Genomic DNA, 144,179 nt, shown 5'->3' with positions numbered 1-144,179 from the left:
CCCATGTCCATTTATTGCCAAATTGCCCTCATTCTTTTCCCTATCACAGAATGATGGGCATTTAACCCTGGAACACCATCTAGTCCACTCCTGTCTTTTTGGCAATGGGAAGAGCAAGCTCTGAAAGTTAAGGGCATGTCCAAGGCCAAAGAGGACCATAAGCAGCAGAGTGAGGACCAGAACCCATTCAACTGTTAACAGCCACCATCACTACCACCCCAACTGCCATGGGGAACCCCAGGGTGCCATCTGCACAGTCTCTTACCCTCACAAAAGGTCCCCGATGTCACCTCCACCTTAAGGCCAAAGTAACTACAGGCTCAGTTCACATGATTTTCCAAGGCTAGAAAGAAACAGAATGAGGAGTTGAACCCAGCTCTGTGTGGTTCCCAAATCAGGGCTCTTTCCACCACTTCCGTTGACTCAAGACAGTGTGTGTTTGATCTGTTACAAGTATATCTGCAATTTCTCTATAGGCGTCCCTAGCTATGGAGCCTCAGGAAATCCATTTCAATCCATTTCCCTTCCTGAAAGAGCCTGTTCTCTCAGCAGCTGGTGGTATTTGATTTGATTAACACCCTGGGACCTATCACCAGATGTAAAGATGATGCCTAATTAATTACTTACATTAAAGAGCTGGCACTTTCTGCATTCGGATCACACTTCCAGCCTCAATCATGTTTTCATTTCAGCAATAATATTTACATGATTAGCAAATAGTCAATTCATACTCTGGTGTGGACCTAAGCTGTGTGTGGGACTTCCCAAAGCAGATGTCCTTGACAGGTGTAAAGAAATAGGCTTTTTCTCACAGCCAGAGCCACGAGCAAGATCTTCTGCTTGCTTTTCAATGAAAAATCAGGCTTGGGCCAACAAGTATTCATTGGCCACTCACCTATTCTATGTGTCAGTCATTACATTTCCAAGACCTCACACGGGCTAAAAAGAAGTGCTCTCACTAAGTCACATTAGACTAAACTCTGTTTTCTTTCCTTTCTTTTTTGTTCCACGATCTAGATGAATACATTAGGGAAAGACATTCATCTGAAGTTTCAACAGGCATTTTCTAAAGTCTCCCAAGATATTATTATGTAAGGGGGAGAAATATAGCCTGGATGATACTACAATTAAGTGAGTTTGTAATGTTAAATGACTCCTGGGATGTGAATCAAGATCAACTAAAAAAAGGTAATGTGCCACCAGACTATCCTAAGCAATATTTTTAATCAAGAACTCAGATAACGATACAGAAAAGCAAGATTGTATGTTGTGACAGCAGAAGTTGGAAGGGATAAGGTAGCATTTTGAGCAACAAACTTCTTGACAGACTGAACAATGGGTTGAATTTTATTTAACATCATGAAATTTCATAGGAACAAATGCCATAGAACCACCAGCACCAGTACTACACAGAGAAGACATGGCTTTATGGAAAGCCCAGAGGACTGCCATCAGCCACAAGCCTAACATGAGACAGTGGATGATAAGGCCCCAATCACGAGGCATCTTTTTGACTGCATTTGTAAGGTGTCTAGGCTTAATGGTGAGAGTCTCGTGCTAATTTTTACTAGTCAGATCAGCCTTAGATATTGCATTCAGTTCTGCTGCAAGTAAGTTACCATATATGATATTGTACTAATTGGGACTCTTTTTAGAATGAAAGGGTTTGTAGGTGACACTTAAGTCTGGAAAATAGGCATAAACTAAGACTCCTGGATGAATTGGATTTATGTTACCTAGTCATAAGGGTTATATAGACAAATCGGAGGTATTCAGAGGAGAGATTTGAGGATAGGAAGGCCTCACAAAAATGGATTATGATAAATCTTTGATGAAAGAGATGTTTAGTCTATGAAAGAACAGTGTTAGGTTGATATGAAAGCTATTTCGAAAAATGCAAAGGGTACATGTGAAAAATGGATGGGACTTGCAGATTATGGGTCTTGAGGGATTCTACTATGAGGTGTTCAATGAGAGACTATGATGCTTCTTAGGAACCCCAGTCCATGAGGGCAGGAAGGAACAACTGACCTCCAAATGTGAAAGACTCTGTGAGAGTCCACGTGGGTCCATCTGTCTGTTCCTGTTCACATGCCTACTTGACTCTTCAGAATATTCCAATAAAATAGCAATAACCTCTTCTTAATGAAACACAGGTGCTTTTCTTTAAGAACATTATTACTGTTTAAATACATGGTGGTAATTCTTTTTTCAGAAAGAATGTTCTTTATGGAAGTTAAACACACACAGTCTATGATTCCCTGGGCTCTCTCTTGAGTTTTATATATGCTTCCTCCAGGGGACTGTTTAGAAGAGAATTTTATTCAGTATTCTCCTTTGTAAAGTCTAACACAAATACCGTATTACACTGAATCTAAGATACCATCAGCTGTAAGATGCATCATGATTACCTACCATTAAGAGAAAAAATGCAGCAGTTAAACTATATCCCATACTTCTTCACATTAACTCTCCTGGATTGCTTTTCAACTCTGGATTGGTATGTTCCCACTTTTCACATGGTATCAGCATCTGTGTCATCAAGAGCAAAGCAGGGGCAACATAGTCAATAATGCTGCACTACCTTGCATGGTGATGGATGGTAACTGGACTCATCAGGAGAGTATTTTGTAAATGTATAAAAATGTTAAGTCACCATGATGTACACCTGAAACTAATAGGACATCGTGTGTCAAGTATACTTTAATAAAAAAATTAAAATTTATAATAGCATTGAGAATGCTGTGTATCTTTTAAAAGTATTCCACTACTACCTACAGAATTTTCTGCCAAGCAAGTAATATTTGACCTGAAGGTTTTGATATTGTTACTAAAAAAAAAAACTAACTAGCAAATGACAACAGTAGATTTTCGGACAAGAACCAAGACTTTATTCTTTCTTCAAATAGTCCTAAATTGTTTGCTGACTGAAACTTTGAGGGATCTGTTATGCCACCATGAATTACAGCAAAATTTTTTCTGCACAATGACAAATGGCACCTCAGTGGCACCCAGCCGACAGATGCCTGGGATGAAAATGTGAGCATTGATGTCCCAGGATTGGTAAACTACAGTAACTCAGTCTGCCTGTCTGCCTTCAGTCCTATGTTATATCCTTAACCTGAAAAGCCCCAGCACAGCTTCTCAGCTGGCTGTCATAGCTGGTATTAGCTCTTCTTTACTTAGCCTAGAGTCTTCTCAAGAGCTCCCCTGGGTGGTCCTTATTCCTACCCTATTCCAACCTTCTCTACTTTGGAAGTAGTTCTAATCTTTTCATGTCAGCTAGTTTTCCACTTGATAGCCACCAAGCAAAAATGAAAAGATCAGCCAAGATTTTGCATCTCAAAAGAAGAGATGCTTCATCTCTCATTGTTTTTATTAAGAAGAGCTATGCAGCTTTGAAGCACAGAAGTAGTTCTCAACTCTGGCTGTGAAGTCAAATAATTTGTGGAGATTTTTAAAATGTAGATTCCAGTGGGCTATCCCAAGATTCACTGACTCAGACTCTCAGGATTGGAGATGTAATAGGGGGAAAGCAGGCATATGTATTTTTATAAGATTGACACAGATTAAAGTGATACATCATCCAGGTTGTAAACCATGATGGGAAGAAGGACATTAGGCACTTTCCCGTTCAGGCAGGACAACTCTAGTGGTAAACACTGACACAAATTTGCAATCAAGAGGCCCCAACTCTAAGTGTGCAGCAACAAACCATTCCTAGCAATGGACCACAATTTTATTCATCCAAACCGTAACACTCACTTCATCCAGTACTCAATATGATTAAACTAGGAGTTTGAAGGATATTGTAAAGATCTGACACAGGACGGGCATGGTAGGAAACAGAGGATGAGATTTTCTTTCTCCAACCTGCCAGCAACCCCACATGCTGCCTGGTTTGAGGTCATGGAGAAGGTGATCTTGTCCTCCATTCTCAAGCCACAGCTTTCCAGGCCCATTTCAGGAACAATAAGTTTCTACAGCCTTAGAGTGGAAGGTTGTGCTAATGAGGACCTGCACTCAAATATCATGCAACTCCACACCAAAGGGCTCAGGACGTGGTGTTTATGGCTGCGGGAGGGCCTGCACCTCCTCTCCTAATCACCTCCATTTTTAGCAAAGGTTCTTCTGAATTTTAGATAAGCATTGACATCTCCTATCTTGTCTAGGTGCAAGTAGATAATGGTGATTCTACTGTTAGTTCTATGGCCTTTTAATTGTGCTGGGGAATTTACAATGCAGTTTCCACACTAAAACCTAGATCACCTCTTACTCACCTCTTAGCTCCAGGGACCTCTTGCTCATCACCATGGAAGAGCCTGAGAGTCATTGTGAATTCCTTTAATGCTGGACTTAAAGCAGAGGCTGGAAGCAAGAACACAGGAAGCACAAATCAGTGCTGATGACTAAAATAGTCATGCTGTACTTTTTCTCTTGCTACTATGTACTGAACCCATGCCATGTGCCAGGTCCTTTACCTAAACTACCTTTATAAAAATGTTTTAAATTGAACTGTAGTTGATATACAATATTATATTGGTTTTTGATGTACAATATAATGATCTGACAATTATACACATTACCAAACACTTACCACAGTAAGTGTAGTCACCATCTGTCACCATATAAAGATATGACAGCAAGATTGGCTATATTCCCTAGGCTGTACTATGTTATCTCATTTAATCCTCACCACAACCTATGATGTAGGCTTCACTGTCCATCCCAGTGGCAGAAACACACTCAGGTTAAGCAACATCCAATGTCACATACTAAGTAAGGGCTCAATCGAGGAATTAACTCCAGATCTGATTCCAAAGTTGAAGGTCTCTCAAACATTGGTTGTGTCTGAAAGGCACGCTGTGCTGGGTATGCTCAACTCTCCAAGGCTGGTTCAGACTATCTGTTCCTTAGACAGCCCTCAACTATGTCTGTTCTGGGGTTTTGCTCCTTGAGCTTTACTGCAGAGTGATGGCAACCAAAGCCATCTGGGGCTGATGCACCCGCCCCTTCCCCTCCAGGGAGCAGGGCACGGAGGAGAGAAGGGCCACCGGTTTCTCAGACCTCTCCCTCCTTCCCCTCCCTCTTCCCCTTCCTCCTCCTCAGCTCCCCACTGCACACCTGGAAAATGTCCTGCTCTTCCTGAGGCTAGAAGCCTTCTCCAACTCATAGCTTCCATGCCAAGCACCTTTAGGGTCTTGACTTCTGAAAATCAAAAGCTCTCCCCCCCCACATTCTTTGATAAGACTCCTCTTTCCCCTTATACAATAAGTGATGCCTGAATGGGGCTGGGGGTGGGGGACAGACACAGAGACAAAAGGAGCTGCCAGAGGGGGAAGTCAGTTAATACAGTAAGAACATCATTCTGCCAGTGTTCTTACCACCCCCTTTAAATGTGGTTCATTCGTTGAGCAAAGAGGAAAAGGTTTACTCTGCATCTTCCTTCATAGTAATAAGTCCTTCTGTTCTGTGTCTCAGGTGAATTTCAGTCACAGGTGACTGCTCTGGACTAGAAACTGCATCCTGAGGTCACCCTGATTCCTAAAATGATGGGTCTCACAACTTGAGAGCTGCCTCTGTCTGAGAGTTACTGCTGACTCTCCGGATATTTTCTCAAAAGATGCAGCGGAAAGAAAAACTGCTAATCAGCAAAGCATGCGATTGTTTAGAAATAGAACAATTCTGTGTGGCTGGCATGGCTGCTGCACAGTCCTTGAAACATTCTACCACAAGATCCTTAAGTCGGGGCTATGTATTTCATGAGCCTCATGAGCCAGTAATAACCACAGGGAATTAAATGCTTCCCTTCCTGCTACCTGTCCACACACAGCTTCTCTTTCCCTGTTCGCTGAAACTGCTGCTCCTTCTCGTCCCTTGTGGCGTGCCTGTGGCTAGACACCGGAGCCCTCTCTTTGGCTTCCGTTGCTCTGCCTGGTTCATAGGACAGTCTTCTGCATCACCCTGATGGACTAAAAGAAAAATAACTTGTCAGTTTAAAAAAATATATCAAAGCCAAAACTGTAGAATTTGAGAAAAATAGTAACTTGATTACTGTCCTCACCAACTGACTGCTCCAAATGAGGCCCAAGGGAATTTTATTTCTAAAATGCAACTATTTATTAGGAAGACCCCTTGGTTCAAGTTCATAAATAACCATAGGGCCTACTCCACAATAAACCCATACAGGTAAGGTTTAAAGAGGTCTCTCCCCATTAAGAGGAAAGAAACTCTCCTTGTCACAAACTCATTTCCTCCCCTGCAGCTATGGATTTATCAGCAAACTTGTTCATAACAGTCATCTCATGAATGATGACTGGGAACAAAAAATGTTTCCTGCCACAAAGCCTGCTCAGGTTGGTTCAAAAATGGCAGTCTTCCTGCTAAAATGAAACTTCCCTGGGCCAAAATAATATCTCTAGGGAATAAGTGGAGGGGGAGGGTTTACGGTGGTGCGGGCCCCACATCTCCAGGATCTGAAGGGATGCGCTCAGCAGCATTTGGTTTCACTACCTTATATATATTCAGACAATACGCTGAAGAGATATGGACCACAAATGGGCTGAATTTTTGTTTATTTTCACCCACCCAAAGAGTTGAACATTAAGTATTCAATTGAATTTTTATTATTTGGTGAAAATACAAATGCACAAGGTCATTCAGGGAGTATGTGAGTGCCTGCCTGACACAATACTTTCCATCAGTGACAGTAGCTTCTTTTCATTTCAAGAAAACAAATTTAGGTCCTATGACCAATAAATGCTAATATGTGAATAATGCATTGATTGAACACTGCAATTCTGACAACAGTAAGTCAACAGCAGCTCAAGTAGTGATCATTTTAAATAATATCCAGAAATATATTTAATTTGATGTTGACTGTCACCTCCATTATCTTCTTGGTACCAAGCAAAATATACAGGAAATTTCTCTCCCACATCCTCTCCCAAAATTAAGCACATGGTTCCAAAAAAAACATGCCTCACCTAACCAGACATTTTCTGAGAAGCACATTCAGTATTTTAAACTCAAGGCAACACTGAGAGTCCATTAAACATTTTCAACGCCTCTGAATTCTTCAATAAAGTGAGGAGAATCCATATACCTCACCCAGTCTGCCTAACTTATTAGAGTGTGAGATGAGAATCATCGAAATGCAGAGTTAAACAATGAAATTTTCCAAGTGTATACATGCGGTAAGAATCCATTACCTCTTCTCAAACCAGCAAATTGGTTTCAAGTATTTGGTTCACTGGTTACATCCAACGGCCATGACTAAGAGACCACCTCCTGAGTGAAGGGAATGGGATGGTGAATACAAGAAAACTCTGTTATCAGAATTCCTATGCATCTTACTTCATGGATGGTATTTGCAAAACTCTTGGAAAGAACAGTGGCCATAATTTCCAGCAACCCCCTTTGTTGGAATTTCAACAAAAAAGCTTTTGCAGAGCACTCTGTGCTGTCCCATTTCATTAAAACAACTCACTGCAATGTAATTGTTTATGTAATTTGATTATTTCTTGGATTTTAGATTTTTCTTAACTTTGCAGCCAGATAGTTCTAAAATAAAACTAATATTCTCTAGAAAAGTTTAGCTGAAGTAACTGGCCCTTCTCCTGAGCTATGGGCTCTGGGAATATTTGTCAGAAAATCCAGTCATTGAACTAGCAGGCCTGACCTCACTCTCAGGCAAGTAGCCTGTAGAAGCTCTTTTCTCCTTTGCTGCCTTCTCATTCCCTGAGCGCCATCCATCCTTCTCTCCAGCAACTAAGGCGATCGTCTCCTCCGCACACTGCACTGAGGTCATTCTCCTGCTCTCAGAGGGCTTCTCTACCAATCCTCTACTTCAGAAACTCCCTTCCTTTACTTCTTCTTGGGATGGAATGTTTATGTAGGAATTCTAGCCCAAAGTACAGCTAGCTCTACAGTCTGGATGAAAGGTCTTCCTTCAGCTGGGTAAAATGTGTCTTCTGCTGAAGTGCACACACTTTCAAAAGGGACATGTGCAGAGGGAAAGGAAGAGGGACCTTTCCTAGGCAGCCACATCCACTGGCTCATGAGCAGCTTGTTTTCTCCAGTGGTCCTGAAGCACCTTTCCTTTCCCATCTGCCCAGCCCTGTGCTCTCCACCAGAAGGGCCGACCTCAGAACATGCCTCTCAGAGCATCTTTCCTCTGCTAGAAATCGGAGTCCTCTTTCCCTCCATATGCACCAGGGCTTAGTAGATTTCAGGATGGAATACTACTATTTCAGAGACACTGTGGGTTACCCAGGCCTTTGTGGGCTGGCCAAGAAGCCCTACTAACACTAATTAATGTAATCTACTGATAACCATTTATCCCTACTTGTTAAAGGGATTTTAGCATTATTAATAATATCGTTCATGACTAGCCTAGTATCTAAGAGAAACTGGGAGTTACAAACAACAGGATTATAAACCAATCTTTGGAAAGAGTATCAAAAGCGAGAGGGTGCTTTTTATGGTTTGACTGCTTGCTTCTCATTTTTTACCTTTCCACATATTTATTTATTCAATAAATATTTGATCATTCTGTTGGGGGCTTGGACTAAAACAATAATCTAAAGCAGATGCATTCTTCCGTGGTGGTGTTACAGTCTAGTAGAAGAGACAGACAACCAAATAATGGAAAGAGGAAAACCACCATGGTGAGAAATGGTAGAAAGGAATAGGCGCACAGTACTCCCCTAGGAATCATCAGTCTACTCAGGGAAGCCACGAAGGCTAGTAAGCAGAAAAGAACATTCCAGAAGAAGGAATACTGTGTGCAAAAGTCCCATGGTGCAGGGAGCCAGGCAAGGAACTGAAAGGAAGTGCAGAGCAGGAGCACAGACATGGAGGGGAAAGGGGCTCAGACGAGGCTGGACAGGCGGGCAGCAGCTGTATCTTACAGTGCTTAACAGGGAAGAACAAAAAGAAGGCTGCATGGGTTTCACCGGCAAGGAGTAACAGGATCAAGTGGACATTTTTATAAGACCGCTCTGGCCCCAGTGCGGAGAAACCCTGGGGGCACAGGGGGCCGCCAGAAATCCACTTCCAAAAGGCCACTGCAGGACTCCTCATGAGAAATAATGGCCAGTCATGGACTGAGACAGACTCAGGAGACCATTAGTTGGGAAATAGGATTTAGCAATGAAGTGAATATGAGGGCTGAAGTTCAGGAAGCACGGAGGAATGACTTTCAGGTTTCTTACGTGCCCTAGTTTAATTCTTTGGTCCTTTGCTTTATCATTGACTATTGTCTATGTTTTTTAGGCAATTATTATTTCTGTCTCTGCATGCTCCTACTTCACCTAGAAAGAAAAATTCCCTATTACTTCAAAAAACAATAGATGGAGACCCTCAGCATTATTCCACCAATCCCCTCAAATCTATTTTTAACATGTAAAATACCCAAATTATTTCTCTTCGTAGTTTTTAAACTAAGTTTGGTTTCTCCTGCTTATTATTTTTTTCTGCTTAGTATAATTTCTTTCATTGAAATGAGAAATCTGAAATGTTGATACAGTGGTAGCAGATTTTGTTACAAATAACTGAAACCAACTTGAACCAACTAACACAAAAATGAATTTATTATTAAGAACACGAGGCTGCCTCAAAGAATCAAATGCAGAAATGCAACCAAGACTTAGGAATGAACTGGAATTCCTCAGGGATATCTATCCATATTTTGTCTTCTCTAAATGGTGGCTTCAGCCTTTTACCTTGGAAGTCTATCTTTCTCCAATCTTCAATCCACAAGACAGCTCTGTAACAGCTCCTGAATTATATGCTCTGGGTTTAGCCACACAGAGTGACCCTCTGTCTCTCAGTGTCTCAATCCCAAATCTCAGTGATGGTATTTTAGCCAGTTACAGTCAGGTGTTCGACCCTGGCCAATTAACTGGGGCTGGAGGTGGATGGGGGTGGGAGTTCAAGGAAGAAATAGCTAACGCCAATTCTGAGTTCCTACAGAAGGGAGAATTGTTCTAGACTTGGCAGACACCCCATATGGAAAAGGAGAGAAACAATAGCTTCTTTGCTTCAATAAACACGAGTTAAGTACCAACCAATGTTCCAGGGCCAGGGGAAGCCTGTGGATATACAAACTAAGGGCAGCAAATTCTACCTTCAAGGAGCATGACACCCAGCACTGCCTGTGAATACCTTGGCCCCTCCTTCCATGTGGCCACTTACCTACAGCAGTACCTAAACACTCACGGGGCACGCTACAGAACCAACATATATGATGTTTATATGCTACGGGGTCAACATTCAGCCTTCATCTTGGGCAATAACAAAGCACCTTCAGACAGAAAGGCAAAGATTCAGTCTCCCAGTTGCTGACAGGTGCTAACAAAGGAGCAGGAAATACAGAATTTCTGATGCAGACAACTTAAATGTTCATTGAAGATGCACAACATGCCAGTCAAGTTGCTAGACAGGCCTGCATCATAAGAGTAGGCAGAACATCAGATGTGGAGTCAGAGGACATGCGATCTAATCACACTGTGTGGCCTCACACAGTGTACTGAGATACATGTACGGAGGCTCATACCTGCCTCCCAAGGTTAGAGTGGGAAAGCAGGAATTAAAAGGGCAAGTACAAAAGTATGAAGGGAGAAAGGCAGCCCTGAGAAGGCTGTCCTAACAGAAGGACTGGTGAGAAGCAGAAGTGAGGCTGCGGAACCCACAAGAACTATCAGAAGGTCGGGGGCCAGAGCAGGCATAAGGAGGGGGTCTGCGTACATGTGTGGTAGGAGGTAAGCCTGAAAATTTGGACAAGAGTTTTCTGCTGAGGATTTATAAATGGGAGGCAGGGCAGTGAGGAGCAAAGGGAATAGATGAAAACAGGTCCGAGAGCATGAAGGTTCCACCGGACCTATGGCTTGACTGCAGGGTAGCTAACATAGGCCATCAGTTCCCATTCCCGTACTGTGTGACGTGCCTCTCACTTTGCAGATTTAGTTGTACCTAATCTTTCCTTTTCAAACAAAGTAAAGAAAAGCTACCTAGTTATTGTAGTAACTTCCACCTACAAACAGAAAATATTTTTCAACTTCCTTATCCAGCACAATTTTGCTTCCATCCTATTGCCTTGCAAACCTCTTTTAGATGTCCTTTCCATGATAAGCTTAAATTCAGATGTGCTGCCTCTCTAGGAAGCTCTCATCTCCTCTTCAATTTCTCATATGTTTGTCCTCTATCAGATTTTATTTTTGCATTTTCAGATTCACTAAATCTCTATTTGTGTGTGAGCAGTGCTGTCCACTTAAAATCCTACAGGCACTTCAGCCCAATGTGGGGCCCTAGGCATTTTAAGTCAGTAGCATTACTGTTGAGTTTCTGTTGCTGTCTCTATAGGATCCCAAATGCAGGACAGGAGATACTAAGGTCCTTTTCATTTAAGTCGTCAGAACATCATGAAAATACATAAATAAAACTCACTTTATACTCTCAAAATTCATTCCTCTTTTTTAGAATATGCCTTCTCAACAGTGATATTTTGCCCTAAGGGAGTGAACATTGATTTCTGTGAGGCAAAACATCATCGCTTCGCAGTGGTTTGTGGCCCTCAAAACCTCAACCCTATCCAACTGCCTGGATGTACCGATTACTCGTAGTATTAAAATTTCACCATGGGAGGAAGTAATTAGGAAAAAGATGTCTGAAAAGGAACCTATGTGGGTAAATAAGAAAAATTTTAAGTTGAGGAAAATAATTTAGAACTAACTTATACTTGCATAGTACCTTGGTTTACGAAAGAGTTAAATACAGTCTTTCATTTGATCTCCACAAAAATCAGGTGGATTGGGTAATATTTATTAACCTGTTTTCCAGACTTAATTGATGACCAGGGATTACTTTTTAATTGTGTGACTTTGATAGCAAATTTCCCATCCATCTATGACCACACAGCATATACATTCCGTTAAAGCAGGATTTCTCAACCTCAGGGTTACTGACAGGATCAGTCTTGGCTGGAGGGGAGGGCAGGGGGCGTCCCGGGCCCTGTGGGACACTGAGCAGCATCTCAGGCCTCCACCCAATACACAGTAGCACTCCCTCCACCACCACCTCCACCATTTGGGACAACCAAAAATGTCCCCAGATGTTGTGCAATGTCCCCTGGGGAATAGGGAAGGGGATGTAAGTCTTGACTGGGAATCACTGATTTAAAGCCTACTTATAAAGAGACTATCATCTACTACTTTAAAATGCACATATAGTATCACAACAGCTAACAATCATTGAGCATTTACCATATGCCGAGCACTTTCTATGTATTGACTCATTTAATCATCCAGGGACCCTCTTGAATAGCATCCTGCCATTTGACAAATAAGGAAACCTAGCCAGCAGGATTATAGTTAGTAAACTATAAAGCTAGGGTATATAGATGCTAGTGTCGCATTTGTATCACAAAGGAGTATTTAACTATTGAGTCAAATACAGCTATTTAGTCCATATAAAATAATGTACATCATGATCACTATGCTGGACTCAATTTAAACCCAGGTCTGAGCAGTAACAACCACACATGCTGTCCATTTCAGAACCACCATGCCCTCGGCTATTCCTCTCAATTCTGTATTACCTCTGCTGTTACCCCATTTCACATATGAATGCCAGTTTCTTGTATGTGTTGCTTTTTAATCTATTGATTCACTTACACTTACTGTGCTCAGAATGAAATTCTAGTAAAAAAACTGCCCAATATAAAGATGGATATGTTAACAAATGAATTTTTAAAAGTTATAACTTAGGCTTAGTATGTTCCCATTAGTAAAAGGTTATGTGTACTGTAGGCACACACACACACACACTCAGAAAAAGACTGGAAAGGCACATTCACCTTAACAGGATTTAATTAGGGGAAATAAGATAATGAACATTTCTAATTTTTGTTTTTCTGTGTACCTATATTTTCAACCTTTCCTATGATAAATACATTTAAAAATTACACAAGTAATGATTTTTCTTACGAAGATGATTTCATCGTTAGGTGAATAAAGATAGAACTTAGTGGATAGAAAAGAGTTTCTGTTACAGGAGGTCCCTGAATTCAACTTGCTCACTTACTAACAAAAGAGGAATACCAAGTTCACAGACAACTAGGGACTAGACCAGTGGTTCTCAAAACTCTAGTTCTCTAATAAGACAGGATAATAACCCTTTCTAGATTTTCCAGGCTTATTAAATTTAAAGAGAGTATTTAAAGTTTTTTTGCCTTTACACATTCCTTAAGTCTTGGACATCTGCCTCTTCTTGTTTCCAATAAGACTACAAAAACATAAAACAAGAACAAATGAATGAGCAGGAAATAAATATTTGGGACAAAATTTGGATGCCTGAGTGACATAAAGTACTTAGATATTTTGTGAGATAGGCAGTCAACCATCATATTATTTCATGTTTGGATGAGAGATTTAAATGAGTATTGCATGACTTCCAAATAATTGGACAGCTAAATAAGGGTAAACTAGATTGAATTCCAGGGTGAGCCCTGAACCTGATTTTTCTTTACAACCTTCCATCACCTGGTGTGCTTGCTGTAGGAGCCCATTATGGTATTAATGGGTTTAATAACTGATAAATGAATACAATGAAGAAAGTGTTAAGTAATGGAAACAAATAAGGAAAACAAATGACATGAGAATTTGAAGAAGAGATGCCAGGCTGAGCCAATGAGCCAGACTGACTAGTTGTTCCCCAAACAATTCTCATTTTTAATCCTGGGCACACAAAGTAAGACATTTCCCAGTGTGCCTTGCACTTAGGGGTGGATTTATGATTGATTTCATAATTGGAATGTAGGTAGAAGGTATGAAACCAGTTCTACACCTGGCTCATAAAACCCACCATTTACGGGAGTGGATTCTAAGGACATGGAGCCACCAGATGGAAGAAGACTGAGTCCTTGAAACACTCCCTGAGGGAAACTGCCCAGCCAGGAACACTGCACTGGGTTGTTCATGAGCAAGAAAAAAATGTATTCTGTTAGGCCTCTGGAACTGGGGAGTTGTTTGTTATGTCAGTTAGCTACTCTGACTAATACATTTGGTTTAATGTGAAACCATCCAAGTGCTCAGAACCCACCAGGACACTGGAATTTTTTTCTGATAAGCTGCTTCACAAAATCCCTAATACTTGGCATTAGTCTGTTTTGCCTCTGAGACACACACTATCACCATTATTAGGTTAAAGGTAGATATGTGAATAAAACTCTGCAGGTCACATCTGAACCAGAACATGTGGAATAAGAAAATTCCCTTGAGCCAAATGAGCTTTAAAAGGCATTCATTTCCATGTAACTTGAGATTTTACAAACAAAGAGTATAGTTGTTTTCACCATGAACTGGAGATGAACATTAGCATCCGGAAATATGGCAAGAACAAAAACTCACTTGTGATAAAATAAACTTGTCTGGAAAACAAAACAGAACAAAACAGTGGTTGCCCAGCAGGCATGGGTATTTATCTTGGATCCTACCCTGTCCCACCCCATGCCATCCCATTTCCAATTAATGTTTATTGAGCATCTACTACGTGTGAGTCACTGGAGATACAAAGATGAAGGAGAGAGCCACTGAATGCAGGCACTATCTTGCTCAGGAGACGTATGCATCCACAATCAATTCTAGAGCATGAAGTAGATATTTGTAATCTGTTCAAATAGGGCATAGTGGGAACACTGAAGAGCTAGTACTTACCTCTACCTGAAATGATTTTACACAGTGACCAGTAAGCATCCCAAGTATAACCTCGAAGTGGCAGTTTCTTTGACTTTTCCCAGTTATATATAAATCAGTGGTATAGAGTGAACACTAGCTAATTATCCAGGTATCAAAATACAATAAAAAATTTAGAGACCCCCTTATCATCAAGAATCTGAGTATATACCACCTATTTATATGTATTGGTAGTCAACATCTGCTAATGATACATAAATATTAGAAACATACAGAAATGGTGCAATATTAACTTTAAGTATAAATTTGCTGTATTTCCCCCTGTAGTCAACAAACGTTTTGGAGGAGACACTTCGAGACTATACAATTTCCCTTGTCCCTCAAATCTTTGCCCACTGTTCTAGCATCTACTGGTGGGTCCATCTGTAACAGTGATCACTGGGATGGCTGCCTAGTGGCCATTTTCTACATCCTTCATTCTATTCACGTCTATTAATTAGAATTCTACTGCCAAGAAGAGTTATCAATTCTCCATACACAGCCCATCCTCATCATTCAGAGATTACATATTTGAGGATTTACCTACTTGTTGGAATTTATTTGTAACCTTGGAATTCATACCCATGGTACTTTCTTGGTCATTCATGGACATGTTCAGAGCAATGAAAAATTTGAGTCATGCGAAGTACACATTCCAGCTGAGGTCAAACAAGGTAACACTCTGCCTTCTTATTTTAGCTCTTACATGGTAAACAAGTGACCCATTCTATTTAATGTAAACAAGTGGTCAATCTATTTCATGACATGTTTTTCACATTTTTGTGCATTTTCTTGCTGATCTCGCTGTTTAAATGACCCTCAGCATAGTGTTGCAGGATGTCTAATGGTCCTAAGTGCAAGACGGTTGTGATGCACCTTACATAAGAAATGATTGTTAGATAAGCTTCACTGGGGAGTGAGTGAGCGTGCTGCTGGCTCTGAGTTCAATGTGAATGAATCAAAACTATATCAAATAAGGTGTCTTTAGCAGAAATACAAATAAAACCAGGCTGTGTATTGATCAACTGATGAAAAGGTTTTGACCAGAGGCTTAAGGAAACTAAACCCGTATCTCTCCTAAGAGCAACGGTTCAGTACTAGCTAATGCAGTGCTCACACACAGTGACTTCATAGAGCACCAATACTGTGAACAAGAATCTACTGTTTTACCAACTACTCATTTATGTCATGATAACCCACGGATATTTATATTATTTTATGGATAAAAATTGAATACTATTATACATTTTTTTTCTCAGAGAGTTCTATTTTTGTCCACTGGGATAGTAACTTTATAGTGGAAAAGTCTGGTGCCAGATGTCTTGACCAGATGATCAAGACCAACATCATCAATAACAACACATATTAGCATCATAAATGCCACAATTTAGTGTATGGAGAAGAATAAAGACCCATTTTTGTGGTGCTCTTTGAAGGAGATATGTGACCTCGGTCCAATCATGAGAAGATTCCAGACAGGCCTGAACTGAGTGATGTGCAGCAAAATAACAGATCAATACTCTTTGATGGGCAAAGTCACAAAAGACAATGAACGACTGAGGAACTGTTGCAGATTACAGGAGCCCAGAGAGAAATAACAACTAAATGCAATGTGGAATCCTGAATTGGATCTTGGGAACAACAATAGCAAAGAGACACAAGTTGGACACTTCAAAACACTTCAAAGTAAAGTTGAAATGGAGTCTCTGGCTTACCTTAGTTCATGGTACTTTGCTAATGTTAATTTTCTGTTTTGATAATTATACATGTGTAAGATGTTAACAGTGGGGCATGCTGGGACAGGAACATATAGAAATGCTCTGTATTATTATTGCTTTTTTTCAAGTCTAAAAGTTCTTCAATATTTTGACCACTGGATGGTCTTGCATACTGCTGGTTGCAGAAGTTGTAGGAGAGTAGGGGGCAACTACATTTTCAATACTATGGATATAGGGAAGTGTTCAATTTTCCATGAAGTTTTTCTAAATCTAAAAAGCTTTGGGGAACAGTGAAGTACCCACTCCTATTTTAAGATATTATGGAAGGTTTTCTAGTTCCAGTTGTTGACTCTGGGAAAGCCATAAACTCAGTTTCCTCATCCACAGAAGGAAGGGACTAAAATGAATCATCTTGTATCTCATACCTGTTATGCCATAAAATCTTATTATTCTAAATTAACGTCACTACTCAGTAATTGAAATCAGGTACTGCAAGAATACCTTTTAGGATATTTATCTACTCTGCTCTCTTAGTAATATGAAGCAATGCTGACATTTCACGGGAAATAAATGAAAATAATTCTCAGAAATTCTGCAGCAGTGCTCCCAAAGCTCATGTATAAAAATAGATAAAATTTACATGCTTACAAACTATATATATATATATATATATATATATATATATATATATATATATATATGAAGAACAGAGATTATGCAGCCCTTTAAAATGTCTAAGTCACTAAACCATTTTGTGGAAAAGCAGATTCTAAATGTGCACATGTATAATGATTTCAGATAGTATTTTCCCATACAAATATTTTTAGATGAAGATGAGGCAGAACTTCTAATTATACTCTGTAGAGTATTATTTTAGAAAACATAAATCACTGATATAAGAAAATACATATTATATATTGATAAAATATAACATTCAGAACAAGCAGTAAAATGTTTATATACATTGAACACACACTCTAATATTAGGGACATAATAACTTGTCAGATGTTGCTAACTTGGCTGACAGCTTCAACTTCAGCCCATTTCATGATTAATACCATTGGGGAGATATTAGGAGAATGGATTTAGCATTCATGTAGATCTTAGTATTAGATGGATGTGGATTTAGTACTCATTTTCTTTGGAGTGGATCCAGAGAGCAATTGACCTGGTATTCATCAATACGTAATGGTCTCTCTACTAGGGTGGCAGAACAAGTGGGTATAGAGGGAGAATTCGATGTGAATCTTTTCTGGGTTAATGAGATGGTTTCTCCTCCTCCCTTTCTCACCTGACAAATTCAGCAGTTCATTTAGAACAGTAAAGAAAAAATGAGAAACCAGGATAATGACAAGAATGGAGTTCTGTTTATAGCATTTCACATGGGCAATAATTTCCCACTTCATTTTATGGAAGGCAAAAGTGGCATGCTGTTAAGAAATTGAAGTTTATGTGATTTGAACCACCATTAATACACATTATTTCTTTCTTTTAAAACTCATTAGGTTTTAAAAAAATTAATCTAATCACTAATAAATTTATTTAAATAATGAAATCTGATATTACTGGAGCAAAACGGTGACCAGAATAGCATAGATTTAACACCATGGCTCTTACCTGCTTGAGTTTTCATCCTTACTTACCTCGGTCAGGTAATTTCATTCTTTCCTATCTCCTCATCTTTAAAGTGAGAATAATATGACTCATACTTCATAGGCTTATAATGAAGATTAAATGAAATGCTATAGATAAAATGCTTGGCCTTATATCTAGTACATAGTAAGCACTTGGTACATATGAACTGTTATTATGATGTAAGTTTTCAGTGGATAAATTGTATGCAAGTATATGTGTAATTAATATATGGATAAAGAAGAGAGGAAAGAAAAACAGCAAAATATTAAGAGTGGTTACCCTGCATGGTAGGCTTATGGGTTATGTTTTCTTTATTAGTGTTCTTTATTTTGCCATCCTTCCTACAATGGTCAAGTATTTTCTCTATCATCAGGAAACACACATCATTTTTAAAAACCAAGTAAGGTAAACAAGAACTGTAAATTCACACACACACTCTTTTATGTCCTTCTTTCTTTTCCATAATACATCATCTAGTCATTCCTGACCCAGAAGAAAAGATGTATATGGATGGCTCACTTTCACTTGAAAATGAAGTTTGGCTGCATTTTCAAGGAATCCTCAAGGATTCCTTGAATGAAAAATGATAAAATCAATGGAGGTAGGTGGGGCGCAAAGGAGGGAGACCTCTATGCACTGGCAGAACGTGAAGAAATAAAGAGACAGGAGAAGAAGAGAAGGGACTCTGCCAAAATTCCCACAGACCAGAGATGATGCCAAGCTTCAGAAGAGAGAGAAGACCATTTTGGGGAGCATTTTGGGCAAGAACTACCCACAGAAATTTTTGAAGATCTACTGAATATCTGAAAAATAAGATGAATAATTAGAGTGCTGCTGAGAATGAATTTGCCGTGCCACTGAGTAACCATTCTTGATGGCTCTTTTCCATGATTACAGGTTAATGATTATTTGTACTTCATCTTGAAATTTTGTGAAGAGATTTCTGACAGTGATAAGGACCCAAGCAACCAACAGATTAGACAAGGAACTTTCTGTTCACACTTCCTACTCCTAACTAAACATCCAGTTTATTCTTTATGGCGGCTACTCCACTGTTTCCCATACAACCGTCACACTAACCCCTCGGAGAAAGAACAGCCAGTGACCTCACGTAACCCTCAAGGTAGACAGTGAGGGGTGGGGGGAGCAACTGCCACTGCTCAGCTCTTGGATTATGAACTTCCTTTCACAAAACATGATGCTACTGGCCTACTACTCATCACCAGGATGTATTTTCCAGGGGCACTAAGAGATTTACGTTTACCCAACCACACAGAGTACTACTCAATTCTCCCAGTGGCCAGTTTGTCATGGCTGACCATGGGGAAAGGTACAGCCTGTAGCCATAAGAGAGAATCAGGCTGACAATATAACCAGCCATTGGTTCCATGACTTGATTTCATTCACTCTACGAGCTAGACAGCGGCACATCCATCAGGAAAGGGTTAGGCTGAGACAGCTGCAAAGGACCATCCAGTAGGCTAGGAACAGAAGCAAAAATACAATGTAATTCCACTGACTTCTATTTTTATGAATGGCTAGAGGCTATTTACTGAAAAATTACACAGTGAATTATTAAGGGTTACTAAATGTGCTATTAAACTAAACTTAGTATATTGCCAGAGCACACTAAGGATTTATTCCATATTCCCCTAAGATGGCTTAGTGGCTGGCAACACTTGCCACTGTTCAAAAGTTTCCACTGGTATGTCTCACATAGAAATAGAATTTCTGTAAATTCTTAGAAAAGATATTTACGGAAGAGCCTAACCAATATAGATTTGAGTTGGTCAGATTTTTAACTACTGTTCATCATCTTTTCTAATTATAAATTGCTTTTAGTCTAGCATCTTCATTATGAATTTAGTTTGTTGTGGGTTATTCAGTTAATAACAGCTACTGTTTGAATGTTTACTTTAGTGCAGGACTTGTGCTGAAATCTTTACATGGTCATTTACTGCCCTCAACACTCCTCTGAGTCAGGTAATATTACTGTCCTCATTTTAGACAAAAGGAAACTAAGGCACAGAGAGGCTAGATAATGCACCTGAGATTACACAGATGGAAACTGCAGAGCTAGGATTTGTACTCAAGATCTTTACTCTAGACTGAGGGTTGGCAAGCTCTTTCTGTAAGGGGCCAGATGGCAAATATTTTAGGCTTTCTAGGTCATATGGTATCTACCCAACTGTGCCTGAATGCTACATAAACAAATAGGCATGGCTCCGTTACATAAAACTTTATTTGTAAAAACAAGCAGCACACAGGATTTAGTCTATGGGCCATAGTTTGCTGATCCTTGCTTCAGAGCCCACACTGTTAACCACTATGCTACTAACATTTGCCTACTTAACTTCCAGTGAAGCACATATGCAGATTAGGAAGCTAAAATATTCTAAGGGCTATGCTAAAACACAAAAGTATTCCAATTCAAATATTAATCATCCATACCCTTGTTGATAAAGGAAATGTAAAATATGTTTGTACAGCAGTATATTCATTGAGGATATGAGGAAATTTTACTTGCTTTTTTTAAATTGCAACATAGGATCAAGGTGAGCCTGAAACAATTTCACTATTTGTTTATATTGCAATATTCTAGAATGTAAAATCTATATATGTGTATCATTTGATTTTAAAGCAAGCATGCAATTCCCATATTTTTTGGCCCCATTGCTTTATATAATCTAGCTGTAACACATGCAGTAGGAAGCCAAGGGGTCTTCTGAGCTACCTAGGATGACTACAGCCCAAACATACTTGACAGTGACCACTCTGAAGGATTGAGGGAAGTTTCCAAGGCCCAGTTATATCTGGCAGGTGATCCCAAATGGCAGCAGTAAAGACTGAGGGCATTTTATCATATTCAGCAACAGCCTAACACAGTGGTTCCCATAAAGGCCTGAGTTATGCCCCCTAAAATTCATATATTGAGGCCCAAATCCCCCAGTGTGATTATTTTTGGAAATAGGACTTTAGTGAGGTAAAGTTAAATGAGATCATAATGGTGGTACCCTAGTCTGACAGGCCAGTGTCCTTATAAGTCACCCCCAAGCTCTGTCTCTGCACAAGCGCAGGGGAGAGACAGCGCGTGAGAGCCACGCAAGGACAAGGTGAGGAGGCAGCCCTCTGCGAGCCAGGAAGAGGCCCTCAGCCAGAAACAACCCTGCTGGTACCTGACTGTGGACTTCCGGCCTCCAGAACTGTGAGAAAAGTGTTTACACCAGCCAGTCTGTGGTTCCTTCTTATGGCAGCTCAAGAAGACTAATAGAGTTGCCAACTTTTAACTTTAAAAAGTTACATGAACTTCCACAAGATATTATTTAGTTGTCTATTCCCTGTTGACTGAGATTATATATAAATATATATATATATATATATATACACACACATAGATAACTGGATATGATGACTTCAGTATATTGCCTACCTGTTAACTAATCATTATTGTATGTAAATGACATTGGGGATAAAAAGTTCTATATATATTTGGGAGATACTAGTCTGGATAATGCTGGGCACTAATGTGTTTTCACAGTCAACCCCCTTACAACAGTAACTCCATTGACCCCCAGGCATCCTTAGTGATCAGGGAAGGAATCGCCTGTTCCTAGCCCCTTATAAGTGGGGCTGTTTGTAATACCCTTGGCTCAGGCTCCCTTCCACAGATGCCCCGACTTAGGGCATGGCACACATGGGAAGGAATGTGCCAGAGAGAATTTGAAAAAACAATCTAATTGTAGGCATCCTAAGAGGCAGGACAGACTTCAGGTCAGGGAAGAGTCACAGCAGCCACGGGACTGAAAGCTGATCTGTTTGCTGGGTAACTAATCACACATCAGTCTTACTTGCCCAAGACCAGAAGCTCAATGGGAAGAAGCACCAATATCTTCAACTTAAACCTCTTTTTATATCCCATGCAGCATTTATCACTGTGAGAGCTCACCTGATACTGTTAAACAGAAGAGGGGTCCAGATCAGGAGTTTCCAAACCTACCCCACATCTGTATTATCTGACAAGCTTTTAAAAGTGTGGGTCCCCAGCGCCACCATAAGCATTGCTATGGGGTGGGGATCTGAAGAACTGCTATTGTAACTGTGTTCCCCCCTGGCAATTCTGAGGCAGCTATCCTGGCACCATTTCTCAGATTTGCATTTGGCAGGTGCTTCAGAGGAATATAACCAATGGCCTCAATTATCAATGGTCACCCTATACCCTTGCCCTTTGCCCTGTAACTTTGTAGTATCCCACCACTCTGAGCTCCCCCAGGGACGTGCTTTGGCCAAAAGAGTTTTTTTTTTTAATTTGATGCAAGGAGAGACTTGGAAAAGTGTTTGCTTTGCATGTTTCCATTTCTTCTCTTCAACACCTGTTGCTGCAATGAAAATATCCTAGGCTGGTCTGCTGGAACAATATAAGAGGCAGATGGAATAAAGCAGTCATTCCAGCCAAGGTTAGGCCCGGCCAGCCAGCCACCAGCCCACTTGTCACTGCAGAGGCATAAGAAAACTCAGCTAAGATCAATCTAGAGCAGCCTATTTACTCAATGAACTCTAGGCTTGGATGGAATAATAAATGGCTATCATTTTAAGTCACTAAAGACTGGGATGGTATGTTCTATAACACAAATTGACACAACCACAATGCAGAGCGACCAGGGGGACAGACATCTGAACTAAGAGCTGGCATTGATGGCGTCAGAGAGTCTTGCAGAACTTTCCAACTCACATTCTGTAGGACTGTACTGAAAAGAAAAGGGGATTGTTCCAAGGTCAGATCTCTGGGAAATGCTAAGTTAAAGTTTAGTCCAGCTGGTTTCTTTGTTGTAAAATTTCAAAGCCTTTAATATGAGCCATGATAAATCTTCTGCAGGAAGAACTTACAAGCAATGTTTTCCAAACTTACCTGACCCACAGAATATTCTGTCCCCCACCCCCATGCTGAGCATCTTACAGAAGGAATATCCCTCCTCCTGCTCCAGTGCTGTTCTAGAGAGCAGAACTGCACTTAAGGCATGAAAGTTATAAAAGAGAGAGACAGGGACTAGGTTAAGTCAAGAAAGGACTTGTCAACTATGAGAGTTGTCCAAAGATGGACTTGCCTGCCTTGTGATGCAGTAGTTCATAACCCCACAGCTGAAAGCATTCATAGAGACATAAATACGAGGTTTAGAACATTTTTGTGACTATTAGTTATCTTCATTAAGATTCTTATTCAATAACATGATGAAGAATTCAGAGTAGTTGTTTTAGTTAAAAGTAGTGTAGTGTAATAGTTAGTTTTATGTATCAGCTTGGCTAGGCTATGATGCCCAGCTGTTTGGTCAAACACTAGCCTAAATATTGATGAGAAGATATTTTGTAGCTGTGATTAACATTTACAATCAGATTGTTCTCCACAATGTGGGTGGGTCTTGTCCAAGCAGTTGAAGGCCTTATAAGCAAATAAATCTAAAGTTTCTGGTAGAACAGGAATTCTGCAACATAGAAACCCTGCCTGAGTTTCTAGCCTCCTGGCCTGCCCTGTGGATTTTGGATTTGTCAGCCTCCATAATCACATGAGTCAATTCCTTAAAATAATACTCTCATTCTCTCTCTCTCTCCCCCTCCCTCTGTACATACACACACACACACACACACACACACACACACCTGCATATGTGCTGTTGGTCTTTCTCTTTGGAGAACCACCCTGACTACACACAAGTGGCTATCAAACACCATTTATATTTTATCACAATCCTAGAATAAAAATATTGTCTAGAAGTTCTACTCTGTCTGCTTCCTAATACTTGCCCTGGGCAAGTTAAAGTGTACATTTCCCAGATTTCTTATTTGGTTCTTCTGAGGGCTCTTCTGGACAGTCAGCTAAGAACTGGAGCTCATCATTGCATTATAGTCATAGGCAGGAGGTGACATCTCTAATACCCCCTGTTTAAGACAGGTAGATTTTATGAGTCACCTTGGGTGGCTTAGTGATTTTGTAGCTGTGTAATGTTTGTGAGGAACTGACAGTCCCTTATGAGAACTTGGCAGGGGCCCAACACCTATTTATGGCCTGAAATACAGGGGAAGAGTCACAGGAGGTGGTTCTCTCTTCTGGAATTGAGCCAAATAGATGATAACACTTCAGGTCAGAGTTAACACAAAAGTCGGATTTCTGGCATCCTGTTCTCTGAATAAACTTCCTGGGAGCCTAACTGAACTACTGTGTTGATATCCAATACTCAGTCATTTGGGAAAAAAAGAAAGAAAGAAAAGACCTGGAGGAGGTCAATAAAAAAGAAGCCTTTAAAACAAGAAAAATAAGTAAGAAAAAGACCAAGCATAGTCCATGGCTATGGGAATTCAGAGCTGGAACAACTGTGAGGTGCCCTGTTCATTGTTTGTCATGAGACTTCTCACACCTTGGCAATGGCTGCCCCTAATTAGTTCCCTGAGGACAGATTCTAATCATTCTTGTGTTTTCTGCCTCTAGCTCTTACCAGTTCAATGCCTGGTACATAGTCGGCACTTTAAAGATGTTCACTGAATGCATAAGCTAGTGGAGACCTGAAGCACTTGACATCCACATAGCTGAAGTATCCAGCCAGGATTAGTTCTCAGCCTCCCACTGAGCTTAGCAAACCCAGTACACTCCAGCACCTGAGTACAATTCTTTCTAAACTACCTGATGGACATTGCGCATGCATATGTTGTTTGAGTTCTTAAATTCTTTTGGCCTGAAGTCTTCAAATTTGTGTATGTGTATTTGCATTATTTTGCCAGGGCTGCCCTAGCAAAGCACCATGGACTGGGTGACCTAAGCAATAGAAATGTATTTCTTCCCAGTCCTGGAGGCAATGGAGTCTGAGATCAAGGTGCTGACAGGGTTGATTCCTTCTGAGGCTTCCCTCTGTAGTTTGCAGGCGGATATGTTTTCTTGTGTCTTTCCATGGTTTTCCTCCCGTGCCTGTCTGTGTCCTAATCTCTTCTTGTAAGGACACTAGTCATGTTGGATTAGGTCCCAGTCCAATGACCTCATTTAACTTAATTACCTCTATAAAGGCCCTATCTCCAAATATAGTCATATTCTGAGGTACTGGGAGTTAGGACTTCAACATATGAGTTTGAGGGGGACACAAATATATGTGCACACACATATGCACATATAGGATATATGTAATATATATACAAATATTCCCATGGTTTTAAGGGCAGGAAGGGAAGGCCCTTACATCTGTTCTATTTAATATCTTCTCTCTTGTTGCATAGGCCTTTCATTAAGTGTGAAGGGAGATGTACTATAGGGTAAGCTGTCTGTATCTTTCCTCTAAGTCATACTTAAGTCATCTTTGGATTAATTCATCAATTTCTTTTCCATTTATCTCAAATTTTTATTTCCCCTTTTAGAATTCTTGAAAGCTGAAAGAAATAGGAAAACACAGCAGTCTAGAAGTGGCCCTCAGAGAAGTCACTAGACCCCGAACCTCTGAGAAGTGACTGGATGTTGTATCTATGTGTTGTCAGCGTATAACACATTACCTGGAATATAACAGGTGTTCTAAAAATACATGGTTAAAATGATGTATGCAGGAAGAGAACCTCATGCTTGGTTCCTGTTTTTGAGTTCCAGAATCACATTTGCCCCCTAAGTAATACTTTCATATGCTGGCATTGTACCCTTACTTTAGAAAAAAAACGACATAATTATATATAACCACTTATTTCTTGGAGTTTCAACAGACTTGTGCTTGCAGCTGTCTAGGTTAAAACAGGAGACAGAAGTCATTAGAATTTTATTTACATGTAAATGAAAACCAAATGACACCAACCTGTGAGATAACATTATCCATTCAGAGATGCACCAGCAGCCACTCAGGGAGCAGTCTTGATCCCCATTGCTGAGGGCAGTGTCCATGAGGCACACACCTGTCAGGATCAGCCTGGCTCCTGACCTTGCCTTTGCCCTGGGCTAACAGGCATCATCAAGAGGCAAGTGTGGGCACTCGGTTAATCTCCAGGCCCTCCCTGTCTGACGCCAGGCAGGCATTCCTGAGATGGGCCGGTAATCTATTGTAAAGACCTGTTTAACAGTTCTGTATTTTGGATCTGTAGCTGTTTACTTGACTCTGATCCTTACATGAATGATTCTAATGAGATTAACTTCCTGCCTTCTAGCTCTGGACCCAGACTACATAAACTCTAGTTCCTGTTATGACCTAGCTATCTGAAGGAGGTGTGGAAATTAGTAATAACTATTACAATGCAATGTCTGATCACCAAGTTCACTACCTGTTAATCAGAAACAGAATGTCAAGAAAACAGAAAACTAAATTCCATATCCTCCATACTGAGACTGAAGAGTCTTGACTTAGAGCTATGTGTATGGGCTCTTCTTGTGAGATTTCATCATTAGCTGTAAAAACAGCTACAACCTAAAGATTCTGCCCTGCCACTGAATATCAAAAGCATAGTCCTCAAATGCCACCTCTCAGCACTCACTAACATTGGCATATAGTTCCACATCACTCAGTGGGGTTAAAAATATGTGATAGAGAGTGAACTTGGCATCATAAGGGCCAAAATTAAAAACTCAGCTCCATAGCAACCACATTCTCTAAGCAAAGTATGGAGCCTACATTTCCAGTTTATTTACAAAATCAGAATACCAGCAACTAACATCTAGAAGAAGTGCTGTGAGGATTCAGTAAGATAAGGGAACATTCCGTCAATTAGTCAACAAGCGTTTGTTGAAGGCATACTAGCATACTAGGTTCCAGGCACTGTTTTAGGATCAGGGGATATAGCTATGAACAAGCCCTGATGGGATTCTTTTTGGTTGGGGGAGATGAACAAAATTTAATGAGCAAATAAATGAGCAGGGCAAGCAGAGATGAGTAATACGGTATAAGAGGCCCTTATTTTAGATAGGGTGGTCAAGGAGGGCTTCTAGTGAGAGGACATATGCACAGAGCTCAGGATAAAGTGAGGAACTGAGACATACAGACATTAGAGGGAAAGAACAGCCTAACCCACAGAGGGTAAAAGAAGTGCAGAAGCCCCAAGGTACAAACATGGTTGATGTATTGGAAGAAGCATACGGAGGCCCATGTTGGTGAAGCAGAATGAGCAAGGAGGGAATAGAAGGTGAGGTCAGAGATGTGGCCTTAAACCAGGAAGGGCCTTGTATCCAGTGGAGGGCCATTTGAATTTTCCTGTCTTTTAGGAAGTTGGATGATTTCAGCAGAGAGTGATATGAGTACCTCTGTTCAAAGAGATCACTCTAGTTTCTGTGTTGAAGAAAAAGCCCAGTAGACAAGATGGGAAATAGGGAGACTGATTAGGACACCATGGCAGTGAATGTGTGTAGAGGCCCAGGCTAGAATGATAGCAGTGGAAGTGGGAAGAAGTAAGTAGAATCAGGATATGTTTTTTAGGTAGAGCCACTAGGATTTGCTAATAGATTAGATGTGGATATGAGACAAAGCATGTGGTACATAATATTATTCAGTACATGATGATTTTTGGATACTACAGAGAGGCCTCCTCCTCAAGAACATAGATCCAGGAGTAAGATTACACCCAGGCATAAACTCTAATGCACCAAGGCTTCAACCAAGACCTGCAGGGTCACCTTAACAAGACAGCCCAATACCACTGCCAACAAGATGAGACCAGACCTCAAAGATTTTAATATAGCTAAAGAAAGAGTGTGTCAGCCAAATGGGAGTTTCTTAGACATGAAAATATATATATAAAGAGAATTTTGGAGGCAGTGGCTGACTGTACCTTTCCAGACACTATCCAAAGTGTGCAGAGCCTTTGGCAAGTGATGTCAGTTATTATGGTCCCACTGACAAGGCCACCTCTACTGTAGGGGCTGATACAGGCATTTGTAGCCAACTGACTTGGACTATCCTGACTTTTGGCAAGATACGCCTCACTGTAGAGATGGATACTGACTGCTTGGTAAGTGTGGCAGACAGTGAAAAGGGAAATCTGGCTACTGCAATCAGAAGAATCCAACAAATGGCTATTAACAGGAGAGAAAATTAAGATGAAGAGCAGACAAATCAGGAAATCATTGTTCCTTAGCCTAGGTGAAAGAATTGTGGTCAAACATAAGTCTTCTCTTCTATTGAACCCCCAATCTGTAGTACCACCTTTAGGTAAAAAGACAGTAAGCCTTCTCATGCACAGATATGCTTGGATAAGAAAGCACTATGATAAATTTATTCAATCTGGGTGCTCGGTAGTGAAGAACTTGATGGATTATTTTCAACAACTGAAATATCAACACTAAAATTTTGTTAGCTCATGTATAATTCAATTTAAAAGAGAACTGTTCTTTGAAAATGGTATCCTATTGATTGACCCTAGAAAATGCTTTAGTATCTGTTAACACATGAGATTGTCAGGTTTTGGAAAACAAACTATTCCATCCCTATCAAAATGTCAATGGCATTTTCCACAGAATTAGAATGAATAATTCTAAAATTTGTATGGAACCACAAAAGACCCAGTAGCCAAAACAATCTTAAAGAAGAATAATACAAGGTATCGTGTGCCCAAATTGCAGAATATATGACAAAACTATAGTAATAAAAACAGTATGGTACTTATACAAATATACATAGATCAATGGAACAGAAAAAAGAGACCAGAAATAAACCCATGCTATATGGTAAGACATAAATCTATGAGAAATGTGGCAAGAATATACAATAGGGGAAGATAGTCTTTTCAACAAATAGTGCAGGGAAAATTGAACAGCTGCATGCAAAATAATGAAATTGGACCACTTTCTTAAACTATACACAAAATAAACTCAAAATGGATTAAAGACTAAAATGGAAGACCTGAAACCATAAATTCCTAGAAGAAAATAGGCAGTAAGCTCTTTGACATTGGTGTTAGCAATATCTTTTTAGATTTATCTCCTCAGGTAATGGAAACAAAATCAAAACTAAACAAACAGGACTATATCAAATTAAAAAGCTTTTGTACACTGAAGGAACCATCTGCAAAACAAAAAGGCAACCTAGCAAGTGGGAGAAGATACTTGCAAATGATATATCCGATAAGGGGTTAACATCAAAATACATAAAGAATCATACAATCAATAGCAAAACAACCCAAAAATAAAAATTAAAAAAAAACACCAATCTGATTAAAAAATGAGCAGAAGACCTGAATAGACTTTTTTCAAAGAAGACCTACAGATGGCCAACAGACACATGAAAGATGCTCAACATCACTCATCAGCAGGGAAATACAAATCAAAACCACAATGCGATATAATCTCACACCTGTTAGAATGATTATTATCAAAAAGACAAGAAATAACAAATGTTGGGAAAGGTCAAAAAAAGGGAACCGTTGTATACTATTGGTGGGAACATAAATTGGTGTAACTGCTATGGAAAACAGTATGGAGGTTCCTTAAAAAATTAAAAATAGAATGACCATATGATCCAGCAATCCCACTTTTGGGTGTTCGTCCAAAGAAAATGAAAACACTAATTTGGAAAGACATAGGGACCCCAATGTTCACTGTAGTATTATTTATAATAGCCAAGATATGGAAGTACCCTAAGTGTCCACTGACAGATGAACGGATAAAGAAGATACAGCAAACACACACTGGAGTTAGCAATATTTTTTTAGATTTATCTCCTCAGGTAATGGAAACAAAATCAAAACTAAACAAATAGGACTATATCAAACTTGTACACACAAATGGAGTATTATTCCATTAAAAAAAATCTTGCCATTTGTGAAAACATGGATGGACCTAGAAGGTATTTTGCTAAGTGAAATAAGTCAGACAGATGACCATGTGATTCACTTTTATGTGAAATCTGAAAAACACAACAAATGAACAAATAAACAAAACAGAAACAGACTCATAGACACAAAGAACAAAGTGATGGTTGCCAGAGAGGAGGGCAGTTGGGGCAGGGAGGGGATGAATAAAATAAGTGAGGGGGACTAAGAGGCACAAACTTCCAGTTGTAAAATAAGTAAGACACAGGGAGGTAGTATACAGCATAGAGAATACAGTCAATATTATAAACATTTTGTATGGTGACTAGACTTATCATAGTGATCATTTCATAATGTAAATAAAAATTGAAACACTAAAAATAATAAAATATTGTATGTCAATTATATTTCAACTTAAAAAACCCAATCCACATAAATGGATATTTTCACATGACTGATTGCACCTGCAGACACACCATTTTAAGTACACTGACAAAAAGGATCCTAAAATAGAGCACACCATTCCCTTGTAAACATCATCCTTTTCTTAATGAATGAGACTCAGTACTATGACATTAGTACTCATGATGACCTCAAGAACCACACCTCCACAGAGTGAGATGTCCTTGAACTAAATGATCCTCTTAAAAATAAACTGTTACACGTTTTTCCTTTTTTCCTTCCTATAAAGGGACTACTCTCTCTTTTGGCTGCTGCTGGTGTATCTGACTGTAGCAGGGTACTTTGAACTGAGTTTTGTCCCCCTAAAATTCATATGTTTAAAGCCTAACCCCTGATGTAATGGTGTTTGGAGATGGGGCCTTTGGGAAGTAATTAGGTTTAGATGAGGTCATAAGTGTGGGGCCCTCAAGATGGAATTAGTGCCCTTATGAGCACAGACACTAGGATGCTCACTGATGGACTTGCTTCTGCTTCTTGTACCTCCCTCCGTCCCTCCCTTTCTCGCCTTCTCCTCTCTCCCTCCCTCTCTCCTCATGCAGGAACTGAGGAAAGGCCACATGAGTAGGCAGCAGGCTGCAAGCCAGGAAAAGGGCCTTTCCAGGAACCAAATGGGCAAGCAACTTGATCACTGACCCAGCCTCAGAACTAAGAAATACACATCTGCTGTGTAAGTCGCCCAGTCTACCACTTTCTGTAATGGCAGCCCAAACTGACTACACCACAGGTTTCTGAATTTCTGATTCCATTTCTGATTTACTGCCTCTTATTGCCTGTTAACTGCTTGATCAAATTTTGCTTAAAACAAAAGTTGGAATGTGATCCATGGGTGTTATTTCATTGATTTTGATGGCTTGGTGTCTTCATTATCTACTTTCAAATTTCAAATTAAATTTTGGCATTCAGAAGTTCAGTATTTACATTTGTTTTCTAGGCTGCTAATAGCTGAAAACTGGCTAACAAAATTAAAAATACAGAATATGATTTGTTGCCTTTGTTTTTTAATTTAAAGGAAAGGAGTTAAAGTGTTCAATTGTCCCCTGTGCCAGAGTTAAGACTCTTAAAGCCTTAAATTCAAAGAGACAAGAATTCCTTTTGAGAAATCATGATATTCTTTCTGACTTCTAGCATTTTTGGTGAAAATGGCTGAAATATTTGGCAAGGGTAGAGGTGAGGTGAAAGAATAAACAGAAAATGTGTATGCTTGAATTTATTTTATCTTCAGGGATATAGTTAAGATGGTATTTTCAGATGTTTGGGACTATAAGGGGGCAGGGGAGGACTGTTGCTCATGAAACCTCTGAAATAATAAAAGTAATTAGCAGGCAGTTCATGTCAAACATATTATTACCATGGTTGGGTGACAAGATAAGCATAAACTGCAAAAGACTACTATTTTTGGAGCAAATAATGTGACTTCTGACCAGATTTAGTAATTGTTCTGGGTAGGGGAAGCTAGAAGCTTGTAGGGGGTCCCCTGAGCTGTTTTTTCTGTGATTTTTAGCAGATGGTTTAACAATGATTGGCTAGGATGCTTAACAGAATGGGGGCAAGGGAGTATTTGATGAGGAACCTGCTTAGGAGATGAAATTTTAGGATTATCCATTGCTGATAAGGCCCTGAAGAGGAAAAAAAGAAATGGAATTTGCAAGTAATGACTTGTTATTTCATGCACATTTTATGATATATATATCATAAAATAATATAGATATATATGAGAGCTCCAGGATGTAAGAGAGGAAAGGAAATGGAGCTTAGTTACAAAGCAAATAAACAGACCATTTACTTATTTCAGCTTCTATCTTTGGGGCACACCCAAGTGCATCATGTGGGTAATATGCAAAATGAATACAAATATCCTAAAGGCCAGGCGCCAGAATTTCAGGAGCTGCAAATTAAAAATTCAAAATAAAGCAAGAAAAAATATGATACGATTTTCCCTTGTCTGTGTTATAAGCACAAGGGCCTATACGGAAGTGCCATTAGGCATCTACTATCTCTCCCCACTGCAAATTTAATGACCTAGCCAAGCATCATAGCTTAGACATAGGAGGGCAACTAACAAGTGTTTGTGCAAGAAATAACTACATTTATGAGGCAGTGGACTAAACACTTAGACCTAATTTATTACAACTGCTTAAGAGATGGCGTTATTTTTCCTAATTTATGGATGTGGAAGGCAAAATTCAAGAAATTAATTCATCACAAAAGATCAAACAGCCAAAAAAGATCAAAGAGGGTTCTATAACTCAGAGCTGACTCCAAACTTAATCCTCTTCCCACTGACTCTATGAAAACAATATACACCAAATACAGGCATGTTGAGTCCTCACCAATGGGTTTGCACCTGAACACAAGCACGGTGAAATTTAGCAACAGAGTAACAACCCACATCCAAGTATAGCCTTTGAACAGCACAAGCCTTTGGGACACCTACCTCTGCACAGTCGAAAATCCACATGTAACTTTTACTTCCCTAAAACTTAACTACTAATAGGCTACTGTTGACCAGAAGTTTTACCAATAACATAGATAGTCAATTGACACATATTTTATATGCTATAGATATTATATACTGTATTCTTATAATGAAACTAGAGAAAATAACATCTTTCAAAATGTCACAAAAGTCTCTGAATAATTTTCCAATGCATTTATTGAAAAAGATACACATGTAAGTGGACCCATACAGGTCCAACACATGTTGTTCGAGGGTCAACTATAACTGATTACATACTATACCTACCATTTCCTAACATTTCAGATACTTCAGTCCATCCACAAGTACAGTGACATCCTGGCTTAGAAAGGTATCTCATCATGCACCCGTCATGAACCCTCCTTCTCTGAAAAATAAATATTTGCTCAAGCTTTTTGACTATCAGATACTGCCTGGCTTTCAGTCAATTGTCTGTTGGCAGTATCTGAAATGACAGAGCTAGTTTGCAGTGAATGACAGGGTAATTTTCAGTGAAGCTCAAGTCTATGGCCCAGCAAGACCAAATGTCTAAAGTGAGAACAGAAACACCAACACATCAAATAGTGTTAAAAGTTTTTCAAAGTTCAAAGATTTTTCAAAGCAAGTGCAAGTATCTCTAAGTTACTCATTTATGCTATAAGTCTGAATGGAAAATAATTTAAAAATCTACTTTCACAAAGACTTGGAAGAGGATTTTATTCTCCAGAAATTTCCTATTTCAACTCTTTGATCCTATGTACCACCAGGAGCATATTCTATTCTATTCTACTACACATCCCATAGAACCTAACTTACTTCCACCAAAAATGGTCATGAGTATTCCAAGGGCTTCTCCCTTCCTTGAGTTACACTGACCTTGTCGTGTGACTCGTTAAGGCTGACACAGAACACATGGTCATCTGCCATTTCTTCATATACAGAGGCCTTTTTTCTTTGTCAAGATTATACCTTCTTTGAGGACAGGACTGCCTATTATGCACTTCATACTACAGCACAGAACCCTATAGACCAGTGAAGTAACTACACGAGGTCTTTAAAATAGTGGGAACTATGACACCATGGGAATTCAAAGGGGACCAATCACACAGTAATAAAAGGGTTGAGAAGCCTAATGGCGTAAGGCAACCTACAAGTTAGCAAGGGTACAAGAACCACTCTTGGGGTAGGGGAGACAATGTGAAGACATGTGTTACCACAGCCCAGAGATCAGTGCCTTCTAGTAAGAGCTGGAACTATGCAGGAGACTAACTAGAGCTACTATAGGAGAGACACGAAAAAAAGCAAAAAGTGCAGAAGAATACCCAGACTTCTTCCCGTTCTCGTCCCTCAGTTTTTTACCAGTACCTCTTTTAGGTCACACCCACTTGGAAGCCAAAGAGTGAGGGAGCCTGTATCTGTGATACAAATTGGAGAAGAAAAGGAGCAAAGGGTGGATGTGAAAGTAAACAAGCAGTTTTCAGAAAGAGTGATTAATAAATTCTTACTGGTTGCTACAGAAATAAATTAATCCATGTGAATCATTGTATATTATAATTCAATTTTCCCTTTTAAAATGGCTAGTATAAAAGACTGCAGGGCAAGAGAAGGTTCAAGACTTGTGCAAAATAGGCTTTGCTTCTAGTAATTGCAGACTAAGAGATTTGGGACTATCCTGCTGAGGATCACAAAGGTATACACACACACACACACACACACACTTTCGCTTACACTCACGTGTTATATACATGTGCATATTTACCTTGACAGCACTGGAAAGCTAACAGGATAGTAAAGTATGAGGTTCAGGCTTTTCCTCTGGGGCACTTCCCAGTTCAGGAGGAGGCAGCCAAAGGCTAAGCAGCACTCTCGGCAGCCTCATGAGGATAGTCACAAATGCTGAGTCCTGGACTTGCTAAAGAACCTTGGTAAGAGAACTAGGAGGTTGGCTCTTACAGCAGTTAACTTCAGCTCAGCTTTGAATCATCTTCATCCTAGACTGGATTAAGGTAATTCCAGATGTAGGAGCTTCCAGGCATGGAGTAGAAGAAAAGTAAATCTTGCCTGTAGGAAGAGGTTGCCCTAGATATCAAATTATTTCTACAAATGATTTTTCAGTACAATTTATGTGACACAGTAAAATAAAAGCAAGAAGACAAGAACAAGAGACAGCAGAAACAACAGACAATGGAAACAGACCCACAGTGGACCCAGACACTAGACTTCTCAGGCATGGATTTTAACTCCAGTTGCTAAATGTTGATAAGTGTTGAAACTGGGTGGTAGGTTCTTATGCTATCATATGCTTTCCCTTCTACCTTAGTCTACACTATGAGTTTTTCATAATAAAAAGGAAAAAGTCTATGAACAAATACAAAGAGAATCTTCATTAGCCTGTTCCACACATGGGGAACACACCCTAGGGGAATGTTGCCTTGGGTCCACGAGACCCATCAGAGTTGGTACGCCGTGAAGTGATGGAGCACTGAAAACATAAGAACAAAAAGTATGCTTACTCTTTCAAGAAAATAAAAGATCCGACTGTGATTTTAGCACAGAATAGAAATTACTTTTTAGAGTAATATATCAGATTGAAAAGTAACTAAGTACAAATTCTGAAATCAAAAAATATAATAACCAAAATTAAGACCTCAATGGATCAGAGCAGAACAATTGATACAGAACTGGAGAGTTAATGAATTAGAACTAGTTCACAAGGACAGAAATACTCAGATGGAAGCATAAAAAGACAAAAAGTTGAAAAACATTTTTAACAGAAGGAAAGAGGGTTGAGAAAATAAGCAGCTCTAAAATACTTCTACAGTCCTAGAGAGAAAGGAGAGAAAGAATGAGACCAAAGCAACACTTGAAGAAATACTGGCTGAGAATTTTCCAAAATGATGAAAAATAACAAATTGTGTGTCCAAGAAGTCCTATGAACTCCAAATAAGACAAATAAAGAAATCTTCAAGTAAGCAAATCATAGTAAAACTGCTAAAAACCAAATACAAAGAGAAAAAATTTAAGTGCAGCTAGAGAAAAAAATAATGCTTTCAACGCAGCAGTGAGACCAACAGCCATCTTCTCAAAACCTAAGAATGAGGGCCAAGTGTCTGTGGAATGATCTAGTCAAAGTGGATGCCCTTCCTGGGGTAGGAAGGGAGGGTGGGCAACAGACACGAGGGGGGCTTGGATCTGCTCACATGGGTATTCACTTTGTGAGAAACCATCGAGCTATAGATTCATGTTTTGCGCACTTTCCTGTATGTTTTCTCATAGCCCACAACATGTTTTAGAAGAAGATTGTGATAGAAAGAATTCTATCTAATTATTAACCATACAGTACCCATCATACTGCTGTAGCTCTGTGTGAAACCTAACTGTATTGGACAGTAAATTTTAGGCTACAGAAGAAAAAGGCTGAATACTTGAGGAGAATAAAAGTTTTATGAGTTTCAAGTATGTAACTAAAACTAAAAGTCTACCCTTAGTTCTCACTTGAGGTCCTAAAGAACCCTGACTGGAATGAACAGATAAGTATGCTAATCACAAGTATTCCTATCAGTGATATAAAACATGCTTCTGAGGTGCTTGGTTACAATTGAAAGCCATTTTCCTCTGAGCCCTTAACTATACACTACCCACTGCTCTTTTATTATTCGCCAAATGTTAAAGAACAAATTTAATAAACAAAGGGGAAAGACTAGGCCTTTTAAAATTAACCTGTCATTAATTGTACTATCTTAGATAATTGACGTTTCTCCATATAAAACTTGTATGCTATCAAAATGAGAGGAATGGGAATGGATTGATGCCATTCACTCTAGTGGTGGTAAGGCTGCACCCATGCTTGTCACATGCCCCAGGTTGCCATGAAAACCTGAAAAGAAGATAATGCACATATAAGAGTTTTAATTGATGAGTACCTGCCATGCCAGCAATTTCCACTTCCAGAAGCATCCCAACTGACACTGTTGGAGACTAGCAGACTGAAAAGAGTGGGACTAATTGGAGCAATTAATTAAAAACACACAATTAGCTTCCATGGCAGAGATTTTGAGTTCTTATCCTCATTGCTTGAGGCCTGTGAGGATTTTATTGAGTCTTACCACACTGGGGGTTGTCTGTGCTGATAATGAACAAGGAGAAACTGAGAAAAGAGGGGCAGAGCTCACAGCCCAGGCAGGTGGTGTTTGGCCAGTTTCCTCCATGGCCAGTGAGGAATAGAGCAAAGACCAGGAGCCTGAGTGAGAACAAGGGGTGAGTTCTAAGTGAGAGCCTCCAAGACAGAGAGATTCAGCTCTCTTGCTAATTCTTCTGTCTGTAAGGAGGTTAAGATATCTATCACATGTCTACTCCCTAAGAATATGGAGAAGATGCATTAATGACAATAGTGTTGGCAGGAGGAACACTGCCTTTGCAGTTGGGCATTGCTGCCATCCAGCCAGATGTGGGGGGATTTCAAGGCTTGGCAGCTGATTTCTAAAATGAAATCTGATTTTTGGGTTCCAACTCTGAATGGTAAGGAATCAGAACACCTGTAGAAAGATATGAAGAATAAGAAAGGGACATACTCTTCTCCTCTACCCATACCCTGATCTCACAGAAAACTGAACCAGCTCTCACCTGGAGACAAGCAGAGAACATACTACCAGGAAGCCTGAGATGCAGGGTAGACCATAAAAACCCCTTCAACATATTTAAAATCAAGATGTCTGGCTGAAGCTTGCATGCAATTATATGTCCACAAAGAAAGCTGGGAGTGATAAATGAATGAAAGGAAAGATTTTTATTTGCAAAAGCCTTCTCTGGAAAAAAGATCATGTCCGTGCTCTCGTGTGTCAGTGTGCAAAGAAGTGCCTGGGTTTTCTTCTGCACCCTTTTCTCAGGCACTCTGATAGGAAAGAACATCTACATGGGCTCACTTCTTCCCATGATCAATCTGTTCTGATCAGATGGTGCTAGAATCGTGGTGACAAGGCTATGGAGAGGATGCTCCTGTGAGTAAGTAACATGAGTTGGGCTCCAAAGAAAGCTCTTTTTCATAGTTGCTCTCATTGTCCAGTACACGTTAAGTCTGAAAGAAAAGGTATACTTGATTCTTGGTTACAAATAAACCAGGTCTTTGTTTCAGCATTTTAGATTAAGCCCAGAATTGTAAATACTTAGTGTTTTATTATACTCCCACAGACTAAAGGCAACTTAAATAGAGTGATAAAATACTGACCAGTTCTCTAAATTCCTACACTTTTAGTAGAAACCAATAGTGACCAGTTAGACAATGCAAAAGTCTATCTAAAATTTCTTAGCTAAAATTCTGAAATAGATAAACCTTGAAATGATTATGTAAAGGAAAGAGATTAAATTTACCTTTATTTCTCCACTTGATTCAACGCATAGCTGTTGCAGTGCCTGAATATTTGATATATTTAACCTCAAACATATTTGCATTTTCTCGGCCATCCCTAGTTGAATGCACACAAATCATATCTACTTGTGTTCAGTAAATATGTACATCATATAGCTGATCAAAAATTTATGGTGCTTCTGTGATTAATGCAAAATGCCAAAGAGTTTAATTGCTTTGTATACCCAAAACTTCAAGCTCACACTAATAAAACCAATTAAGGTGCTGCCATAATATTTGGCAGCACAGAATAAGAAGAGGTAACTTCAAATTACATCCACTACCAAAACTGTTTCAACCATTAAGGGTGCAGGAAATTGTATCAATACTGGAGTAGCACTGATGGTATTAGAGCATGCGATACCAATATCCTGCATTAAGTTTCATGCAGATACTTAACAGAACTGTAAAGACAGGAATCCACAAGAAATAATAGCAAATGGGAAATAATGTAACTATCATTATGTGTGCTTGTGGGCCCAAAATCAAATGTAAAAGCTTGAAGAGGTTCAACTTTTTTTAACTCCCCCTTTTTAAATATTTGATTTAGTCTAAATAGCTTTAAACTAAAGTAAGCTGACCTACCAATATACACAGGAACATAATCAGAGACAGACAACAAGAAGCAGTGACTTTTCCCAGTTCTTAGCCCAAGAAATCTGACCATTGCCCAAGGAAGAAAAGAATAAAAGGGAGATAAGAAGATAGTAAGGTCATATCTCACTTAGAAATGGTCTTGGCCTTTGTAATTTAGCTCTTACATGGAAAAAATATAGGAAAAAGTAAGCTACAGTCAATGGCTAAATGTGATATTGATGATTATTTGGATAAGCCAGGAATGCCTTCAGCTGACAGTAATGGAAACCCATCTAACACTGACTCAGCTGAGTATGTTTTCCTCCTAAAAGAAGTCTGGAAGCAGCAATGGTATAAGTTCACCAGCTCAAAACAGCAGAGCCTATGTCTCTGCTCTTCTCTTGGTCTTTCTCTCAGGTCTGCTACCTCATGGTTGCAAGATGGCCAGTAAAATCCAGGCATCACATCAGAATTCAAGGCGAGAAATAAGGGAAAGAGGGTTCCAGTATCACTGTACCTTTATTCAAAAAATGAACATCTTCCCCAAAGCTATCAGCAGAATTTTATTTACACGTAATTGGACAAAACTGTGTCATACAGCCACTCTTGGCTGCAAGAGTACAGGAAAATGAGTATCTGAGATGTGGGAAAGGAAGTTCTTTTTCTTGAGAAAGAGCAAGGAGTGGGGCCATGAACAAAATAGAAATAAGGAAATCAGAGCCTTTAAGGTGATTACATAAATATCTTGCATCAGAGATGTTAGATCATTAGAGGCAAGAAGGAAACATTCCCTTATCTCTTACACACAGGAAAGTATTTCACCAAAGAGCAGAGTATTTCATATCAGCTTACCCTAAATAGGGTGGCCATAAGGGTTTCCCTGGATTAACGCAACAGCAGGCCCCAGAACATGTCCAGAGCCTCGTCAAACCTGATAGGCCAAACTACTCATGGGGCTTCTTCAGTATTTGTATCAGGCTATTTAGAGCCTTCTTTAGTATTTTTGTCTACCAAAAAATAAATAAGATGGGGAAATAATGTTACACTATGATACATTAAAAAAAAACCTTGCATTGACATGCATGACTGGAGTTGAAAATGCTAAAATAAATGAAATATTTGACAAACAGTTGAATAGTGGGAAAAGTAAGATAATTGAAATTCACTCTTTCTAAAAGAAACTCAAAGATACAAAGTTTAGAGATGAAATGGAAAAAGTAAAAAAGGCCCCATAAAACTTTTCTAAAAACTAGTCAGTAAGAAGGTAAGATGGGGGTGAGATGCTATTTTTGGTACAAAAATGGCCATACTGTTTTCCAAGCATATGAAAATCTACTTGGGACAAAATATTTTGCCCAGGCCCATAATTTTACAGCATATGTTTCAAGCTAATGAGACATACTTACTACTACTTAAATTCTAATATGCTTTGATAGCAAAGGGTTTGGAAGTAGAATATTTTTCATTTGCACAGTTAGCAAAGTAGTTCTGAACCTCTTTTATCAACACGACTCATTTGGGAGCTTTGGTCCCCCAACTCCCCAGAAATTGTGACCTAATTGGCTTGGGAGTAGAGCTCAGAATAGCCTTGTTTTGTTTGTTTAAAACCTCTTCATTGATTCCAAAGTGAAGCCAGAGTTGAGAAAAATTGGAAGGAAAAAAAAAAAAAGAACACATGATGGCATTAAAGATATGGTGAAGTCAGAGCTCCCATAAGCACTAGCAAGTAAAAATTTGCATCATCTATCTAAAATGCAATTTGGCACCATGTCAGATGCCAAAACAAATTGGTTCCTTTTCTAATACTATGTCCTAGAGAAACGGGCAGAGCCAAGGGTTAATACACTGAAAAGGTCACTGCAATGTTAGTTATTATTGACAATGTCCAATAATAAGTACAATTAAATAGCCTGACACAGTTATGTTGAAACCTTTTCATTGAAAAACTTCACAAATGAGAAACCACTAATGAGATGTACGTAAAGGTAGGATAAAAGTGTATAGAGTATGATGTGATCGAAATTATGTGGAAAGATACATACAAAAAAAGGGAGAAAGTACATGGAAGTATTAATGGTAAAGTATTAACAACAATCTCATGGTGGGGTTACATTAGCAATATATATATTTTTAATACTCTTCTGTATTTTTTCAAAGAATTCATATACACAGGCTAATTTTATGGTCAGGAAAAAACAAACCTTTTGGAAGCCGTTGGTTGTGGTATTTGTGGGTCTTTCATTTGGTCTGAAGACCCTAGTCTGATTACTGCCATATTCACTCACTAGAGGGGCTTCTAGTTTGAAGAAAAACCTAGGTTTTCAGAATTAACCTATCAAGTCAAGCAAATCAGAGAGGAGTACTCAAGAGACCTTTTAAAAAGGTTTCCATAGCTCCTTTATAAAATTAGCTCTTTCATTTTATAAAAAGTAAAATTTAATCTTCAAAAATATAATTTTAAAAGAATAAAACTAAACACAGTCAGTATGTATAATTAGATTAGCCCAATATTCTATACCACCAAAGATACTAACCTCCTTGGGGCAGGTCCACCAGAACGGTTTCTTAATATGCTAAACATATCAGATAGCCCCTGATACAGGGCAGCTGTGGCTGCTCGTCGATAAAGGCATTCCCCCAGACCTGGTTACATGATCTTTCATCTTTCCTTCTTTTTGTCCCCATGATCCTTTCCACCACGAAAAGAGAGAGGCCATGGCCCATCTAAACTGAAATATGTGTGACATCTACATTTACGATCTTTAGTTTTGTTTCATGGAAGCTCATGAGTGAGACAGGCACACTGCACACTGGTTTCCAATTCTACATTTCCCCAAAGGAGCAGCTGGCTTAATGCCATGCTTATTAAGTTAATCGCTGTTTTGATGACTTGGGGTAATGACTTGTATCACCCCCTAATTTAAACCATTCCAGAACATGTGCACAAGCTCTGCTGGGTATGGACAAGAGTCCAGTCTGAGTCTGTGCTGCAGAGAAGGATGGCCGCTGCCCTGTTGGCTGAGAGGGCAAAGGAGAACCTGGCCGTGCTAGGGGCGCCTCACAGGGAGGGCCCCTTGTTATTTGTTGATGGCGCCAGGGGTAGGGGTAGGGCTCTTTCTCAGTGGTTTGGGAGATCCACACTTGAGCTACTGTTCAAGTCATGAGGCTTGAATATGCTAGAAGGAAGGAGCATATAGTTACCATGGGACACACAAGAATATCACTGTCCATATGGATTAGGTTCAGCCAGACAGTGCATAGAGGAAGGCGATCTCAGAACCGGTGAGTAGGGAGCCTACGCTGCTTAAGGGCAGTGACAGTGGTTATAGATTGTGTCCCAGGCAGGTTCAGCAAAGGAGCTGAGTGTAAATGAGCTCAGTAAAGCCTATAAAACACACAGATGGCCTTTGGGTTCTTCTCATCTGCTCTACACTCTGGCACTGACTGAACCCACCCCATGTCCTCTCTTGGCTTTCAAACAATTGTCAGTTAGTTCCCACTAACTCAACACATCAAAGGTACAGGCTGGTTGGCAACTCCCCAAGTGATGACCCTCCTTGGGTTTATTTACATTTTAGATGGAAAGGACAAAAGATATGGAGACATCAGAAAAAAGACCCCATCTGCTGCCTGCAGGACTAGGGGCTCCCCTCCAACTCTGCAACTGCAGCTTCTGTGGAGGGGGCCTGAGGCAGCTCCATTTCTCTGTCATCATCCTACTGGTTGGGGCTTTGGTGGGCACTATAACAGAACTAAAGGGACCTTAGAAATCACCTGAGACCCACTTCCATTTAACTGAACAAATCAAAACACTATGTCTCCTCTGCAAAGTCACTGATTACTCAATCTAAATTTTATAAACAGTTTATCCCATCTCCATATCAACTCTGCCAGCACCCCAGAAACTCTGCAAGAATCTAAGACTTTGATGGAGAGAGTATTAATGATCATATTATAATAACAAACGATCATTGAACATTTACTTTGCTCCTGGCACTGTGTCAAAACTTGAAATGAATTTGGGTTATAGCATCATCATCATCACCAATTCCCAGATAGAGAAATAGCTTCCGAAATGTAGAAGGTTTTGTAACATAGCAATGGGTGGATCCAAGACCAACCCCAGGTAACTCCATAACAAGCCATATTTTGGCCCAGTCACTATAGAAGGAGGTAGGGTAGAAGGAGAGGAGGCAGAGAAGAACAGTAGTTGTGAGTCAGCCACACCTGAGCGCTGATTCCATAGAACCTCTTTGCTAAGCACCTTGCACACAGTGCCTCTGCTTCTCACACCATCCTAAGAGAGGATTGTTTCATCAACTGCTATATTATACATGAGAAAACTGAGGTTCAGAGGGGTTAGATGATTTGTTCATGGTCCTCAGCGGGTGAAGGCTGGAGCCAACATTAGAATCCACACAGTCACATGCCCTGGTGTCAATGGACCTGATGTTCTTGCTACTATCGGGAAGAGGCTTCCATTGAGAACTCTGGCTGGTCATTTTAATCTTGAGCATATTCTAATTTTGAGGAGGATAAGGAGAGTTTTGTTTTGCTTCATTTGCTATTTTATGTTATTTGGTTTTACTATTTGGTTTGTTTTCCATGACAAAGCAGGGAAAAGGGACAAGTAAAAGGGCCCTCAAACACTATAACTTCACCTTAAATAGAGATAGCACAGAGGAAAAGTGGATCAATTACTCTTCTTCACAGACCACAGGTTTAATTACTGGGGGATTTATAAGACCAAAAATCACTAAGAATGGTATATGTAAAAATAGAGCTGTTCTTTAGTAGTATTATCTTTTTATAGACTCTAAATAGAAAATCTTCTCTGCATAGCAAATACAACCGACAGCCTGAGTCCTGAATCTCAGGTGCCTGTTGGAGTCTATACCCACCACATTATTTCTTTGGTATTTGATGAAAGTGAGAAAGGATGATGAAAATTTTGGCTGGCTTTATACAAGGCTGATCAATATTTTCTATTTTCCCACTTATGTGCCACTACAATTCACCAGCTGAGAAGACAAGTTACCCAGATAGAGCCTGAGAGAGAAAGCCAAATAGACCTATAAGTCAAGGCAAAAGAGAAGGAAAAAATGAATGGGAAAAAGCTGAGAAAGAAGGGTTAGAAGAGGCAAATGCAGCAGCTCATAAAGAGGCTTGTGGATTGATCACACAGCACATGTAATGAAGGCAGTGGAGCGAGGGGGAAGGTACCCTAGGTGCACCCAGCACTAGCCCAGCGTTATTAATCTCGGTCTCCAGGTCACTGCAAACAATTCCTGGAGCCCTGGAAAGCAGAGGCTTTGGGTCTCAGACTCGACACCAAGAGGAGACCTAGAAGAGAACTGTAGAACTACAGGCGGTTACAACCTTCACTCAGGCACTCTGAGACCCGTCGTGGTAGGCTGCAGGCTTTCCATCAGAGCTGGTGCTGACAGCCCAGGCTCCAGGCTCCAGGCTTCCTGACACTGCTCAGTTTGGGTGCCTTGCTTCCTGGGTCCTCACTTACCCCCTACAACTTGAGCTTTGGCAGTAATGGAACAAAACTGTGCAGATCTAGGGGCAAAGTCAAAGCTTAGCTAGGTGAATGAGCAGCCCCTACCTACCTCCTACCGTGCTCTGGTGGGTTAGGATGAGGCAACTCTATCAGAGCCCACTGCTGAGTTTCTTCAAATAAATTAGAGTTTGCCAGGGAATCAGGAAACAGCCATGAGGCCAGGGTTAGAAATGTGGACATTAGAATCCATAAGAGGGCAAGAGAACAATAAAGAATGAGGTCAGGAAGACCCAAGTTAGGTTTTCTGGGAAGGAAAGGAAAATTAGGAGCTTATCCACGTGGGAGACAGAACACCAAGAACAGCTCCTGTGGCTCGAAAGAACTTGGATGCATCTGCTAAAGTCTCCTACCCTTGATCCTTCCTCTTGAGTTTACCCCACAGGCCACTGAATCTACTTGTCTTCCCCTACAGATTGTGTTAGAGGATGTGGATGTTTATTAAATTTGCTTCTGGAAGGCCCGCAGGCCCATCGATGAGTAATAAATTAATGACCTAAAGCAAGAGGGACAACTTTCTATGGGGCTCCAGCTGACACAGCTGTGTAAGAAAGGGCCATCAGATGAGTCTTTGACCTCATGAGACACACACTGGCTAAAGGTTACCTCTTGGAAGGGCAAGGAAGAATATGGGACCAGAGAATGAGAAAGAACTTTAATTTTATTTAGAATTTTTAATTAAAAAAAATAAAATTTGCTGTTTAAAATGTTAATTACTAATTTCTCATAGTGGAAATAAATTGTTGGCTATGTTACACCCAGTGCTTTTCTATATTTTAATAAAAAGAAAAAAATTGATGAAAGGGAGAGAAGGAGGGCAAGGTGGGGAGAAGTGAGGGGTAAGACTAGAGGAGAAGGGAGAAGGGGGAGCTGGATGGGAGACAGAGAGAGAGGGAAGGTGGAAACATACACGGTGAAAGGAGAGAAGAGAATGATAGTCAGCAGGTACATTCCACTGATGTTGCCAGAATTCCAGGGACCTAGTAGCCATCTAACCCTCTGATCAGACATTTCCCCCATCTAATCATTCATATGGTCTAGCATGGCAGTGCTTCTCTGGCTTAAGAATAGAAGCCAATGAGAAAAGAGAATTCACCTTGCAGTTAAATTCTGAATCAATTTGACAGGAAATTGACCTTCTTTATGATGGATTATCTATATTGCATGTATATTTTTTTAAACAGAAGATGGGCAATAAACGTATCACCTCATGATGGACTATTTGTTGTGCCAGAAGCACAAAAATCCATTCCCTTTGGAAATAAGAAAGCTGTGGAGATTTTCCCCTCTTACAAAATTTTAACATCCAGTATAATACTGGCAGCTCATAAAATTTTCAATGTTGGAGGGAAGAAAAACTCCAAAACATGTATTGATTGTTTCCTTTCATTAACTGAATGGTGGTAATAGAGGAAGATTCATAACTGCAGGCAAAATACATCCTCTCATTAATCCAGCTGCTTAATTAAATCAACTGAGAGGTTCTAATTTTATTGTGTCTTTTCAGATACTTATGTTCATTTATTGGGAAAGGAAGGTTTTAGATGGTTAAAGTCACATTTGGTAGCATTTCCTCAGAAGAAAGTCTGTACTACAAAAGGATTGTCTGAGTCAATCTACTGACAGATTCCCTCCCCTTACACCTTTTCAGTCTGTCAGAGAACAAAGCAATCATGAAGAGGGATGAATTTCTATAAGCCACATATGATAAAAAGGAAAAAGGTTAGCTCCTCCACTTGACAGTCATACTTCAGTCCCTGGAGAAGGCAGAATTTTACCACAGCATCTGGCCAGCAGAAACGACTACAATTTAGGAAAATGCATTTAGGTATCCCTTCCTGGAACAGAAGGTAATTCAAAGTAGCAAAGAAAAGTGACGCATTTCAAAGCAATACAACAAGGGGATAAAGAAATCTATACAAGGTCAACAAAGGAATATCAGAACCTAGAGGTCATTCGAGACATGACTTCAGTGAATTTGTGGCTTGTATTTAAGCATCAGAAATGTTTTATCTCTGGAAGGGTGAAACACACAACTGAACAAGGTGAGCAGTAGGTAGATTATTGAGAAGTGTTTGCATATGCGGGCTAGTTTGAATGTAAACACCAGTACCTCTCTCTATAACCAATAGATGATTTTTTGCACCCCCATCCCCACTCCCGGCCCCACAGAAAAAGAAAAATTTTCCACCATGTAAAAAAGAGACTCCTGGAAAAGCTGCTTTAAAAGAAAAAGCTTGCCAAATAGTATCACTATACTAGCACTTTATTTGACCCATCTTATTTTTACCTCTTTTTATGAAGAGCACAGGTTTTCATTTTTAAAAATATAGGAGATGCTCTTGCTCTATCTTGGGATACACATAAAATTGAACCCTGATCTCACACTTAGTGGGGAGCCCCGAGAGGTTATATATCCTGGAAGGGAGAAACACACAATTGAACAAGGTGAGCAGTAGGTAGATTATTGGGAAGTGTTTGCATATGCGGGCTCCTCCCACCCCCACCCACCCATGACTCCTCTGGTCTCTTTACTGATCACGATTTCATGCACAGGGCCTCTTTTTGTAATTGTCCCAAAATGTTGCTGACTCCTGTCATGCAGGTACATAACACACTTTATGGAAGGGCTGAATCCATGGTGGAAATTATATCACAGAACCTCACATACTCCAATAATATAAAATATAATCGCTTATTTTATGTTGCTTAGTTAAATGAAAAACAGAAAATCACAAATTATATGCGAAAATCTGATTTTGTTAACATTACCCATGAAGGAAAAAAAAAAGGAAGGAAACATACAGAGTGTTAATAGCAGTTATCTTAAGGTAATAAAATCATCACTTTTTTTCCCCTCTTCCCCAAAATTTTTTACAACTTCTCTGATGCACTTGCCCCTCTACAAGGATAAGTAGGTGGCCTTTTCCTCCAGGCCCCATACTTGAGTTTCCTTTTTACATTTGTAAAGGAATGTCATCTCTGACCCAGCATATCGAACTCTTTCAAGCCTGTGGCTCTGTGCTTTCCCATCTGCAAGAAAGAACTGCATTCCAGACACTTAGCAGAAATGACCTCTAACTCGTTGCTGCTCAATATTTTGCAGAAGTTCAGTTGAGAATGAATAGTATAAATGGAGAAATGCCTGAAGGCTCTTTCTTTTTCTTCATAGAATCATGCTTTGGCAAAATGCCAACAGTGAGGGTTATTCTATAAAGCAGTCCTATATAATTCACTGGCACTCACAGTGGGGCATTTGGGGAAATTGATCATCAGAGCTCAAAATATTCTCTTTCAGAGTACCGATGAGCAGTTACTTCTGTGCTTACAGCCAGGCATAGTAGAGCTCCTCCTAAGAAACTTCATTTTTAAAAATCATGTAACCAAATGAGATTTTCCTCCTTGCCCTGGTTGCTGGGCAGCCCAGAGCTAAATTTTTTTTTTCCAGGCACACAAATATGATCTATACCAACTTTGCCTTATATTTCTTTCCCTTTAGTCCTCATTATATTTTGTGTGTTTTTTTAATAGTCTTTAAGTTTTTATGAAACAAGACAGTTATAAGAAAAGCACTTGACTTAGTGTTACAAAGGAAAACAAATTTGCAGAGGTGCCCATGAAATGATGGAAGCATATGATCAGAACTTTCTTCTACTCTTCGTTGAAAAATACAGCCAGCATTTTCTTTGGCAAAATGATGCTGATAAGGGAAAAGAATACTTCTCCGACCTTCTTATTTTCTCTAAGAATCCTGGGCTGTTTTCTATAAGAAAGTTGGATCTCTTTAAGAAGTTCTGAGCTAGCAAAATGTTGTCCTTAAATACAGTCAAACAATTTTTCTATGCGGTTTGTCCCAGGAGTAGGGTGCCTGGGTACCTGTTTTGCATCAGTATTAAGTTCACATTAATATTCACTTTTTAGGACAAGAGTGCAGGTGAGGATCACACAGACTGCTCTTCTAGGTCCCTTTAACACAGAGTAGTAATAGGTTCTAACTCTGCTTAGCCAGGGACAAGTCAACGTAAGATGGCAAACTTGAATTCCATAGCAGCCAATGCATATACCATGTGTAAAGGTTCCTATGTGACTGTCATAATGCCTTAGTTACTCAGAGGTCCCCTGGGCCTCAGTATGAAGTATTAAGAAGGAATACCCTTAGATATTAAAGATTAGAGGGAAGATGCTTGCTTTCATGTTTAAAACATTCCATGCAATATGATCCAGAGCTGGTTTGTTTTCCTCCTAAATTACTTTCTCAAAAAGCTCCCATCCCTTTTCACTGAAATGCAGCTGTACTTTGTCACGGGCCGTTCTATGTAGCCTTAGTTGTGACTAATGCCCTTCCCCACAAAAGTAAGCCCTCAAAGGATAACTGTATTGCCCTAAGCAACAACAGTTACATGGAGTGAGTTCTTCCCATGTCTCTAGAGCCCTGCAAAGCCCTGGACTGAAGGGCTACAAAGCCCATAACTCCTCACCGCCAACCTTCAATCCTTATTTTTGCATCGGGGCTCGGGCCACTAAGCTGCTCACAGTCACACAGCTACCAGATGACAGACAGGACTCAAACCCAGATCTATGTAACTCTAAAATATATACTCTTAACATGACTTAATTGGGACTCTATCTGTCCAGAAGAGCAGAAGGTTTAACCTCACTTTGCAGGGCCTACCCAACTCAGCAGCTGCAAGAGCTCCCCCAGGGACTCCGCCACAGACAAAGGGTCTGTTCATCTGTCTTGCTCCCAGTTAGCCCCTACGGCCAGAATTCAGGCATGCTCCTTTGATCTCAGAAGACCACAGTAGCTTCCAATAGAAGATGGTTGCTTTAGGAAACAAAGTTGGGCCAGAAACTCGGTATTATGAACTGCATGTCTGTGTCCCCTCAAAATGCCTATGCTGAAGCCCCAGAGGTGAGGTCTGTGGCAGATGCTTAAGTTCAGATGTGATCAGGAGGGCGTGTCCTCCATGATGACTTTAGTGTCTTTACAAGAAGAGGAGGAGAGACCAGAGGCTCTCTCTCTCCACCACATGCGCACACAGTGGGAAGGCAGCCTTGGGGGTCAGCAAGGGGGCTCGCACCATGAATGAAATAAGTCAGGACTCTGAACCTGGACTCCTCAGCTTCCAGAGCCATGGGAAATAAATTTCTGGGGTCTAAGCCTCCCAGTTTATGGTATTGGTCATGGAAACCCAAGCTATTATACTGGGGTCCCCAAAGTTCAACACAGTCACTGGTTAGCTAGCATTGCCTGCATTGCAGGGTGTGGTCACTTCCGGCCGAGTCCAAAGCAGGTGGCTGAGGCTGGGCTTCTACCCTAGTGCTTCTCGCTGAGAGTATTACCACCTTCAGAGGGCTTTTTACAACTGTAAAGTGACTAGAGGTGTGTTTCTGGCCTCTAGTGGACAGGGCCAGGGATTCCAGACAACTTGCAAAGCAGGGGACACATCCTACCCATCAGGAAAGATGGCCCACGTGACTCACACAGTTACAGGCCTTCCACCCAGCATTATGGGTTTCTCCCCTGCTTCCAATGATCTGGGCTTAGATCCTGATTCTCGTTTATGTATAAGCACAAAATAAATTTGCATGGTTTTAACATACACCAAATTTTCCAGGAATGCAGCAACCACGTCCACTAAAGGGATGACTGCTTTTTTTCGTTTTTGGTTTTTGGTTTTTTTTCAGTGATGGTAGAAGATTTATTACCAACATGATAAGGAATAGAGAAAACAAATATGCATTTAAAAGCAGATACTGGGCCAGTGGGTAGGCCAGGCTTGCTAATTGCCTCTCCCTCCCTTATGGCCTTGCAAAGGGAAGAATGTTTTTTATTTTGTTTGGAACATCACCAGTTGTGGCTTGCCATTTCAGAAAATCCTATCACCAACAAGTATGCGACTTGAGATACAGGTCTCCACCCCCTGTGCCTGCATCAGTTGGCATCTGTGCCACTGCGTTCACAGAGATCCTACACGTGCAATATCTGACTGCTGCCTTGTGTCTTTTGGGGTGGCGTGGCCATAATGCTTTATTACGAATTGTCTCCCACTCCTTTTTCCTTTACCTTATACTTAGGACATTATTTTGATTATTTTTTGTGGACTATATATGTATGTATGTGATATCAACCATGAGTTTTCATTGCAAGATAGGGAAGGGGCATTTTAAGATATTGTATAAAGGAAGCAACTGAAAGTGTTGAGAACCAGTCTAGTCTTCCACCAAACAGAGTACAAACTTCTGTCTGGGCAACATGGATCTTCAGATAAAAACGAGGCTTCCCTACTCAGTGGTATCTCACCTGAGGGTGTCTCATGCAAAAAAGTGACTTGGGCTCCCAAATGTCATGCCTTTACAGTCACTCATCCAAGCCATTTGCTCAAGGCCAAATCCTTTGCTTTTTAGGACAACGCAACACCCAGTACTCCTTGTTCACATCCAGGACATCTTTCTATCCCAAGTGCTTTTCTAGAGGCTTTTTTATATTCTTATGGTACTGGATTGCCCAGCCTACCCTGAAGCTTCCTGCAACCTGAAATTACAAGGAGCAGGGGGTTGAGATTTTGGTTCCTTCTTTCCCAGGAAGATCACTAAAGTCCTTATGCAAATTCACCAGCCCCTACCCCCTTCTTCTTTCATTATAATTTAAAATTCTGACTATCAACACACTGTCACAACATAAACCTCACTGGATGCTCCACCCAAACCACTGGCAATCACTTATTCTCTCCTAGAAGCCAGAGAAATGTTGTCAGAAACGAGTAGGGCAAGAATTATCTCCTTCCCCCAGCCAAAGAAAGTGAAGCTCAGGAGGAGCTGAAGAGCTTTCTCAAGGACAGAGAGCTAATGGGTAACAAAGCCTAGACACAAACCCTAGTTTTTTTAATCCAAAGGCCAGCATAGGTCACATCATATTAATATGATGAAAATGGACAAGGTTGCAAAGCCATCCAAGAGTCAAACAGGTCTTCTGCAAGACCCCTTTGAAAACACATTCTTTCTTAAAAAAGATAATCACAGTCACCATCTAAGTAATATTTAAGTATACCCAAGCAAAGAGGATATTACTTAAAATTTGGAAATTATTTTACCACCAGTAGGGGCCAGGGAGCCTTCCAACACATACACACACTCACACACAATCTCCCACAGGTTGCTCACTCTACTGATTACTAATGGGACATGTCCAGGCAACTGAAAATTTTATCTAGGGGCTGCAGACTTCATATTGGAATCCTCAAACACCACTGCCTGCTACGCCCTATACTCCTGAACTCGAAGGTCCTGCAGAGCTTGGGGAACAGCAACAAATTTCAAGAGTGCCACTTTTTAGTAGCGTGCCTCCTCGTGGCAGGGGAGCTAAGGTCTCCTTCTGCTCTGTAATCCCGTGTTGCTCTAACAAGGGCCATTCTTCCTTTCCCTTATCAGACAGGGCACCTCACCATGTCTCCTCAGAGGGTGCCTCTGAACTCCAGGAGAGCGTGCCAGGTTCTCACCAGAGGGAACAGCTCTCCTGCGCGCCTCTCAGAGCTAACTTGGGTCTGTGAGTGCGTGCCGCTCTGCCGGTGAGAATGGCTACAGCTTCTGCAGCTCGGAAACCTGTGCTTGCTCCCACCAACAAGAGCGTCTCAAGGCTGCAGGCAGTGGACAGATGTGTACCCCTAGTGCCCATCCAGTGGAGGTTACACCTTAAGAATGGCGCTTGTTTTCTACATAACCTATATCAATGAACCAGTGCCACAGATCAGTCAGTGGTTAAAATGACACACAGTGGAAGCTGTTAACTTCTTTCAGTGAAGCAACTTCAGTACCAGATAGGTGTCTCTTGTATCCAGTCCCAGACTCTGTGCTGCCAAGTTATATAAGGATTCCAGTATAAAGTGTCACATCTATGAGAGGCCCCTGCTACGTGCTCCAGAGGAAAGAACTTCATAAACTCTTCAAACATTTCAGGTCTGGGTTCTGATTCCAGTAGGAATTTCAGTAGTATAGAAGGTATACTCAGTACAGGCCAGTTACAGATTATTCTCCTTAATCACATAAGGGCCTTTTAAGTGTGTGTGGCGTCTCCTAGTGTAAGCTCCCTGGTTGTGATCCCCAAAATTACAGGAATGTCAACACAGTTGAAGAGACTGCACAGTCTTAAAAGGTTAAAAATAACAAAAGAAGGCAAAGTTACAAGGCATATAAGCAGTAATGTTTTGTGATTCCCCAACTTTACTGGATATGACAATGTAGATATAATGGCAAAAATTTCATAGACCCTTCCTCACATGATACTGGGGACTGAAGTCAAAGGTAAGCTGTGAGAAAACAAATGATTGTAAAAGGGGGATCTGGGTAGGAGCAGGAGTGACACGCTCACCAAAATAGGTGGGCAGGAGACTCCAAGAGTCACAGGACAGGAGTCAGCCTGTGGAAGGAAACACACTGGAAATTTCTCAGCACGAGTGATGTGTACAACAGCGCAAGCTGAGAAGGTGAATTTGGCAGTCCAGTTATAAACAAGTGCCACAACCATTGCAGTCTCTTATTCAATGCAAAAACTCAAAGACTCCTATCATACTCCTAAGAGGATTTTTTTTTTTTTTAATTAACAAGACAGTATTTGGGGAGAAAAACCTAAAGAGCCCTCCAAAAATCCAGATAGCTACACGAAAGGGCAACTTACTACTACAGTTGTAAACTCAACACACACATGGCCAAGCTAGACACAGGACAAGTATTTATAGCAAGATTTAAATGGTCAGTAACATGTCCTTCCAGCTGCACTCTGGTGATTGAGGGAATTAAGATTCTAATAGAATGAGTTCTCTGTGTGACAGGGTATCAGATCCATTAGCAGAAATAAATGAACTGAAACCAGTTCCTATCAGAGTCAAAAGAAATGGGAAGAGAATTTGGTCTCATGATAAATAGTTCTTGTTTTCATTTTCAATTTCCAAATAATCCTTGTTGGGATATTTCTGATCATTTCTCCAGTGTATCTTCCCCTGAAGTAGATTTGATTTGAGGAAATGATATTAGATCTACAAGACGCAGTTCCATTTCTCTTCATATCCTTTGAATTTTCTTCCACGGGCAGAACCTCTTGAGAATTCTTGAGAGAGCCACGCAGAGGCAAGGCAGAGATGGGGTGGGCATAGGGGTGGAATGAAAAAAAGGAAGATACTCAGCTTCATTGGATGTGATTAAAATTTCCTTGCAAAGGCAGAAAAAGAAATTGTAACTACCACAAATTACCACTACTTCCTTTTTTCCTTCAAGTTATTAACAAAATTTCTAAATACCACACTCTGCCACAAGATCCTAATCACAATAACAGAGTGAGATAGGATGTTTGCAGTTCTCTCTTCAAGGAATCTTCTCTAAGATTTCATGTTGTCATGATAACACAAATACTACTTGGTGCCTCTTGCTCTGTTCTCTCATTTTATTTTTACCTTGTTCCAAAAAAAGATGCTACATGGAGGCCAGCTGTAAGCAGTGCCATTGGAAGAAAAGAGTAAGAAACTAAAACTTTACAGTGTGCGTGTTTAAAGCATAAGACATCTTGAGTTCATCAAGAGACCTCACTTAGACTTTCATCTAGCCACATGTCATGTTAAGGCCCATCTGTCTGTATGTGAGATTCAGAACTCAAACAACCCTGGGACACTCACTTGAACCCAGTACAGTCGCTGATTAGTGCTTAAGCACCTCCAAACTGGTATAGAGGGATTGTTCTCCAGAAAGTCTTGTACAGTCTCCTCCAAGGGACTCATGATGTCATGTTTGCCTAATACTTTGAGCCGTCTCAGAAGGAAGGCAGTGTGCAAATTCAAGACATTCCTCTCATACTATATAAGACACAGCCATCATTTTTTTGGCTCACATTTAGAAAACTTCCCCTCTCGCCAAGTGAGCACTGTGGAACCACTAGGTAAGGAAAAGAAGATCTTCCACAACCTTCACAGATTTCCTGTAGAGTGTTCTGAACAGTCTTTGTACCAGCCTGCCCCCTCTCCATCACCTCTTCATTATTTCTTGGAGTCTTCGGCAAAGGGAAGAGAGGAATGAAGGAATGTAAAGAGAGAAAACTAAACAATGATCCAGCCTCCTTGTACTCACATATTCCCAGAAAGGCACACAGGTTCTCTGCAGTTCTCCAAGAGAACCAATCAAACCTGAACGGATCTGTTCATGTATTCCAATTCAATTTCACAAACACAGTAGGTCCTGTCAGTATTTAAGCCCTAATTTTTGCCCTCAGGGCACTTACTCCTTATAAGGGAATGGAGTAAATTTTGATAGCAAAGGATATTGGTGATAGTGGGTTTTCTGGTTAAGAAGGCGAAAGGCAAGTATTAGCCTCAGGTGTGCGACATTTCCCAAGCCCCTTCAGCCCAACCCCAAAGCTCCCCACTCTCCATCTCTATCTATATAAGAACTCTGATCTGTACTTCCAAATGGCTTTCCATTATCTTCTTTCCAAAGCAAATCCAAGTCAGTTCAGCTACAAGGCCTGATGGGGTCATTAGCCATCAATCCTTCTTCAATTTGGGTCAATAACCATGAACCATCTTTCAACTCCAGAAGGAAACCCCTCCCAAAGGGTGAAGCTTTTTTATTTCCTTCACGTGCAAGAATTGTCCATCCAGAAAAAAAAATTAGACCTAGAAAACTGCTGTGATAAATAAGCTTTCTGAGAGAGTTCAAGTTCTCCTGGGATGCAGGAAATAATTCTTAAGATCTCAAACTAAACTTTAAGTTTCTATCAAGTGCTAAGTCTGTTTCCACCATGCATTAGCAAAAGCATGATCTGCATATTGTTATTTATCAGGTGATCCGTTGAAATCACTATTCTTTAATGTTCAAAAACATACTTTCTCTTACACACAACTTACTCAAGGGCTCCTTTTAAGATTTTGGTGGAAGACCCAGCGCCTGCTAAAAGTGCTTCTCCAATTACAATGGCATCCCCTTAATTCTTTGATCTGTCTGTCCATTTATTCCAGACTTCTGACTCTAGGAATCATTAAGTGGTCTTTCCTCTCTTAGATGGCAAACTCTGTCATGCCTCATAATTGAGTGGGCACTAGATAAATGAATGCTTAGAGCTCTGAGGAATAATACACTTCCCATTGGCAGCAAATCCAAGAGAAACTTCCTTAGAAGAAAGGACTGTCAATTGCCACTTAACAAGCCTGAATTTTGGCTCCCAGAGAAAAAGCAAACTAAACAGTAACAACTCACTCTTCAACAACAGCCACTTTGCTATCTGACTGCTGCCCTCTGGTCACCTGGCAAGTGCTGGTCCCACAGAAGGGACTCAATACATCCTTTTTGGTAGACAGATTTGTAAAGGCATGAGATTGGTGGTATGCATTCCATCACTGATAGGTGGACGCCATCTGGGTTCCTAACAGTCTGGCTGTGCAGAGCTCCTGACCTCCCATGGTCCTTGGCCCTCTTACAGCTGACATGTCGAGCTGGATGTGAGATGCTGGACCAGGACCAAGATACACAGAGCAAGGATGGAGACCATTCTGGAACACTGGCAGGGGGCTTGCTTCTGATTCTTCTGCAGCAGCCACTATAACTTCTAAGTCTCCCTGAGGGTGAAGTCTATTCAAACCCGACTACATGGCTTTCCTTCGGTACTGCTCTGGGCTGGGCCAGAGCTTCAGGCTTGACACCAAGTGATTCACAACTAGAATCTGGGAAGCTTAACAGTGTTCACACCCAAGCTCCATTTCCAGACATTGCTATTGAATTGGTCTAGAGTAGAATTCCAGTGTTGATAGTCTAAAAAACTCTCCAGGGGATTTTAATGTGTAGGCAGGGTGCAGAACCAATGTCCCCCATTGTTCCAATCCTGGGCCCATACCTGCTATCCGTTTGCCTATCTTTTACTTGGGAGGCTCTGATATCAACAATACTAAGTGTCATTAGTAACAATAGTAGCTAATAATTCCTAGCACTTATTATATGTCAGGCACTGTTCTAAGTGCTCTCTTTGTATGAATGCATTGAATTCTCATAAACCTGTTATCCCCATTTTTTTTTCAGGTGAAAAAAACTGAGAGGATAAATAATTTGCCAAAAATTTCACATCTAGTAAGGGAGGGCCAGGCTTTGAACCCATGTACCTCCAATACCCTCCTTCTTAACCACTAACCTACACTGACTCTCTGCAGTCCTTCAATGCGCAAACGCTTCCAGGTACTCTGTGGGTGCCTTCTGGATCCTGTACAGATATAATCACCTTCTCAAACAGTCACATTTCTAAATACACGTAGCAGAACCCATCAGCCCTTGATCAAAACTTTTGATGGATGACTAACTGCTTAATGGAAGAAAAGCCAAACAATAAACAAATACCTTTCTCAACTGTATTTGGCTACCCCTCTGGCATCTGCTCCCACCTTAAGCCACTCTACCCTGCAACAATTCTGAATTGCCTGCAGCTCCTTCAATCTACCAAAGAACCCTAAAAGCAGGCTGGAGAACCACGATGCCCCTATGCACTACAGACAAGGCCATTATCAGCATTAACTCCTCATAAATGTGCTCCTGAAATGATGTAGAGATGCTAGAACAAAACCTTCCCAAAGCAGCAGGTTGGAAGGAAGCATATCCACTCAGAAACTCAGCTCGTCAAAGAAGGCTGACAGCAATATAAAAACATATAACCAAATAGGAAAACATTAGATACATCAATTATCCACATCCACAAAACTCCTAAAAGTTTAACAATGGAACTATCACGGTAAAATGGTATACACTTAAAGAATTTATTGCGTTACCCATAACTTGCAGATTAAAATTCTTATGTCCTAATAAGCCTTTACACTTAGCTAGCTCAGTAGGGGCTACAAAGCCCTCATTTCTATAGAAACCCCTATTGTAAATAAGAGTGTTTTGCTAGAGCCCTAATTTCAAAACCTCCTGTAAATTGCATTTATAACAAGTGAAAACAATCAAATTTGGGGCTAGAAACTTAGGAATTAATTATCAAGAGTTTCTGGAAAGTAAAATGCAGGACCACTTTTTCCTTCATTGAAAAATAAGCCAAACCAAACCCAACACTTGGCAGAATAAAGGACACCCATGAGTCTCACAATGCCAACAGAATGTGAGTGTCCTACGGCAGTTCTGGCCTAAAGTCCACACACCATATTGCTTAGAAGAGGGTGCTTTTCTAAGCTAGCAGAAGTCCTGAGCTTCATTATCACTGCACAGACTTGAGCAAGGTGACCGGATTGAAGCCTCTTATCAGTGTAGCCAGAGGCCACAGGCTGCCTGGCTGAGGTCCTTGAATGAATTACTATGGCTGAGGTGGGAAGTTATGCTGATGGGTTTAGAACAGTGGTTCTCAAAGTGTGTTCCCTGACCAGTAGCATCAGCATTGCCTGGAAACTTGAACTGCACATTCTCAGGTCCCACCCTAGACCAGCATCAGAAACTGGGGTGGGGTCTAGCAATCTGCATTTAACAAGAAGCAGATTTCCCAGATTCTGATGGAAACTAAAGTTTGGGACATACTGGTTTAGTAGGTCTAGGGTAGAGCACAAGAGGGTTCTATCCATGAGGTCTAGAGTGAGTTGAATCCCATTCGTTTCACCAGGCTGTCACACAATTAGGCAGTGATGCTGTGGAGCCCTGAGAAATTACCACCAAAACACTTTAGAAGGGTACAGCTCATTTCCCTTCTTACTACCTGTGGTGAGACTATGGGGTAGAAAACTGCCATCAGGACCTCCAACTAGCAAATTGGATTAAAGATAACTTCTGCTGCCCATATTTAGTAGCTTACCAGGTTTGAAAGAAAGGAAATGCCCAACATTAACCTTCACGTTTTCTGTGGGCCCTATCCCATTTTCCCTGGAGAAACTGGACAAATATATATGTATGTATATTTGAGAGAAGTAAAGCTGCTCAGCAGTTTAAACTATATTGAAGAAGACAATCTGTAAGGAAGTTTCGTAAGCACGGTTAGTCCAAAGAATCAACTGGAGTAAGGTTACACAGACAGCATCTTGCCGTCTAACCTACTGAATCAGGATTTCCACACTGGAAATCCTGTACTTTAGCAGACAATGCCAGGGACTCAATGGATTATGCATGCTTGGAAAACACTGTTCTAAGAGATACATCCAAGGGACTGGGGAGAAAAATCTCATGAAGAAATTATATGAACGCTGCTGCTTGCAAGTTATAGTGCCTTCCTCTTTATGTTTTCCCTCACTACCAGCTCCTCTGATCTTATATTACCTTCTTCCCAAACATGCGGCTCTTCATACCACTGCGAGACTGAATTTTTAAAAACCCACTGGATATCAGGCTCCAATCCAAACCTGACATAATAGTGGTCTCCTGCAGGGGAGAAGACCAGGAAATGTGTTCTCTCAGGGAAGCACCTACACAGATTTGTGCTATTGTCAATATTCTATTTCTTGGAGGCAGTAGTGGGCTCATGGATACTATTTATTTTTATTTATGAAATTAAATTAACAAATAAAGAGATCTATAACTGGACCAATTATAATTATGTCAGTACAATTCTGTGACCTGATGATAAAATTAAATATATTTTTAAAAGGAAAGAAACAGAATATATTAATATCTGCATACTGAAAGTATGCTTTTTAAAAATTATTTTGTTTTTGTCTGTATTTTATAATTATTCCATAGTGAATTGCATGATCTTCTAATTTAAAAATATCTTTCACAAGGCCCCTCCTACAGGATGTAGTCCAGAGGATTAGGGATGGCATACAAATCTCCACGTAATCAAAGGAGAGCCCTCAGCCTTTCTCCCCCAGCCTTGCTTCTATGGTTAGCCTGCTTGAACCCTACCCTTGAACCACCCTGAGTCCCCTGCACTTCCCTGAGTACGTGATGCCCTTTCATCTTTGCTCCCTGTGCTCACCATGGTCTTCCTCCACCAGTGTATCAGTCAGTTTAATGCTAAGTCATGCTGAGGTAACAAAAGTTCAGTAGATAAAGAAAACAAAGGTTTGTTTTATACTCACTCTGGAAGGAAGTAGCAAGTTGTTTTCTCAAAAGACCCAGATGGCAAATGTCTTAGGCTTTGTAAGCAACATTCAGTTTCTGTTGCATATTCTTCTTACTTCTTTAATTTTTGCACAACACTTTAAAAAATGTAAAAACCATTCTTACTCATAGGCCATGCAAAAACAGGCCACTGGCCATTTGCTCTACTCTGTGTGGCCATGGCCAGAGATATGCAGACAGTGGAGAACTACTCATCTAGTTATTCAGAGACCAGGCGAATGGAGCAGGCCCCTCTTGAACATTTCTTGTTGTCATGCAGACAAAAAGAGAGGGTCTCATGCAAGTAATTAAATGCTGCAGTCTGCAAGTGGCACATTATAAATTCTGCTCACAAATAAACGGCCAAAATTGGTCTTTCAGTCCTACCCAACCATAAGGGGGCCAGGAAATGTGAGCCTACCATGTGTCCAGCAGTAAGCACAACTGGGCTTACATGGTAAAAGTGATGACACTACGCAGCTCAAAGAAAGCTGCTCTGGAAAGTCTTTTCTGATACCTTTGCCCCATGGCCAGATTAGCTACTCGCTCCCTGTAATCGTACAGCACCTTGAGAAGCCCTATGCAGGGCATGGGGTTCTATAGTTGCTGTTTCTCTGCCTCCCCCCATCCAGATCCTGAACTTCCACAGGTAAACATCCCTCTAGCACAGGGCCAAGGGATGCCCGATATGTGTTTTCTCAGCAAATGTAAAGTGTTGGGTTGTGGGAGTGAATGGGATTACCTATGCATTTACTTGAAGGCTTCTGAATCTAGCACTGTCAACCTCTCTTCTGAGACCACTACACCAACCTCTAGTTCAACCACACCAGTCCCAATCATGATAAATTTATCTTCTTGGTTATTTTCTGTATCAATCAAATTCATTTCTCCTTATAATCATTTTCTTCTAACAACCAAGGCTCTGCAGAGAGCTGGTCCTTGGGTTCTCAGAGTACTTTGACATAATGGGGATGGGTTTTGTTTTCAGTTTACAGGTCAAAAGGCAGGCAGAGAAAGGCACAGTGATTTTCCCAAGTTACACAGCCAATCAGAAGTAGAGCCAAAAGTTATGCTTCCCTTTGAGTCAATAAAGAAGCTACAGGATTAAACACAGAGTTACAGCTAAGTTCACCAATAATTTAATTATACTCAAGAGATAGAAAGCATAATATATGTTCATCAAAGATAAGTCTATTATACCATAGCAATGTTCAGTTTGTAGTATATTAAAAACAAGCCACATGACTGTTTATTAACATTCAGCCCTTTCATAGCAATTCCATTCATCCTTCTAACCACCCTTCCTCTTCTATGAAGAGCTTCTTATTGGATAGCCTTTCAGAACCATGAGAATGTTGAAGATACTGTGCATTTAAGGTTTCGCCATCACAACTTAATGCTTGTTAGGTGAACAACACCTGCATGCATCTGCCCTACTAGATGGCATAAACAAATTTCAATTCAGTTTCACATGCAACATGTATGTGGCTGCTGCCGTTTGTACCAACCGTATACCCACAGTGGGGCAGAATAACATTCAAAATGAGCTATATAGAAAGTGCAAGTCTCCACCAACACATAGAGTTAAGCCCCTTCATGTTTATAAGTCATAATCTGTATATCCTCTGCCCCAACAAAGTGTATCCTGAAGAAGCATTTTCCCCTCCTGCCTCCTGGGTAATTAAGTTCCTCATAATAAACATCCCATCTGATGTCTAGCCTTGACCAATGCCCAAAAGAACCAGAGCAAAGTGCGTAAAGCCAGGCAGCACCCACCACTTCTCATATCACCAACAGCACAGCATCAGAACAAGGTCCTATTAAAACCTGCCAAGTTTGGGTCATTCAAGATAAAAACAACTTTAAATATATACATATAAACCTTTTATTTAAGAAGGTGAAATAGCTCAGTGCACCATCTGTCTCTTGTTAAATGCTTAATAGACCACGGCAGACAATGTACCTCGGCCAGGGGAAAGTGTGCCAGAAAACTGAAGTACACAAGAAGCACATTATAGGCTCGGGTACTGCCAGGCACCGAATAGGAATCCATCATTTATAGGACTCTTGCCTTTGCTTCCTTTTTTTCCTTAAACCTTAAAAATGAATGTTACAAAGTATACCAAGAAGAATAAACCTATGGGTTCCCCTTCCCCCAAACAAAAAAAGGTTAAGCTTTTAATTACAGGTCCTCAAACTATCATTTTGTGCAATTAGCAATTAACTATAATAGTTGATGAGAGAACAGCAGAGCTGCGCGGGCAATTTCCCTCCTCCTCATCCCAGACTGGGTTATTTTAGTCCCATTCTATTACACAGGACAAACTACAACCGCACCGCACTCGACTTAAAGACGTATTTAATTTTTAGCAAAAATGGCATCTCAGCTGAGACTGAGACCGGCATCCCGACCCCCACATCAGAGCAGCCCAAACAGACCCGCTCCTCTTAGTCACTTTTAGGTGGAGGAGGCCCCAGACGCTACCTACCGGCCTCACAGTACCGGCCTCTCTTTGGGGCGCAGGAGAGGGTGGTAGAGAGATGCCTGCTGCCCTTGGAAGCTGCAACCCCCCCGGGCTGCAAACCCCGTTAGTGGGAAAACGGTGGCAATAGCAGTAATAGTTGCATCAGCGCTAACTGCTGCGGCAGCTGCACGGACTGCTGGCGGCTGCCGAGAGAGTACGGTAATGACTGTAGGGAGCGCAGAGCTGCCGCGGCGGCAGGTTCCCTGGATCAGGAAATTAGGGCAGGCACCGGGGATTGGAGGCGAGGGCGGCGCGCGAGCCAACCAGCGGCCGCCCCGGGCCCCCGTGAGCCCTGGCGGACGCGCGGAGCCGCGGGGCCCCAGGAGCAGTCCCGGTGGCGGCCACGGCCACTGCCGCTCACGCCCGCACGCCCGCACTCGCACACCCCCAGCGCAGGCACCTGGCTGTCCAGAGCTCAGGAGAGCAGCGCCTCGAGGGGAAAGCAGGGCTGAAGCCGCCGCTCCCCGCCCCGCTGACCACTCCCCCTCCTGCGCCCTCCTCGCTCCTCACCCCGCGCTCCCGCGGCCGCCAGTGTGGGTGCTCTGCGGCCCGCTCCTCTCTTCTGTTTTCTCCTCCGCTCTTGGCTCCCCACCCCCTCTCCCCCTCCTCTGCGGCGCCTGCATATTTTCTGCCTGCAGGCTCGGCTTGCACTGCTACTGCAGCCGGGGGAGGTGGGCGGGTGGGCGGGGGAGGAGGGCTGGCTGGTGGGCAAGGGATTGTGCAAGTTGTAGGGGAGGGGGTGCCCTCTTCTTCCCGCTCCCTTTCCCCCTTCTAACTCCTTCCCCTCCTCCTCCCCTCCCCCCTCCCCGCCCCCACCTCCTTCCTCCTTTCGGAAGGGCTGGTAACTTGTTGTGCGGAGCGAGCGGCGGCGGCGGCGGCGGCACCATCCAGGCGGGCACCATGGGCACGTCCGCGCGCTGGGCGCTCTGGCTGCTGCTTGCGCTGTGCTGGGCGCCCCAGGAGAGCGGCGCCACCGGAGCGGGTGAGTGGGGACGCGCCCCTCCGCTGGCTGCCCGGACCCAGCCGGGACGCCAGGGGGCCCCGAGACGCGGGTCTCCTTCTGCCCACCCCCTCCTAGGAGGCGCCTCTCCGCTCTCCTCGCCTTCTTTCCCTCCCCACCCTGGTGGCGCCTCTGAGCTGTCAGCGCCACGGCTTCGGGGAGCCGGGCTTGGGGGACAGTGGGATTTGGGGTGTCCTAAAGCCTTGCCTGAACTAGTCTTCATTCCCTTACACTCCCTCCCTACAAAGCCACTGTGCCTCGTTTTTCACCCCGCTTGGCAGGGTTTCGGGGATTTGGGCTTCTGAACCCCTGAACAATGGGTTCTGCCTCCTCTGCCAGGCGGAGTGTTAGGAAAGAACAGAGGGCCGATACGTGCGCGGCAGCCCAGGCGAGCTCCTCGGACCTCGGGGAGGGTGGAAATGCGCGGTGAACGGGTGTGGGCGTCTCCGGGGACGCCGGCCCGGTCCGGGAGACCCCCGCCGCTGTGAGCCGGCGCGCGGTCGGTGGGCGGCAGCAGGGAGGCTCCGCGGAGCCGGGATAAGTGCGCAGCCTGCGCACCCGGACTGCGACTCCACAGGCGCCGGGCTGTCTCTTTGGAGTGCGGGTTAGAGGACCAGTGGGGCTTGAAACAGGACTCCCCTCTAGGTGTTCCTCCCCCTCCCCTCTCCACCCCTCGGGCCGCGTCTGTAAACCTCTCGAGTAACCGAACGGGTCGGGAGGGGAACGGAAGGAAGACTTAATCAGGTTAGTTTGCTGATCCGCCTTCCCGGTGAGATTTCCTCGAAAGGAATTGAGCCCTAGTCTAGTGACTGTAATTAGTCTTCAGTCCCAACAATAGATCAAAAGGAGTAGCGAGAGAGCTGCGAGGGTTGGCGTGTGGCTGTGGCTTGTTGGGAGGGCAGGTGACCACTGACCAGTCCCCAGGGTCTGCCACACTGGGCCTAGGAGCCCTGTCCTGGGACAACTTCCACTTGGGGCCACACAACTTTCCTGGGCAGGTGACTTATGTTGTCTTGACATGACACCAAGGGGCTTGCTCAGCAGCTCTAGGGAACTGGGACAGAAAGCAGCCCTCATCTTACTAAGAAAGACCCCTTCCAGTGTCCCTAGCTCCTGTGGCCTGGTGGCTTAGGAGACCGGCCTGCCTGCCTGCAGTCACGTGTCTCCTTAAGTGAGAGCGAACTTTAAAGTGTATAGCCAAGCAGTCTCTGGCAATACCTGGGAGCGGGGGGTGGGGGGGTTAAGCTTCCCAATGCCCCCTGACCTTTGATTCTGAACACTGTCTCAAGCCTGTGAACCTGAGACCAGCTTTTCTGCCTTTGTGGTTAGCTGGCCACCCGGTCACATTCAGGTTGGTCACAAGTCTCTCAGAACGCCTAATTTTGCAGCCTGAAAAAGTATTATCTTTAAGAGAATGTAAAAGATCCAACGGGAGCTGATGGACTGTTCTCTCAAGTGCTTTCCCCTGCCTAGACTCCTTGAAAAGGGCAGGTGTGTCTGAAGATGGCCTCTGATGTGTAACAAACCTAAGAGCAAAGCCCTGCCTACAAGAGTTTTCAGATTCAAACATTAATCATTAATGGATGGGCAATACTAACTTATTAAACGATTTCTCAGAATAGTGACATGACTTGCATTATACTTTTCATAACAATCTTTCAAAAGATTGAGCTACACCAGAAACTGTCCGGGAGACAGGGGAAAACACTCATTCTTGCTGCATGTTCTCATCATATACTTTTAACATATAACTTCCCACTGGAGGTTAATTCTTTATCCTACAGAATGCTAAGAATGCACCTAAACTGTTGCCATGAGTTAGCCGAAGCCCTATGTCCACCTTGTGTTAGCTAAGTGAGAATCCCTTTGCTCCCCTAGGTCACATATAAAATATGTCACATGCTGTGAACAGTGTAAAATAGAAGCCCATGTAAGACTTATTTTATATTCTTCAAAGGAAAGGAGGCACATCCTTTTTGAAATGAAGGGGATTTGGGATTGGCTGGGGCAGCCTAAGCCAAACCAGACTGGCTTCTATCTGAAGTTCAAAGCCCCAGAGCACTGGGCTGACTTTCTGACCCAGATTTTCTATACTTACCTCCTCTCCCCAACCCCTGCCCCCATACACACTGACAGTGTTGGTCTAATATGCTGTGGGGCAGGTGTATATTAGGACTTAAGTCAGACTAACCTGAGAAATTAAAATTCAGTCGTGTAGTGTACCTGATTGCAACAATTCCTGGGAGTTCTAGAATGTTCTCCTCCAGCCTAGGTAGTCAAGCTTGGGATCTGGGGTACCATATACTCATTCAGGCCAGAACCTAGAATAAGCAGGGTTTCGTGAGGGCTATTCAGATAGGACTAGCAACTGGCAAAAGAGTAGACAGAAACTTCTCCAATTGCAGGGAGTGGGTTGGTGAAATTGGTAGTACTAATAGACCTGGAGGGATGGGAGACCAAAGTGTGAGGGGAAAATAAACCTGGTGCCTCCTGTAGCACAGAGGGAAGGTGTGGCAATGTTTATAATCCTCACCTAGGCCAAAGAGTGAGCATGTGAGAAGGGAAGTTGGGGGGTGGGGGCTTTAAAGGAGGGTCACCAGGCAGGCTTTCATTGGCAGCGACAGCTTCTTGAAGTCTGGAGCAGCTTTGTTCTGTGAACTGTCCTGTGACCCATTTCACATAACATTTAGCTATAGTGTCCGTCCTGTGTCATTTTGATTCCTTTGCTTTTATTGCTTGAGTTCCCAGATACCTAAAGCATGTATGAAAGCCAAGTTCGTGGAGCAGCCAAGTGTTAAGACTTCAGTACCATGAAGTGCATATTTAAGCACTGAGCATTGCTAGCAGAGGTAGTTATGGCAGCCTCCGTGCTCAAAAGAAATGAAGAGCTGACTGAAGTGTTTCTGCCTTTTATAAAATTGGGTAACCATAAATTCAATCTCACTTGAGCTGTTTCACAATTCTAGAAGAGGAGAAAAGCAGTTATAAGCCCCTTCTATCCCAGAAGGAATAGCAAACTGATAAGACTTAATAAGAACACCTACAGTAGAAGATGGCCAAATGATCAAGGAACAGATATCTCCCAGCCATATGGCTGTGGGGTTTCATGCAAAGACCAGAAGACTCTGAGCTCAGCATAGATATATCTGAGCTCAACATTAAATATCCAGACCATTTTCTCTTTCTTACAGAATGTGAAATAATGTTGTATTCTTCAGTAGGGGGAATAATGAGCAAGTCTAGGCAGTCACCTATATGACCTCAAGTCATAATTAAATTTACTTTGGATACTGACCTATGTTTGGAAAGTCATCTGTACATATTAGCCTGTAAGAAATTAAATGCCTCAAAGGATCATGATAAGGTCTGTAATGATGCTTACAATAACGTACCTGCCTTAGGAGAGTTTTGCAGGGTGGGTTGCTCTGCAGATGGTTAGCTGATGAGCTCAAAATTGCTTAGCATGTTCACTTCTGCTTTAAGCCAATATCAAGAAAGTACTTAGGCCATAGCCTGGAAACTGCTTTCAAGGCAAAGAGCCCCAAAATACATGCTGCAGAGTTGATAGACAAGATGTTTCTTCTAAGTTGAAGTAAGTGGTCCAGGAACAAGATTTTTGTCCAGCTAAAGAGTTTCTGGCTAGGAAATCTGAGAACTGATAACTTTTCAGAGGACCTAAAGGCAGAGTATGACTTAGGTCTAGGAGAATCTGGCTTCGTAAGTGAAAAGCATCTCAATTTCACTCTGGGCATTTTCTCTTTATCTGTATCTATGTCTCTTTGCCTGACTCTTCTGCTGGCTTGCAAAAGAAGTTCTAAATATCATTAATACCACCTAATTATATACACTAGCCCCACTGCAGGAACTAAATGAGATGGCAGGTGGTACACTTTTCCCTTTATGTGACAGCTCCTGGGAAAGCTCGGGCCTGCTGGTTATTTGGGAGATCTAAATTAAGCAAGAGAATGTGCACTAGTGCTGTGGAAGTAAGTACAGACATTCTGCTAAAAAATGGCTCAGTGTTTGCTTAGAGATCCTTTGTGTTTCATCTTAGAGATGCTATGGATGGGGCAGAGGAAGACTGTGCATGGCCTGTATTTAAAAGATAACTTTGGGGGTAGAAACTGTAAGATGGAACCACAGAATAAAGTGGGTGATCTTGCTACCATCTTGGGCAGTCTGGGTTGGCCCTACTGGCTGGGAGCCTTTAGGTATATAGATGTGGTTGGGCAGTAGGGGGTGGGGCAGCCCCTGCAAAGCACAAAACAAGGGAATGATAAAACCTTGGGTGACAGACAACATTTGCAAGTTACTTCAGGTGTTATAACTTAATACTTCCGCCAAATAACTATGAGTAAATTGGGTTCTCCATTTTATAGACTACCTTTAATCTTTAGTTTTCCTAAGAAGCCTTCCCAAGATCTGAGTTATTAACTGCCCTTTAGGTTCACTAAGTAGCTGGTACCGATGCTGATGCTGGCCTTCTTTGTACATCTGCCACTTGACGCCCATACCATATGTCATACGGCACTTTGCCATTTAAAAAGTGTACTTTCCTATACTTAACTGTCAGAATGAGTGTGTCAGTGTGGGTATGTGGCCTCATTTCCATGTGAGGAGAGAGGTTCCGACATGTGGGGAGCGTGGCAGCGGCTAACTGGCGAAGTCATATGGCACCAGGCATGGGGGGGCACAGTGACCAGGAAGCTGGCTCCTACTCCAAAGGCATTTAGTTGCATGGGGAAGTCAAATCAGGAAATCAAGTTTCCAAAGACAGCCTGGAATAGAAATTCTGGATAGGAATGAGCAAATCTTGTGTTTAAGACAATCAAAAAAGAGGCAGATAACAGTGCATGATTGCTGCAGTTCCCACAGGCTACCTGGGTTATAGTGTGTGAAGTTTCCTGAAAATCACCACAAAACGAGTCTTAAGTGACAAAACTAGAAACTATTCCATCTCTGCAGATGATTTTACAGAAATGATTTGAGCAACAGAGGGCTGCTGTCAACATTACCAAAGAGTGCTTAAAACACATCAGAAGCAAATCCCGATTCAAAACACCAAGTTTCTGACTTTACCAGTTAGTGACTGCCACGCTCCCCACATGTCGGAACCTCTCTCCTCACATGGAAATGAGGCCACATACCCACACTGACACACTCATTCTGACAGTTAAGTATAGGAAAGTACACTTTTTAAATGGCAAAGTGCTGTAACAAGGTGAGAGTACCCTCATAGGCACAGGGAACGGTGGCCTTGATAACCCAGGGTCTTTAAAGGTACTCTAGCTAGTGAGACAAGTGGCCAGACTTGGTTCCAAGTTTAGAAAAGCTGGGAGGAATGCTTTGAAAAAATATGTAGTTTAGACCAGCTTTATTAGTGAACTAATAAATCAATTGATTCATCCAGGAATACTTACTCGTGCCTAAACAATCTTTAGATGTCAGCCACCAGGTCCCAAGTTACAAAGGTAAATTCCAGGCCCTGCCCGAGGCGATCTCCATTTACAGAGATGGAAACAGGTGGTGAAGGCATCTCACCACATGAAAGTTATGTGACAGACCCAGGGAACTATGGGAAGGCAGCCAGATCATGCCTAACTGGTCAAGAAAGGAACCGAGGCTATCATTCAAAGGGTGACATTACATCTGTACCCATACAGGTGGATAAGCGAGCAGGGGTAACACGAGCGAACAAAGCAACAGTGAGGGTATGGGCCTGGGGAGGGAGTGGGGTCCACTGATTCTCACAGAGAATGTGACAGTCTTGGGAGACAGATTTACATTGAGTGGGAGATGAAAGCTTGGACGTAGCCAGGGCTTGATGGTAAAATGGAGAAGAGTCTGGGTTCATTACTGGACTGCTCATTTAAAAAAAGTAAAAGGGCCAGAGATAGGGCACATGGCATTAAATAGGAAGATAGGACAGATTTGAGAAGTACCTGTTCACCTGGCTTAAGGCATCTAGATCGGTATGACCTACCTAAGGAGCACCAAGATGTTCAGGTTGTCACCATAACATCTGTTGTAAGGTTGGCTTTTTATCACCTATGTCCATCGAGTGATGGGCATGAGGTTTTACAGGGATGAATACAACATATTCCAACCCTCAAAATGAAATTGTCACCATTGTGAATAGAATGTGAGCCTTCTAATCTTGCAGTGGTTTCAAAGTGTGGCCAGGGACCAGCTCCGTCAGCATCTCTGGGAACTCATTAGAAATGCACATTTGGGCTCCACCCTCGACCTACTGAATCAGAATCTCCGGGGGGTGGGGCCCAGCACTGTGTTTCAACAAGCCCTCCAGGGGATTCTGATGCAAACCAGAGCTTGTGAACTACTGACTGGAGTAGTTTACCACCCACAAAAATAATAATTTCCGAAGTATTTCAGGAGGGCCTTTGCCCTGACTTGAACCATGTCAAGAAAACCAAGCACTGTAGGCCTTCTAGGAAAAGACCTATTAAGAACATTCGAGCAGCATGTTCTAAACACTAACATGGGATGGGGAGCGGGGTCTCTATCTCAACAGTAAGGCTGCGTTAGAATAGTGCCATCTTGGTAAGTGAAACTACCTAATTCTGGGTTAAACTGACTTGACTACCCAAATTACAAATCAACAGAATATTCTGGAAGGAAGGAGTCCTGAGTCAGGTGCTCTAGTTAGTATGCTTGCTGGGTAGCCCAGTATCTGAGGCCAGATTTCAGCTGCCCCTGTTGAAATCCTAGTTCTGCCCAGGGTGATCTTGAGCAAGTACGGTACTTCCCTTCCAGAGCAGGTTTCCGGATCATGGAAAGGGAGAATAGCAGTGCTGACCATGTAGGATGGAGAGTTAAATGAATTAAGATACTGAGGTCTTACAATAGTGTTTGGCTGTTAAAAAAGATACATATTTAAGCATGATTCTTAAGATCATCTCAATCCTATGTAAATGGAAAAACTCTTTGACAATTAAACTGTAAGAGTTTAGGTTCTGATTCACTTATTTAAGTGAATCAGAACCTAAATATTTAACAGTTTTTAGTTGTCCCCCACCTGGTCTTACAGGGCTTAGAGGATGGCCTTAAGGTCAGAACACTGCCTTTGTGCTTGGCAGCTTGAACTCCCTTCCTTAGTTCCTCTTACTAACCTTCTTCCCTGTAGGAAAATTTCTTTGCTGAGTCGGAAATCTGCTCTTCCTAAAATGAATTTTAGCCTATGAATAGAAAGACTGGCATTAAAAGTGGCAAGCAGAAGTGAGCGCAACTATAAATAAATGCCCTTGGCAGTCCCAGAAGTGCCAAAACAAATGGACTGAAGAAATTCCAGCAGATGATAAGGCCCGTATGCTCATGCAATGAGGGGGCGTGTGAGCGAGCTGAACACTTGGCCCTGCTGGTCCCAGCACCGTGAGCCCCTCTGAAAGTGGAAGTTCACGTCTGAGCCTGAGGCTCACGAACATCTACATGCCATGGCCACTCCTTTTGGAGCACTCCTGCCAAGATGCCACTCTGAGCACTACAGGGAATTAGTAGCCCACTTTGAAGGCTTCATATTTCCTATGAGGCCTATGCAGTTTTCTTCTGAAGCTTACATGTTACTCTTCCATGTTAACCCTTGCAGGGACAATTAGACCACAGCAGGCTGACTTCTATATGCATTAAGAACTCTGAGTTGCTTAGAGCCAGTGAACTGCCAGATGTCTGGGGTAGTAACTAAATTTAGGTAAGCAAGGCTCCTGGGAATAGGTGCCTAGAGTGAGTTTGCACAATCTGATTCCTTCTGCGGAAGCAACAGAATTAGGGAATAATTCTTTGACACTTCTGGACATTCATTCATTACAAATTTAAGTAGCCATGTACGTCACTAGGTGCAAGTGACTTCCAAGCCCCTAACCCAAAGGGGCAGGGGTATTCATTCTCAGTATCAGCAGTAAAGGAAACCTAGAGCTTGTCAAATAGTTTCATTTCTTAAAGCACTAGAACCCTTTTCAAATTCTTACACCAAACTGCAAAATTCAAAAGAAAGACCTCCTGGTTGACACAGAGGTGGAATACTCAGGTTCCCCATGTCACAGCCTTTCTCCCAACTTCAACCAGCCCTTGGGCGCTAAAGCATCCCTGTGCAAACCTATGGCTTTGGGGAAGCCACTGAAAATCACATTTACTCCAACTTTTTACCTTTCTGAGCAGAAAGACCCTGAGATAAAGGGTGCCTAGAGCTTCAGCTTCTAGGGTTGTTTTTTAGGGATCATTGGCCTTAGCTTAGCCTAAGAATTAAAAGAACCATGGGTACAGATGACTACAAGCTCAGCCTATTCCCTTTATGAAACTATAATGCTGAACTTGAGACTTAACTGTCAAGGATGGAAATAGACTACAGGTCCACAATCCTGTAATCCCAAAAACTTTGGAAACCCAAAGCTTAACTTGTTTGGTGCCTTCTGTTTTCCTGGAGCTACATGCAGCCACATTCCCAGTTAAGCACCAGAGGTGTACAGATAGAATCTTTTTGAAACTTGGACAGAAAATCCAGTGTTGCATTCAGGTGGCTGGATCTCAGTATTCAGTTAAGTGTCCAAGCTCTTGCCATTCCAGGGATGCAGGAATCACACAGAACTAGGGAGCACTTTTCTGCCTGGTAGCAACCTCTCAAAACAGAGTGCTTAGGAAACATGAGAAACTGAGGCATGGCCATAATGCCTGTGCTGTTTATTCACCTCTCTTTAAAGAAAGGGTCCTTTGTAAAGCCAGCTAGCTATATCCACCCCCCTCATACCCATTCTTTTAATAAAGCAGGGATGTTAGGAGCCTACTCCTCTCCTGGCCCCAGTTGTCCCTGCTTCTTAAAGGAGAGTTGTTTGTGCATCCAGGTAAAATACAGCTCTGTGACAATCAGACAATCTTGGGTGAAGTGGAAACATCTGAGATAAGAAAATATAGACATTAAACTCCTTTTTGGGATAGTGGAATAAACAGTAGGAGAATGCTTACATCTGTCCCGAGCTGCTCAATATCTGCTCTTGAAGCAACACTGCTGGAACTTTAATATCATTTATTAGTGTTGATTGCTTATATGCTACGACTATGTTCAGAGACCTTCTTTAAGACAGTAGTGGACTAAACACCAGCCTTAGGATATTGTGTGTGCCTGTAGTTAATCCCAGGCCAGCTTGAGTGTCTATAAAATCTGTAGCTTCAAAACTCATTTTTAAGGGGATCTTTCAGGTCCCTGACCCCTAAGCAAGAAACCAGTATTTGACACCTTTTAGGACTCTATCTGAGTCTGACCACATGGGTTTTTAATATCTTACATATATACATTCTGTATATAATATGTGATTTTATTTATATGTGTGTGTGTGTGTGTGTGTGTACACACACACACCCTCTCTTTTTGACAGTGTATATATCAACATCAAAGTGTCTGTCTCATTTTGACTGAACAACCTTTGGTAACTACCTTTAAAAAAACTCAGAACCTTTCAGCCTGAACAGCATCCTAAGGGCAGCTTGGCTCTTTCCAAGTACACCTGTATCTGTGTTCTCTGACAGCAAATTGTGCTTTTTCCACTTTTCAGAAAAAGTACTCAAAGTAGATTCCTGCCCCTCCCACAGCCCTTAAAGGTGGTGCAGATACAGAGGTACAGTCAGTGGCCTCTGGGACAGATTACCCCAGTGCTGAGAATATTAAGAATATATTGAGACTATGGTTATAATGGGGACCATTAGGGAGGGGGTCCAGGAGGCAGTCAGGCACTTCATATTTGGTTTATCAATACAAAAACTAGCAGGTAATGTTTCCTGACAATGACTTTTACTTTCCCTTTAGCCTCCCTTCTAAGTCTGTAGGTTCTTACATCCAATAAAATATTTTTTAAATGAATGAATAGTATGAAATACATTTAGAAAGTGCCATGGAATCTCTCCTGCTTTGTATATGGGTACTAGCTTAGCTAAACTCTTGGGAACACAGTGGTACATATAATTTTGAAACAAATATATTTATTACCTAAAAAGGTAAAAACACCTGTATCATAAACTTGATGTGGACCAAATTTAATTTTCCTAGGAATTAGCCACTAACCATAGAATGCTCCCAGATGCTAGGGAGTATCTGATCGTAGGGAAGCCAGCTACAGTATTGCATATTTTACACAAGAGTTCCAGTCTGTGCCTGTCACTGGAGCATCTGTTTCTAAGCCAGTGCGCCACAGCTGCAGATGCTGAAAGGTGGCAGGAAATCAGAAGGCTTTCTGCTTGGAAGGCCTCCTGAGTAATCTGCAGGAACTATATGGCTCCACTGGTTTTCTCAAGTATTTGCATTAAGCAACCAGATCTGTGCTTTTTTACCTCAATGAAATCAAATCCTCCAGAAGGAGAGACTGCTGATGATAGGAAACACCTGAATGATAGCTGCTCCATACCAGGTAAAAAAACAAAACAAAACAAAAACCAGCTAAGTGGCCTACTTACAAATACTGGTTCATACCTTTGTGTAAATTAAATAACATACATTGAGCATAGAAAACTGAGGTTCAGAGAAATAGAATCTAGGTGCTTTGCTTTTTTCCCATCACTAAGTTAAAAATGATCTCCCTTTACCTCTTAACTCTACTTAAATTTTTTAATCCTATCTCGGAGCTGTTTTGTAGACATGTCTTTTTCCAAATCGACCTCAGATTCTAAGATGAAGACCTGTGTGTGAAGCTTCTATGTCTCCCCTCTCCTTGTACCTCTCCTAAATCTCCATTACCTTGCTTGTAATAGAAGTATCATTCATGAATAACAGTACAGAATGTGAACAAGAAGTGCCATTAAAGGGTTAGAATTTGGCTGTGTGATTATAGCTAGACAAGTGACTTAAATGAGAGAAATGAGCCCAGGGGCAGGTGACCTCACCCTCTCCCCTGTGGTCTCTGGGTGATCTAGGGTCCTTCTACCTTTGTCTGGCTCCGCGGGCCCAAGATCACTCTTCCAGCCACCATGCCCAATTTTCAGGAACCAGAAAGGAATAAGGGAAAGGAAAATGGGTCCCTGTCCCTTTGAGGACACTTCCTAGAGGTTGAATATACCATTTCTGCTTACATTACATTAACTAGAACTCAGTCCATCCATGGCTATGCCTTGCTGAAAGGTACCTAGTCTCATCTAGATGGCATATGCCCAGCTAAGAACTCAGTTACAGTCAGTCTCTACCCCAAGCCCCATCCAACTCTGGGCCCCAGAATGTGACAGTCTGCTGAGTCTGCAGCTGGCCATCTGAGAGGACCCCATCCATGGGTTTTGGGTAGCATGCATCTCTAACTTACCACCCTTGTATCCCAGCTCAGCTCAGTGCTCCCTCCTGATTGTAGGAAGAAAAGCCAAATGTGAACCCTCCCAATTCCAGTGCACAAATGGCCGCTGTATTACGCTGCTGTGGAAATGTGATGGGGACGAAGACTGTGCTGACGGCAGTGATGAAAAGAACTGTGGTGAGTAAAGAGTTTGACAGTCTCACTTGTCACCTCAGTAGAATTTACACACCTCATTGAAGTGTGATGATGTTATCTTCATTTCTATAAATGTATGGAGATTCTGAAAATAGAGTCCACTGAAGAACTGCTTTGAACCAGAGTCCAGAGATTCTATGCTTCCTGGTCTAGAGGAATAGAATTGAATGTTTGACATGGGGTTATCAACTTGAGTATGGAGTGTTGCAGATAGAATGGAGTTCTTTCCAAACGGCAGGACCTGATTTATCATAGATCAGACAAACATTTGGATAGGAAGTCAGGGGAAGCGAGGGGAGGACCAGAAGTAGAGATAGAAAATTGCTTAGAACAGACCTTCTTTTTAATATTCTCAAATGGCTCTGATCCCCCAAAATAAAGACAACCGTGGACAGTAAGAAACTCCTAAAATTTTTGGGATTTAATTAATCCTAGGCATAGGAACTACAAGCCAGCAAAGATGACAGATCAGATAAGGATTCTTTTCTAATTATCTGCCTAAAATAGATGCTAATTCTAAAATAAAGCATTAGGCAGGGTGGAAGACATTCCCAAGAGAGTGGGGATATGCCATCAAACCCACTGATCAGCATCTATCAAAAGATCACTGTGAGAAATGCCTAGTTATGCAATCTATGTAACCTCACGTCAAGCCAGAACAGCTGAGAACTACATGTCAAGATGGCATTGAGGTACCTTGAGCACATGCTTAAGTTTGCTTTATGAGCCCTGAGTGTTCTATGAATACTGAATGTCAGTGATGACATTGTCATTTGTCTTATGTTATAAAAAGATGATCCCTATACAAACTAGAAATACAGAAGTAGAAGCTTAATGTAGATTTCATCAGCAACCATCTTGTTATCAGTGTACATCACTACTAAAATGTTATAGTGTGAACTTTGAGGCAGACCATCCTATGCTTGAGCTCTCAGAGCAGTATCTTGGATGTTTCCGTGCTAATGTGTGGATTAGTAGATCATTTGGAAGCATAGTAAGTCCATTTTACAGTCTCACAGAAGAAACTTATTTCCAGTCTCAAGACCAAGAATAATTATCCTGTGCAACCTTTTCTCATTATTTGCATCCTAACACTAAAGTTTTAATCAACTCTACAAGATATTGAGTTCCATGCTATTTCTGGGTTACCTAGGTAATGTAATGGTAATGTAATTTCCTGATTAAAGATCTCTCTAGAAGGACCTCACTCTTGTCAACTGTTCTCTTGACGTAAGTAGCAACTCTTCCTCTATTCTGAGCTATATGTTTGACAAAACCCTTTATTTCTTCTTAGAAAATGATTACTTTCTTCATGTTTTGAAAGTTGCCTTTTACCATCTGACCAATTCAGTAAAAACTAACCTGGGTCATTTTAGGGGTCTTGCCTGGCTTCTCCGAAAATAGTCTGTGCATAACTTCCAGCCACAGGGTGGGAGGGTTTGGAAGAGGTAAGGAGTTAGATGTACATACAATCAAGAACATGTGTGGTGTGAAAAATTAAATATATTCTTGGCCAGAATTTGTCTCTGCCTCTCAGGCATAAAGATAGAGAAGGAAAGTGGGAGCATTGCTTAGGGAGGTTCTGAATGCTTATTTTGAGATGTTCTTACATGGATGGGAGAAGTTACACAATTATTTAAACATATAAAGCCACTGCACTTTTTTTCCTGTCCAACCACTTGATATTGAACTTGGTTATAGTTCAGCAGGGCTCTTTCTTTCAAGCATCTCAACTAGCATATTTAGCCAACTTTAGCTTGGATTCCACAGGCCATGTGTTGCTATTGGTCCCATTAACTCATTCTTTTGTAAGCGTTAGGCTAAGCAGAAAAATCAGTGACTCAGATACCCTAAGTATGTAACTGGTAGTTCTCTTCCCTTGTGGCAGATCCACATTTCTATCCATCTCATAAGGCCCAGTTCAAATAGCCTTTCTTTACCCTCCTAGTCCGTGCTCAGAACGGAGAGAGATGAACTCTAGCCATTTGTCCCTATTTATCTTTTGCTTGAACACTCTGTAGTAAAAACAATCTTTCCTAGCCATGTAACATTTTATACTTAAAATCATGTGGTCTCTTTACAGCCATTCCCTACTCCCCTTTTAGCAACTTCTGAAGAGTATCACAGGTTGAATTACAGCAACTAACTCCACAGACCCTCTAGAATCTTTCTACATGCCCAGAAGAACATGGGCCTTGGATATCACTTAACCCATTAAAAATGGGGTTTGAGTATTTCAATGATTTTAGAAACAGGTATAAATCTAACATGCCCTTTCTTGTTTCCTTGATTATACTAATTCAAGGAGATGAATAATCCTTTTCATATCATCATAATTGGTCATCTCCATCTTGATTTCTAGAAATTGACTGTAATCCCTACTTTCTCTCTTTACATTATCTGAGCTGAGGCTAACCCAGAATGGCCCTCCAGTTTAGCACCCTCTAAACTCTGAGAGTTGTACCTAACTTAGAGCCCTAACTTGAAGTGGTCCCTTACAGATTTTCAGCAAACTGTCTGCTCTTAGCTGGTTTACCACTGTAAAATGTTTGTTAGGGAAGAACGTTTTAAACTGGAGATTGAGGTAGAAAGTATAGGCGCATGGGAAAGGAAGACTGTAGTCTGAGAAGGATGAGCCCAGAATACCCACTCCATAGGATGTTCTTACTCTCTGATATCCCTGTACATAGGATGACCAAGCTGCCTCATTGGCTTAGGACAGTCCTAGTTTATCCTCATCTTCCCGGTATAATTAACAGTGTCCCCTTTCTACCGAGAATGTCCCAATTTGAACAACAAATTGTGTGGTCACCCTAATGGTAGGAGAAAAGACCTGTTCTAGTCAGAATTGGTAACGGAATTGATACCTTGTCTTAGGCAGTTTTTACTCTAGTAGTCAATTATAGATATTGGCAGCTTCAATGACTTTTAGCTGGTTGATGTTAGCCACCCCTTGAATTCTAAATGTGACCTCTTAAACTCAGGTTTAAGCTTTCTCTGTTTCTTACTGGGTAGGTTCTTCTGTCCCCATTGACATGTAGAGGTGACAGTACTCAGTACTAGGGTATCTGTCTCTACACTAAACCCATTTGTTGTTAAGAGGTGCCCCTAGAACAGTTATATTATAATCTAGTCATAGGGTGGAATGTTTGGCTTTTAAACTTATGAAGTACTTGAATGACTTAGAAGAAATGCATGAAGAAAATGAAACTATTACCTGATCTCAAATTATAAAACAAGCAAGAAATGAACTGCAAGGTGTCCCTGGTTGTGAGAGAAGGGGCAATCTTTGTCTTACCTTGACTTCGGTATCCTCCAAGTCTTCAAATGAGTATCTCCCTCCTCTGAAAAACAAATAAAAAGCCAAGTTGTCTAAGGTTCTCCTACATTGATTCAGCTTTATTTTTAGAGTAAAACGTATATCAAAGGGCAGCTTTACCCCCAATGGGAATATAGAGCTTTGGGTAAATGACTTCAACTTTTAACCTGGCAAATAAACTTCTGTAGTGAAGAAGACGTGTGCTGAGTCTGACTTTGTGTGCACCAATGGCCAGTGTGTCCCCAACCGATGGCAGTGCGACGGGGACCCGGACTGTGAGGACGGTTCTGATGAGAGCCCAGAGCAGTGCCGTGAGTGTGACTTGCTTTGGACTTGAACTTCTCCCGTCTCTTCTGTGTCGCTTAGCTAAATTGTTTAATCTCAAACTTGGCATTAGTTTTCCTTTGCCTACTATGAAGTGCAGGCTGAGTGACTCCCAGGTCAGTCAGGCCATTATCAGTTGATGACTGTCCTTTAAAGAATGTTTCCTTAGACCTACAAGACTGACATTCTCTTGGGTAGCTTCACTATTGAATATTTAAGACTAAAGCCAGCAAATCTGATTAAGAACTCCTTGACTAGGTGCATAGATTTCAAATGTTTGATGATAATGAAGCTGAGCAGATGGTACTCTGGTCCTGGAAGCTAAGTCAAGCTGTTTCCCCCACAGGCCAAGTATAAGCTTTTAGATACACAGCTTCTTGTGTTATGAAAAAAGAAAATCTATTGTGGAAGGGATAAGGTGGCTAGAAATAGGGTGATATAGTGATTTTTTTTAAAAAACATGTAACTTAAAGTAATTAAAGTAGGGAGCTTACCATTTATCTTAAATAAGAGAAACTTCATAGGTATGCAAATATATATGTGTCCTTAGGCTGATATGCAGGAAAAAGTCTATGAGATCATAGAGGGGGATGTTTTGGGACACATAAATTGGGATCATTTCAAATTCATGGTGAAGAAAGTCTTGGGGTTCCTTTTGAGGCAGTAGATGCCTGCTGAAGCACTAAATGTGGAAGCCTGACATAAACAGAGCTTAGATCTGGAACATGATTACAAAAGAAAAGCATGCACAAAGGAAGATAACTGTATTGATCAATTTCCTAGGCAACATGTAAAGAGAGTAATAGGAACACTGGTTAAGGCAGATAAGCTGCCTAGGTGAAGACAGGCTCCATAAAGACTGAGCCCTACATGTAGTGGAGGGTGACCAGTAAGGTCAAGAATTAGGAGACATCCCTCCTTTGCACACTTTAAACCTAAAGGAGGTTGTGGAAGGAAGCCTATAGAGGAATCTAGGCAGAGGAAGACCTCCTAGACTGCCTGGCCTTTACTGAAGCTAGGATTAGGTGACAATGTCTGGGTGTGCCCCTTGATATCCAACAGATAAGTGATGGTCAAGGAGCAGGCCAGCCAATAAACCTAACTGTGCCAAGTAAAACAAAAGCCAGAACTGAGCATGCCAGGGAACCATGAAGGAGTAACATGGTGCAGTAGGGCAGGTTGGCATGGCCTCTCAGCAGTGGAGCTGGCCAAGGACCCACCAGGCTTCAGCCCCTGAAGCAGATTCCACCAGTGTGCCAGGCCACTGAGCCGCAGTGCAGCACGGGAGCAGCAGCTTGGCACTAATGAGTTGGGAGGCTCTTTTGAGACTGTGTATCATCAACAGATATGAGAACATGCCGCATAAATGAAATCAGCTGTGGCGCCCGTTCTACTCAGTGCATCCCCGTGTCCTGGCGGTGTGATGGTGAAAGTGATTGTGACAGTGGAGAAGATGAAGAAAACTGTGGTAAGAAGATCAGTGTTGAGTGGCTTATCCCAGAGACCCTTTTTCTCAGAGAAGGGTGGGCAGGGGAAACTAACCAAACCATCAAGAGCAGCTCCACTGACTTGCTTTTCAGCGACTTCACTATCTGCTCAACTACTTGTCCTTCATATCTGCCCTAAAACTCTGAAAGAAGTTCACATGGTAATTACCATGGCTTTCTTTGGTGTTTCTCCTAGGCAAATAGAAATAAGAAGGTAAGTCATTCAAGGTACTTAAAAAATTTAGAAGTACCTCAGAGAAGCAGCAGCCATGTGGGCTTTTGTCTCTGTTTGGATAGTAATTCATGGACCTCCCTCGCTCTGGGGCATTCCAACTAGAAGGCAACCAGGGCCAACACACATGCTCCTAGGTCTGCATCAGATCTGCTTATTGGAATAATTCCTTGAGTATCATACAAACATTTCTTAGCCCCAAAACTAGACTCTATTTTAACCTTGCCAAAAGTTAAACTGGCACAGAAGAGTGACTTACCATCTTGCTAGCAGATACCCAAAGAGAACTGCACCCAACCGATGGATGGTGCTTTGTCTCAGTCCTTATTGCTACCTGCAAACACTGTGTTTCCTATCCTTGCATTTTCCTGCAATAAAACACTCATGTTAATGGTGAGGCCCTAGGAAAATCTCTAGGTTGAACAAACATTGCTTTGAATGTTCTTTCAAGCTACCACCCTTTAATAGGGTCTCTATAACTATGGCTTCTGAGTTTGACCAGCACGGGCCTCCTCATGCAGTCGTGGGCAAGGGAGCTGAGGGCACTTGTGTTTGAAACAGCAGTCTTGCATGTAGATGTTGCCTTCTGAGGTCAGTACTACTGCACCTAGTCCAATGAGTTTTGGTACACAGCCCTAGAATTGAACTTTATGTATTGGTAAGCTCTGGAGCTGCCAAGTGTTTCCCTCTTAAATTTAGACTTTGCTTCCCAAGAGAGTCGTGGTCTCTACTGTAATTACCACCAAATTGTGACCTGAATTCATTTGGGAGGAATTTGAATCCAAGTACAATCTGGCTAGTCTGACTAGCTTATCATCATTAGCATACCTGGCTGCTAGATCACAATCTAGTCCTAGCAGTGACTTTCTAAGACTTGAAAGTATTTAAGACCTGTTATTCCTGTTCCTCACTTGAAGAACTCATTAAAGAGAAGGATGCACGAATGGTGGTATAAAAAAATGGCTTCATTTTGGTGATAGTGTCATAATGCTTATAACGTTTGTCTGTATACCTGATGCATGACAGCCTCAGCTAATGACATGGCCTGGCCTGGTATGTCTTTAAATGGACATATAAAGATAAGTCAGTCTCTGCCTTCCAAAATGAAATCCCTTGCCACTGTTTAAGTATTCATCACTATCCCTTTAAGAGTCCATTGTTCTCATCTCAGATTAATTTCTGGTCTTCAGCTATGTTTCTTGTTCCTTCATTTCTGTTTTTATTCAAGTGTCCCTGCATCTTTTACATGGTGAGACTGTTTCCTTGTATTCCAGGAATTTGGATGTTGATGTAATTCCTCTTTAATTTTTAAGTTAAGCTAGAAAGCTAGGATTCATGATAAAAAATCTGCATGTTAGATTTGGAGACAAGAGTCCTGCAAGGACCAATCTTGACACATGTTCAATGGGGCATCCTCTCTCTCAATAGGCAACATAACATGTAGCCTTGATGAGTTCACTTGCTCCAGTGGCCGCTGCATCTCCAGGAATTTTGTGTGCAATGGCCAGGATGACTGTAACGATGGCAGCGACGAGTTCGACTGTGTCCCACCAACCTGCAGCTCCCACGAGTTCCAGTGCAGCACCTCCTCCTGCATCCCCATCAGCTGGGTGTGTGATGATGATGCAGACTGCTCAGACCAGTCCGACGAGTCCCTGGAGCAGTGTGGCCGCCAGCCAGTGACACACACCAAGTGCCCAGCCAGTGAGATCCAGTGTGGCTCTGGCGAGTGCATCCACAAGAAGTGGCGATGTGATGGAGATCCTGACTGCAAGGATGGTAGCGATGAGATCAACTGTCGTAAGTAGCTTCCTTCTCAGGACGGCATGTTCCATTCTTTTCCATGTATGAACTGGGGACAGTTTCACTGGCTTCATTCCATGGTGCTCCCTCCCTCTGCAGCTTCTCGAACCTGCCGGCCTGACCAGTTTGAGTGTGAGGATGGAAGCTGCATCCACGGCAGCAGGCAGTGTAATGGTATCCGTGACTGTGTGGATGGTTCTGATGAAGTCAACTGCAAAAATGGTAAGGGCCTCTTGCTGCAGGTTAGTCAAAGGACTGCTTGGATCAGACATGCTAATGGAATTTCTTGTCTGTGCTGCTCTTTGCAGTCAATCAGTGCTTGGGTCCTGGAAAATTCAAGTGTAGAAGTGGAGAATGCATAGATATCAGTAAAGTCTGTAACCAGGAGCAGGACTGCAGAGACTGGAGTGATGAGCCCCTGAAGGAATGTCGTAAGTGGAGGCCTTGCTTGATTTGAGCACAGAGTTGGGAAGGTTACTTAGATCCAGCATAGCTAGTGCTATTTGGGCCCTCCATAATGCCTGGCTCAACTGCTTTTGATGAACCATGTTCAACTGGGGGGCTGAAGAGTGAAATTTTATGGCACCATGAGTGTATACATGTGTCAAAATTCACTGGGCTGTCCATTAAGGTTTGTGCATTTTATTAAATGTACTTCAATTTTTTTTAAAAGTAGAAATATTATAACTTAAAAGCCCAAGCAGTGATAAACTAGTTCATAGTTTTACATACTTAAAGATAACTGGTTGGCAGTAGAGCAATGTGACTAAGTAACTGATTAACCAACTGGTGATTTGCCAAAAAGATAATGTTTATTCTTTTCCATTTCACTGTGAAATGCCTATCGATCAGACAGATTATTAGATCTCAGAAAAGTCATGGGTTTGACCAGACTAACTGGATCAGTTATCACAAATAGCCTGGATTTTAAATGTTAATGGGACAAATATAAATGTGGAGTAAGTACCGAGTAACTCTACTACATTTTCATTTCAGATGTTAATGAATGCTTGGTTAATAATGGTGGATGTTCCCATATCTGCAAAGACCTAGTTATAGGGTACGAATGCGACTGTGCAGCTGGGTTTGAACTGATAGACAGGAAAACCTGTGGAGGTGAGCTGAAGAAGAGAGCCTACCTAAGCCCTGGGGGTGATGGGGAAGAACAGTGTGTCTCTGCAGGTTATCTAGCAACAGCAAGACTAACTCTGATTTCTTCCTAGATATTGATGAATGCCAGAATCCCGGAATCTGCAGTCAAATTTGTATCAACTTAAAAGGTGGTTACAAGTGTGAATGTAGTCGTGGCTATCAAATGGATCTTGCCACTGGCGTGTGCAAGGCAGTAGGTAAATGGACTTGGACTGGTGTTGCTCTGGTACCTTTATGAGTAAGTGCTTTGCAGAAGTATAGCCAGTGACGACAATGGTCAAACTAAATATGAAATTAAAATAGTACAGATCTTTCTCAGTTTACGATGGGCTTATGTCCCAATAAACCCATTGTAAGCTAAAAGTATTTTAAGTTGAACATACATTTAATACACTAACTTACCAAATATCGTAGCTTAGCCTAGTCTACCATAAACGCTCTCAGCACACTTACATTAGCTACAGTTGGACAAAATCATCTAATGCAAAGCCTATTTTATAGTGAAGGTATTGAATACTTACTTACTGAAAGTGAAAAACAGAATGGTTTCCCAAATGGCTATAAGTTCATCAGCTGTTGAACCTCGTGATTGTGTGGCTGACTGGGAGCTGTGGCTCACTACTGCCCAGAATCACATGACACGACCACATATCGCTAACCCAGAAAGGATCACAATTCAAAACCTGAAGAGTGGCTTCTATTGCATGCATGTCACTTTTGTGCCATCAAAAAGTCAAATATCTTAAGTGGAATGAACCATCATTAATTAAGTCGAGGACTGTCTATACTTGACAGCAATGCTATTAAACTCACAGTTAAATAGTAGATCATTTCCCCATACACCTGCCTTGGTCAGTTTCTTCTGCACATGATACCATGAATGCCCACCAGGTCTGCTTACTTGCTGCTCCTGAAACCTGAGTGCAATTCAAATAAGTACTATTACTGAATTCTGTGACCCCAGCCTGCCTTTTAAACAGTGGGAAGTGCTTGCAGGTCCCAGGGACATGGACTCCTGCACAAGCACTCCTGAGGTGTTCAGCAGTGCCTTCACTTTTTAAAGGCTCCTCTGCTGGGAGGAGGTGACTTGGAAGAGCCTTGCCTTCCTACAGAAAAACTAAATAAACCTGTCTCCTGTCTTGCAGGCAAAGAGCCAAGTCTGATCTTTACTAATCGAAGAGACATCAGGAAGATTGGCTTAGAGAGGAAAGAATACATCCAACTAATTGAACAGCTAAGAAACACTGTGGCCCTCGATGCTGACATTGCTGCTCAGAAACTATTCTGGGCTGATTTAAGCCAAAAGGCCATCTTCAGGTAACTTTCACTTTCATTCTTGGTGTCCTATCATAGTCATTGCCCCTTGGTCTTCAGGATGGTTTGGAGGAATTTCTTTTGTCTCTAGCACCTAATTAAAGGGAATATTAAATCTTAACACTGATTCTTTATTAAATTACTATCAGTTCCTCATTAGATTGTCTATTAAGTAAAAGATGGCTACACTATAAGATTGTAATAGATGATATCTTAATTTCTCCTATTTTCTTACTTTTCTCTACAATTGAGAACTGTTCATAGTTGCTACAAAGAGAAATGGTAGTGGCAGCTCTTAATGGGAACAATAGAAATTGAAATGATGACTACAGAAATAAATAGTTTCATTCAGAAGTATGTTATTCTTGCATATAGAATACATACCGCAACTAGATAACCTACAGTATTATTAATTTAATATCCGTAAGTACCATGGTTAAATAATTTGAGGGGTGAGCTCATGGTGTTAGAGTTCTTCCTGAACAAAGTTCTGATGATTTTGTAAGCAGGAAGTCCATTCTCTAGGCTCTGATGGTGTCAAACACTTAAATTTCTTGTGACCTATTCTGTTTCAGTGCCTCAATTGATGACAAGGTTGGTAGACATGTTAAAATGATCGACAATGTCTATAATCCTGCAGCCATTGCTGTTGATTGGGTGTACAAGACCATCTACTGGACTGATGCGGCTTCTAAGACTATTTCTGTAGCTACCCTAGACGGGACCAAGAGGAAGTTCCTGTTTAACTCTGACTTGCGAGAGCCTGCCTCCATAGCTGTGGATCCATTGTCCGGGTTTGTATTCTGTGTTTTTGATCAAGTAGCCTGTTGGATGCTGTCTGCATGGGCCAGGAGCTTTCCTCATGCCTGAAGTAGTCCTGAAGTCCCAAGACATGTCAGCTCACCACAACAAAAACCTATTTGTTCAAGATGTCAGTGGTGCTGTGGTCCATCCATATGACAGGCCCTCCCCGAACAGTGTGACAGCTGGTTGGCATTAAGGAGACAACACTTCTGATGTCATGGACACAAAAAGCTGTGTCTGAACCCTTATGCCCACCCAGCTTCTACGCAAATGATTTTTAATGTTTGTGTGAACCCTTTGTCCGGTTAGCTCTGGATGAACAAGGTGAATTGTGAGGATTTGAGTAGCATTACCCCAAGGCTTTCATCTAAACATGAAGGTCATCTGAAAGTCCAACTGAAATAAACCAGTCTTTCTAGAAACATTTCACTGAAGAGTTTCCTTAAATTGCCACTAAATAGTATAGAAAAGCGGCTTAGGAAGCTTGAGTAAGGCTATAGCAATCACAGTTGGCCAGCATGAAGCCACACTAAAACACAATCGGCCAAACCCTACTATAAAACTCAAAAGATATTACCTGTCACTCCCCTGAAAAAATTGGCCTTTGTAAAAGAAATATACAATCTGTGACTTTAGGCTGAAATGTAAATGTCAGGCTACTATAGATTAATAGAGTTAACAATGAGCTTGTAGGTTCTTAGTGTTAAGTTTTGTTTACCCAGAACATAGTTTAGACCCTCAATACTATTTGTACCTGGAGCATTCCCTAGAGTCTTCTGTACCTCTTTGAATGTTTACCTCAAACTACAATTTTATTCCTTCTAAACCACTGAGGCCTGTTTCTAATGTGATTCTTCCCAGCTTTGTTTACTGGTCAGACTGGGGTGAACCAGCTAAAATAGAAAAAGCAGGAATGAATGGATTTGATAGACGGCCACTGGTGACAGTGGACATCCAGTGGCCTAATGGAATTACACTTGGTATGTATATTCAGCCTTGCTCCACCACCTTCTTTCCAGAGTTTAGACTACAGCAGACAACTCTCATGCCTCCTTCTACAGCAGGGATGGTGAACAAAAGTAATGAAGCAATACAAGGGGAATGGTGGGCTTGGCAGATTACATGCTCTACAATTACTAGCTTTTCTGTCTATTCAAGCTCTCACATGTGACACAAAGTCAGTGAGTCTCAGGGCTAGAGAACTCTCTCTTAAATACTCCTGACACGTATACCTTAGCATTTCCTGAAATGCAGGCTTCTAACAATTTTCTTTGGCTTCTAAGGGAAGAACGAAATGGTAGCCTCTTTTAATACTTCTGTAATGTGAGTACCATTTCTTGAGTCCATTACTTTGTACTCCTTTAGTCCTCCAAATGAACATGGGTACAGATTCTGCATGCTGCTTCACAAGGTTTGGAGGGGTGCCATTAAGAAGCCTTGCTGGAGAAGGAACCATGAAAGTAGACTGTTGGATTCCTTAGATATTTTAAACAGCAGCCGGAGCTGTAATGGTTTACCATACAATGATAATTCTCTTCCTACATAGACCTTGTAAAGAGCCGCCTCTATTGGCTGGATTCCAAGTTGCACATGTTATCCAGTGTGGACTTGAATGGCCAAGATCGTCGGATAGTCCTGAAGTCTCTGGAGTTCCTAGCTCATCCTCTGGCACTAACGATATTTGAGGTAAGATGTGTGTCTCACATCTAAGTGTGTACCACTGAGTTACTGTTAGCACCTTGGGGAGAAAGAACTGGCCTGGAAAGGAGGGGAGGGTGGGGGAGCATGACTTGAGAAACTGCTTTCACTTAAAACCTGGGACAAATTAGATGCTGATTCCTCATAGAACTTTTAGAAGCCTGAACTTGCTTTTCTTAAAGTTTTACATCTTATGTCCCAGGCCAGCATTAAATAAACTTGATTCATTAACCTGCCAGTAAATAATGATGACCTGAGATATTGACTTGTGTGAATCCTGGGTGTACATGCTAATTTGGGGGGTCTGTTTTAGGATCGTGTCTACTGGATAGATGGTGAGAACGAAGCAGTCTATGGTGCCAATAAATTCACTGGATCGGAGCTGGCCACTCTAGTTAACAACCTTAATGATGCCCAAGACATCATCATCTATCATGAACTTGTACAGCCATCAGGTAACGACAATAAACATGGCCCTTAATGGCATCTCTGAGGGCAGCAGGAGGATGCAGTACCAGTTGGGCATCAGTGACTGTTTAGCAACTCTTGCTGGGTTTATTTCAGTTGCAACTCTCATGTTTAGATGAAAGCTTGCTCTAAAATGGAACTTTTCCCTCTTATACCCTACCCCAAACACTCCAAACCTGGTATTTGGTGTATTTTATTTCTGACATCCCAGCGAAAGCACTTCAGAACTACAGCACTTATCTTCCCTCCCAACCTCTCAACCTTCAGCAGTCCATCTTTTATTCAGTCTTTTCCACATCCCACTGGCTTTCATTCCCTCTTGCCAAGACTGCTGCACTAGCCCCCAAAGTAGCTTTCAAGCCAAAACTTTCCCTACCTCCCCCAGCAGGATACATCTTATAATCAGACACAGGATCATGTGGGTCCTCAAACACACCTGGTCATACTGTCTCCTCCTTGCACTAGGAGGCTGGTTCTACCTAAATAAAACCCATAAACCTCCCTGTAGCTGGGTTCCTCCCACCTTGTAGGAAAAAGGCCAGACAAAACCAGAAGAACATGATTATCTCCTTCCCCTGAGCCTTCCCCCTGAGCTTCAGACCAATAGTGAGTGCCCGTCCTGCCCACTTACTGCCCCTCCCCTGCTCTGGAAGCACCCACCTCTGGCTCTACTTCCAGGTGGGCCATCAGATGTGTAGTGTCCTGAGAGCATGCAGCCTGCACCCTTTACTTACAGTTTGACTTGGTTTGACAGAGACAGTTTAAGCTCTTCAGGAACAAGGATTCATGTCTTCATCTAGAACAAGCCCTTATGGATTTGGTATCAGGACTTCTTTAGGCACTGGAATACCTATTTTAAAGGACTCTTACTTCTACATAGGTAAAAATTGGTGTGAAGAAGACATGGAAAATGGAGGATGTGAATACCTATGCCTGCCAGCCCCACAGATTAATGACCACTCTCCAAAATACACCTGTTCCTGTCCCAATGGATACCATCTAGAGGAAAATGGCCAGGAGTGCCAAAGTAAGGCTTTTTACTTTTCAGCCACAAGCAGGACACACAACAGGCAATAGAATAAGATACTGTCTATAAAAACTAGCCTGGATTTTTAAAATTCTCTCTTAAATAACTCTTGGAACAGATTTGAGAACATATCTGCTACTGTTGTGTGTCAGATGTTCATGTCATTATTTCAGAACTGACTTTTAACTCATTTCCACATTAGGTGAGTCTGCAGGTGACTCAGTGTCAGTGTGATTATACTGGTTTGTACCAATTAGTACCAAAACAGCACTGAGCTCACCACCTGCAGATATTAAACAAAGTATTAACACTTCCAAAGAGAAAGGCCTGACATTATGCTTAAAGATGGCCAGGTGATAATGATCTTAAATGCACACTTAAATCAGTCTTGCCTTTAAGTATTTTGTTCTTAGTTTTTGATTAAGACTTTGATAAACTCAAAGTCATATGTTGTGAAGTTTTTATTAACTTAATACTGAGTCTCTGCAGAAACTAGCTCAATTTAATGAGAAAGTAGTTGCAAAACAGTCTGGCAGTAAGACTACTGTGCCTGGTAATCTGTCTTTGAGAGCGTTTCTTAGAACTTCTAGGAGCCTGGGCCATGGCTCAAAGAGGTCATTAAGTATGGTTATGCATCTTTTTGAATTGAAATTCCAAATGCTGACTGTTTGGCCCAAAGTGTTATGTGGCTCTAGTTTTGCATGAAGAACTGCCGTTTTTCTCAGTTTTGACACATCCACCATGCAACTTAGTTCAGCAGTAGTTTGTCTATTTCCCATGGTGTTAAAATAACCTATCGCATGGTTTGTCTGGAATAAAACATCTAGCTGCTCTGGAACCTTGGCATTAACCAGGTTCTTGGTTTTTATAATTCAGGTACTGCAACTACTGTGACTTACAGTGAGACAAAAGATACCAGCACAACAGAAATTTCAACAACTAGTGGACTAGTTCCTGGAGGTATTGGGTTCAGTATTGCAAATTGTTAATCTCAACTAACAGCAGCTATTACTTGAATAATTAGTGCAGCCTTTAACTATTAGTTCTGTTCCTGATCAGTAACCAACATTCACACTGCAGACTTAGAAACTGCAAATCTTAGCTGACCTGACTTATTAAGGTTTCCATTAGAGACTGTTAGTGGAATGGCTGTTACAGTATGTAACTCTCAGATATTTCCAGTCCACTTGTTCCTGGTGTACAACTGTAGTAGATCCTGAACTTCAGTTATGGATACAAAGGCACAAGGTTCTCTACCAGATGGGCAAGTTTCTAAGTCGGAGTTTAGATCCTTCTAAACTAAGTCCTTTTATCCCTAAAGGAATTAATGTGACTGCAGCAGTATCGGAGGTCACTGTTCCCCCGAAAGGGACTTCTGCTGCCTGGGCCATCCTTCCTCTCTGTAAGTAGATTCCCTACATATCTGGATCCAATGAACGTCTTAGATACCAGATGGGCACTTTTAGTTCATTGAGAGAGGTCCCTCCCATGGCCCCTCATACTGTCAGAGGGCTTTTGACTTAATTACATTCGCTCCCTCCCCAGCACAGCACTTGGGTTCAGAGTCCATACCTTTATGCTCACTGGTATCCTTAGCATAGTGACTGGCAGTGACAAATATTCAACTCTTACATGAAAGGTGTTCTGGCTTTCTACTTGAGACCTGTTAGTCCAGCTAACCCCCTTTTAAAGAGCACTGTTCTATTCTCCTTTGAAGTATGTATAGTGCTTCACACAGAAGAGATAAGAAATGTGTAAATGCTTTCTTGAGCAGTCATAGGACTTATAGAAGGTAAATTAAAAATAGTTAAGACCTTGCAAACCCATGGAGAAGAACCTATAATGCTGTTATTAGGCATGTGAATTCTAAGGCACTGTGCTATAATGGCTTCTTTATCCTATATTACTGGATTCCAAGCTTAGTGAAGACACCAGGAGGACCAGTTGAAGAGCTCTCCAGAAGCTTCTGCAATTTTAATTCAGTTGGCCTGGGGAGGGGCCCAGGATGCTACGCTTGCTCAGATGGACGCAATGGATGCGCTGCCCTCAGCACCAGTGTATAGAATAACACTTTACCACAGTCAGAACTTGTGTCAAGCTCCTGGCCCATTTATATTCTAACTTTTAGTTATCCCAGCTTCATAAAACACGAAGCTTGTATTAATGTCAATTATCATGGATTCCTGAACGTGATATTTTTCCTATGTCTTGGGTCCGGTCCTTGTTTAGTCACCTTCTGATTTTTTTCAGTGCTCTTAGCAATGGCAGCAGTAGCTGGCTACTTGATGTGGCGGAACTGGCAACACAAGAACATGAAAAGCATGAACTTTGACAATCCTGTGTACTTGAAGACCACCGAAGAGGACCTGTCAATAGACATTGGTAGACACAGTGCTTCTGTCGGACACACGTACCCCGCAGTAAGTCAGCTTTATGTTTTCATACACCCTGGCTTGCAGTAACATTTTTTTGGAAAGTATTAACTTGAGCTAGGGCTGCCTGGGTTAGGAAGAGCCATTAGGATCATGAAGCCACCACATACTTCATCTATTGACTGAAGATTAGACAGTCTAGCCTGTTAGAATGTAAGTCAGCTGATAAGCATCTGCCCCCAGAATGACAAGTAAGTCACTTTAAGGTTGTGACTATACTGTTTGAGATACTTTTTGGTTATAGAAACTACATGTAAATATGAGCATGGACCAAGTAGCTCCTTTTTGAACTATTAAATCAGTGGCCTGCTAAATACTTGAAAGTAAATCAGCACATAATATGCAGGCAAGTTGGCTTAAAGTCAGTATATTGAGCACAGTTCATTTGGTAAAATTACCAAATGCTTGAAAGTGTCCTATTCCCACCTAGTATAGAGCTGGCTTTTCTTTCAGCAGTAGAATCGGTCACCTGTTCTTTAATTAAAATCCAAATGGAATATCTGGCCTTCATTTAGGGAACAGTATGGACACAAGTGCTGGGCACACTCTCCCAAGCCCTCTGGTGAAACAAAGAATGGCAGCCAGCTCATGTCACACATGTTTCTCCTCATATTTTTCTCCAGGAGTAGGACTCTTAAGGTCATTAAGTATAACAGGCAGAATCAGTCACACTATTTTCTCTCTCTGCCGAGTAGATACAGTTGAATTCAAGTTAAGATGCTTCAGCGAGACAGCTCAACACTGTATTGGATGTGCTGTGACTTTCCTGCGATGCGCCTTTGGTCTCTGAATGACCAGCTCAAGAGCACGGTCCATTGTGGAGAGTGGAGTTGCTGCCAGTGAGGGATCGCCGAGCTCACTCCATACTCTTTCTCTTCCACAGATATCAGTTGTCAGCACAGATGATGATCTAGCTTGACTTCTGAGACAAGTCTTGACCTTTGAGGTCTAAACCAATAATACCCCACTTCGGAACGGTAACCGAGCCAGCAGCTGAAGTCTCTTTCTTCCTCCAGGCTGGAAGAACGTCAAGATGTCTTTGCGTGGATCAAGTTTGTATACTTGACCATTTTTATATTATTTTTGTAAATATTCCTGTCCACATTCTACTTCAGCTTTGGATGAGGTTACCAAGTAGCTGTAACTCTTGAATTTCTAGACAGTATTGCCACATCTGGCCAAATATGCACTTTCCCTAGAAAGCCATATTCCAGCAATGAAACTTGTTCTATAGTGTATCCACCTGTACATATGGTGTATAGGCCATCTGTAAATATCCTAGAGAACAATCACTATTCTTAAGCACTTTGAAAGTATTTCTATGTAAATTATTGTAAACTTTTTCAATGGTTGGGACAATGGCAATAGGATAAAACGGGTTACTAAGATGAAATTGCCAAAAAAATTTGTAAACTAATTTTGTACTTATAAATGAAACCTTTGACCTCAGTGGAGGTTTACAAAGACTGAGTGTTCAAACTACTGTACATTTTTTTTTCAAGTGCTAAACAAATTAAACCAAGCAGCTTAACCATGGTTTGTGCCTATTCCTCTAGGATAAACTTCTATAAACAGCCTAAATATTATCAAGTGTTCTAACTAAATATGAACTATATAGATCTGGATGTTATATAACTAAGCCTATAATTTGCTAGTTTCTTTATAATCAAGTACTAAAAGAATGAGGTATCATTTAATATTTGCTCCCCAAATATTTTGTATTTTGTAAAAGAAGTTAGCTTAGCCTGGACCTAGAATTCCTCTTGTTTAGCAGAAAGTTTCTCTTATCTAGAAACACAAGCTAAGATTTACATCAACTCTGCTTCTTTGTACTTAAGTCATTGCTACTTTCCATGTTCTACCATTATAAATAGTTCAAGGACAAGTGCCTTTGCAGGCATGGGAAAGGGCTTTCTTCTTTTACAAGTGTAGGCAGTCTACCAGGAAAAGAGCTAGGGAGGTAACAAGTAGTGCCATTCCAGAACAATCTGAGGTTTTGGTTCTTGGTAGGGTTGCCATCTGCATCACCTGGGAACTTGTTAAAAATGCAAATTCTCAAGGCCCATCCCAGACCTGCTGACTCAAACCCTGGGGGTGGGGTCCAGGAATTTGTGTTCTCACAAGCCCTTTAGGTGACTCTGATACAAACTAAAATTTGCAACCCCCTGTTCTAATGTGACTTCATAGGGTATCTGTAATACCACCTAATTTTTCAGCCTGGCTGGCATGGGATGGATTCCTTCTGTGGATAATTTCTGTAACATTGAATATGAAGAGCAGATAAGGAATCTGGTAAAGGAAAAAGCACAGGGCTTTAGTAAGTTTTGCATTAGATTGGTCATCACCTCCTTTCTCTAAACTCTCAATATGCCAGCAAGCATGGGAAGAGATAAGGCTTGAAGTCCTAGGAAGATGCTCTAAGTCTGAAGTGAGGTAGGGAGTCCACTGCAGGCAGTGCAATGATTCCTCTCAGGATTAAACAGCCAATGCAGTAGCAAAAGGATGAAGAAAAGGTGTTTTGAGTAGCTGAATGGTCGGTGGATAATGACTCATGTTCCAATTGCTTATGGAAAGTAGATAAAGCAGTGGACATCCCACCTGTGGCTTAGGCAGAGATCGGTAATCCTCGCTGAAGCTGCTTGGGTCTTCTTGTTGAACATATACCATCTTGGGATTTTGGTCAAATGATTAAAAGTGAAAGTATAGCCGTGAACCTTTTTTTGTGCAGGTGTGGATGTCAAACATATAGAAGGAAAAAGCTGTCGCCATGAAGCTAGGACTCTGCTGTCTACCTTCTTCTTCCTCTTCAAATAATCATTACACTAGACAGGATGTGGCCTGCTGACCTAGGGTGTCTGAAGTACCTATGATAACTAGGTTAGCATTCATCATAGCTCCCTCTGAAGGCTGTTTGGTTGACTGGTCCTTTGGCCCTGCGGAGGTATAAAACTCACTAATTTATTTTAATTGGAGCAATACACAATTCCCATCTAGGAAGCTGAATGATACCCATGTTTTTCCCCATTACAGGGATTATATAATATTAATCAACTATAAGGCCCCAAGTCATAGTTTTTAAGAACAAAATCAAGCATTATTCTCCATCATCTCCTCTTGGATTTCAATTCCTAGTGTGTTTATTCTAGTTTTCAAAGAGTCTAAAACATTTCTTTCTTTTACCTTGCCCTCCCCAGTAAGTAGCCAGGGATATGAACTTAAGAGGTACAAAGTCCCTTGAAGAAATAAAGTAACTAGATATTTCTACTGAAATAAGAATAGTTCATGGCTAGTGAGTTCTGTATGTGATAATAGTTCATGAGGGATTAGAGCCTTGGGCTTCAGTATGCAAATAAGAACTTGCAAAATCTGTGTGAAACACTGGCCTTAATTTGCTGGGTCTCTAGAATTTTAGAATTCAATGTAGGAAATGAGAATGAATTGAGAGGTAAAATATGAAGCTTATCAAATACTAAAGGAGGATAGTTGGAGGTAAAGGACCCTGTTATACAAAGTCACTGCAAGTGGGTTGGGTCCTCCAGAGACTTTAGGAATTACTACAAAGACTGATGATAGATGAATAAACAGATTTGTGGCCCCTGGTAAGGAAATCCAGCCAAGTCCCTGAGTCCAAATTTTTAAGTAGCCTTTGCAAGCTGTTTGGCAAGAAACATTCCCAGTTTTCAACCAGCTCCCTTAAAACATTCTTATAGCTATTTTAAAACCTTGATATCACTTCCAAGGCTGTGGTGTTCTATTCTTGATGAACAAAAGGCAAAAAAACATTGAGGCTTCAACTTGGCCCTTGTTTCCATTCATTATATCTTTGAAAGTAAGAGAGTCAAAAAATGAGAAGACAGGCTTTAAACAGCAACACTATAGGGCATTCAAAGTTAGACTTAACTCTCCAGTTAACACTTAGAAATGTGAAACCTAATTAAAGTTTACATTTGAACTATCCTCACCCCCAACCAGAAGATTCTGATTGATATCATGAAGTCTAACTGGAGTAATTTCCTAGAATTTTTACCGAGTGAAGCAGTTTTGTTATTTCGAATGCAAATGGAAGCTACAATACTTGTTTTCAGTAGTGGAGAAATTCACAAAAAGCATATACACTTTTGCTATGACAACGTAGGTCCAAGAATGAAGACTACAATCTGCTAATCCTTATCACTGAATTTGAGCCCTTAGTTCCATAAGCAAGTGTTCTTGACTCTTTGGGAAAAGTGGGAATTCTACATCCATGTTCCAACCATATCATGGACCTAAACTTAGAAACTTCAGGAATACCTATAGAAGTAGAGGAAGTGTCAAAGGCACTCCAGATACAGGGGAAATGAATCTGAGGTTCAACAATGGCACTGTTGGACTAATTGCTCTCAAATCAAGCACAGAAGCTTCCCACTCAAAGTAGCATGTGAAGGGTCATCAGCCTCCTTTGTACATACCTCATTCCCGTCCCCTTTCACACGTGGAAAGCTGAATGTCACATAGCAGTGTGGCCTGTGAGATATGGGGGTCCACAGACACGCTGAGAAACAGCTTGCAATCACGCCCCATCTCTCTCGTGTACCTCCCGAATCTGTTTTGCAGTTTGGAGCCTGGCTCATCTGAGAAACAGAAACAAAGCGGGACTGCTGACTGACAGTCCCCCTGTGAATCTCCTTCCAGCCATGTCACTGAGGCAGAGATTAAGACAGGCTGAACGTGGTGGTACAAGCGCTGAGGGTGACCCTGTGGCCCATCATAAACAGTTGTCTTCGCTGTGCTTAAGGACAAAGGCAGATGAACGGCAAGGAGGTTAACAGCCTGACGTCTGTATTGGGCTAGCACGCGGGACCTCAGGCAAGTGCCTAATCGCCTCTCCAAATGGAGATGAGGGGGACTATCTTGCCGTGACGTGGTAAGGATTCAGTAAGGATGCACATGAAGAGCACAGTACAATGTCTGGCATTTAGTAGGTGCAGAGCAGATGTCACTGCTAAATATCACTGTCGGTGGTAGGCCCCTGTGTGTATTTATTGGGGCACAGAAACTGGCAAGTGGCTTTAGCAGTGAGAGTTACAGGTTACTTGGCTCATTACTGAGTGTAACATGCATTAGACCTCATCCCATGTGTATTCCACTCCATCTGTCTGAAGAGATCTAAGTCTGAAATTGAGGCAGTGATATCAGCTTTAGATAGTTAAAAAGGCTTAAAGGATGAAATGGTTTAAACTCTAGAAATATAGGTGGTGTGTTTCTGCCTCAACACTGATTTTACCGCCTGGGAGATAGTAACAAGTGCTGGCGGCCAGCGGTCTTTGGATGCCAACTAAAGCACTTTGAATCTCTTTTAACTTCTTACCACTTAACTTCTTAACTTAGTAATGTGCTAAGTAAATGTTCACGTGTACTTTATTTGATCTTCACAACAACCCAGATAGGTAAGTATCATCTCCGTTTTATAGATGTGGAAACTGAGGCCTTCAATGACATGTGATTCCACACCCCGTGTGCTTACTGCCATGTTCTCTCAGAAAAGGAGGCAGACTGTGTAAAGGCTAAGTTGGATGTCACGTTGCATGTTTGCCGTGTCCCTTTTCCCACGATGTTAGGATGCTTAGGTTAGATATTAAGTTTCTCAGGAATCTCAGATGCCCCTGAAGGCCAGCTTCCAACATGGCAGTGTCCCAGAAGTGTAACAGCACCAGGACACCAGCTCAGCACAGAATCACTCTAAGTTACGTGTCATGCCCACAAGACTCTAGAGGTTCCAGACTCATATTCCTTGGCCATCTATGTGACATAGAAGTAGATTCTTGGATTGCAAAGTAAAAGATAAAAGATTCCCTAAAGGAACGTACTGACATGCAACATCATTCCTGTGTATAAAGACACTGGGGAAGACTGCTGTCACACAACAAACCTTCTATTTTAAGGCTCTCATAAGGAGAGACATGCCCAAGAAGACAGAAGAACTGACTTGTGTCAACTGGGTGGTGATGTTCTCTGTGCCTCCGTGATGGGCTCCTAGGTATTCTGTAATCTATCCCTCAGACCTGGGTATTTCTCAATCGACACATACACAGAGGGAAGAGAATTCTTTCAATAAGATGACTGGCTTTGACGAGATTACCTTACCCTTTTTAAAATGTCACTTGATACCGAAATGTGATATAAGAGCCTGTAATGCCTCAGGAGCTCAGAGCCGTGCGCAGCCAAATCATCACACGCAGGGTCCTCGGAACTCCAGAGGCACATGTTGGAACGCATCCAGTCGTGTTGAGTTGTACGGAGACATTTTTCTTTTATTAATGACCTGTACATTTAACTTAAAATAAAAATTTATTTTTGAGATAGTAGATGTGAGCTTTCCATTTTTCTACGGAACTTTTAAAGGAAGCTTTTCCTCAAATCTTTCTCCTTTTCTTAACAGAATCACTGAAGGTGGTCAGTACCCTCTTCTGGGAAACAAGCAGGGCCACCCAGATGTGGACTTGCCAAGCTGAATGAGATTCCCCTTAGTACCTCTCCACAGGCAGCCGAAGCAGCGCCCTCTCAAACCCTCCTCTTTCCACTCTCCCCATGAAATGAAAATCAAAGCTGCTGTGGCCAAGGAATGCCAGGCCGGAGCTTCCTCCCCACGGGTGTGTGTCCCGTCACCCGTGGGGAGGAAGCTCCGGCCTGGCGGGACAAGATGGGTCTCAACAAACAAGTAAAATAATTCTGATCCTTTGCCTTCATCAGCTCTGTCTGTGTTGAAATTCGATTAGCCTAAATTTTGGTGAACCTCAGAGCTATTCCAACTGAAACTTTTTCCAAACAATGGCCCCCAACTGTCTAAATTATATTGGGTGCTACACTTTGAAACTGACTCAGGGAACCCAAAAAAGTAGTGGGGGGAAAATATGCAGGGCAAGAAAAACTCAAAACACATCTTGAAAAGCTCAACAGTGAGTCCCTAGTAAATGCAGTGATTTGCTTACTGAATGGAATGTCGAGTGATCACAGCTGTGCAGGGAGATGGCGGCAGTGAGCTTGGATGCTTCTCCTGTCACTTAATGAGCTGTGGCCATAGGCAGTTGCTCACCATCCCAGTTCCTGTCCTCTGAAAATCCCAACACTGACCTGCACAGCATTCTCACAAGGAAGTTCAGGCAATGCCTAGAGAGTGCTTCACTCAACAGCTGCTGTTTCCCTCTCTAGTGCCAAAACATCATTTGTTTAAAAAAAAAAAAAGTGGAAGCCTTTACTTATGTCCATTTGGAGATCTGAATTTTGTTTGCACTCTTCTATTAAATCTCAATGGCTGCCCTTGAAATGCTAGCATTTGGCAACCTTTTTTACTCCAAGAAAGCCAGACGAATCATCTTGCACCTATAAGCCTTGCAGAAAGTGTCATGTGTATAACCCTGTGCTGCTTAAACAGCACAGGTAACTGGTAAATTCAGCAGTTATAGAGAAAGGTCTGTTTAAACAGTGGAGGAAGAAGATGCTAAACTGTATACCACCCCAGAAAGTCAAGTTAGCAGCTCTTTGGATGTATTATGCTCAGCAAATGTGATGGGCCCCTCATCTAGGAAATGTTGGAGAATGCTAAATGTTGGTTCTGACTGCTGCTAATGCTGTAGTCTCCAATTCAGAGGCATTTCTGGAGGACTGGTTGATTTAGGACAGAAAGTATGTTTTAAACCCACAGTCCTTTGTGTTTTCTTAAATTCACCCATGTGAAATTTGCTGAGGATTAGTTGTTTAAAGCTGAAAGCAAATTTGCCTTTTGGCCTGACCCCAGATGAATAGCCCTGTGATTTCCTGAGAAGGGCTTATAAAGGCTCAAGGATGATTTTAGATAACTAGGTAACAATTGGCATTCTTTCCCAGGCCTCAGGGGCATTACCGTGACAGTTTCTAAACAGTTCCAGAACAGTTTTATAATTGGCATATCCTAGACTGAACATCAGTTAGGGGGAAATACAAAACATTCTTTAACCCTTACTGAAATTGAAGGATACATACAGACCAGTCCTTCAGAAGGTGCCTCTCCAAACACACACACACATCACGTGCTTTGCCCTTTCTTCCTTCATTTGTTCAGCCTTCTATGTGCCAGGCTTTATTTTGGATTCTGGGGAACCAGTGACAGGCCAAAGTCCCATCCTACATGGTGCTCACTCTAGCTGGGAGTCAGCATGAAGCAGACATTTAATAGGTCAGGTAGTGATAAGAGTTACAAGGGAAAACAAAACAGTAGGGGATAGAGAATGGGAGTACAGCAGTCAAGGAAGCCCCAAGGAGGTGCCTTGAGGAGGGAACCTGGAAGAAGTGTGGGACCCACCGCGGGCAGAGCAGGTGCAGGGGTCCGCTTGGTTCACCTGCAAAAACAGCATAGTGGCCCTGCAGCTGGAGGGGGCCAAGGCAGAGAGGGAGGGGAGAAGGGAGCAGCGGGGGCCAAGGGCTGTGGCTGGGATACAGGATTTTCTTCTAAGTGATGGGACAAGTGTAGAGGTTTGGGGGCAGGAGAGTGACATCCCATTCGGAACGGCTCACACTAGTCGCAGGCACAATACTGCAAGCAGGCGAGGGCAAACACTGGGACAAGCTCAGAGACTACGGCAGCTGGGCAGGCGGATGGCCATGGCTGCGGCAGGCTGCTGCGGATGGACGCGAGCTCGGCCCCTCCCCGGCCTGTCCCATGAGGCGGGTGTGTGCAAGGCTGCCTCCCAGGAGTGGAGGATGGGTCATGGCAGCTGGTCCCCAGTCCCCTCCTCCCGTAAAGTCTTTTTCTGCTCTCAGCTGTGCGGTGCTGCCTGCAGTTATCAGTCTGGCCGCCCCGACTAGACAGAGGTGATGGACGCAACCCCAGCCAGCCGTGGTGGAGAAACTGAACGAGGCTGCTTGGGAGCCAGGGGAAGGCCATGCTCCTCCCTGACAACGGAAGACTGAATCTAGAAGAAAAAGAGCCCAAAGCAAAAACCCAGATCACACAAGTGCCCCAGCGTGTCACCCTCTCAAAGGGGGTCCTTTCCTACCTTCAAGGCACACATGTCGGCAGGGCCACTTTGGTAAGTGGTTTCCTGCTAGCCCTGGAGTAATGTCCTCTACAGGCGTGTTTTCTATGAGCTGCACAATTTTTTTGTTTATATATATAATGGCTTTAGATAGGATCCAACATTTTCCATCTATCCAACCACTATATTTTCTCTTTTATCTGCCTGATCCTTAAAGGCACTGGAGAATTACCAAAACTACTTTTCCCAAAAAATGTTAGGATCCTGGTATTTCTGAGTTAAAAGCTACCCCCAGGTCACTGGGTCTGCACTTGCCTGACAGGGTTGGCTGCTAACAGGCCCCTGTTGGGGAAGCAGAAAATGTCTGCGTAAGTGGCCCAGCAAGGAGACTCCACTCACCAGACAATGCCTTAAGTCACCCCCAGTAACAGTCACTCTCACAGTGAGTCTAGAAATTCAACAGCTGTGAGCCTTTAGCAGAAAAACAAAAAACAAAAGGGGGGGCACTGTTTTGGAAAACAAGAGCTTCCTACAACCCAAAATTTGAGGATTTTTTTTTTTACGAGTTAAGAAGTAAGATGAGTCTCTGAGGGGCACCCATGCAGGTCATAGAAGAGAAGCCAAATATGAACAAAGAGCTTTGAAACAGAACGCAGCCTCTTCCCAGATTGCAGGCCCAGGACCTTTTTCCATCCCCAGAAGAAAATCAACCCCTCTATCTCAGGATCCAGTCACCTCCCAAAAAGACGGGCCGAGAACAGAGACTGCGCGCCACCCTCCTCACTTCTCATTCCTCCCTCCCCTGCAGCAGGCACTGTGTTCCCAGCACTCTGGGAACTGCCTCCAGGATGAGACAGATAAGACTTCACTGGGCCTAATTAACAGTGCCAACTCGCTCAAGTGCCACACCAGTGTGTACGGAATCTCAAGTTCTTTCTGAAATCCAGCAACATTGGGTGGGAAATTATTATTTAAAACCCAAACTTACTGTAGCTTCTTTTATCTTGGCAGGAGAGCTGAGGATGTTCTGGGAAACGAAATGGCTATACTGGTAGAGAGAAGGGAAATCTTCGGATTTGCCAAAGGAGTTTGTGGGCTGAGTGTGGGGAGTGGGCTGCAGATGGCAGAATTGCTCTGCATTCCATGAAGAGAGGGCTTAGCCAGGTGGGGAAGTGCTGTGAGTGGCAAGGTGGAGAGATGGGAGCCAGCATGGTGTGCGGTGGACATCTGGGGCTCAAGCTGACAGAGAACACCAAGTATGCAACCTTGGACTCTTCCATTTTCTGCACTGTAAATGCTTTCACCTCTCCAGTCTATGTCTATATCCCAGGTTTGGGGTCTCTGATGCATTTAAATAAATTCATATTTTCTATGACTGTTTCCTTTTCCCTAAGATTCCACACATAAGTTCTCTGAGATGTCATCAAAACAGTTTATTAATGAATAGAATTAATATCTTATTTAATAGGGAAACATAATGGTTCTTTTTCTATAGAATTGTATCATTTGGGTGTTTATTTACAAAATATTAAACTCCAGGAGTATAATACTGGCTTGCCCTCTGTTATATACTAGGTGTGTGTATTTTGAGTTCTGTACACTGGGAATCACTTAATCACCATATCTGTATTTTCACTCTGGAGAGGCAGTGTGCCATAATGCTAAAAGCATGGGAGTCAGAGGTAAGACATTTGAGTTCTGACCTGAGTTTTGCCAATTACTTACTTTGATCCTGGTAAATTCTCTTCCATCTCCAAGCCTTCATTTCTTCACCTGTAAAAGAAGTCAGTGATATAATTTAACTTAGTCACATCACATAGGCATTATAAGGACCACATGGGATAAGAGAGGTGTACTGTCCAAATGCAAGCTTTTTTTTTCGGAGCTGTTTGAAAAAAGATATTTGCATTGTGTACACATTTTGCAGTTTGCCTTTCCAGATATTTTGTTGAAGCCTGACATCATGGACTTTTGGTTCACAGTGAAAATCACTATGCAGAATGTTCTGTGTTTAAAATAACATTGTCAGTATATTGACAATGACAAGTCATTCACACTGATGCCAAGTGAAAGCCATCTCTAATCCGCTGAATTTTCCATTGATGTCAACTGTGCTTCCTCCCAACAGTACTTTATTACATCAGAAAGGAGTGCTTGCTTTACTAATACATAGGCACTGAGTTGCAGTACAGTAGAAAATGCTGAAAGATGTTCTCATAAAACATCTATTTGGGGGAATATTTTCACTCATGAGCTGAAAAGAGCTTGTATTATATAGTGGTTTCAGTTTTAAAACAAATTCATGTTATTTTTGCAGTTTGAGTTACTAAGCTTTTTGGTTGGCACTGGTGTATTGTACCCTATTCTTAGAGCTGATGCAATAAAGTGAAACTCATTGAGAGGCTGCTGCAATCTGATGATCAAATTGCAATATTGTTCTTAAAAAAAATAATAAACAGTATAGAAGGAAATATGGAGAAGACCATGCCCAGAACAGGAGATTGTACTCATGCAAAATGACAAATTGTCCAGTGCTATGGGGAGGCAGAAAATTTACAGTTGTGTTATGAACAAGTCCTTAATATTTGTTTCTTTTATGACTCTTTAAACCTGTAAAGAAAAGAAATCTAAAACAATCACTTTCCTTTTAAAAAATTGCAGCCACTTAAAAATGCTTCAGTCTAAGTGTGGTCTTGGCATTTTCCTAAAGGGAGTGTCAAGCCAGGCTGGATTTATTTAGCTGAACTAGAAATGCTGGGCACCAACAACAATTTTTCAGTGGCAGTAGCTGCAGCTCCTTCATACCCACTCCATAAAGAAAAAGCATCTTCCAGCCTATTTGCAGTTTTCATCATATGGGGTCACTTTCCTTTCTGTGTGGGGAATTCCCTGAAGCCTGCGAAAGACTGAGCAAATCTTTATCTCCAGGAATTTTGGATATTAGAATATAATGCTTTTTATAATGCTTAAATCTAGGTAACATATCTCCCGCCCACAACTGCCAGATTCATCTTCCCAAAATATACTTTGCACACATCATCTTTTTACCATGAGAACTATTAAAAGCTTCAGAGCAAAGACCAAGTTCTTGAGCTTGGCATCCAAGGCTCAAGGTAGTGTTTCTAGTGAATTCTACCATATACTTAAGAAAGAAATAATACCATTTCTACCCAATATTTTCCAGAAAAATTGAAGAGGAAGGAATCTTTCTCAACTCATTCCAAGAGACTCTAAAACCAAAACCAGACAAAGATATTATAATAAAAGAAAACAGATCAGTTACCCTTCTTGAACATAAATGCAAAAATTCCTAACAAAATATTGGCAAATCAAATCCAACAATATATAACAAGTATAATACATCATGAACACATGGGGTGCATCTTAAGGATGTAGAGCTGGTCTAACATTTGAAAATAAATCAATGTAATTTATAACATCAGCTTAAAAAAAGAAAAACCATGCTATCTTAACAGTATCAGAATATGCAGAAATAACATTTGAAAAATACAACATCTAATCCTGATAAAAACTCTCAGCAAACTAGGAATGGAAGAGGACTTCCTCAGTCTCACAAAGAGCTTTCAAATTGCTTAGAGCTAATATCACACTTAATGAAAAAGGATGTTTTCTCTCATCATTTCTATTCACCACTGATTTCTAGCCAGTGCAATAAAGCAAGAAAAAAAGAATAAAATTCATCCACATTGGAAAGGCAAATTTCTTTATTCACAGATGACAAGATCACCTATATAGAAAATCCTATGAAATCTATTCTCCCCAAATCTACTAAAACTAATAAGTGTGTTTATCAGGTTACAGGATATAAATGCAATATACAAACATTAATTGTCTTTCTATACACTAGCAACAATTGGAAATTGAAACTTAAAATAACAATGCTTTTTATATCATCAAATATGAAATACTTAGGGACAAAAGATATGAAGACCTAAACACAAGAAAGAATATAGTCTATCTTGATAAATGTGCATGCTCACTTAAAAAGAATATTTGTCTTACTCTTGTTAGGTGAAGTGTTTCATAAATGTCAATTAGGTCAAATTGGTTGATAGTATTGTTCAAATTTTCTACCTCCTTGTAGTTTTCTATTTGTTTTATCAATGATTGAGAGAACTCTCTCAATCTCTACCTATAGAAACTATAAAAATCTCTTACCATAAATGTGTATCTGTCTATTGCTTCTTGCAGTTCTGTCAGTCTTTGTCCTGGCATTTGATGGTCTGCATTTAGCTAAAATAATCCTGTTTCACGCCTGACAATGATCATTTGTGTGCATGCATACACTATCACACACATACTCCTATCATGTTCACTTATGAAAGAAAATGAAAAAGAAATACCAAGTCAAATTTTAGCAAATCAAATTCAATGATATCATAAAGGACACAACTCACCATGACAAAGTCATAATTCTCAAGCTATGTAAGAATGATTTAATACTAAATAATCTTATATTGTATATCAATGGATCAAATAAGACAAGTGTAATAAAAAAATCCGAAAGGCATTTTGTAAAATTGATGAAGCATTTTTTAATAAAAATTCTTTGAAACCAGGATTATAAAGACATTTCTTTAAGATAAAAATATATAGCAGTCTTAACAGTAATCAAAACATAATGGTACTGGGACATGAACAAACCCATAGATCAATGGAACAGAGTAGAGAGCCCAGATATAAGCCACATATCTATGGTCAGTTAATATACAATAAAGGAGCCATGAGATATACAATAGGGAAATGACAACCTCTTCAATAACTGGTGCTAGGAACACAGGACAGATACATGTAGGAGAATGAAACTGGATTACTAACTCTCTATACAAAAGTAAACTTGAAGTGAATCAAAGACATAAATATAAGACATAAAACTCTTAGAAGAAAACATAGGCAAAAATCTCTTGAACATAAATATGAGCAATTTTTTCCTGGAACATCTCCTCAGGCAAGGGAGACAAAATAAAAAATGACTAGTGGGACTACATCAAACTAAAAAGATTCTGTACAGCAAAGGACACCATCAGCAGAACACAAAGGCAATCTATAGTATGGGAGAATATATTCGTAAATGATTTATCCAAAAAGGGGTTAAAATTCAAAATACACAAACAACTCATATGCCTCAACACCAAAAAAACCAAATAACCCAATTAAAAAATGGGCAGAGGACCTGAACAGACATTTCTCCAAAGAAGAAATTCAGATGGCCAACAGGCACATGAAAAGATGCTCCACATTACTAATGACCAGAGAAATGCAAATCAAAACCACAATGAGATATCACCACAGACCAGTCAGAATGGTCACTATCCAAAAGACAGGAAATAACAAGTATTAGTGAGGATGTGGAGAAATGATGGGAATGTAAATTGGTACATTTACAACCTACACTGTTGGTGGGAATATAAATTGGTACATCTGCTGGGGAAGGCAGTATGAAGGTTCTTCAAAAAACTACAAATAGAAATACCATTTGGCCCAGTAATTCCACTTCAAGGAATTTACCCAAAGAAAACAAAATCCCTGATTCAAAAAGATACATGCACCCCTATGCTTATCACCACATTATTTGCAATAGCCAAGATATAGAAGCAACTTAAGTGTCCATCAGTAGATGAATGGATAAAGAAGATGTGGTACATATACACAATGGAATATTATTCATCCATAAAAGAAATCCTGCCATTTGCAACAACGTGGATAGATTTAGAGGGTATTATGCTCAGTGAAATAAGTCATGTGGAAAAACACAAATACCATATGATTTCACTTATTTGTGGAATATAAAAACAAAGCAAAACAGAATGAACAAAGCAGCAGTAGACTTACAGACACTAAGATGTTACTAGTGGTTACCATGGAGGAATGGTTGGAGTGGGGGCTGGGGAGGATGAGGGGAATAAAGGGGCACAAAATTCTCAATCATTATATAAGTTGGTCATGGGGATAGTAGTACTGCATGGAGAGTATAGTCAATGATTCTGTAACATATTTCTATGTTGACAGATAGTGACTGTAATAGAGGGGGTGAGGATTTAATAATATGAGTAACTGTTGAACCACTGCACTGTATATTTGAAACCAATATAAGATTGTATATCAATACTTCAATTTAAAAGAGCATATATATATATATATAGCACTCTTTAACAGCCATTTTCATACTTAATGATGAAATACACTAGAAGCATTCCTTTGGAGGTCAGCAATAAAAGAAAAATGCCATTTTTTCCAAAGATGTTTGCTATTTTCTCACTTTCATTTTTCATTTTATGTGCCCCCTGGCTCCAGAGCCCTTGAATTCCGTGTTCATGCCTGAGATGGTTGTGTGGCATACTACATAACTTGGTGTCATAGAGCTTGTGCCCCACTTCCTAATCTGGCCGAACAGTCATTCAGAAGCATGACTACAGATTAAAAGACTAGAAGCAGTAAATGAATAGCCAAAATGACTGGGAAAACTATTTCCTTATATCTCTCTAGGATGGGACAAAAAAAAGTTTTAAAAAGACAATTTTTCAGTCTGTCTTAAAAAAAGCTTTATCCCCTGAATTATCTTAACTCATCCCTTGCCTTAGTACTGAAATATTTCTAGAGATAAGAAGTATACAGTGGAGACGTTCTTGGATTTGTTTTATAAAACACTATCACAGGTGATTGGCCAAAAGAAGGCAGAATAGAAGGCTACTGTGATAATCTCTTCCCACACACACACTGAAGAAACTACATCTGAAACAACTAAATCAAATACAACTAACTCTGAAAATGACTTGAAGACTACAAAACAGACCATCTACACCTGGAAAAAATGAGAAGACCACATTGAGAAGGGTAAAGGGACAGAGCCATAATTGATCAGGACCCAAGCCCTTCTCCCATCCTAGCCCACAAGTGGGAAGGAGAGGAATGGAGTGGGAAAGGGATAAACACTCAGGAATCTGACACACCTGGTGCTGGAGCTCTACTCCAGGAAAATGAATCCCCATTACACTGGACTTTGATGATTAATGGGGGTGTCTCCCACACCAGGAGAGTTGGAGCACTCTGTGGGGCTGAGACTCCAGTCAGTTGTGGAGGACCAGGTTACTCTGTCAATCCCTCTGAGACCCAACACAGAGGCAGCAGTTTGAAATATTTGGTAGCCTTGGGAAGGGTATTGGAGGGGTGGAGATCTGAGGGAGCTCTCTCCAGAGGAGAAAGGGAAGATGGTTGACACTTTTCCAGCCTTCCCTCAGCCCAACTCACCAGATGATTGCAGGAGCCAGATCTGAAACTCTTCACCTATCCCTGTGGCTCAGCCCTGGCATTACCCTGCAACCTTACATCACACAACGTGCTCAGCCCGTTGATAGTCAGCCATTGCTGACAGACAGAGGGTGGTCCCACTCACAATGCATCCTAACAGAAATATCAACATCACCCAAGGCACACAAAGGTTAGCAATAGGAATCCACCATTCCAGGCAGACAGGCATAAGGGCAGGCACTGACCACAGCCCACCACCAGCAGCTACAGCTCAGCCACAACACAGAACCAGGCCTCAGTGGGCAGAGAGTTTTGTGCTTCTGGGCACCACAGGATGCCTACTACATAAAGCTACTACTTTCAAGAATAGGAGACTTAGGAGATACATCTAATATAAAGGAAGAAACACAGAGATCCAGACAAAATGAGGCAGAGGAATATGTTCCAAACAAGAATAAGACAAAACAAGACACCAGACAAAAAAAAAAAAATAAGAACCAGACACCAAGACAAAGTGCTAAATGAAAAGGAGATAAGCAATCTTTTTGATACAGAATTCTAAGAAATGGTCATAAAGATGCTCACTGAGCTGGGAAAAATAATTGACAATCTCAGCAAGAACACTGAGAAAAACAGAAAATATAAAAAACAGCCATTCAGAGTTAAATAATACAATAACTGAAATGAAAAATACAATAGAGGGAATGAATAGTAGGCTACAGGAGGCAGACAAACAGATCAGTAAGCTGGAAGACAAAGTAGTAGAAAGTAACAAAGCTGAGGGACAGAGAGAAAAAGAATGTCTAAAAGTGAGAAAATGCTAAGAGAGCTCTGCAACAACACCAAAAGGAACAGTATTTGCGTAATAAGGGTCCCAGAAGGAGAAGAGAGAAAGAAAGGGGTAGAAAGTCTATTTTAAGAAATAATAGTTGAAAACTTCCCCCATCTAGGGAAAAAATAGACATCCGGGTCCTGGAAGTGTAGAGAGCCTATAACAAAATGAACCCAAGGAAGTCCACACCAAGACAAACAGAAATTAAAATGAAAAATATTAAAGATAAAGAGAATTTTAAAAGCAGCAAGGCAGATGTTTACCTATAAGGGAAATTCCATAAGGCTATCAGCAGATTTGTCAGCAGGAACTTTACAGTCCATAAAGGAGTGACATTAAATATTTGAAATGCTGAAAAGGAAAAAAATCTACAGCCAAGAATACTCTACGCAAAAAGGTTATCATTCAGAATTGAAGGAGACATTAAAAGTTTTCCAGATAAACAAAGATTAAAGGAATTCATCACCACTAAACCAGCCTTGCAGGATATATTAAAGGGACTCCTTCAGATAAAAATATTTTTAATTTTAAATGTTTTTCATCAGTGAAAACCAACCTACAGTAGACCAATCACCTATAAACAAATATGAAGTTAAAAAGACAAAAGTAGTAAAATCAACTATAGATAAAATAAGACAAGGGGTACAAAATGAAAGATGTAGATTATGACTTCATATACATAAAATGAGGAGGTGGAATAAGAATAAAAAAGTACTTTTAGAATGTGTTTGAAATTAAGTGATCAACTTAATATAAACTGTTATATATAGGAAATTATATATGAACTTTATGGTAACTATAAACCTAAAGCCTATAATAGATACACACACACACACACACACACACACACATACAAAAGAAAGGAATCCAAACATAACACCAAAAAAAATCAAATTACAAGGGAAGACAGCGAGAAAGAAGTGAACAGAGAACTACAAAACAACCAGAAAACAATGAACAAAATAGCAACAAGTACATACTTATCAATAATAACTTTAAATCTAAATGGACTAAATGCACCAATCAAAAGACATAGGGTGCCTGAATGGACAAAGAACTAACAGCCATGTACATACTACCTACAAGAGACTCATTTCAGACCTAAAGACACATATAGACTGAAGTGAATGGGAAGACAAAGATACTCCATGAAAATAGAGAAGAGAAAGAAGCAGGAGTAGCAATACTTATGTCAAACAAAATAGACTTCAAAGAAAGTAACAAAAGACAAAGAAGGACATTATATAATGAGAAAGGGATCAGTCTAACAAGAGGATATAACAATTGTAAATATCTATGCACCCAACATAGGAGCACCTAATATATAAAGCAAATACTAACAGACCTAAAGGGAGAAATTGATAGTACCACAATAATAAGAGGGAACTTTAACACACCACTTACATCAGTGGCTAGATTATCTACACAGAAAATCAGTAAGGAATGACACATTAGGACTTAAGAGAAATAGAACATTCCATCTAAAAACAGCAAAATAAACAGTTTTCTCAAGTGCACATGGAATATTCTCCAGAATAGATCACATATTAGGACACAAAACAAGTCTCAATAAATTTAAGAAGCTTAAAACTGTATCAGCATTCTTTCAGACTATAATGGTATAAAACTAGAAATCAAACAAAAAATCAAAGAAAAAAAACTGGGAAAAACACAAACACATGGAGGCTAAACAACATGCTCCTAAATAATGAATGGATTGATGAACAGATCAAAAAGGAAATCAAATAATACATGGAGACAAATGAAAACAGAAAGACAGTAGTTCAAAATCTACAGGATGAAGCCAAAGTGATTCTAAGAGGGAAGTTTATAGCAATATAGGCCTACCTTAAGAAAAAGGAAACAATCTCAAATAAACAATCACACCCGACAACTGAAGGTGCTAGACAAAGAACAAACAAAACCCAAAGGTATAGAAAGAGGGACATAATAAAGATTAGAACAGAAATAAATAAAATAGAGACTAAGAAAATAATAGAAATAAATCAATGAAACCAAGAACTGGTTCTTTGAGAAGATAAACAAGATAAACTATTATACAAATTTACCAAGGTGAAAAGAGAGAGGACACAAACAAAATCAGAAATGTAAAAGAAGTTACATCTGACTCCACAGGAATTCAAAGGATAATAAAAGAATTCTATGAAAATGATATGCCAATAAATTTTATAACCTAGAAAAAATGGATAAATTCCTAGAAATACACAATCTTCCAAGACTGACGCAAAAAGAAACAGAAGATCTGAATAGACAAATTACTAGTGATGAAATTGAATTGGTAATCAAAAACTCAACAAAAAGTATAGGACCAGATGGTTTAATGGGTAAAGTCTACCAAACATTTAAAGAAGAGGTACTATCCATCATTCTTAAAACATTCCAAAAAATAGAAGAGGAAGGAATATGTCCAAACTCATTCTATGAGGCCAGCATTGACTCTGATACCAAAACCAAAAGAAGCACTACAAAAAAAGAAAATTAAAGACTAATATCCCCAATGAAGAGAGATGCAAAAATCCTCAACAAAATATTAACAAGCTGAATTCAAAATATATTAAAAAGATAATTCACCACAACCAAGTAGGATTTATATCTGGGATGCAAGGATGGTTCAAAACCTGCAAATTAATCAATATGATACACCATATTAACAAAAGGATAAAAACAATATGATCATCTCAAAGATGCAGGAAAAAACTGACAAAATTCAACATCCATTTAGGATAAAAAACACTCAACAAAGTGGTTATAGAGGAAATGTATCTCAACATAATAAAGGCCAAATATGATAAGGTTGCAGTTAACATCATACTCAGTGGTGAAAAGGTGAAAACTTTTCCTCTAAGATCAGGAACAAGAGAAGGATGCCCATTGAACCACTCTGATTCAACACAGCATTGGAAGTCCTAGCCATAGCAATCAGACAATAAGAAGTAGTAAAAGACATCCAAATTAGTAAGGAAGAAGTAAAACTGTCACTATTTGCAGATGACTTGATACTATGTATAGAAGAAGACTATATATATCCTAAAGACTCCACCAAAAAACTATTAGAACAAATGAATTCAGTAAAGTCACAATATACAAAATCAGTATACAGAAATCTGTTGCATTTCTATAAAGTAATAATGAACTAGCAGAAAGAGATATCAAGAAAACAATTTCCCATTTACAATTGCAACAAAAAGAGCAAAATATCTAGGAAGAAATCTAACCATGGAGGTGAAAGACCTATATTCTGAAAACTATAAGACACTGATCAAATAGATTGAAGATGACACAAACAGATGGAAAGATATCCCATGCTCATGGATAGAAAGAATATTGTTAAAATGGCCATACTGCAGACTCAGTGTAATCCATATCAAAAGACCAACAGCATTTTTCATAGAACTAAAACAAATAATCCTAAAATTTGTATGGAACCATAAAAGACCCCAAATATACAAAACAATCTTGATAAAGATGAATAAAGCTGGAAGTATCATAAACACTGATTTCAAACAATACTACAAAGCTACAGTAATCAAAACAGGGTGATACTGATGCAAAAATGGACACATAGATCAATGGAACAAAATACAGAATCCAGAAATAAACCCACAACTATATGGTCAATTAATATATGACAAAGGAGGCAAGATTATATAATGGAGTGAAAGCTGATTGCAAAAAATGAAACTCGACCACTCTCTTATACCATACACAAAAATAAACTCAAAATGGATTAAAGACCTGAAACCATGAAACTCTTGGAAGAAAACATAAGCAGTAAATTCTTAAACATTGGCATCCTTCTTTTTCCTGGATATATCTTCCCAAGCAAGGGAACCAAAAGCAAAAATAAACAAATGGGATTATATCAAACCAAAAAGCTTCTGCAGAGTCAAGGAAACCATCAACAACAAAGGCAACCTACTGAATGGGAGAAGATATTTGCAAATGATGTAACAAGGGGTTAATTTAAAAAATATACAAAAACTCCTATAACTGAACACCAAAAAAATACAATCTGATTAAAAGATGGGCAGAGGACCTGAATAGTCATTTTTCCAAAGAAGACCAAGCAACACATGAAAAGATGCCCCACATCTCCAATCATCAGGGAAATGTAAATCAAAACCACAGTGTGATATCACTTCATACCAGTCAGAATAGCTACTATCCAAAAGACAACAGCAAGTGTTAGTGAGGATGTGGAAACAAGGCAACCTTCATACGTTGTTGGTGGGAATGTAAATTGATGCAGCTACTATGGAAAACACCAAAACATACCATTACAACACTTCAGAAAACTGAAGATAAAGACTGCAAAATACTTATAGGAAAAAAAGAAAAGGTCACAGATAAAAGATCAGACATCAGAATATCATTGGCCTTCCCAGCAACAATGGCAGACACTAAAAGAAAAGGTCTTAATGGCTTTAAAATTCTGAAGAAAGGAAGGTTTAACCTAGAATTCTATACTCAAGCTATTAATCAAATGTGGGGGTAAAGTAACTTCATTTTCAGATATGTAAGGTCTTTAAAAATTTACAAAAAAAAAGTAAAAGTTAGGTGTTACTATTTTCAAGGAAATAAAAAGTTGCCATACAAAAATAATAAAAATACTGTAAGTTGCCAAGAAAAATAATAAAAATGCTATGGGAATAAGATTTACATCATCCTAAAAATATAAAGACCAACTGTTAATATAATCCAAAATTGTGTAATGGAAGGATGTAGGCAGTGAGAGTGTGGAGGTAGAGTTAGGAAAGATTTTTGAGTAAAATTTTCATCTTATTGTAAGAAGTCAACTGATAATATCTAGCTCAAGAAAAACAAGTAGCAATACTCTTATCATTTAGAACAATTAGTGGTAAGAGTAGTAACAGTAAATAGTACCTGTCTCTGGGTGACTGCAATCAGGCATGAGGGGGAGACTTGTTTTTCATCAAATTGGAGGATTTTTAGACTTAAAAACAAAGTCTCCATAATTTTTTAAATAAAAATAACTATAAAAGAAAGAGTAAAACAAGGGCTCCCATGGCATCAACCCTTAAGGTGTCAGAAATCCCTTTATGCTTTAGTGTAGGGAAGATATGGTGATGTTACAAGACACTGGCTGGACTCTGAATTCTGTGAAGCACTGAGGGAAGTGTAGGCTGAGCGGGGTTGCCAAGCCCGATGAAAGGACCATAAGCTCCAGCTGAAACAGCAGCACAGAAGTTTTCAAAACACACATGTGGATCAGAATTGCTTTCTCTAGGGGAACTCTTCTTCGCTGAGTCCAGCCAGGGAGAGCACCATCTGTTAGAAATCTCAGCCCTGCATCAGGGAGCCAAATTTTGCAAAGTGGAAGAAAAAATAGAAGAGAAGGGAGAAGATGGTGGGATGTAGTGAGGCTATAGGGATGGGGGAGAGGACAGGAGAGCTGCAAATGGACCATTTACTGCCTGCCTGTCATGTGTCAGGCAGAGTGCTAATGCATTTGACATGCAGGATAATGTTTATTCTCATATTATAATAATTCAGTATTTCTATTCTACATTTTCCCAAGGAGATAGATGGAACTCTCAGGTTAACTAGCTTGCCCAAAGCCACACCATTAGTGAGGGCAGGCTTAGATTTGAGCCAGTTCTGTACATTGCCAAAGTCTTCTGTTGCAGCAGCAGAAGAGTCAGAGAAAAAAGGTGGAGTTTCCTTTGCTTTCTGGGTATAACAAAAGGTCAGGTTTTATTGTTTATTTCTTAATTGTGGCAAAATGCACAAAACACAAAATTTACTGCTTTAATCATCTCTGAGTATATGATTCAGTGGCATTAAGTACACTCACAATGTCATACATACATCACCACTATCCATTTCCAGAACTTTTTCATCATCCCAAAGAGAAACTCGGCCCTCATCAGGCAATAGCTCCCCACTTCTCCTTCTCCAGCCCCTGGTAACCTCTATTTCTGCTTTCTGTCTCTATGACTTTGCCTACTTTACCTCAAATAAATGAGTAGAATCATACAAAATGGTCTTTTGTTTATAGCTTATTTCACTCAGCATGGTGTTTGCAAGGTTTATCCATGTAATGCCATCTATCAGAAATGCATTCCTAAACTTTAAAAGCAGAATAATTTTGTTTATGCATTCATCTGTTGGGCATCTGAGCTGCTTCCATCTTTTTGCTATTATAAACTTGCTACTATGAACAGTGGTGTACAGATATCTGTTCAAGTCCTTGCTTTCAGCTCTTTAGAGTATATACTGTTTTTTCCTTTTTCAGACTGTCCTCTCCTTTCACCTTGTTCTCTAAAAGTTTCAAGTTTCCTCAAACCTCTTGTCAGCCCATTCTTCCTTCTCCACTCCATGTTTCAAACCTCTTCAGCCCATGAGGGAAGAACAGAGGATGTCTTCTCTTCCAATAGCTCCTTGTACTCTGTGGCCTGCGCTTAATCAACAACTTGCATCTTTGTTCATTTTTTCTTTTATTATCCAACAAATACATTTTGAGAATTATTCCATGTCTGATGCTGTTTGATGTGCTTGGGATACTTTAGGTAACAAAGCAAAGATTCCTGCCATCATTAAGCTTCCATTCCACTTGTTGGCTTTTCTGACCCAAGTTTATCAGAACATTTCCAGATCACAGGATTGGTCTTTATAGGACTGGAGACAATAAGGAGTGTAAGTCATTTAAGAATTCAATTCTTAAATATGAGTGAACTGATGGAAGACATGGCCCTTATGAAAAGATATGGACCCTTTCCGGAGGAAGAGAGTGATTATTTGACATCGACATCTCCATCCTAAGGAATTGATGAAAGCGAAAAAGCAGGAGGGAGAGAGAGAAGGCGATGAAGCAAGAGTCTTCATTCTAACATTGGCTTTTCTTGTTTTGATAAGTTCCATTTGCAGGAACAAGCTGGGAGGGTGTTTGTATCCTTTCACGATGATGTTCGAAAGTTTAGGTCCCCAAATAGTTTTACCAGATCACCTAGTAGACTGCAGGCAGTATATTCTACTGGACTCAAAGTCCACTGAGGATTCTAAAGGAAGTTTTCAGTCTTCAACAAACCAGAAAAGATGACTTTTGCAACTCTGCTCCATAAAAACACATAGCCTCATACATTTTTTCTTAGATTTTTAAAAAAATTTCTGGTGCTACTATATATAGTATACTGCTGAATTTGCAAATTATTTTAAAAAGGGTAGTGATTTTCTTGGTTCTGAAGTAACTTGAAAAGCATCAGTGCCATTATGAACTGGAGATTAGGTTTCTCCCAAAAGGCACAGTTGTAGGATTCAGGAACTGGCATCAACCCCAAAGCAAGTCTTGGATGCGTGCAGCCCTGGCTGGTCTGCAGGCAGCACTGGGCAGCAGTTCTTTGATCTTTCCAGGGCACCAGCTGGGATTCAGCATACTTTAGTTTTGCTGAGTGGAAATCAAGATGACAGAGTGCCATTGAAAAATGATCTTGAAGAAGTGTGCTTCTCGAGTTTGGGCAAGAAGGGTCAGAGAAATAAAGACCTGGTACATTCAATGACACATAACTGCATTGATCCCTCTACCCAAAGCCATTCAGGGCTGCTAAAGCTGGAGCATTATGTTCTAATACCCAAACAATCTGATGGCAAATTCGCCCCAGCTAAGTGAACGGAAACAGGTTTACCAACATGACACTGCTTGAAAATGTGTATTGGATTTGTCCTCTAGTCCAGAAAGCGGCTGGAATGGGATTTTGTCAGGTCCTTTTTTCTTGTTCCTTCTGCCACCTAACTTGTCCCTAAATGCAAATTCTCTCCCACATAATTTTTCAGGGACAATGATAGTCTTTACGGTACCAAGATAGCATAATGTTCTCAGCCAGGTGAGTTTCAACAAATGACTGTTTAATTTTAAAGCCTGGGTCATCCTCAAGAGAATGTTTATAATGTACATGTTCAAGTGGCACCCCCCTTTGGAGGGCCTTCAGGCATAAGAAATAACCTGTGCTGAGACAGTGAAGGAAGGAAATGGAATGCCACTTAGCAGGGCATGGAAGGGCTGGGCCGCAGAGCTGATCTCAGTTACAGCGCACACGGGCCCAATGACAACTCGCCCTTTGTGCCGACTCTCTGCATTGACTGAGGGTGACTAGCTCATGAACTCCCTCTGCAGTCAGAGGCTGTTGGTTAGGTTATTTGCAACAAGGGGATTTGAGCCTCTCAACTCTGGTTATGAAAAGGGTCCTGAATCTTCTTCCCTCCTTGCAGTCTTTAGTCCTGTCTGTGTTTACCTATTGCTTGACCCATCTTCCATCTGACGCCTCACTCACTTTTAGATGAGCTTCACACTTTCTATTGTTCTTTTTGGGACCTAATCTCACACTCCCTTTGCTTTAGAAGCCATAGGCTACTACTTTGCCCAGGCCTGCCGCTGAACCCTCAGCCAGCACCCTCAGTGGGTCCACCTGTGCCTCGCCACTCCAGCAGGGGACTTAGGTTCTACTCCCCACATTCTCTCACCTGGACTATACCATTCTGGGTGAGCCCTGCAGGCTCTGAGGCAAAAGTCACTGTGGGAGGGCCAATACTGGAGGACATGGTGAGCTGCAACGACAATATCCTGGCCTTGGAACCAGATCGCTTGTGTTCCACCCTGCACCTACCTACCACTCACAGTGCGTGTGACCAAATACACCAGGTAAGTGCACACTCACATGTTAGCACACAGGCCCATTACTGTGGGACTCCTGACAAATTCTCTGGTTTCATCCATCGCTACCTCCGTCATTCCCTTCCACCCAGCCATCGAGTCCCGGTGGTAACTCCCCATGCTCTGGTAAAATCTTCTCTACATGTTTTCCTTCAACCTAGACTAACCCTCCCCTCACTTCTTCTTGTACCTGATGCCTGCCTGTCCTTTGAAATCCATCTCGGGGGTCACCCTTGTTAGGAGCCTTCTCTGTCACTGTAGCATCATCCTCACCACTGTCTCCAGCCTCTTCTGCTTCTTTTCCCTGATGTGCACATCTGCTTTCCCCAGTGGACTGCAAGCTGCCTGGTGTCAGGCACTGCGCCATGTTTCATTTTGAATTTCCTACCCTTACATACACCTAGAACAGAGAAGTACTTGATGAATGTTTGTGGAATAAGGGAGCACCAAGCTGCTTCCCACGCCTCCTCCCATTTAATCCTTACAAGGTCTATATTAACATCCTACTTGGCAGATGAAAAACTGAGGCTTCCCTTTAATTGGCTAAATTATCTGGTTTAAGTTATACAATTACTGAGTGACATAGATGCTTGTGAATGCAGGCCAGCTTCATTCTAAATCCCAATCTCCTTCCATGACAACAGGCTTCTTTACCACATAGGACTAAACTCAGTGATGAATCTGAAGCTTGTAGTTAACTAATGTGGGCTTAGCCCCCTCTAAAGACTTCTAGAACTTGACAAAATGGAATATGCCATTTATCACACCTCTAACTGATGACTTTATGATTGAGATAGGCCTTACATATTTGGAAAACTGAAAAACACTTTTGTACTCATGTAAAGTGAAATTTCCACCACGTCAAACCTAGAAGGAGTGAGGGAGGGTAAGTGGGAGGGGGAGAAGAGAAAGCAAAATGAATGAACTGATAGTGGTTGTAAGGTCAAGAAAGTTACAACAGTTCATGACTAAGAATGTCATGATCACATAATCATAGAAAGACCTAATGGAAAGTCTCCTTTGATGCAACTGGTAGAACTTGTTGATCAAGGTTTCAGAGATTTTTTTCTTTTAGCCCAATCATCCATTTGCTCTGTTTCTCTGTAAAAATCTCATTAGTGTGGCTGTAGGACTCTATGCTTAGAGCTCTATGGTGCATTCCATAAGGAAAGATCTCTCCAGAATAACAGCATAACAGCAGTGGTTTGGACACTTGTCAGTAGAATCCTGGAAAAAGGTAATGCAGCCAAAATTTAAGTTTGCAGGGTCTTTGAGATGAATGCTTACCACAGTTGACTGCCGTACTGTGGTCCAAAGTGTGTGTGTGTGTGTGTGTGTGGGTGTGTGGGTGTCAAAAAAAAGAGAGATGCTGTGTTGAGGCAAAAATGAGATGTATGTATTATCTAGCAATTAACAAATACTGACAGGTCTAATAATAATTTATCCTCAGCTAATCCTATAATTTGCTCCTGTAATACTATAGCTAATCATGTAGAGGCCTGAACTTCTAGCAAACTTGCCTTGACACCTAATTTCCTGCTAGGGGTGGGACACCAAGTGAATACTGAATTGACACTGCTTTATTTTAAAGATACACAGCTGTGGGTGCTTTGCCTGTATTTTGTTGATTCCATTATTAATGCCAGCATCCTGTTCTTGCCATAAATTTCATATAAAATATGGAACAGATTGCTTTTGCCTACAACCTTAAAAAAGAAAATTAAAGCCAAAAAATTCTATGTAACCAATTACAAATGCTAACTCAATTTAAAGTGAAAATATTCTACTATATCTGTCCTCACCCAATTCTATTAAAATCTTTACATGGTTTATAAAATTTGTAATGAGTATGCTTCTTTTTTAATCAATACTAGACTCTTCCTCATTTTAACAGCTTTTGCTTACCCCATGGTGTGAGTAAGGACAAGAAAAAAATCATCCTCATTTTCTACCCATTAAGCTCCAAGTTATAAGCAATGAAGACTCTAATTTTCAGCCAAGTCATCTGCATAATAACTATAAAAGTAACATATATTAGGATGATTTTGGCTGCAAGTAACTAAAAAATTTGACAGTCTAAATAATAAAGAATTTATCATTTCTACAAAATCTAGAAGCAGGATGCTCTGGGATTGGTTTCCTGAGGGCTTCAACTCTATCATCATGAACTCAAATTCTTTCTGTATTTCTGCTCTTCACTCTGGGCTTCTCGGCTTGTTCTCAACTGGATCTCATGATTGTGAGGTGGCTGCACTATTTCCAGGAGTCAAGCACACATGACAAGAAGGGGGAGACTGCTTTATTCAAGGAGTCCCTTCTTACCAACCGGGAAACTTTCCTAGAGCCCTGCTACATTTTTCCAACTTATCATTGGCCAGAATTATATCACATGATCATGCTTAAACCAATCACAGGCAAAAGAAATAGAATTGCTGTTTGACCAGTGACACTTTTCAGCACTGGGTCTATAGACCACATCCCCGAAACTTCACGGTGATGTGCAAGAGGGTCGACATTTCAATAATAGTAGAAATCTATCACAAAGGAGGAAAGAGGAATGACTGTTGGTTTAGACAAGAATCTCCAACAAATGCAAAAGCTTCTGCAATATGGTCAGTTGATACATCCATTTTTCATTCACTTCATGGTATTTGTAGCAGGAAGAAGCATGCTAAGGAAAACAGACAGCCCCTGACTCCATGTACCTACTGATTCAGTGGACAGATCTGAATTGTCCACAGTTTGCACAGTCCTGAAGCTGGAAGGAACCACAGAGAGCAAATACCTCGACCCTCCTACTTTAGAGGCGAGGACACAGAGCAGGGAGTGACTAAGTCATTTGTTGGATTTTGGATTATCTGCTGCTTGCCCTTTTGGAGGCATCAATTATCCTGGGTGCAAAAGCTTTTTATATGTGAAAATATATTTGGTCATATGCCTATCCAAGATAAGATTATATAACGAATCACTTCAGGGGGAATGATTTACTCTATGAAATGATTCACTGTAAGATTCATTTAGATGACATCTATCTACCATTAAAATTTAATTTATAAAATTAGTTCATAATCTTTTTTGAGGGAAATCTCTTTATAAATCAGGAAAAGTCAAATTTCTTCCTCTTCTATCCCATCACAAATCTCATCACTCTTCCCTTTACAGCTCTGCGCAGCGCCAGTCAGCCCTCATGGGTAGAAAGGGAGTCACTACTGTGCACCCCTAAGGGGTCATTTGAAGCCTTCAGAGTCCTCCAAGGACTGGGTCCATTGTATAATCCCCCACCCTCCTCTGGGATCCCTATTAGTAAGTGTCTCCTGAAGAGACTTAGAACCACTCAGGGCTTCAGTGTGGTCTGTACATAATCTGCAATGAAAGTGGCCAAGTCTCTGTTGAGAAACTTTACTTATATTTATGCTGAATTGTTGGTTCTGATTACTCCTTTGTGAATTTACTCTGAAAACAGAATCACAGAGGTGCACAAACATACAAGGAGAGCTGCATCATTTGTAGAAGGCAATGATCAGAAGGAATCTTAATGCTCCTCAACACATCTTAGCACATGCCTGAGCACCATGCGACCAGTAAAATGGAAGTAACTCTGTGAACTGATATGAAACGGCCACCTAAAAATGTTAAGAGAAAAGGCTCCGTGTAGGATATTACACAGAGCATGGAGCCATAAGTATACAAAGAAAAAGAAACAATACATAACTGAATACTTCCAGACAGAAGTCACCAAGCTGTGGCCCAAGAGCCAAATGTAGCCCACCATCTGGTTTTGGACACTATGAATAGTTTTTACATTTTTTGAAGCTTAAAAAAAAACCAATAGAAGAATAATACAATTTCATGAAAATGACATGAAATTCAAATTTCAGTGTCCATCAATAAAGCTTTATTGTAACCCAGGCACACCACTCTATTGTCCATAGCTGCTTTTGGAAATGGTAGAGCTGAATAGTTATGACAGAAACTAATTGTGCACAAAGGGCAAAATATCTACTATTTGGCTCTTTACATAAAAAGTTTATCAACACTGTTCTAGAAGAATCACTATAGTTTCTTCTTGGGAAAGGTACTGGAATATAAAGAGAAGGGCAAGAGGAACTCGTTCTACTTTCTTCCTTTCTGTATATTTTTGAATTTTATATAATGGACATGCATGACCTAACTTAAAAAAATAAAGATTTTTTTATTAATAAGTACATAATTTTCTTATTTATTTAATAATTCAATGCATTTTTTAAACTGTTCTAGCTAATAAATACTGTGTCCTTGATGGTGCTCCTCAGATGATTCCAAACTATATTCAGAGTTAAGAACTGTTTTTCTGAAAAAGCATTTTGATAATTAATGTTAGCTTAATTCAAAACAAAATATTATGAGAAAAATAAAATATAACTCAGGACCATAGCCAAGTATCTGAAAATACCTTTAATGAGAAAAGTATGTGACTTTATATACAGAAAATAATGAAACTTAAAATAAATAAGGCTTGAATGAATATAAAGCCCTATCTTCCATGACCAAACATTTGAATTTCCACAAACAAAAATTCACAGAATTTTTTAAACTTGATTAAATGATTCTAAAATGACAGGAAGGGATAACTGAGCTGAAATATCAGAAATAATGTGGAAAACATGGCAGCAGCAGATTTTTTAAAGATAGTGCATTAACTCATCCTGCCTTTTCCACACACACAACCTCACATCTAATTTTATTTCACTTCTCCAGAGTCTTGCATCAGTCTGGGCAGTGGACAGACAGACAGACACTAATGGGGTGCTTGACCTCTCTGGGCCAGGTGGGAGCCTGAAGCCAGAATGCGGGGTGGGGACTGCAAAAGACAATCCCAAGGCAAGGATCTGAAGCAGTTAGCTTTGGGGGAGAGCTTGATCCACAGGAATCCCTGGACCCATGTGGGGAAAGTTGACATTGGCTAACCTGATTTTTCACAGACATTAGCCAGTCTGCAGAGGCTACAAATTGCTGAAGAGGCACTGGGTGGTAGACTGAGGGTTCCCCACTCCTAAGGCTGGGACAGCCCGTGGAGGGCCTCTCCTCCACCACGCAATGCCTTGCAGGGGGCTGATGGCTCCCCACTGCAGTTCCGCCAGCTCTCAGAGCCAGACCACCACCCCTTCCACCACACTCAGGATCCTACCCCACCCTCCAGCCCAGGTAAGGTATCCCAGAGCGAAATCCCAGTAAGGAGCAAAGAGAAAGAACCAGACTCTAAGGGAGCTGGGCCCTCAGAGAGGGAGAGTCTGCAGGTCAGAGCAGGTCCCTGCGGAAATGAAAGCTGCCTGGAGCGGACAGAGGGCCACCTTTAGAAAAGATTAGAATTGTAATGATAAAAAAAGCACTTAAGAAGAATCAAGTTCAGCACATAAAAAAAGACCTCATAGAACAGATGCTTTCATTTCTTTAAAAAAATCAGTAGACGAATTTAAGGAGAAATGATCACTGTGGTTACTCAAATCCAGTGACCTAGAAGAGCAACAGGCTGAAAGGAAAACCACATGGCAGAATGACAAAGATCTGGGAGTCATGAGGGGAAAGGCGAGCAGCTTAGACAGCAGACGCAGGACACTCACACGTGGACAGTTGGGTCCGAAAAGAAAAAGAAGAAAAAAAGGGGAAGAAATGGAGGAGAAACAAAAATTTTAAAAAAAAATTCATAAAAAAAAATTGAGTTTCAGACTGAGAAAGTCTCATGAATTTCAGGCAAAATTACTGAAAGAAAAGAAGCATTTATCTGTATTCTGGCAAAATTCCCAAACTGCAAGGGTAAAGAGAAAATCTTAAAAGCTTCCAGATAGAAAGAATAGTTCTCTTAAAAGTAAAGAAAACCTATATGCTTGAAAAATATTCATCCTAGTGCTATTTAAAACAGAAAGTAAGAAACAAAAAGGTTACACATTTCATCAGTGGAGGTATAACTAAAAATGGTAAATTTACAAGATATTTTATAATGTCATTAAAATCATTAAAGTAGGTCAAAAGGTACACATTTCCAGTTACAAAATAAATATAATTCCTGTGAATATAATCTACAGCATGGTGAGAAGAGTTAACAATACTGTATTGTATGTTTGAAAGTTGCTAAGAGAGTAAATCTTAAAAGTTATCACCACAAGAAAAAAAAATTTGCAACTGTGTGTGGTGATGGAAGTTAACCGGATTTACTGTGGTGAACAGTTTGGGAAAAATCGTATCCCTCTTTGAAGTCATTCCCTCCCCTGCCTCATCCAGTGGGGTGCCCTCCCCATTAGGCTTCTCAGTTTACAGGGGGAGAAAGACAAAAGTGGCCCCTGACAGCCAGCAGGATAGAGCTTTGTGCCAGTAGGCAATGTCAGATAATCATTCTATTACTGCAATAAAATGAGACAAAAGTAAATCCACTCCATAATCAAGCACAAACAAAAACAAGGTGCAAATACTACCAAAATAATCAAATATCCCTCCCTCAGCTTGTAGGAGAGACTGTCGCTTACCGACCACAGCATTAGCTGTGCTCCAGTCTCCCACATTCTAGATAAAAACTAACATACCCAATCACAGAATTGCTCCAAATTCCTGATAGCACCCAATCCAGAGCCAACTTCTGCTTCTTTGAACTCTCCCCAAAATCACCTAACAGAGGCTCAAATCCTGTAACACAGACTTTCTAGTACCTTTCTACCACTCTCAGCACAGTTCCCCTTGCTTTGCCACCTCCCTCAATGCAACAAGCCAGAAAAATACAACTCGTTCCACTCCAAGGTGCTCCTGGTGGCCTCTGGCTTTAGGGCAGTGACAAATGGAATAGCTTCTTTATTCCTGACTTGGGTCAATTTTAGGGCAGGCCATCAAATTTTAGCTGGCAATCCAGAAGAGGTTCTTGTACAAAAACTAAATTTGTTGCCCATCATTACCCAGTGTTTATCCAAGTTCAGTTGAGAGAAGCAATGCGATGGACTGCCTGAAGCATATGTCATGCCTTTAAGATCTCTGAATCTATCCCCAAATTCAAGGACTCCAGCAAAGTGCTCTGCACCTGAATCTACTGTTTGGCATCTGTGGAACTGCCTTGACTGACTTCAACTTTGGGGTCACACTCTGAAGGCTTTTTAAGACCTCCCCACTTGGCCACTGTCAAGATGTTGGAGATGCTGTTCCTCACAGAGAGCACTTTAAGAACCCTCAGGAGAAATGTATTTCTTCTGATAATACCAGGAACAGTTTTACTTCTCCTGAGCAGTCAGTCTGTTTCCATTTTATACACAGCGTGAATTGTAGAACTGTTAAGTTTCCATTTCTCAGGTTGGTTTTGTGATAAGTGAGCCAAGTCTGTAGCAAGACTAGTCTGCTTTCTGATGTTTGTCTCATTCCTGGCTCCCTTTTATATCTCTGCTGCTGTTTTCCTTTCTCCCCTATGCCAAATTTACGTTATCTTGCTGCATTTTATGTACCTCTATAAGCTGCCTGAAATACTTAAAAAAAAAAATCAGGTAGGCATAAAGAGAAAGAGAGAAATCAGGCCTGAAACGGTATGGCATAGATTATAAAGCAAGGTAAGTATTTAGAGGAAGGTGAGCCCCCTGCAGGGGCAGTTAGCACCTGGGTCTAGAGGGCTGGATGGATGGAGGACCCAGGGGAACATTCCAAGCTGGAGGGGAAGCATGTTCCATCTACGAACCAAACGCAGCCAAGTGTGTCTGGGAGGCAGGATGAACAAGACCACAAGGAGGCTTGTTCAACTGCTGTGTAAAGTTCATTCTGGGAAGATAAGCCTTGGAATGAAGAACAGGAAGGGAGAGTAAAATGGACTGGAACATAGGAGTGGGTGCTTGGTTCCATGTAAGTCCCATCCAACTTTCCTTATTGTACATCTAACAAACACAAGTCTCCTGGTCCCCACACGAGGGGTCAATGATGTAGGTGGCCAAAAGGGGACATTATTTGTTTTCTGGGCTCCCACAGCAGTGTCACAGATCAAGGGGCTTAAACAAGAGGAAGTGATTTTCCCAGGTCGGGAAGCCAGGAGTCCAAGACCAAGGTGTTCACAGGATCGGTTTCTCCTGAGGCCTCTCTTCTTGGCTTGTCAGTGGTCTTCCCTCGGTGCATGCCTGTGTCCTAACCTCCTCTTCTTATATAGGGACATGAGTCATATTGGATTTGGGTCCACCCTAATAAACTCATTTTACCTTAATTACCTCCTTAAAGACCCTAATCCAAGTACAGTCACTTTCTGAGGTACTGGGAGTTTACATTTCTACATATGAATTCAGGGCAGGGAGGAGACACAATTCAATCCATAACAGGTAACTATAGTAGCTTCTGGAGAAGGCACAGCACATATGGCAGCTAAAATATGAGCATCAGCATGTAAAATGCAGTTTGTCACTGTGAGAAGTGGCACCCCACAGAAGGAAGCAGGATAAGTGGGCCTTCGGCAGAGATGCTGCCCACCCACCTTGGTCCCCTGGAAACCAAGCAGGGCTCGTGTTTTCTGGATATTTCGAATTAACAATATCAAGAGGGAAGAGGGAACTTTGGGCTCAATGAAGACGACAGAAGAATTTTGCTGACCACAACTGTAATGCACTGTATGATGCATTACTAAACACAGTGAGTGATGAAGGATGCACAGTGACACAGGATAGCCATGCTGAGGCTCCTGTCATTAAGCTGTTGTGAGAATGCAACCCACGTGACAAATCATTTTCTGGTCCTGCCTACACTCTCCTCAATAGATACTACACTGGCTCAAGCAGCCAGTGTTCTAATTACTCACCAGATGAAGCTCGTAGACTTTGCTAACACACCATCTTAGTATCTTTAATTGAGAATGCATCAATTGAGTTCTGTGGAAGTGAGGCTTTGCTTTTCTCATTATTCTCTGCAAAAACATGTGTGGCTGCTTTTCGCTTGCTGCCAGTTAACCCTGGGCTAGTCTGTCTGATGCGGGGCCTCTCTGCTTCTCTAATCTGAGCTTCAGGTTGATCTCAGCAGCTGTGTGATCTTTGTAGCAACAGCATTCTCTTTATGGGAATAACATGATTTTTGGCAAAACCACCAAACTCCTGTCTGCTCTGTGAATGGAAAGGAAATGTCACATCCTTTTTAAAAGGATGAATTACTTCCAGTTGTGCTCCCATTGAAAAATGAATCCTTCATCAGGAAAAAAACATAGAACCCATGACATTTTCTATGCTATCTACTAAATACCCTCTTTCCTTGAATAACTCCTGACATAATTTAATCACTTCAATATTGGGTTTGTTATCAAGTAAATTCTTTTCCTGCCTTTACTGTAAACCCTTCAGGTTGATTTTTGCCTTCTGTGCTGCCCCATCACGCAACATTTCATGAGCAGAATGCCATCCCTAATGGTTATACCCATTAGAAGTTCAGTTGATTGTGATGGACCTTCATTTTTATTCTAAATGGACTTTTTTCCCTACGATAAAAATATGAAATGGGTTAAAATGGACCTCAGATCCGACTTGAGAAGGCTTAAGCTTGAGAAATTGAGAATAATTGGCAGGTATTGAATAAAAGAGTGAGACTAAGAAAATTCTGGTTGTAGCGTCCAAGGCTACAACCTTGGACAATAAGGTAAGGATGGAAAAGAAAGAGAATGGGTCACAAGGCATTTACAGTGACCCAGTCTGAGGTGACGGCTGAACTTCTCAGACTTCCCAAGGCTGTAATAAAATAAAGAACAGGAACAAGGGAAGAATCTTTAGAAATACCCATGGTGAAGAGAGAAGGGAAAAGGGAAAATATAGGCCAGCCAAAAGGGTAAGAAAAGAGATGCTGGGGAAAGATGTTAGTCAGTTTTGAGCAAGAAAACATGAAGGCCTGAAAGCCCAAATGGCTTCAGTTTTAGAGGGGGACTTGGGCTTTGAAGGTGAACTCAGTGTCTCAGGATCTTCAGTCCCAGCCCTTGTCCGCAGGCCCTGCCAGAAGGAATGCCAGGATATACACCATCAAAATGCACCAGCAAGCCCATGGAGGTAAGACGTTTCTAGCAGGAGCAGTTGGCCTCCCGCCACTTCTTTGGGATCTACTCCCTGCCCCAACTGGTATTCCAGCATGTCCCAGCTCGGATACTGATGGCGTGAACACCACGATATATTTTGTCACTGAAACCACTCAGCTTCACCAGACGGCTTCATACCCTGATGGAGTGGCAGAGATTTAGTGATATTCTCCTTGTTGATTGGAACAAGCTACTGCCAAAAGTCTGAAGTAAGAAGCAAAAATCAATAACCTTGCCTATTTAAAGAATGAGTGAAGTCAGGACATGTACTGGTATTTTCCCCTACAATCTACCTCCATCCCTTACTAAGAAATATCTTTCTGTTGGGAAAGCTGTATTACACCGACAGTGCAAGGCCAGCCAGGCACTGGGAGGGAACAAAGATGAAAGGAGGCTAGGGGACAGGCAGACTGAGGAAGCTAAAATTCTAGTCCCTCCCTGGGCCAGCTGTGACCGTAGCCATTATTTAACTTCTCTAAGACTCAGTTTCCTCACCAGCAAAAAGTCAGAATAATGCTTCTCTGCAGGTTTTAAAGAAGAAAATGTATAAATTAATTCTGACAACATGGGAAATGCTTACAAAAAGGGAAAAAAAAGAGGGCAGCTATTGCTGTCATTAAGAGAAGAAAGGGAAATTTCTTGGCCATATTCTTTGGGTCAGGCAGTGGCTAAGTACAGTTGACATAAATTACCTCATTTAATCCACACTATGCACTGGGTATTATTATCCTGGTTCAAAGAGGGACAATTATTAGCCCAAGGTCACTTGGCTAGTAAGTGGTGGCTCTGGATGTCTCCCAGATCAACCCCTAAGACTTCTTCGAGCAGGTGACAGTTTTAGCCAGGTTTTGGCAGCCCAGGCCAGGGCGCTTGGCAAGGAACACTTCCTTCCCTAGACTCCTCTGACTGCCCTGTCACCCTGCTGCTCCGGAGACAGTCCAGGGCGCTGCGCACTTTCTGCTGCACCTCACATGGGCTTGGGTGCACATCTGCATTAGCTTCTGCTCTCCTGATGGTCTGTCAAGCAAGATCCTACTTGTCAGTTGCTTCACTGACAGTTCTCGGAGTTCCCTCCCTTGGGTCAGTGTAGAATCAGTACCAAGATTTTAAGCTATGTATTTGTCTTACACACACACCCAAAAGTGTGCACATGTACACACACACACACACACCCATGGGAAGGGGAATGGAGTTCTGTGTGTATTCGTATGTGTGTGTGAATGTTTGCAGTTGAACTTTTTTCCTTTTTAGCACCAGACTTACAACCCACACTGTGGGATCCTTTCCCAAGGCAAAGGGTCCCTCCTGCCCCTCATCTATTTGCATAACTAATTATGTCCCTGCAACTTCCACCAGAAAAGTCCTCCTGTGGGCTTTTGTATTTTGTACACAACTATCCATTTTTTACATGTGAAGTTACCTCACTTTCCTGACCTTCACAATTTAACTGAAACCTTGCATCTTTAGCTTTAAATGGAAAAAAAAATTTTTTTTGCAATTAAATTAAGATACTAAATTTATAAAAATAAATCAAAAGATCAAAGAAGCCAAATTTTGAACTCAGGTCTCTGGGATTGGAGATGGTGCTCATAACCACTGCATTCTGGAGCCTCCCACTGATGCCAGCTAAAATATAATTTTAAACCATAGTGACTAGCAAGTAAATTAAACTACAGGCTACCAGGGCTGGGGGAGGAGGAATGGGGAGTTATTGTTTAATGGGTACAGAGTTTTAATTTGGAGTATATAAAAAAGAAAAGCTCTGGGAATGGATAATAGTAATGGTTGCACAATATTGTAAAGGTGCTAATTATCACAGAATTGTGCACTTAAAAATGGTTACATATGCATGTTTTCATAATTTAAAAGAGAAGCTAGAAGAAGAAATAGTGCTTACTACTTGTGCTGCAATTCCTTTAACATCCCCAAACCTCAGTTTCTCCATCAGTAAAAATAAGACTAACAACACCAACCTTAGAATATTGCTGTGGTAATTAAGCTCTCACAGCTGGAATGTCCCCAGCCCTGCGTGTAGCACATTGTGAAGCTCAGCCTGTGTTCATTTCTTTTGCTTCGCCCAACACTAAAGTCCCATCCACACTCCCTGGGTGCAGCCTGAGGGGCTGGGAAACTGGGCTAAAAAAGTTTGTCTGCTATGTAAAAGTGGTAGCACACCGCAAATTCCCAGCACTTAATAGTTGCCTAATGAATGTTTGTATGACTAGATAAATAATAGGGAACAATAAAGGATTCCCGTGTCGTAGGCTAAGACGGTTCTTGATCCATGTATCAGGGTCTCTTGACCCACAGGGGTTATAAACAATATTTGTTGTTGATAAGGCAACTCTGTGGCTCACTTGATTTCATTCCAGATTTAACTTATTTTTTTTAAAGCTGCCCTTTTTATGCGCAGTTTTACTATCCTGAACAACTGGAGCCAATGGGAAATAGGTGTTTTGGGGCCCGCTTGTAATAAAGGAAATGTAGATAACAGATACAAGAAGCAGATTCATGGGGCACAAGCGACTTAATCCCAGTTAGGGATATACACTGAAATCTAAAAAATAAAAATAGGCATTAATTAGACCCAGCTCTCATTTTTAAGGTAGCATAGAGTCTATATAGGAATGATCATTATAATGAGGTGATTTAAATTACACTGCTTTTAAATTCAAAGCTAGAGCATAAAACTTGATGCTACAAATATACAGCTTCTTGAAGTGCACAGTACTCCCATGTTCTGGTAGGTTCAGAAGGTGAGGTTGAGTGGAAGAGAAGGGAAATGGAGCAAAAGGGAGGCAAGAGAGGAAGAAGCACAGAGGAGGCCAGACGGAGGAGCAAGGGAATGAGACCCAGGGAGGCAAGACACATACACAGAGAAGGGGGAGTACGCAGCAGACCTAGGGCGGTAAAGAAATTCTCAGTCGGTCCTGGGTAAGGAAAGGAGGGAACTCCGTTCGCCACGCCCTGCGGTTACCACCGCCCTGACCATGGTCATTTGATGGCCACGTGTCCACAGTCCTACAGCTGCCGCCTCGGCGTTCTCTGCCCCGAAGAGAAGTCTGAGCACGCCCCTGACCCTGCAGGCAGGAACCCGCGGCCGCCTGGAGCCCGCTCCCTCTTCAGTGCAGCCGGCGGCGACACCTACCTGGACTCCAGACCTGCTCGCCCGCCCGTGTCTGCCTCTGCCAGCCCCGCTCCAGCACCGCTCACTGGCCCTCCCTCCGGGGTGGTGAACTGCTGCCCTCTGTCCTTGCCCGCCACAGTGTTCTGTGTTCCCGGCGTGCTCAGTGGCAAGCCTAGTATCCTGGCTGAGGCTCTTAACGCCTCCAGCAACAGAGGTTCACACAAAATGGAGAAATTTATAATGAACATGGTAGAGTTTTGTTTTGGTTTTTTTCCTGTAAGAAATGTTCCCTGTTCTGCGAGGTTCAAATGGCATTATCTGGGGAGAAGGAAGATGTTCAGCTTCTAGAATGAGGATGAAGAAAAGCAAAAATTGTTAAGTTAATATGACTCCCAGAAGTGAATGCCTGATCCCAAGCCAGGCCCCTGGAGGGGGCTTGGGCTCCGGGGAACACACAGAGCTGAAATAGTAGCACTCCAGGTGAGCCATGGGTGTTGGCCTGCATGCAGTCCCTCACACCTTGAAAAGCCACCATACCTGGACAGGGCACCAGCACCAGGGGCTTAACACAGGCACACCACGGGCCATGAGACTGGCGGCGGTGGGGGCAGTCTGCGGGACGTGGGAGACAGCTGGCCAGTGTGCTGCAAGGCAGGGCAAGAGGCCGTCCTTCTGGGCCCTGGTCGGCGTCTAGAAAGGGGCTGGGTGGCTCAGGGAAGGAGAACAAAAAGAGATGCCCCAGATGTCCTGCAAATTGAGGAATATGGGCCAAATCAGCTGACTGCTAGTGTCAGGTGTCTTCACATGTCCAGTCAACTGCAGTCAGGCAGGCCATACCAGGTCCTGACGGCCCAGCTGCTGCGAAACCACCCCTGCGGGTGAGTTGAAGGGATGGAAGTCATAGACAAAGACATAATAGGCTTGTTCACCACCTCAGAACACCAGCCATGTCTCATCCCTTCCTGAAATCCTTCAATTCCTTTCCCATGAACTATACCAACTGTTTTCATAATTTAGCCAGTGTAAGAGTCACCTGGAGGTATTGAAACACAGATTCTTGGGCCCCTCACCTGAGATTCTGATTTAGTAGTTTGGGATATGGCCAGAGAATTTGCAGCTCCAAGGACCATACCACTGGGCACTAAGCTGTAGGATGTAGTCCAAGCTTTTAACATGAGCTGATAGGCCTCCCCACCTGGTTTTCATTTCCTCTTTACCTTTCACTTCACACTCCCGCACCTGGAATGTGTAGCACAGTGAAGAGGAGCAAAGAATTCGATTCCAGGGCTCTCTCTGCTCTTTCCTCAAACTTCCTCAACTTCTCCCAAAGGAGAAAAAGTTGCTTTGAGTAAAATGAGTCCAGAATATTTATTGAGCCATATTTGCTAGTGGGTATGTACAAAGGTCAGTTTCTGAATGTGTGCCTCTCTCCTGACCATTCCATGTTGAAGAGCCAGGACCCACTTCTGTGTTGGGGGAGCTCTAAGTCAGATCACTCGGCTCATGTATCCTCCCTTCCACCCAATATCAGTAGTAGGTTGACCTTTACGAAGAGGCCTGACCCTTGTCATCAGTGTCTCTGCAACTCTCCATGTTTCTTTATATACCTGTCTCTGTCTCTCTCTCTCTCTCTCCTGCTCTCCCACACTATCAGCTGGTCTAGGATGATCCACAAGACTTAGATTTGGGCAGAAAGGGAAGATACAGAGTTCAGGCTTTGCGCTTAGGTAGGACCCATGTTCCAATCCAGTTTACCAAGCTCCTAGCATTGGAATTTGGAGGAAAAGCCCAACCAACAATAAATAAATACAATGGTATTTTCTTGTCATTGTTCTTTGTTACAAGGTCAATGTATCTACCTTATCGGGAAGGCAGGATTTCAGAATTCCTGGAGTCCAAGCCTTTGTTCCATCATAATACTATTAAAACTTCACCCTTCTTCCTTACAGGGCCCATTTCACAGGTTGGTGGAAAATCCTGGGCCCAGGACCTGGTCACAGAGAGTCTATTTCTGGTCCTGTCACCTAATGACACGGTGCCTTCTTTCCTCCACGGTCAAATGGGGATTTCAAACACTGACCTCACAGAGTTGTTGAGAGGCTTAAATGCGTCAGGTGTTTTGAAGAATAAGAGTTGAGTCCTCAGCCAACTTTGCTTAGGTTTTTTTTCAAGGAGCACTGAGCCTGAGCCTAAGAACTCAGCACAAAGCTCACAGTCCTGCTGCTCCTTCGTGGCCATGGCCTGTGCTGACCCTGATGACCCCCTTCCAGAGCAAGAAAGTCGAATCTGGAGCCCAGTGACTCTCACCACCTATTCAGCTTGTTTTCCATGTAGCAAATGCCAGCTGTTTAAAAAGGATCCTTGCCTTCTGGACGCCTGCATTGCACCTGGGAGTTTCCCTGTGATGCTATCATGTTACCAACTATATAATGAGACACTCTTATGGCTGAGCAGTCAGCATTCAATATATCCTGGGCTGGAGCAGTAGGGATACCACTGAAACATCCTCCTGGGTTCACAGCTATTGCAATAACCACATTTGGACAAACTCCTTTGTTGCCTTCTGCAGGTCACCAAGCTGCTGCTTCAGTGTTGTCACATAACACTTTGTGAGGTTATATACATCAAACTGTATCCCAGCACTTTTGGGATACATCAGCTCAGCTTAAAGGATTTGCTTTCCAGGACTGACTCACCTTGCAGCAGCTTCCCCTTCACCGTCCAGTACAAACTGAGAAGGCAGGAGTGGGTTCCAAATCGGACGGAAACTAGCTTTGATTATATGCCAGACACTCAGAGGCTTTGTCTTATCTTAACTTGAACAAACCATGCAATTGGGGCATAGTTATCTTTTTATCAGATGAGGAAACAAAAGACACAGACGTTAAGCAACCTATACTTACTCAGTCACACAGTCACCATCAGCAATGAGAATTCAAATTGACAGGTTAGACTGATCACAAAGTCATTTGTCAAGATAGGAGTACAGAGACATCCTTTGTTTTGTGTTTAACCACAAACAGCAAAACAGCCACCAAACCTACCTTGCACCCCTAAGTGACACGTGTGCCTGGCACCCCATCTCTTCTCAGCTTCATAGGATACACAGTGCTATCCAACCCTTCACCAACAATGTGCCTCATGGCCTATAACATCCAAGGTTCTTGAGAATTTGTTGCCTATTGTCTTTCTTTGTTGGAACCAGCAGGGAGCTTGCCACTCAGCATAAACAAAGCAGAGGAGTAGAGAACTGAGCCTTGAGAATTTATCAGGGAAACTCTCCATCATCAGTTCCATCGTGGGGGCAGAGGGCATGCATTGAAAAAATAATGCAAATAACCTCTTAAAGTCATTCACCCATCTGCTCATGAAATGGTTGGCAAAGAAGGCAGTGCTTAAAGTGATGTAAAACTGGATGCAGCAACTGTCCAGAAAACTATCCTGAAAACTGGTTTTCATGAAAAAAAGAGGTAATGGATTTATAGGGGTGAACAGGATCTAGGGTAGAGGCATTCCAAAACCAGCTGAATTCCCCAAACTCATCAGTCCTACTGCCATCCCCATGTGCCATATTCATCCTCAGCTCCAAGCTGTGGGTCTCATATCTACTGTGCACTAGCATCTTCCAGGAAACATTTATAAATGCAGATTTTCAGGCTTTGTGCTAGATCTAAAGAATAAGAATGGAGAGTAGGATGAGGAATTGGTATTTATTTGGTGTTCACTTATGTATCATTAGTTGATTCTAATTCAGCCAGTTATTCCAGGAACCAGCAGACATTGGCACACAAGACAATTTTCTGGAAGAAAAAGAAAAAGTCCTCTGCAAATTAAATCAGAGTTCCTTGCTGTTTGAAATGCTTCTGGAAGGTCTGAAGACATCTTCCACAGTGTGACAGCATGAGCTCCCTGGTACAATCCGGCACTTCTCTTACCAGGTCCCATAAGCCACTTGTTTATTTTTAACATCTTTTCTGTGTAAGGAAATGCTAATTATTTTGTGGCATAATATTTCAGTTTGTATCCAGACCACAAAGGAAGCATCACTCTGCTGACAGACAAATGTGTCGCATTCCCATGGGGACACTTACACAAAGGGGCAGTGGGATCCCTGGGCCAACCTTCCTCAAAGCTTCACTCTGTTCACAGGTGGGTGCCACAGCTGAAGCTCAAAGCCCTGGCTGAGATCAGCAATAAGAGAACAGCAAGCAATTTAATTCACTTCCTACTCCCAAAGCTAGGCTTCTGCTTAAGTAAGCAAAGGTGTCTGGCTGGCTCCTCTTTGTGGAACAGTTATATCGGATCATATTTACATAGCACTTCACAGTTTCCAAGTCATTTTCCCTCTTGCTACTCTCCCATCTAATCATCAGACTAACCCAGTGAAGTAGGTATTATTTCTTTCAGTTAATCTAGAGGGGCTGAGGCTCAGATGAGTTAAATGTACTATCCAAGGTCACACAGCTAGAAAATGGAAAAACATGATGGTGTACTTTTGATTTTGAGTCTTCCCATGCACATGTCCTTTTTTTAAAAAGGCCTAAGATATAATGTTGAACGAATAAATGAAATGATGGGATGGATAGAGGGATGGATGATCTTCTATGGAACAAACAATAGTAAAGATTCAAATCAACTGTGATATACACTATTGGATAGAGCCAAGGAAGACATTAATACCTAAATAAAAAATCAGCTCTGGAAATGGACTGCTGAACAGAAATATAAAGTGTGAATTTGCTGGTTGGTCTTTTCTCAGTACAACATTTGTGAGGAATTTGTCTGCAGGGCTGTCGGAAGAACATGCATGGAGACAAACCAGACAGCCTAACTTTAAAGCCCAGCTCAGCTATTTCATAGCTGTGTGAAGACAACTTCTTTGTACCTCAGTTCTTTTCGTCCACAAAATGGGAATAATAATAATTGTGCACAACTTATAAAACTGATTGGAGACTTTAAAATCTAGATATATGTGATGTATTTTGAACTATACCTGGCACATAGTAAGCCAACATACATTTCTTTTACATCAGGAAAAATATCTGCTTACACATAATCTACTCTAAGTTGTGGGGATTATTCACTGGGTTTTAGTTTGAGGCTGGTTTTGCACTCTTACATGTAAGTGTCTGTGACCCTGATACTCAGCTGCCCTCAGGGAAGAATAGAGTTCACACTTGCGGAGCAAGTACCACATGCCAGGCACTAGGCCAGACACTTTACACATGTCATCTTACTTAATTCTCACAACACCACAAGGTAGCTGTCATTGTTCCCATTTTATAGATGAGAACATCTAAGGCCCAGAGAGTAAATGAACCCTAGCTGATACGTGAAACAGAAGATTAAATCCAAGCCTTTCTCTTTCCTGAGCCCTTGCTCCTTCAGCCTGTCTCTTGTTCAATATGGATATGAATGCTGTCCTTACTAAATTCAAACTACAGCCACACGCTTTCTGCCAAATCATGCAATATGTTTCAATCTAGCTCTAGTCTGAGGGCAAATCCTGATGGCCTATAGGAACCACTTCTTGGGGAATCAGAGGCATTGGAAGATTAACCACTCAGTCAAGCCACCATCAAACCTAGGCCTTCACTCAGCAACAAAGGTGTCATATGCCACAACACGCAAAGTGCTGGGTTTGATAACAGTCCTTACCCTTAGGAGGTGATTGTGATGGCTAATTGGGGTATAACAGCACCCACCACATGGCAAGCACTCAGTAGCTAACACTGTGCAGCATATTGTTTAATGAGTATGAACCCAAGAACTGGGCAGCTTGTGTTCAAACCCAGAGTGTGTTGCTTGCTAGTGGTGTGACCTTGGGCAAGTAAGTGAATCTCTCTGTGTCACAGTTGTTCACCTGTAAATTGGGGATACCAGTAGTACCTACTTCAAAGCGTTGTTGTGAGGTTAAATGTGCTAATATAAAGACTTAGAACAGTGTCTGGAACATAGTAACTGCTGTGTAACTGGTTGTTGTTTTTTTATGATCAATATTAAGAAAAAGGGGGTTGCCTTTGGGGGGAAAAAGGTTGATGAATCATGGAAAAGCAGACATTTATATACACTACCAATGGGGCTTTATACTGAGGCAACCTTTTTGGAGATGATCTGGCAATGTCCAACAGCATTTTAAATGTTTGCATCTTCTCCCAAAAATAAATTCAAAATGGATTAAAGGCCATAATATAAGACCTGAAACCATAAAACTTCTGGAAGAAAACGTAACTCAGTAAATCCTTAAACACTGGCATTAGTGATCCTTTTTTCCTGGATATACCTCCCCAAGCAAGGGAAACAAAAACAAACAAATGGGAACATATCAAACTAAAAACCTTCTGCACAGCAAAGGAAACCATCAACAAAATGAAAAGGTAATAATGTACTGCATGGGAGATGAGATTTGCAAATGATATATCCAATAAGAGGCTAATGTCCAAAGTACATAAAGAACTCATATAACTTAACACCAAAAAAAAAAAATTCCAATTTAAAAAATGGGCAGAGAACCTGAACTAACATTTTTCCAAAGAAGACATATACATGTCCAACAGACACATGCAAAGATGCTCCACATCACTAATCACCAGGGAAATGCAAACCAAAACCACAGTGAGATATCACTTCATATCAGTTAGGATGGCCACAATTCAAAAGACAAGAAATAACAAGTGCTGGTGAAGATGTGGAGAAATGGGAATCCCTCCATAAATGGGCATGTAAATTGGTGCAGCCACTATAGAATGCAGTATGGAGATTTCTCAAAAAACTAAAAATAGAAATACCATATAACCCAGTAATTCCACTCCCGGGAATTTACCCAAAATAAAGTCACTAATTTGAAAAGATATATATGCACTCCTATATTTGTCATAGCATTGTTTACAATAGCCAAGATATGGAGGCAACCTAAGTGTCCATCAATAGATGATGGATAAAGAAGTGGTACGTATATACAATGTATATCAGACATAAAAAGAATGAAATCTTGCTATTTGTGACAACATGTATGGACCCAGAGGGCAATTACGCTAAGTGAAAATGTCAGACAAAGAGAAATACCATATGATTTCACTTACATGTGGAATCTAAAAACCAAAACAAGGAAACAAACAAAACAGAAAAAGACTCGTAACACAGAGAACAGACTGCTGGTTAACACAAGGGGAGGTGGGTGGTGAGATCAGTGAAACAGGTAAAGGGCGGGGGGATGTTAGTAAGAATGTTTGGTATCTTGATCTGGGTGATGGTTACATGCATATGTCAAAATTCATCAAACTATACACAGATATGTGCATTTTATTGTATTTACCTTAATAAAAAAAGTTTTATTCTCTGATTTATCAATTCCAAGTACAGAATGTAAACTATAGACACACTAGCACAGGTATGTATGTGTGTTAAGGAAAGGAATTTGGGGTAAGAGAGAACCCCCTTAGCCCAATCAGGATGTCTAACAGAAACCTAGGAAACAATATTTTTAAATGGAAAAATATCAGAAAATTCCCTTAAAATCAAGAATAGGACAGAGATACCCACTATCAACATTTCTAGTCACTGTCATATTGACTACCAAGCCATCTGCATTAAGAGAAAAATGAAGACTAGAAGATATAAAGCTGTCTTAAGTGGAAATAAGATGACTGTCTACACAAAACTCAATAAAATCTATAGAAAATTTATTATTGAAATTAATGAGTGCCTAGCCAGGTAGCTAGCTTTAAGAATAACAAAAAAATCAATTATATTTCTATATAGCATCAACAGAAAATACAATTTTTTAAAGGTGCACTGGGTATGTATTATTTTGTAACAAATTATCCCAAAACTTAGTAGGTTAAAACAATCATTTATTACCCCTTACCTCTATGGCATCTGAGGATTAGGAATCTGGGAGTGGCTCGCTGGATGGTTCTGGTTTAGGGTCTCTCAGGAGGTTGCAGTCACATGTTGGGGGGACTTTAGTCATCTGAATCCTTCACTGGAGCTGTAGGGCCCACTTCCAAGATAGTCCATGCATGTGGATGGAGGCTCAGGCTTTGTGCCTTGCTGGGTATTAGCAGGTCTCAGTTCTCTCCACTTGGACCTCTCCATAAGGATACTGGAGTATCCTCATGACATGGCAGATGCCTTCCTACACAGAGGGTGATCTGGAAAGAGCAAGGAAGAAACCACAGTAACTAATATGATCTAGTCTCTGAATTACTTCTGCTTTATTTCTTTCCTTAGCAGCAAGTCGCTAAGGCCATCCCACACCTAATAGGAGGGGAATTAAGCTTCACCTTTTAAAAGGAGGCATTTCAAAGAATGTGTGGACACACCTTAAAGATGGCATACACAGTAGCAGAAAAACCCAACTTACTTAGGAATAAATCTAGCAAAAGATGTTTAAAACTTAAGGAGAAAAAATTTAAGCTTTGGGGAAACACATTTTAAAAGACCTCAAGTTGGTGTATTAAATTAACTCATTTCTAATCTAAGCCCCCAACAGAATTTCAAAATCAATTATTTTGAACTTGGAAAAACACATTCTGAAACTCATATGGAAATTCAAAGACCCAAGAACAGCATATATACTCTTGATAAATAAAAAGCACAAAACTGAGGAACATGCCCCAAATATATCAATACTTCTTTTAAAGCTTGATATCAATAGCATTAAATACACTACAGGATTGTCTCAGAAATACACAAACTAAGCAATGTCACAGAATAGAGGGCCCAGACACAGACCTATACAACATAGAAACTTAATATATGCAAGTCACTTGGGGAACAGTACACTGTTTAATAAATAATACCCTACACAACTGCTTATCCATGGAGAGAGCAAGTGACACTGAGTCTCTATCTTGTGCCATATCACCAAGGAAATGGATTCCAGATAAATTTGAAACTTAAGTGTAAAAGGCGAAACTCTGAAAGTAACGAAAGAAAAGTATAAGAATGTCTTTGTGATCTTATGATATGGAAAGGTTTCTTAATAGAAAATGATAGCTATAAAAATGACTGACAAACTTAACTACATTAAAAGGAATAAAATTGAAGATCAAAAAACAACCATAAAGAAAGAAAAAAAAAGCCATACACAGGATAAAGATAACCAACAAAATATTAATATCTTATATACAAAATATTTCTCAATTTTCAAGGATGGAACTGCTACATCAACATATACATGAGCTTGTAATTTTAAAAGATACTGATAGAATATATTTGAAGAAGCTGTTAGCAATTCAGAGGGCTCATCCCCACCAGCAATAAATGTTATAGCTCTTCTAATTTTCTGCCACTTTGGTAAATGACTAACAGTGAAACTTAGTATTTTTCACTTGCTTTCATTATGGTATGTTTCACCACATAAAAGCGAGAGTTGGCACCCTTTTCTTGTTTCTGGTTCATTTGAATAGCTGCAGCATACATTTATTTGATATTTCTTTCACTGCTTTGTAAATTCCCTATTCATATTCTTTTATTCTTTACTATACAATATTGTTTTGGAGCTACGAGTAAATTCAAAGATAATAAAATAATATAATCTCTATACACACTGAAAAGCAGAGATAGCTCTCCTGACTTATTGCTGATATGATTTTGTTTCTAGAAACCCTAGAAACTCTAGTTTAAAAAAAGAGAAATTGCTGGAGTTAATAAAATAATTCAGTAAGATGGCTAAATACACCATAAATATATAAAGATCAATAACTTTTTTCTATACTGGTAATAAGCACATAGAAATGGCAATGTAGGAGATATTTCATTTACAATGGCAGATAGTGAACAAAGTATTTCAGCAGAAATTAAACAAGACAGGGTTAAGACTTTAATTAATAAACTTATAAGATCTCACCAAAAGTCATAAAACAAGATATGACCGAATAGAAAGACAAACTGTTCTGGACAATTTCCCTACATTTATATCTGGTTAAAAGCAAACAGTGGGGAATGGGTTCAGTATATTTAGAGAATAATTCAAAATAGAGGTAAACTGGAACTTTCATTTTGTCACTCAGCGAATGTTTATTGGGCACTAACTAAGTGCCAGATTCAGCTACACAAGTAATATAAGCCAGACCTCATCCCTGTTTTCATGGAGCTGATAGTAAGGTAACATAATGAAGACAAGGTTTTATAAAGTAATAAAACATGGGGCTGGTAAAAGAGACTTGAATATTGCTAAAGTCATGTATCATTATCTGAGAGATGTGGGAAGCCCAGACGGATGTGATCTGTTGAAGTTCACACAGCTAGTAAGTCATCAAGCTGAGACTAGAACTCAGTTCTCTGGACTTCCTCAACATATCATTCTACCTCTCAGATTAGATTACAGTCTGAGGGTTGAGACTATACTTCTCAATATAGTGCAATCCGGCATCTCGATTTTATAGTACAATTATACACGAGAGGCGTCAGACGAGGAAAAACTAGGCATTGTGATGGTGCTCAAATTCTATTAATATATTGTTAAACAATGAACAGGATGCATACAAACAAGAGAATACCAGGCAGTCATTAAAAAGATGATACAAATCTAGAAATATATATATACACATACATGGAAAAACAACTATCACATATTATTAAGTGAATAAAGATTATAGAATGTTATATTTATCATCAGCCTATGAAAAATGATAAATATAGGTGTGTGAAATCACACAATGTGTAAAATTACATATATATAATTATATATGTTTGGATATATATGTTGTGACGTGTACACATGCTGTGTGTGTATAGATACATATAGATAAATAGAGATACAACAATTTCTGGATGGTTATCATGATAACAGTAGTTAACTGGGCTATAAAATATGGGTGGATTTTATTTTCTTCTATATATCTTTCTGTATTGTCAATTTTAAAATATTGATCTGGTATCTTACTTAAAGCAATGAAATTTAAAAAGACAGATTGTTCTGAATAATTCCAGGTATCAGGAACATGACCAATGGTTCGGAGCAGATGTTCATGTTAGAACATGGACACTGGATATTGAGATCACAGCAGGACCTGCTCATCCAGAAAAAGACAATGAGGGAATGAATCTGTATTTAGGACCAAAGGATGCACCTTTCTAAAGTTTACAGACAATCAGGAAGAGACTGAATCCTTGATGACACCCTTAACCTCCACCAGCTCTGGACTGCCAACCATTGGGCATCTTGTCACAGAAGGAAAGTAAAGTCACAGAAGCCCTTACCTAGCATTCTTACAGTTACATGCGGCTGAACATAATCCTAAAAGACACAGCAATACAACCTCTTTAAATGACTTAGTCATCATTTGTGACGTTCTTACATAGCAGTAGCTAAAACTGACTTTTGCCAAATTAACTTTAAAACAAATCAAGAGGGAAATTACGGGGGCAAGGAAAATCATTGTCTTTCTTGAAAGGGTTAGCTAGTTACTCGTCACAGACCTTTTAGCAGCATCAAGCACAGGGTTACATACAAATAGTTGCTATGTCAATTACAATAATTTCTATCTATTCTGTAACTCTTTTTGGCAATGCCTTGCTAATCTAGTTAAGATTTTGAAACTTCGGTCCAGAGTACTGACTTCTCATGGAGCTCCCTAAAGTCAGCTGCACTGCTTTCAAGTTTAATCTGTATCAACAGAACTAGATAACCAAAAATATATTTATTTACATCTATTATTTATGCTTTTGAGTACCAAATGACTTCTCTCATTTGTGGAGTATAACAATGAAGCAAAACTGAAGGAACAGAACAGCAACAGACTCATGGACTCCAAGAGGGGACTGGTAGTTACCAAGGGGAGGGGTAGGGGAGGGGTGGGAGAGGAGAGATGGGGAGGGAGGGAGAAGGGGACAGAGGGGTATTATGATTGGCACACATGGTGTGGGGGGGATCATGGGGAAGACAGTGTAGCATAGAGAAGACAAGTAGTGACTGTGGCATCTTGCCTCTCTGATGGGCAGTGACTGCAGTGGGGCATGGGGAGGACACGATAATGTGGGTGAATGTAGTAACCACATTGTTTTACATGTGAAACCTTCATAACAGTGTATATCCATAATACTTTAATTTAAAAAATCTATTATTTATGCTTTTCAGTGAATGTAACTCCCTCACCTAAAGTCTAACTCTTCTATTCTGATTTTATGTGTAACCTATGCATGGCAGAGACATGGTAATTTAGAAAGCTGCATGCAATTTTGCCCTATATAATTTTGACTGATAACTATTGCTCTGTATAAAAACAGATAACAGAACAGTTTTTGGTGTAAGACAACATGGGCAATTTAAATAATATAATTGCACCATCACTAATCACTTGTAATCCTTTCGCTTTGCCACATTTATTAATCCTTAAAGATTTTCAGAGAATGGTTCTATTCCAAACTTCTTCACATACCATCTGTTCAAGTACGTTCCTTATATTCTTACTAGGTTTTCACAGATGCCACTTTTTAAATCAGCAAATCTCCTCAGGAGCATCATCTGGCTCCTGTCACCCCTACTCCAGGGAGCTCTAGTCATCCTAATACCAGCATCAGAGCAGATGTTCCATATTCCCTAGCATATTCCCTCCTTTGGTAGTGTTTTTGAATACAAATTTTAAGGTGCCAAAAAAGCTTTGGGTGCAAGCATTTTCTGCAAACGCTTTCTTTCTCTGTGGATCAAATGCCAGGCTCAGGGGCCTCATTTCTACTCTTGAGAGTACAGGGAGCAGAAACCAGAGACAGAGGCTAGGCAAGAACACTGCAAGACCAAAGGAAGTGAGGTGCAAAGCTGCATCAGGTCACCCACGGTTAAACTCTTTAAAGATCAACTTGGTCTGCTCATCATGGAAAATTGGCAAGGTTCTGGTTTGGATAGAAGAGAACATATTGGTTTCTGGAAGGTATGTGAAATATAACTGTGACTACCTACTCAACACAAAACAAAGGACTGAGACATCTTCCAAGGAATTAGATCAGGGAAAGCAGTTTAGATAACAGAGCCCAGCTCTTCAGTAATGTCAGACTCCTATATTTAAATCACTGCACAACAGTCCTTCCAGATCTACAACTTGCTTATTCCACATGGATACAACTTCCAAGTGAAAAAATATACACGGTAAAGCTAAAACTGTATCATGCTAGAGGGAAGGGCACTGGCCTGGAGTTGGTACAAGGTTCTAAAGTCAGCCATGTATGCACTCACCTATTTATGGGAGCCTGGGCAAGTCGCCTGATTTATCTGGCAGCTCAGTGTCCTCATCTCTAGAGTGAGCAGTGCACGGAGACAAGCCTGGGTCTCTCCCAGCCTGAAAGTAGCACTGTGACTCTTAGACAGTGTATGTGTTTATACTTCAGGTTGAATTGGATCGCACCCACATCTAAACCGACATCACAGATGGCAAGATGTGTTGCATCAGCTGGGCAAAAAGAACAAAAAGAAAGAACCACATTGAAAGGCTGTGATTGTTTAGGAGAAACAATAAATGAAGATGAGAAACCAAAGTGAAGGTTTTCTAAGGAAGGGGCACATCTTCAGGGGCTCCATATTCTGCCACTGTCGCCAGAGGACAGGACTGTGCCCCAGCAGCAGGCAGCTGAGTCTCAGACTCTGGGCCCAGCTCTGCCAGCCACGTACAGAGTGACATCGGGCAAGAATCCTACATCTCTGGTTTGTGGGTTCTTCATCTTTAAAAGAGGGAATTAAAGGGGATGGATGTGCTTTGGAAAAGGGGGTTCACCCAATGGATTTAAACCTGATTACAAGACACGATAAAGGGAATGTTTATTTATAGACTTTTCTCCTCCCTGTCACTTAATTCTTCCTATTTCCATGGACAACTTTAATTTGGTCAGCAAGAATTTCAACTAAGACATTTGCAAGTAACTGCTGTTCCCATTCATTCCACAGTTCACCTATGATAAGGAAGGCAAATTTAAAGAGATGGAGGTGAATAAATACTTAAATAATTCAACTATTGGAAGAAATTCAGACTTCACAGAAGTTTTTAAAAAAACTCTTTTTTTTCCTTTATTGAAAGGGGGAGATTACTATTTTTTAATAATTTCTTTGTTTTGGCTTGGGTATTGATCATCCAGGTCCTCATATCAACTATTACAATTTTACAACTTCATTATTACAATCTTACTGATTTACTGACAGGAACTTCAGAGGCTTCAAAGGATACGCAGCTTCCCAAGTACATGTTAAACTTCTCGTTCTCTCTACCGCTATTTCTCTATGCCTTCCTGGGGCAGGTCTGAATAAATCTGTAAGGGAGTTTGCGTTCAGCTTGCTCTTTCGACCATCTGCCTTAGCTTCTCTCTTTTAATACTACTCTGTTCCCAAGCCATCCTGAATCCGAATGTGTTCTGAAATGCCTGTACCCCCAAGCCTAGTCACCACCCACTCAGATTTCTCAATCTCATCCCATTGTTCCATTCATTAGCCTGTCAAAATTCCCTGTCCATTCCCTTTTAGTCTTAGAACTGATAGGCCAATATATGCTGGCAAACTGATGTGACCAAAGGGTTAATATCCTAAAGGCTCACTGCTCCTTGGGGACTGAATATCTAAGAGACTGATTCACACACAGATAATATCTTACTACTGCCCTGTCCAACATGGTAGCCATTAGGCACACCGTGACTTCTTAAATTTAAATATAAATCAATTAAGATGAAATAAAATAGAAGTTTCTCTTCTTTGGTGGCACTAGTCATGTTTTAAGCCATAAAATATTTCTATCAGCACAGAAAGTTCTATTGTCAGTACAGCCTTAACACAAAGGAATTAATTTTAATGGACTGTGAATATGGTCATTATCTCTGCACTGAGAGACTCTATGGGTACTAAAAATGAATATATTTGTG

The 144,179-nt window shown here is 41.1% G+C and overlaps 1 protein-coding gene and 1 long non-coding RNA gene across 5 annotated transcripts; one reads left to right on the top strand and one right to left on the bottom strand.

Annotated features, from left to right (window-relative positions):
* Positions 1–62,008: 62,008 nt before the first annotated feature.
* VLDLR (very low density lipoprotein receptor) lies at positions 62,009–91,931 on the top strand. Of its 4 annotated transcripts, XM_017642860.3 has the most exons (19): positions 62,009–62,843; positions 74,198–74,317; positions 77,843–77,965; positions 79,324–79,446; positions 81,126–81,497; positions 81,600–81,722; positions 81,809–81,931; positions 82,497–82,616; positions 82,724–82,849; positions 83,798–83,969; positions 84,542–84,760; positions 85,632–85,750; positions 86,317–86,456; positions 86,782–86,923; positions 87,817–87,963; positions 88,840–88,923; positions 89,285–89,365; positions 90,214–90,383; positions 91,279–91,931. In XM_017642860.3, exons 1-19 carry the CDS (start codon positions 62,024–62,026, stop codon positions 91,312–91,314), a joined length of 3,360 nt encoding a protein of 1,119 aa, XP_017498349.3. In that variant the 5' UTR covers positions 62,009–62,023; the 3' UTR covers positions 91,315–91,931. The 4 variants fall into 4 exon arrangements, with proteins under 4 accessions (XP_017498349.3, XP_017498351.3, XP_017498350.3 ...); XM_017642862.3 differs by lacking the exon at positions 79,324–79,446; XM_017642861.3 differs by lacking the exon at positions 88,840–88,923.
* LOC140847694 (uncharacterized) lies at positions 75,583–142,720 on the bottom strand. The gene is made up of 4 exons (XR_012127742.1): positions 142,513–142,720; positions 137,203–137,488; positions 101,111–101,158; positions 75,583–77,679 (listed from the first exon to the last, which is right to left on the bottom strand). It is a non-coding gene; the product is annotated as an uncharacterized lncRNA (long non-coding RNA).
* Between the last annotated feature and the right edge of the window lie 1,459 nt (positions 142,721–144,179).

The sequence above is a fragment of the Manis javanica genome, chromosome 2 (assembly GCF_040802235.1).
Source record: "Manis javanica isolate MJ-LG chromosome 2, MJ_LKY, whole genome shotgun sequence".
In the NCBI taxonomy this organism is placed as follows: Eukaryota; Metazoa; Chordata; class Mammalia; order Pholidota; family Manidae; genus Manis; species Manis javanica.
The sequence above is the reverse complement of the archived record's forward strand: the minus strand, read 5'-3'. Positions and strand labels throughout refer to the sequence as shown.

Coding starts and splice junctions, on each gene's coding strand:
- VLDLR (XM_017642860.3), top strand. CDS start 62,024: ATGACTGTAGGGAGCGCAGAGCTGCCGCGGCGGCAGGTTCCCTGGATC. Junction 81,723..81,808: donor TGAAGTCAACTGCAAAAATG/GTAAGGGCCTCT, acceptor TGCTCTTTGCAG/TCAATCAGTGCTTGGGTCCT. Junction 87,964..88,839: donor AAATGGCCAGGAGTGCCAAA/GTAAGGCTTTTT, acceptor TTTATAATTCAG/GTACTGCAACTACTGTGACT.